Source organism: Hermetia illucens, chromosome 5 (genome assembly GCF_905115235.1).
Source record: "Hermetia illucens chromosome 5, iHerIll2.2.curated.20191125, whole genome shotgun sequence".
NCBI classification, from domain to species: Eukaryota; Metazoa; Arthropoda; class Insecta; order Diptera; family Stratiomyidae; genus Hermetia; species Hermetia illucens.
The window spans coordinates 77,035,730-77,179,908 of NC_051853.1; the positions used below are offsets into that span (position 1 = coordinate 77,035,730).

Consider the following 144,179-nt stretch of genomic DNA (forward strand, 5'->3'; position numbering starts at 1 on the left):
GATAGGACCAGTCAGAAAAGGGTTGTTGGACTTAAAGGTTGATCCCCTCCACCGGGGAGTGGCTGGAGAGAAAGTATGAGGAGACCAATTATAATCTCACCCAGTTTCTCACCGGCCATGAAGATACCGTCAATACCTGTACAGGTTTAAATTGGGCACCTCATCTAATTGCGACGGGGTCCCAGAGGACCCAGCGCACGTATTCCTCCAATGTCCTAGGTTCGTGGAAGAAAGGAGGAACCTAGAGGAAACTCTAGGTGAAGTGGTATCACCAGAAAATTTGTGCCGGAGAATGGTAGCTTACCAGGAGGATTGGGATGCGATAAATTCCATGATGGCAATAATCCCGGATAAACTGCGAAAAGCAGAAGAACTGAGGATGGCGCGTTTACGAATCCCGCGGGTAGACAGAAGCAGACCAAGCCAAAGTAAGCTAACTCCGCCCCGTGATGTAATACCTAAGGGTGGTTCCACGGCTTAGGGGAGGAGTCAGGGGTGGTTTTAGTGGGTAAACATCCCACACTCTGGCGTGCCCAAGCCAGAGTCTTTTGAAGATTTACATCTCCTTAAAAAAAAACAGACAGACAGACAGTACACCGATTCCAATAAGGTTTTGTTTTACACAAAATCTTAAAAACACCGGTCTTTGGGTCAGATCGTTTCTGTGGGATTCGAACCCATAGTTATGAGTCTTCAGGAAGAGAAAGAACAGCTAAATGATTCATACTGGGCGAGATTAACAGGAATAGAAGAATCTAAGACACTTCTGGGAACATATGAACCGCCACCTATCTAAATTGTATTTTTACGAGATTGTAGATATTGTAGGGAGGGCAACGAAATTTTCAAACGTATTTTGCGACAAATTGGAAGAATATCAAACGAGAGATAAATAATAATAACATGGATAACACCACTTCAATTTTAATGTGCTCAGCAGGACTCATGAGTCTTGTTATTATTCCTACACTCATACGTATTGAAAGTCCTCATATATTTCAATTGGTACATATAAAACTGCCAAAGCGTTAAAAATGTTATTATTGAAAAGAAGGATTGCATGGCTTTCTCCGATTACCATATAAAATCTATTTATTCATTACTCACGCCAATTCCTTGTATGCTATTTCCTCAACTTTCTTGTCATTATACGGATTCGTTGGACACACAACCACAGTTGGAAATATGATTTGCTGATTGTGGAAATCTGTATCCAAACCTAAAACCACATTTCATCACAATTTTCAATTAAACTTTTCCACTCAACAACAAAGGCACCTGTAATGGTCGGATTCGTTTGAAACTTTTCCCATAAACTCATAATGATCACAAGAGCTGCAACCGCACCGATACTGGTAAATGAAAACCACATGAATCTGCGAAAGTTTAGAAAAAACGGATTTGGGACGAATATCCTTTCCAAAGAGGCCAATTTTTTACTTTTCCCCAAAGGGTCGACTACCATCCGCGATGTAACGCACGCCATGAAGGGTGGAGTTATTGAAAAATTCCTTGGTCTGATAAATTAAACTTCGACGAAAAAGGACTAACGTTTCGATAACGCCTTTCACTCGGTTGTTCATAGTTTTGTTTACCGTCCGACACAAACCAATGCTCGTGACTGACCAGAATCCTTAAGTTTTGGAGAATAATGGCCTGTCAGGACTTTGTTAGACATTTTTAACCAACTCGAGACACAATTGGAAGTTGTATAGTCCGCACAAAATCATGTCTGCTTAAATAATAGATTGGGTGGGCCTGCGTGGTAGCTGGTGATCTTTAGTGATGATTACTGAGCAAGGTTGCACATAGCGGAACTGGTGCCAAAGGGACAGTGTTTTATTTACTGCAAAATGACGACTTTTTTTTAGATTATTCAAACAAATACATCAGAGACGAGCATATATACGAGCATTTGCGACAAGATGCGTTTTGGTAGTTTCATATATCCAGACCGCAATAGATGAGCGATTTGACAGTGTAGCATAATAATAACAACAAACCCAGGATAAGGATAATATTTTCTTATGATTTATTTCATAATCTTCACCGAGCAACCTCTTTTCCCTTAAACTGTCAGGGAGGTCTGCTTCTGATGACCTTCCTCCTTTGTTTTGGCTGATAAATATCATTGCACCCCCGCGTATACATTGTGGACATACCCCCCCGTGTAATGCCATAATTACAAAACACATTACGCTCCAGCAAATTAGATAATCAATAAATGATTTATGCCGCACGCAATATTTACATGCAACATGTGCTTTATACACACATACCCCTCGGAAGGCGCGCAATTCCTTAGCCTTTGGACTGTACAGGCGTTAGTAGGTTACAACATTCCAGTCTTGTAAAATCTGTTCTGATATTATATCAATGAAATCTGGAGCAAGTGTAATGCCATGTTTTGGCATGCATTATTTCTTTATAAGCAGAAATTTCGTTTGAGATAAAAGCAAAGTTATTAATGCCAACTTTGGCGGTTGATTAAGGCTTACATGGAAGTCAGCTCCGGGGGGGTGCAAGTTACTAATGATATACATAAAATGTTGTAAGGTAAATTTCCATCAGAAGTAATTTAGAGGGCTGATTGATTTCATTTGGTGATTAGCGAAGTATTCAAAACGAGTATGGGTGGTCTATTGCGCCACTACGGTAGTATGGGAGTACGATATAAGCAACTCCTTTTCAAGTGAAATTGGAGTTGGACGAGTGTTCATCAAACCGCGCAAGGATAAGTGACTTAATCATTCACGTTTTAATGAACCATCCAACTAGACCCAGACAAGATGCAAGCAATTGCAAGCTTCCCGCTTGTTAAAACTGTTAAAGATGTGAGAATGTTCTTGGGCATGCTAAACGCCTACCGTCGTTTTAAGCCCAGTGTCGTCCACAATTGATCGATCCTTAACGACTATCTGTCCGGACCGAGAACGAAAAACACCCGACTGATTAAGTGGCCCGCAGCGGATTCCAGGCATTTGAGTCCCCCAGGTCTACTAAGCGCTTCCAAGCCATCTCATTGGTCCATTGCGAGACTCCCACGGTTTCAGGTATTGCCTTAAAATCATCGATAGGTTCACGCGGTGGCCTGAACCGATTTGCCTAAAAATTTTAAGGCATTATTATGTGTCGAAACCCTCTGTCAGGAGTGAATTCCATGCTTCGGTGGGCCAGCGATCATCATCACCAGGGAATGCAGTTTGATCCCTCTCTTTTTTTCGGGGTTACGTAAACTCATCATTATCATCAACGGCGCAACAACCGCTATCCGGTCTAGGCCTGCCTTAATAAGGAACTCCAGACATCCCGGTTTTGCGCCGAGGTCCACCTATTGAGCCGGATTTTATCCACAACCATTGTGTCATTCAAGTACATAACAAAACGTGAATTAAACTAACCCAAACACAATGGTCGAACAACAAGTTCCAGTACTACCACTCGAACTATCATTCGAGGACCTCATAAAAGAGGCACGTCGACTACCTACCTAGACGGAAAACAACAACGAGTTTGCACTCACATCATGGATCAGCGAAGCCGATACCATTTTATCACTAACACCACCTGGTAACCATTCACCCTATATCTTCCGGCTCATACTCAACAAAATACAAGGGGCAACAAGGTGCACTATCCAAAAAATATTGGACCCCAACTGGCACACCCTCATCACAACGTATGGCATCACCGAAACTTACTCTAGTATCGGCAATCAAATACATAAGTGACGGAAATTTTGATGACACATACCATAAGTTAAATAATTTATTTAATAAACTAAATATTAAATACCTACAAGACCCTAATTAAAATTTATATCGGAGTTCAGTCTAGTCAGAAACGAAAGTCTAGTATTACAAAATGTTTCTACTCGAGAGTCGTAATTGTCAAACACTTGACCAATCGTTCAATCTTTTGAACGAATTATACCAAAATACCAATAATTCCGAACAGAAATCGGATCATAAAAATCCCCATAAATCAAATCGGTACTCCTCAGATAATAATAACTCAAGTAATCGTAATAATAAATCCAAAAATGTTTCGAATAACAATCAAAATCAAAACCGTGAGGAGAATCATCATAAAAATAACAATTACCACAGCGGACAAAAATCAAAATTATAAAAACTATAATAATAAAAACCAAAATAACTCCACCGTAGCCGGCCCCATGGCCGGTTGTGAAAGGAGGAGGGATGGATAGCTTCAGTGTGAATGGCTGTACGCCACCGCAGCGTTTCAGGAAGTAGGTGAGGAAAGTGCAGGGACTTTGCATTCTTGCAGATTACTCACTGAGGAAGCTATCGCCACACCTGGCAACTAGGTATAAAAAGCACCACCAAAATGAGCAGAAGAAGAAGCATTTTTAGGTCCGGTACGGATAACCGGCGGGAATCGTCTGACTTAGCGACTGGGTCGGACTCTCCGACCACGAGCACAGCTCCGCCTGTTGCAGCTGTTTCACCACAATCTGTGGCGACCACTTCAGCAGGTTCGCGTAGATAGCGGATGAAATGGACTGAAGAAATGAACCTCTTCAACAGCCGCTCCTGCTACGAAATAACGGCGGGGGTTGCAGTATTTGTCCGTCGTCTTCAGTTGGCGGGACCTCCAACACGCCGATGTTCTGGTTGTTCAGTAGCTCATCAAAGTACTCAATCCATCGCTCTAATCTGCCCATTCTGTCGGAAATCAGATTTCCCTCTTTGTCTCGGCAGGATGAACATCGAGGTGTATAAGGCTTCATCCTGCTGACTTGTTGGTAAAACTTCCGCGCCTGGTGCGGTTGCTCCCTGTACTTTTCTAGCTCACAGACTTGTTGGTTCTCCCAGGCTTCCTTTTTCCGTCTGTGAAGTCGCTTCTCCGCTCGACGGAGTTCGTGATAAGTCTCTGCGCGTGCCCGCGTTCTTTGAGAATGCAGCATTATTCGGTATGCGGCATTCTTCCGTTCCGCTGCTAGCTTACATTCATCGTCAAACCAGCCGTTCCGACTCCTTTTGCGGCAGGGGCCAAGTATGTTTGTGACCGTATCAATGATATCGTTCTTCAGGGGATTGTGAAGATCATTTGTTGATGGTTCATCTCCAGGTCCTCTGTTGACTGTGGTTATTGCGGCATCCATTTCCCTCTTATAGGTGTCGCGGAGGGTTGTGTTGTGGATGGCTTCAGTGTTCACTCTCACCTGATTGTCAGAGGGGATTTTGGGTGGTGTTGCTATTCGAGCTCGGAGCACCATGACAATAAGATAATGATCCGAGTCTATATTAGCCCCCCTATATTTTCTGACATTCATCAAGGTTGAGAGGTGGCGGCGTTCGATCAACACGTGGTCAATTTGGTTGAAAGTGGTCCCGCCTGGAGAGGCCCACGTATGTTTGTGGACCGCTTTCCGCGCAAGCCAGGTACTTCCAACAACCATTTCATGTGACCCTGCTAATTGAATAATCCGCAGTCCATTATCGTTTGTTTTCTCGTGTAAGGTATGGGAGCCAACGTATCGCCTGAATACGGGCTCCTTCCCTACTAAAATCCCCAAGAATGATTTTGATATCAAATCTGGGACAGGCTTCGAGAGTTCGTTCTACTCCCTCGTAGAAGGTATCCTTCTCCGACTCTGCAGTCTCCTCTGTAGGGGCGTGAACGTTAATGAGGCTTATATTTCTAAACTTGCCTCGCAAGTGCAGAGTGCATAACCGTTCGCTTATGTTTTCAAAGCCGATAACAGTAGGTTTCATTTTTTGGCTCACTAAGAAACCTACTCCGAGCACATGGTTTCCTGGATGACCGCTCTAATATATGGTGTAGCGGCTCTTCTCTAGGAAACCGGTCCCTGTGCATCGCATCTCTTATAACGCTGTTATATCAGCCCTATATTGGGACAGGGTATCGGCTAGCTGCTCATCAGCTTTATCTTTGTACAGGGAGCGCACGTTCCATGAGAAAATGCGGAAATCGTTATTCCGTTGTCGTTGCCGGGTTCGTCGTTGTAAAGTCCATCCTGTCCTTTCGTGGCTCCGTAACATCGATTTTCCGTGTAGGGTTGTCAGCCCTACCCAACCCCCAACCTGGAGGACCAGTTGGTACATTTTGTCCCGTTTTTAGGCGCGGTAGACTCGTCTTCATCCTTCTCCGTCTGCAGCTTTTCGTTACGAAAGAGCTCCCAGCGGTCACCACGTAGAGGTGGAGATAGGATTTGGTAGTAGAGCTGTTGGTGTTGGTTCAGCAGGCATTTCCCAGGTTTTATGCTCCATCGTGGGTACCAATCCACGTTTCGCCCTGGGACCTGTACTACCCTTTGACCACCGTTACGTATACTCCTAGGCTTTAAACGCCACTGGACAACTTCTTACCACCCTCAGTTGAACGGGATGTTCGAAAGATAGCATAGGACACTAAAGGCCGTTATAATGGCTCAAGACGATCCATCCTGGTCGCAAGTACTGCCTCTCGTCCTAATTGGTCTATGGACAGTTACCGCGAGGAGTGAGCTGCAATCCTGCGGAACTTCCGGGGAGAACCTGAGACTCCTCAGCGACCCAGTTCTCGACGCGCGATAAATTTCAAATTCAACTGGTCTGTTGCATCTGCTCAGGGGCGCAGTGAGTTGGATGAAGCTACCACCATCCATCAACCAGGCAAAAAACGTGGCCCTGGACCTAGTGCCCAGGGATCGTGAGGCGTGCACGCATGTCTTGTTAAGGATCGACGCCTCCCGAAGGCCGTTGCTGCCACCATATGACGGACCTTACAAGTTCTTGAGCGAGGTTCGCACTAATTTACTCTCGACGTCGGAGACGCGCCCAAGAAGGTCTCGATAGTTTGTCTAAAACCTTTCTTCTGGGAGACAAATGCTCCCGCGGGAAAGCGCGAGCGGCGCGTCCGGTTCGACTTGTCGAGCTGAGGGGGTTCCGCCTCGGACTTCCGCTGTAACCCTCTGGGAGTGGAGTGCTGTAGAGACCGATGTAATCTGTCGCTACGTGAACTTATCTACAGCGGAGTACTAGGGCGGCGCACACTCAAAGCGCCCGGTCCGGCGAAGAAAAATCTGTTGGATTTAGCAGTGAGGCTACGTTGCTGGACCTGATCACGAGTCTGCCTTCTTTGTTACAAGTTGGAAAATTTTAGTTACTTGTGTCAATAACCTTTCTAAAGCGATTGTGATAGGATACAAATAAAGTTAATACAAATATAAAAAGTGAAGTAACTATAGAACTATAAACATAATCTGCGTACTTAAATAATATCGTTGCTGCCCTAATAATGGGTACGCGGGTCAGGAATATGAATCAAACACGCCCAGTGCACCCTTATATATATTTATATTCTAATAATTTAGTGAGATGAACCTGGGGATCCCATTTAAAAGGACGCGAGAATTTTTTAATTGACCTAGCTTAATTTTTCCTGGAAAAGGATTAGGAAGATTGATATATCCATTCATAAGTGGTATGTATGTTATATCCTCATGTGACTATTTCACTAATACAACACACTTATCAGAAAGGCAGATTCATGTGGGCAGTACTCATTGCGAAAATTGACAAAGCAATATCCCACACACAATTCACGTCATGTGCGTTATGCACAGGAAGTCAATTTGGGCAAGGTGTTGTGGAAACTGTCCACAGGGTCCTTTCATGCTTATCCTTGTTATGGGTTTGGTTTCATTATTTCATCTAGAGGACGTGAGAGTTTTTGCAAAAGCAATCGTAGATGATCTGGTAGGACAAAATTTGCGAAGATAACATGTGATCGCGTGAGTGCTATTCTGAAAACAACTGAGAGTTAGTACCTACGAAACCGACTTACATTGAACGCTAGGAAGAATGGACTAGTTATGTTCATTAAAAGTGTTAAAGGAGATACCTGGTCGCTTCCTATTCTTTCGGGGCTGGAGGATCAACTGCCCCAAATGCTCTAAAGAGTTAGTTAGTCTAGTTGGGGAATGAAACCGCAGTTCAAAGCACTCACGTCTTTTGCTATGTCCATTGTATTATACTTTGAAATAGTGTATTCAATGACCTCTCGCAGGCTTTTGCGAATCAGAGAACATCCTCTTGAGACAGAGAGTATGCAGGTTCTTTGCTGATGGAAAACTTACCGAGATATCTTGGTCTGAAATCTGAGGAGGCCGCCCAGTTGGATATAATAGGAAGTGCAGGGGCTTCTCCTCATAATCCTTATATTGGGTATATATAGTCAAGTCCAACACCCCAATTTTTCCTATGTGGTAATTCATGTCCCGTTAAAAGTCCTACTAGGGTTTCATGTTCTATTTCTTAAGGGACAACAAATATGGTGTTTTAGCGGCCTAGGGTTACACAAAGAATTTCGCCTGCCAGCAGGAATTCAAATTGTTCTATTTGGTTGTGTGAATCCTTGGCCGGATGTCAAACGCTGGTCTTGGCTCCAGCATTGTGGGTCCAGGGCCTTGACAAGCCATTCTGTCAGGTTTTGCATTGCCAGGGATGTTCGATTATTCTGGCACCCGTATTAGGAATATTTTGTTGTTGCTATCCAGGGGTGATAATGCCTCCTTATTTCGGAGCAGATTCGAATGATGCGCCGCGCCCCGTTTGACGTAAACATTCTTCTGCTGCTCATCAAATGACATAGAACTGGAATGTGGTCGTCATTTTCCGAGAGCTCGGGTTAGTCCCCAAGTTTTACCGATTGTAGTTCTACAGCACCAGAATAATTTGCAGGATTTATAATATTGTTCATGAATATGGTACTTCCACGTTAATTTGGATTTGAGATGTACTCTTAAATGCTCGACTATTTGTACCAGTTGGATCTCCGTTGTTACGGAGGCACCAACTGTGAGTTACCTGCTGAATTGGATTCAAGCGATCACATGCTGTGTCCCTGAAGGACTCTGCAACCATGTAACGACTGCTGGACAAAAATATCCTTGCTCATTTGCGCCACATTGTATTTGTATACTTGGTCGACTTGCTACTCATTACAGAGACCTTCGACCATTACTTGCTGTTCTTAAGCGAAAAGGTTCCCTCCATGAGACGTGCAGAAAAGCAAGTTTGTAATGAAAGAGGTTCGATACCTGGAGCTCATCATTGACAATGGGACGATTTGTACCGTTCCCAATAAGGTGCATACCATTTCAGATTGTCCGCATCTGAAACTCGACAGCAACTGCAACAGCTCCTTGAAATGTGTGGGTTGTATCAACAATTTATGTCGAATTATGCTTCGTTGACTGCGTTGCTCTGAAATGCTTGGAAAAAGCGCTAGTTTTGTTGGTCTGAGGAGCTGTTTTGGCCTTCGATCCACTAAAAACAAGTCTCCCCCTCATTCCGGCTTTGCACAGTTCTGAATTCTGTGAACCTTTCGTCATCTACTATGATGTAAGTGAATACGACATAGAAGCAGTTTTGATGCAGAGGAGGCGGATGAAGTCCATAAAGCGCATATATCAAAGAATCCTTCTAATTTGGAAGCAGTGGCCAAATAGCTGATGAAACAGCCGTATCTTCACTGTCGACTGTCAAGATAAGCACTGAAGTTTCAAGGAATTCTGTTATCACACATAGAAGAGGCTCTCAACATGCCAGATTCTCTATCTCGCATGCTTTGGAGAGAAACGAGAACCTCACAGATGTGGATTTCAATTCGCCACAACTATTGGACCAGTGTGGCAATATACGCGCGCCCGGGATACAAAATTGTAGTCTATCAACTGTGCTCTTTATTTAGTAAAGTATGCATTGATAGACACTTCACCCTATTATGTCGTCTTTGGTCAAAGGGTGGTTACTCATGGGAGTACCTACGACCTTCTATGGTAGCTAAACATATGCGAGACTGGAAGTCTGCTCTCAAGGAAAACTTGCTTTTTCAGGGCAGAGGTCCAAGGGAAGGGTTACAATTTATGATGTCGGACTTGCGAATTTCAGGTGGTGTAAACATGATTCTAAAATCAGAGGAGTGTGGTAAGGCGGTATAACGCAAAGCTGGACCAGGATGTCAATGTGAACTCCATATTGGTCCTCAAGAGCCTTTTCTGAACAGGTCTCGAAAACTTTGCTGCGTTGTAGTATTCGTTTTGTTCTGAATAGTTAAGAGAATTTATTTAATCGTCTAAAGCATTATCCTTCTTTTGATAAGAGGGCCAGTTCAATATAAACGCGAGTTTTTTAATGGTTTTTTCTGAGGATGAAATATTTTCAAAACTTATACTGAAACACGTTTTTCCCAGCGATTTGCAAGTTTCCTGATTTCGTCGTCATAAAAAAGTTGAAGGGTGAGTCGTTAACCAATTGCGCGCAAAGAGTTTAACTTCTTCATTGAGATTGGATATTTGACCTCTAAGAGGTTTTTCAACGGGCACCCTTAATTCGTCTATTTTGATTCAAACGACCAACAAAACCTTCTCTTTATAATAAGCAAATAACTTTTGACCAATTTCGAAACGAGCGTTTTTTTATTAGGAGAAAAAAGCCGAGGAACACATTGTGCTTAGATTTGTGAATCCAAGTTCCTTTCTGATGATGGAATCTTTAGGTATACTCTTGCGAGTTAGAGCTACTGAACAAGCAATTTTGATGATGGGGAGGGTCTTCCACCGAAAGTCCCCTAATTGCATAGATCTTGTCGTCTGTGAAGCAAATTCGATGACGTCAATCGTGACTCTGATCACAACGTTGCTATACTATCCTTTGAACACTTCACAGCATCTGGAATGGATGGCATCTATTCAGCGGGGAGGAGGGTATAGAACAGTTAGAGCAACTTCTACGAAATAATGCTCGACGATGTCTTGTTCTCGACTACGTGCCTTCGTCGTTAAAGTAGTCTTCATATCTAAGCCTGTTAAGGATAACTATTCAAATCCAAAGAACATCAGACAAATGAGCTTACCATCATTTTCGCTGAAATGTCTAAGGTAATACTGATTAAACGAAGGGGAAGTTCTTATGAGTCTGCTCTTTGGTTTCAAAGACAGAGGACTCAACTCAGTGTTCGTGGACATTGCAAGGTCGCATGATTGTGCGCCCTTCCAAAAGTTCTGCAAAAGTGATGCCGCCAGAGAGTATGGTATTAATGAAGCTTTAATTCAGTGGATCTATGCTATGCTGGCGCGAGATTGCTGAAGTGGGCGTTGATCGCTACCTAACAACGGTAGCGACGAACGGCTGCTGTCAGGGTGTGGGGTGTGCTATCGCCAATTCTTGGGAACTGCAAAATCTGCCACTATACGTTGCTGGTCAAGATGACAGAACGGTGTATAAAAATACACAATGCGCGATTAATTTGACTGAGAGTTGGCGCCTCAGACATGGACTTTCAGTAAGTCCAAATAAAACCACAATGAAATTTTTACAAAAAGGGGAAGCTTTGCGTTTTGCGATACCACCAGGACCTGACGCCTTCTTGTTTTCCATAGTGAGAACTGTTTCTTCGAGCTCTCTTATTGTGAAAAGGGGGTAATCCTCAGCGCTACCTGTGGTGTTGACATCAACCCGTACGGGATATCTAGGGAATAATACAATAGTACAATGCGATCCGTCTGGTCAGTGTTTAGTATACAGGGTTTATAGCCAAGTCCCCACGGGTCTCCTCGCCAACCGCGAGTTTTGCTTTTATTTATCACACCGCGGAGTCTCCTTTTGCTGGTCTATATTCTGGCACATGCCTCCTCGCGGGCGTGTAAATTTTGAGCCTTTGCGTTTCAGAGATCAGGGGTACAACCCTTCAACTCTCCGAATGAGTGAAATATCTGAAGGGCATTCTAGATAAGAAGCTTCTTTGGAACAAACATATAGAGGTAAAGATGAAATGAGCTCTCACAATTTATGGGCTGTGTAGACGGACCTTTGCCTCGACATGGGCACTTAGGGCTCAGGTAGTAATGTGGAGATTAAGGTGAAACAAAAGAGTTGTTACTGCTAACAGTGCTACACTGAAAAGAACTATGTGCCTGGGAAGTACTCATGCTATTAGCACGACATCCGACACAACTCTGAATGCATTACTCAATTTACAGTCCTTGGATTTGTTTGTTTAGAGCACTGCAATGAGAGCAGTTCATCGATTAATTCAATTAGATCTATGGGGAAATAATGTGCGCGGAGGGTACAGAGCACTGGGAGAGTTATTTGGAGAACTGAGTTCCGTTTTCACAATGTCTTCTGATTCTCGGATCCGCATACATCTGTTTGGTAGAAGATATGAAATTATCTTCAAACGAAGAGAAAACTGGGACGAACCAGAAGAATGTGTGTCAGAATATACTGACGTCTTCTACAAAAACTGAACAGGGTTCTGGAGCAAGGGTCTACTTTTCAAATAGAAACGGGACTTTACTCTTGGGACAATCTCTAACGGTCTTTTAGGCAGAAGTGATGCATCGCAATCTGTAGCTGCTTTGAGGAATGTAGAAATCGACTAAACTCTATTTCTATATTTAATACTCTGAAACTATTCTAGGTAACCGGTCATTGTGGTGTAGAGGGAAATGAAATCTTGGATGCTTTGCAAAAGCGGGTTCAATTTCCACCATACCCGGACCGGAACCATTGGGGTGTCAGTAGCATTGGCTAATGCTGCTCTCAAGCTTCTCATAATGACAGGTGGCTGCGCCTTAATGCTGCTAAACACATCAAACTGTTCCTGTCAGAACCAAACAAACATACCGCAAAGTTTATCCTGCCGAAAAGTAGGAAAATTTTTTACTGTTGATGTGTTCCAACTGCAGCGGTATTGCATCCATTAACGGAAATCCTGCGATACATAAACGAATCCGGAATTTTCCGTTAGACTGGCGAATCGAGTACACAGGGCCTCTAGGGTCTGAGTGCTCGGTGGCTTTACCTCCCCATTCACCTCAAGCACACACACACGGCCTTCGTACATATCATTTCCTACCATTTCTATCATAATTTTTCCAATCTCCTGGATTGCCGACTCCACAATATTAAAATTAGTATCCCGGCATGATCTATGTCCTATAATCATCACAGTTTCATTTTAAAACTTTCCTATTAAATCCATTCACACTTTTCTCATCCTCTTCTCTTCCGGCATTATTTTGCTTATTTTTTGGAACTAATCCAACTTCAGGAGGTGATTTTATGTCGACGTTTACAGCGTTCTAGGGCCACCAGCTCGCGATTTTATTGGGGAGTCGTGATTCATAATAACTTTGCCAGGAACCTTTTTGTGTTATTATGAGAGTATATTAAAAACTATTCAAAAAATAAATATTAGATTTTTAATAAATTATTAATGACACCTTATGTATGTGCATTTTTATGTAAGATTTTTTCCTGTCACTCTGTCCTTTGAGGATCTACGTAGGCAGACGTTAGTGGGCTTTGACGACAGGAAAAGGTACACACTCTAGTTCTTCTATACGCGCCAGTTCATATTCCTGTTTCCATTTCTTATCGTACCTAGTCTCACTCATTTGTCATACAGGACAGCATCCTTAAAAGGATGTTTCCTCATCTTTACGATTTCCACTATGGCGTACATACATATTAGCATACAGCATTTGCATGGCATATTGCATTATTGTCTCCAGAGAAGATACGATTTTCCGCTTCATAACTTGATCTAACAATCTAAAAATAAAGATAAAATAGACATAGTGGCGGCGCCATCCTCTTAAATTTGTCGTCGAAGTGGAAGAAGAAAAACCCACGCAATTTTCCAAAGGGATAGTTTGCGTCGTTTCCTAAGCATTTGCATGAGACGCAGTCAGTTGCAAGTTTCCGAGTGTTCTGCTCAAAGCATTTGGCTCAATGTTGCTTCTTCTTCAGCTAAGATAACACATCCGCGAAATACAAGTACACACGGGAAGTTCAAAGATACATCCCATCGTAAAGAACTGGATCAGAAGTCTGTTTGCTTGGAAGCGTTTTTTGAACCTTTAATCATGTTTATTGCTTTTCGTTAGGGTAGGTCCTTAATGTGTTCACTGCGTCTATCTTCAATCTTAGTGGGAGTACCAGAGGATTGAGACCCGTACTGTATCAAGTTGCGCTTGAATGCGAAGTTGAGTTGAACCCGGATTACAAAAGACGTCTAGTAGTCGTAAATAAGAAAATTAAGGGGATTCAGTATTACCCGGGGGATTTTCTTTATTACTCCTTGATCTTTTCCATTGTATTTACTCACGAACGCAATCCTGCTCTTCTAAACGCATCTTTCAGCAATTCAATTTTATACGTTTTCTTTAAAGTTCGTTCTCACGTTCTTGAATTTTTTCCCCCACAGCATCTCCCACATCTGCTTTTCAATTATATCTCGATCCTACCAATTATCCGCTCTTAGCGTCTGAATGGAGTGTGACAATCTACTCTTAAGATATTTGACTGGAATCGGTGACATGACTACTTAATCTTCAATGCCTTCTTAGAACAAAAAAGTTGAACACAGAAAAAATCTATCCGTGAACGACGATAACTATCAGCCGAAACTAATTTTCTAATAAATCTCAGTATCACCACGTCCCAGGGAGTGAGATAGTGCTGAAAACAAGGGTGAACGAGAAATCGGAAGGGGGTGCGAGTGCAATAAACATGAACATTCGATTTCCTCGGCCAAGACATTTTCAATTTCTTAAGATTCTGTTATGTTCAAGGATAGTGAGCGGGTGATGTTGTGCCAAAGAAAATTGCCGCCAACCGCTGTCTGTGGCGCCCGGTGGAAAAGTCGAATGTCGCTTTCCCCTTCGATTTTCTGTGTTTCTGTAGCTTCGAACGGAAGATTCTGGATAGAGAGATCGCAGGCAGAAGTATTAGGAGATATATCTGAGTGATTGTGTGTAATTGTTGCATCTGAGATGTGGATGAAGGCTAGGGAAGCGGTGGGAAATTCCAAGTATCGGAAATCTATAATAAAAAATTATACATCATGCAGTCCAATGAGTCGTGTTTGAATGAATGAAATCCATTAGATTTGTTTCACATTCTACTTTCCTTAGATGTTTCTCATTTAGGATATTTTGTTCCACTTTTGACAAACTTTTGTTATTAAGCCTGAAGCCATATCGTCGCTTTATGCAGAAAACATTCTGGCTGAAAAAAAGCTGTCACCAACTACTACTAGGGTTCTGGATATTCCATTTTTTTCAGTCTTTTCTTCCTGGTCTCTGGTAGACTACACTCTCATTTTCAGTGGAAATTGCCTGTTACTTGCGGCTCTTTCAATCATTCGTTTCCAAAGTAGGTTTTCGCGTTTTATGTGCGAATGCGATAAAGTTTCACTTTCCTTTATTTCCTTCTTCTTCTGTCCTAATGGAGTGTACCTAAAAAAGCTGACAAACTAAATGTATCGGAATTTGCCGAAAGTAGCAGCTAACAAGATCAGCGGTGGCAAAGCATATTGTAGGACTAAGATATCATGAAGGTCCAGGGGGTTTAATGTGAGCATGTCCCATTTACACATAATCCTTCGGCCGTCTTTGGACACGGAGTGACTGGCACAACGGTACTGGTTTATGCTGGGTGTAGGCTTAGTATTCATACCAGTGGATGACAGGTCTATCTAACACCTCCGCAGTAATTAAGGAGTACGGTTTCCGAGTTGTATAGCGGAACTCCACGCTTGTGCAAGCAAGGATCGCTGCCCTCGATATGGGCACAACCACCACGATATTCCCAAAAGGGGACTACTCGCAAATAACCGGGTCGAAAGCACATTTCTCAGGAATAACCTGAAACAAATTTTCTTAAAGAACCATCCTTTTTATGACAACAGCCACTCCAGATGAGTCTCATTGCAGACTCGGGTGTGATAGGCTTTCTCGAGTACGTGTAGGAATAAAATCTCAAATGATATTGGGAAACGCGGGCAATGTATATGTAAATGGTTGCATTCCCCTTTGATGGGGAATAGCATGTCAACCACGCCTATGCGTCATCATATACGACTCGCTAAAATGCGCTCCCTTCCAGACGTTTCCGAGAACCCTGCCCTGCGAGGGCTTCTGCTTCCCTGGCGAATGCAGTAACAAATACCCTTTTGTCACGGCGCACACTAAGTTAAACTTCCCGGTATTTCGTAGGGTATCGGCCACTCGCGTCATTCAGCCGGTCAAATCTTGTGACGTCTCCTCGGGACGTGGCTAACTAACTGCGTAGCACCCGAGAAAATAGCGCTTTTGATGGCTCCCCGATGTTTATCGATATTCTCAGAGGAATCTGCGCCCGATCATTGTCTGTCGAAAGACAGCTGCGTCATATAGGCGGTCGATTGTCAACTTGGGAAGTCGCCGCTTTCCAAGCCTGCGGGAAGTGGTGGACGCAACATGCAAGCGGAGGTAAGCGACCAATGTTCCCTTTTGAGGCCGATGTTAACGCTTCCATCGTTACGCACATCCAGACTCCAACTTCTAAATATACTGCTGATGGCAAAATGGTCAATCTGATTAATCGTATGGTGTCAGTCAATGGCAATATCTATGGTATAAAAAGAAGACGAGGCAGACGCTGCCTAAGATGGAGCGATGGCTTAGGCAAGGAGCCAGACAGCTTTTAGTGACATCGAATTGGTGAACCTCGGCGCAAAACCGGCATGTCTGGAGTTCCTTATTAAAGCATCGATAGACCGGATACCGGTTGTTGCGCCGTTGATGATGATGATGTCAGTCAATTGAAATCCACCTGACCTTATGTTAATCACTGTGCTTGAAGTATGTGCTACCAATGGCGAGGAAGAATGAGGCGCTGGGAGTTGCAGAAATCTACAAACCTCACACCGATAACGTGTTTCCCGCGTAAGGAATTGCCAGAGTCCACTCTGGTATTCATATCACCTACCACCATAACAATATCACCTTTAGGAAGTCTCCCCAGAACTGCGTGTAATTGCTCGTAGAAAGCATCCTTCTCCACTATGTCCGAAACCTCCGTTGATGCATACCACTGTACAATTGTGATGGTTCTTAACCAGGACCGAATCTTGCAATTAGAAGTCTATCAGAAACCAGCTCGCAAGTCGAGAAAGCGCGCCTTGTGGTAGCCTTCAGTTATAATCCGACACTAGATTCGCGTCTACAAGCATTTTGCTTTCCAGAGTACAAAAGCACATTGTCGTAAGAAGGAAAGGAATACCCTCCAGGGTCCCACCATTTTGCTTCAGATTCAAGCGGAGACTCTCCAACTAATATCGTTGGAATTCTTGCTCGAGTTGAAGAAAGCGAGCATTCTGGGAATCCTCGATACTGTTGTTTGTAAATGACAATCCAAGTTGGCTTTTGTCAACTATGGGGGTAAAGCTATACTGCAACTCGAAAAAGGCGGTCACTGTTCAGGCCGGCGAGCACCTAAGAGCAATTCTAACAAAGCATCTTTTGATACGTGCTTGATTGCCTCGGGAAGGTGGCTCGGATCTTCAAATAATTCGTTTCCTCTTAAGTCGATTACCAGCTACTACCCCTACCCACTGTGTTTATTATGGCACCAAGCGCGATCCTACAATTCAAATATCTATAAATGAAAATTGAATGGAGGCACTATGATGAAATTATCAAAATAAAAAGAGAAAGCCCAGATGCCGATGAATGGATGGACCCATAGGCCTTATTTTAACTTCAGGAGAAAGAAGAATATAGTCCAACTATGGATCCCCTTGGATCACGCGATTGAGCCTTTTTTAAAGGTTTTGTTCAAAATGTATTTAGTGTCTGCTTTTTTTAGAGGAGGAATGTTACCAGCGGATTGAATTTTTATATATCAAAAACAACCCACGCAATCCTAACTCTCCCTTTTACGACTACCAGCAAGTATTACATGCCGCGGCGGACTAAGCTCACTCAATGTGCCTTCACCACTCATATGGTAAACTATAATAGATTCTAGTTTTCAGTGTCTGTCCACCTGTCTGTCTGTCACATGCATTGTTATCGGAGACAGTTATAGCGTTTAACACCAAATTTGGTGAAAAGGTTCCCACTTTTGGACGCTCATACATACAGTGAGTTACATCATTCTAGGTCCAATTTAAGTGGGGTCCCCAGACATGCAAAAGGGGGTGTACATTTTTTTATCACCAAACATAGTCATGTGGGGTATAAAATGAAAGGTCACGGTAAGTACTTTGCCTTTGGTTTTAATATTTGTTGGAAAGGTGGGGAGTGCGGGGGATCGAAAGTGATCATTTTTTTCACGAAACCACTCTCAGAAACTACTCAACCGAAAAATCTGAAAAAAATCAAGAGGTTGCCACTATATGGTGCCTAGGCTCCGAAATACCCTCCATACCGATATTTATTCAAATAAAGTTAATAATAGTATGTTATAATATGTTATTTTTGTATATTTTGTAATTGAATGCAAAATCCCCTTAAGTCCATCCTAGAATCACGCAGCAGCAATATCGGCTATAACATAGAACATGATCCTACCAAGTTTGGAGGAAATCGTACTATTATTAACAAAGCTATAAAAGGTCGAAATTGTCGCTTCTGTGCAAATTCCAGAATTTGAATGTCAGTACCACGCGAAAGTGGATATTCTCACATAATATATGCATATATTACGAGCTAGGTACTAGTGAAACTATGTTATATAAAGGTTTCTCTCCGATGGACTGTCTGATATGGTGCCTTGGTCCAGCTAAACTTCATAAATGTGTGTTCGTCTATTGCTTGCAGGGACAAGCTTGATGTATTTTTAATTTTTGGGTGTATAGACCTCTAACCACTGACCCTACGCATCTGTCCTGCCTTCGGGACTGTCGCAGATGATGCGACGTTCGTCATCTCAGGAATGATGTCGATTGACATCTTGGCAGATGTCATGACTAACATATATATATCAAGTCCATCCCCCCTTCATCGGAAGCGAAAAAAGCCGAAAGGGAGAGATCTATAATTAGCTACATATTATATTCATCATCATCAACGGCGCAACAACCGGTATCCGGTCTAGGCCTGCCATAATAAGGAACTCCAGCCATCCCAGTTTTGCGCCAAGGTCCACCAATTCGATATCCCTAAAAGCTGTCTGGCGTCCTGGCCTAAGCATCTTAGGCAGGGCCTGCCTCGTCTTCTTTTTCTACCATAGATATTGCCCTTATAGACTTTCCGGGTGGGATCATCATCCATACGGATTAAGTGACCCGCCCACCGTAACCTATTGAGCCGGATTTTATCCACAACCGGACGGTCATGGTATCGCTCATAGATTTCGTCATTGTGTAGGCTACGGAATCGTCCATCCTCATGTAGGGGGCGAAAAATTCTTCGGAGGATTCTTCTCTCGAATGCGGCCAAGAGTTCGCAATTTTTCTTGCTAAGAACCCAAGTTTCCGAGGAATACATGAGGACTGGCAAGATCATAGTCTTGTACAGTAAGAGCTTTGACCCTATGGTGAGACGTTTCGAGCGTAAGCTGAAATAGGCTCTGTTGGCGTGCGCGGATTTCATCATCGTAGCTGTTAGCCCAAGATCTCGTCACAATCGCCGCCTGCTCGATATGGATTAAGGCAGTTTGTATGTCTCGGGTGGTTCTTCCCATTATGTCGATATCGTCAGCATAGGCCAGAAGTTGGGTGGACTTAAAGAGAATCGTACCTCTTGCATCCCGGATCACTTTCTCGAGGGCCAGGTTAAAGAGGACACATGATAGGGCATCCCCTTTACGTAGACCGTTGTTGATGTCGAATGGTCTTGAGAGTGATCCTGCTGCTTTTATCTGGCCTCACACATTGGTCAGGGTCAGCCTAGTCAGTCTTATTAATTTCGTCGGGATACCGAATTCTCTCACGTGTACACGGCCGTTTTACCCTGGCTATGCTATCATAGACGGCTTTAAAGTCGATGAGTAGATGGTGCAAGTGTTGTCCAGATTCCAACAGTCTTTCTATCGCTTGCCGCACAGAGAAAATCTGATCTGTTGCTGATTTACCTGGAGTGAAGCCTCTTTGGTATGGGCCAATGATGTTCTGGGCGTATGGGGCTATCCGGCCTAGCAAGATAGCGGAGAATATCTTATAGATGGTACTCAGCAACGTGATATAATTGCTCTATAATTGCTGCACTGTGTGATATCTCCTTTTTTATGTATGAGACAGATAATGCCTCGTTGCCAATCGTCAGGCGTTGATTTGCTGTCCAATACCTTGAGCACAAGTTGATGAATCACTCCATATTTAACCAATTCGGCTGTAATTCCATCGGCTCCTGGCGACTTATAATTTGTTAGCCGATGAATTGTACGGACTGTTTCTCCTAAACTTGGTGGTGGCAGTATTTGTACGTCGTCTTCAGTTGGCGGGACCTCCAAGTCGCCGATGTTCTGGTTGTTCAGTAGCTCATCAAAGTGCTCAACCCATAGCTCCAATATGCCCATTCTGTCGGAAAGTCCGAGGCTCCTGTTGTGGCTTCGTAACAAGTTGTTTTCCATGTAGGGTTGCCAGCCCTACACAATCCCCAACCTGGAGGACCAGTTGGTACAATTTGCCCCTTTTTTTAGGCGCGGGAGACTCGCCTTCATCCTTCTCCGTCTGCAGCTTTTCGTTAAAAAAGAGCTCCCAGCGGTCACCACGTGGATGTGGAGATTGGGTTTGGCAGTAGAGCTGTTGGTGTTGGTTCAGCAGGCATTTCCCAGGTTTTATGCTCCATCGTGGGTACCAATCCACGTTTCGCCTTGGGACCTATACTACCTTTTGACCACCGTGTTCGTGTTGGTGAAGAATATTGTCTGGATTGTGAGACAGTCGCTGTTATGGACGGTGGAAACAGTTTTATGATATTAAAATAAACACACGGGAAAATGGGCTTTTGTGAAGGATAAACAGGGAAAAGTATATAAATGCGTTAGAAACTGACTTGATGCCTCCATTAACGTACATTTTTGGTAACACCGATTTGAATAGTGTGAAATTCTAACCAGTTAACTGACCCTATTACAAATCAGCCACCGCAATGGGTTGGTCTAGAGAGAATACCATTGTCTTGTTAGATTGGCTAGCCCAGTCCTCAGATTTGAACGCCATCGAATATCCTTGGGGCATTCTACAGCACAAAGTAAGGGAGCATTACATCCAAAACAGTCCTCAAAGACGTTTTAATACACGAATGGAAGGCCACCTGCGCTCAACAATTTGTGGAACTATATAAGAGTATAACGTAAATGATAGCTGCTGTAATAAAGGCCAAGGGTGAACCAACAAAATATCAATAATATGGTATGAATTATACAACGCAATCGGTCAAACCACTAAAAGAGTTCAATTTTTTTCACAAAACAAGAAAAGGACATAAAATATAGGATGCCTATTAATTATGGCCAAGGCTGTATATGTAATTACTAAATTTTAATCATCCTAGTGGGTATTCCCTGCACATTTTTAGGGCTCCAGGGATTCCATTGTTGAAGTCGTCTCCAAATTGCTTGCTTCCAGCGTTTTCCTCTTTGGTAAAAAATGTGACGTCATAGCCAGTCCTGTAAGTAAGAGTTAAAGAGTAAGCTCATTACTCCCCGCTTGTTTTAAAAGGCGACTAAAAGATCAAACGTCAACAGTGCGCGGATAGGGAGCGACTTCATGGCTTCGCCCTTTGACTATTGAAAATAGTTAATGATTGGTTTTTGGATTGTGTGCATTCTCCTTGACAACAGAATTAAGGGCTCCAGAATGCTCGCTTTCTCCAATTCGAGCTAGAATCCATTCGCAAGGCGTGTTCTTATGACATGGGAATCGGTTTCTAAGAGGGTTTTGATTGCAATATTCTGATTCCATTCCGGCTATCCTATTGACGGAATTTTCCGATGTCGAGGAGAAGGATACTTTCTATGAGTAGCTGCATGCAGTTCAGGAGGTGAATGCCACGTTGCATTCAGATAACACCTCGTTCTGGCATTGTCTTGGCGACCGTAACAAACAACTGTGAAATCTTTGCAGATTTCTGCAACTTTCAATGCGTCCTCGTCAGCGGCATATTGTTCGAGCACAGGACTTGCCATAGGTAAGTTGGGTTTTAACTGACCGGGTTGGAACATCTAATCAGATCGACGACATCGCGAACAGCAGTAGTATATAGAGGTCCTGATATCGACCGCGAAAAGGACCATCATCCGAAGGGCGCTTACTTACATGTCAATATTGCGTCCGCTTGGAGGAGACAGAACTTCAGCCTGTAAATTTAATACGGACCGTCTTCGCGATCCAGTTGTCGCCCAGCAATGGGAAAACTTTCTTATTGCTCAAACGACACAGACTTTAAACAACCCATCCGAGAATACTGATGAGCACCAGGCTGATATCAAATGAGGCTTTATTTCTGGTACCCATAAAGTTAGCAACTACATCCCAAATGGACGTTTTAAGACCTGATTTACTGTGGAAACGTGGAAATGAGACCTCGGTTGATGGTTACAAGTGTGCTGTGAGCGCGCGGGTATTCCGTTACCACAAAAAAGTGCGAGAATTACAGCGTAAAGTGCGCTCGTGACCAAAGAAGCTGCCGTAGATAGCAACGATTTCGCCACTGTATACCACATCACGAAAGAACTTGCAGGTGGTTTTCGACTTTTCAATCGTATAATATCCGATGAAGTTGCTTCTTTTCTAGGTGATGTAGCAAGTCTCCGCAATATACGGCTACGGACAGCTCTATACCGTAACAGTCACACTGATCAACTTTCCATGAGACCTGGGAATTTGAGACTCTTACCAGTGAGCGGAACGCTGTAGCGAAGATTACATCTAAAATCATCCTGCAATGCAGGAAACCTTGATCGACAGAGATCTTCCTGTACGGACGACGTTAAGACCCTTCAAAACATTTTGGAACAGTGCATAGTTGCCAGATCATTGCTCTACCAGAAACTAGTAGCTATTGTCAGCGCGACATATGATCGCGAAAGATATCACGCCCTAAAGGTAAAGTTTCGGAATTTGAAGTCCAAAGCCCAGTGTTGCATCTGTCATTGATACTTTTGCTTCTCGTTGTCTGTGCTATTTTTTTATACTGCCGGAGGACGTGGAAGGGTTCAATGAACTATGTCCTCTTTTTCAAAAAAACGTTGACTATGCTGGTGAAATCTATCGGTTCTGTTCAGAACAGACAAGCAGACAAGTAGAGTCGGACTGAAGATAAACATCGATCAAACCAAGGCCAGTCTAAATGGCCATCGGACTTCTACTACTTGCATTAATGGGTAGTATATGGAAGGCGTTGAACAATTTGCATGCTAACTCCGCTTTTGCTGTATGCAACTGTCGCAAGCATAAAGATGAGGTTACACTGCGTTGATACTCTATCGGTAATGTTATAAGAGGGTAGTACATGCAAAGTCACCGCCACTGGTACTTAACAGTTCCAAGCTTTCATCAAATCATACCTGCGTCATATGCGGGGTATTGCTGAACTTTGTCGGTGTATGGGGCGGGTGGATAATCAGATTCGACATTGAGGGTAACTCCGAAATAAAAAGAATAATAAGGAATCCCAAGAGAACGGATTGGGAATCCTACACAACGCACTTGAGCAACAACATTGCCCACCTTCAAGGGGCGGTGACATCAGGAGCGAACTGGAATTAGAAACGATGGTGGAAAACCTCAACACAATCGTCGTTGACGCATATGAGGCCAGCTGTCCGGCCAAGACAGCCAAGTCATCAAGGGATGTACCATGGTGGAACAAGAACCTAGCCAGAATGAGAACAGAGGTACGAAAACTCTTTAACCGGGCAAAACAAACCGCGGACTGGCGGAGGTATAAAAATGCACTGACTGCGTATAGCAACGCGATCAGGGAAGCGAAACGGAACAGCTTTAGGGAATTCTGTGAAGGGATTGAACAGATCACAGAAGCAACCAGGTTGTACAAGGCTGTAGTCAAAAACGGGGGAATATCCTCTGTCTGCTTGAAAAAGGAAGATGGGACATTCACCGAGAATGAGGAGGACAGGGTACACCTGCTTCTCAGAACTCATTTGCCGGGGTCCTACCCCTCGGTGCCAGGCGACAACAATCTGCCTAACACCCCAACAACGAATAAAAGGGGAAGGAAAGAGAGCTGGAAACTGGCAAAAGAGATATGCTCAGAAGCTAGGCTAAGATGGGCAGTGGGAACTTTTAAACCAATGAAATCTCCCGGAGTAGATGGCATTTTCACCCTAAATCTTTCAGACCAATCTGCCTAACATCGTTCGTACTCAAAACGGTGGAGAAGGTCATAGACAACTATATTAGAACTAACGTTCTAAAGCGTAATTCCCTACATGACTGTCAACACGCTTACCGGGCAGGACGGTCAACTGAAACTGCTCTGTATCAGCTGACAGAGGTACTACGGGACGCCATAGAAACAAAAGAAATTGCACTGTGCGCGTTTTTGGATATCGAAGGAGCATTCGACAACACATCGCACACAGAGATACAGGATGCCCTGAGCCGCAAAGTAGTGGGAAACACCCTGGCACTCTGGATGGGCTAAATGCTAGAAAGCAGACAAATAGAGATACAAACAGGTACAAATTCTATTATCATGAACACCACTCAAGGCTGTCCACAGGGTGGAGTACTATCGCCGCTGATGTGGAGTATGGTAGTGGATGAACTCCTGGATGTGTTAACTAATACTGGAATACAAGTCCAGGGCTACGCGGACGACATTGTTTTAATCTGTAGGGGAAAATATGAAGATACCCTATGTGATAGAATCCAATCTGGACTAAGGGTTACTAGTGCCTGGTGCAGGAAGGTGGGACTGCGGATCAACCCAACCAAAACCACCATAGTACCATTCACTAGGAGGCGTAAGCTGGATCACCTGAAAGCCATAACATTACTTGATATGGAGGTGAAACGAGAAACAGAGGTCAAATATTTGGGAATCACGCTAGACCAAAAATTACTCTGAAAGACACACGTCGGAAACACTTGTCGGAAAGTCACGAGGGCTCTGATGACTTGCAGATCCATAGCAGGAAAAAAATGGGGTATATACTGCAATAGTAAGGCCAATGATTACCTATGGACCGGTAATTTGGGCAGAAAGAACCCAACTCAGCACACAAGCCAGGGAATTATATAAGCTCCAAAGGCTGGCTTGCGTTTGTATCAGTGGGGCAATGAGGATATGCCCAACGGCATCTCTGGAGGTCTTTCTGGGATTAACCCCTCTCCATCTGCACATACAGATGCAGGCAAGGAGATCAATATTCAGGATGGCCCGTAGTATGAGTGAGGCGGGGAGCTGCCTAAGTCGAAGGAAGATTGATATCCTTTCTAGGCGGTATCCCGAATTACTGATACCGAGGGACAACATGATAACGAGGTTTCACTTCGTTTGAAACACGTTGGAGTAACAAGGCAAATTGGGAGAGCGTGGCTGCGACATACGGCAGCAACTGATTACTTGGTACACTGACGGGTCCCTCACAGCAGAGGGAGCGGGTGCCGGTGTCATTGGTCCAAGGAAAAAGTACTTTGAGCGAATGGGCAGATACACTAACATATTCCAGGCGGAAATATACGCCATAAACAAATGTGCCTCCTTTAATCTCCAAAGGAACTACAGGGGGCAGAACATAGCTATTCTCACCGATAGCCAAGCAGCGATCAAGGCACTTGGGTCCAACCAGGTGAACTCTAAACTGGTATGGGAATGCCTTGAGAGACTGAATACACCCGGCTCGTCCAACAAGGTCTGGATACTTTGGGTTCCAGGCCATGCTGGGTTGGAAGGCAACGAGGCAGCGGATGAACTAGCCAAGAAGGGAGCAGGGATGCCTCTACACGGGCCAGAACCCTTCTGTGGAATCGGAAACGGTTTCATGGCTATGAATCTAAGAAACGAAGAGAAACGGTTGGGGGAACTGGGATCTGGAAGTAGGGAACATACTAAAGTTGTGTAAGCCTACTTGAGATACTATGATCAATAGGTACACTATAACCAGTAAAAGGGGCACAATAGTTCTTCAAGGACGCGGTGCAACTTTCCCTTAACAGAGTAATAATAATGGGGCGGGTGTTGGTGGACATATTGACGAGAAAGCGGAAGTGATATTGGATAGATCACCCATTGAGAAAGGACAACAATTGCATTGCTGCTTATGCTATGCCATGGAACACACAATCCCCGGATTAGTGGATCGGCGTAGAACTAGAACTAGAATAAAATCGTGGAAGCATAGTGTAAGAGTCGATAGCGATGGTGTTCAAGCTTTTTGGTCCATATCTTAAATGTAGCTGCGGGTCGTCTGGCAAAAGGGCAAGAGATGAGAAAAAAATCATGACTTTCATGTCTGAATATTGGTATATTTGTCTGAATCCAGAATGTCTTTATAGTTCCTTATCCAGAGAATTCGAGAATTATCTTTAATCTACTATAATACTATAAATACGCCAGCATCGATACTTCGTTCTCGTCGGCGAATATCGAACCAATCCCTAACAAAATGGGATTAGTTTTAGTGTAGTTTCCCGAACACACTTATGACCGCTGCAAATATCTTTCGGATTGGAAGTCTGGGACAGTTTAGTTTTTGTAGCATGTTCCCGTTGCAGACAGAGCGGCTAGAAAGTTGGCCAAGTTCTCGAGGCGTCCACATCAAGAACGGGAGAATCTCAAGACTCCTCTATCGCCGCTCAGCACGAGACATTTCCCTGAGCTATTGACTCCCGACTTTCCCATTTCCACACGCACTCTTCTTATTTTGTATCGTGATTTTTGGGGAAAACAGAAACAGTTTGAAATTGCCGTTCGCGATTATCTGTGTATCTGAAAGTCGCTGTAGATTCTTTTGCTCGACTAATCTTCGGCGGAGTGGCTCCTAAGGCAGTACATGGCGTTCGGTCTTCTGAGAGTATCGTAGGAAAGTATCTAAAAGCAGGGACTCGGCGCATCATCGGTGGAGTCGTGTATATTATCCAGAAGGGAGTCTGTGGATAGGTTTGCACGCAACGTGCTCGCATCATCCTGAACATTTCCACACGCACTTTGAGAAAATCGCGCAGCGTGTCGTCTAGATACTTTGGACTAGGGTGGCTAGAAAGTCCCGAGATCTTTCCGTCATTTGCACTGAATTTCTGCTCCCTCGAGGATGTCTCAGCAATAATAGTCTTGGCTATCTGGTCGTGCAACGGGTGAACGTGGCCGCCGGCGGACGTTCTTCTAGATATTCTGTAGAGTGGCTCGGGTTTGGCAAGAAGTGTCTCGAAATAGACTTTTGGATGAATAATTGCAGTGCGACATCGACTCACTTGGCGTCTTTGGAATGTGAAATTTTGTATAGTTTTCGAAGGATTGTTGTTGCCGCCGCTGATGTTGTTGTTGTCGTGTGATTGCATCCTGCAGTTTTTATTCAGTTATAAATTCATTTCGAATATATAATAATAACGCGAGTGAATCAGTTTTTTTTCTTGCAGTTTGGCTGCGAGAGAGTGAAAAGTAGAATAATTTTCTGATGATGAATATTTTGTATTGCCGATGGTGGATGAATTGCACGCTTGATTTGCGGATTAGGTGACCAAAAACTAGATTTGTTGAAGGAAAGAAAGAAATTGGTAAGCGCGTTTGGTGTTGTGAAATTGTGGAATCAGAATGAAGTTGTGGAAAGCAAAGAAACCAATCAGTTGTGTTCCGGGAAAATCGAGCTTGTCGAAAAACGAGGATAAGGTTGACTCTATAGGGCTTCAGCCAACTAATTCAGCTGTTTCTGGTATGTATCCAAAGACATTTTGAATTATTTTAGTCTCTGTGGGAAAAAGTAAATAAACAGAAGAAATATTCAAAATATTTTTAGATGGCCTATTTCAGCTTCATAAAAAATAAAGCTCTTTTCCTATCATCTACCGAAATCTTTGGCTCTAGGCGAGCTTAGAAGTTAATGAATGCTTCTTCATTCGTCTCTTTTGTTTAAATTCTGATAAATAATACTTGCATCCCCCAATCTATACTGTTCCGATTCATACTGTAAGACCACATATGATCCAATCTACATAGCATGCTATCCCCCTTTCTCCTGCGTCCCCCCTTTCCACTTTTTACTGAATGAGTTTAACGTATGGCGCCTGCCGCTCTCGTTTATTAGCTTCCTTGTTAATACTAGCAATCCCTTAATATTTACAATGTGAAAAATGATTTATTGATTCGCTTTTCCTGCAGCGGCACTTTTACTTTCACCCGAAATTGTTTACTACTCCAGCAGCGAGTGGAGCATGTTTGTACATATGTATGTGATGTTCATATGCAAATGCAACATGATGTGATGGAAAAGTGAAGAGTTCGATATCCAAGCCGGAGATGAGGACCAAAAGTGATTGTTTGTGTATCTATTTTATGTCAGATGATGAATGAATGACGATACTTGCTTTTATTATGTTTACGAATTCCTTAGATGGACCTTTTCTTGGGGGCGTTTAATATAACAACTGAGTTCGGATGTTGATGGAGATGAGGATGTGGATTTATGGTATTTACCCGCAAAAGCTGCAATAGGGAAGTTTTAGAGACTCACTATGGACTAGCAGGATTAGTGACGTGAATCAGAATTATCTGCAAGCAGCTGGTCTGTTACTCATAAGATGAATATGCATCGATCAACATTTGAATGAATGGTTGGCTGAGAGATGTTGCTGATATTGCATTCATTGGCTATTCAGCTAAATGATTGATCCACCCATTGATTATTTAGCTAAATTGAAGTAGAAACTAAAGGAACTGTTGTTGATTTTTCAAATATATGCTGGTTTTATATTTCAATAATGGTTGACTATACTGTTATCCTGGAAAAGCTATACTAAACCCTTATAAGTTTGTTTGAAGGCAAACGTAGAAGAATCCAGGACAGGAACGAAGAGTCGGTATAAGTTTTAAGACAAAGATAGTAAAGTACCCTTTGTTCTTCAAAATTATTTAACCGGAAAATTGCAATGAAGCTATCATAAAGGCACGTTTTTACCTGGCCAGGTTAAAAGTTATTGGCCAAGCTTGAAAAAAGCGCACTTTAGTTTATGTTTTTTTCTTTCCTCCATAAATTAAATTTACTTCGTCTCTGAGTTCTTCAGAAAATGGACTTGATCCCCTAAGCAAAGTTTTGATAAATACGAAGAAATATTCATTTGCAGGTATTGCGCTTTCTTAGTTTGGCCCAAGATGTTTTCCACACATCTATTTTTCTAGACGTAAGAGAAAGCGGCAGGGTTCCAAGCTTGCAGAGTAGCATTGATGGCCAAATGTTTCCACTTTGCGAGTAAATCCCGCAACTATGCAGTTGACAAAGCAGCTTTATGGGCACAAGTCTTTGGGTTTTTGCGTTTAAACGAAAGCTGAAGCCTGAAAATGGAAAGACTACAAATGATGTTTGGTGGTGAACAATTTGGTCAGGAAGATGCAGGTTCCGTATAGGTTGAGTTGCGGAGGTAATAGTATTTAAAAACTTTTTCAAATTGCAATGGGTTATGACATATGTGAATAAGATGATGGTCACTGACCATCCTGGCCGGAGTCGACTTAGAGGGGAGAGCTATCACAAAAACCTAAAATTTTATGCGCAAATAACTGTGAAGCCCTGCCCACAAAAAATTGGAGTTCCTCTGAAGTGTTCTGTCGACACGCGCTTGCTCGCCTCTTTACAAGCTAGGAATGTGTCTTTAAGCTAGGAATGTGTCTTTAAGCCGATGAGTGGGTCCGAACCAGGACCTGAAAAAGAAACAGCACAGAAAGATATCGACAAAAAAGAAAATGACGGCTCGGTCTCATGCCGTAAAACTCCGGACCCGGGTGTCGGGATCGGGAAGAAAGATGTACCACGGACCATAACGTCAATGGATGCTTTTTCTACCTCAGATGTTCATGAGGCGTGGCTCCTGCCCTAATTTTGGATGTTGCACCTTGATTCGTGAAGGAGGGGAAGAGTGATTCCTCAAATCAATGGTTTAAGATCGAATTCATTTTATTATAATTAAAAAAAAAAAAATGAGGTGAAAGAAAGGAGAATATAAAAGACGAAACCAAAATCGAAGAAATTAAATTAAAATAATATGAAAATAAAAAAAAAACAAAAAAAATAAAGAAACCCTCCCAAAGCTCTATTGTTAGTTTACATGAATAATAAAAACTTGATCTTATACTTTTTGCTATTTCGTCGGGTCTATTTGTTATCACGCTTTTCATTAACAATGAAAAATAGTAAACTACCGATCACTAAGGAGCACCCGTAACTAATTCACGGCGGTTCGATAATGTGGCAGTCCCAGTGTCTATGAGCATTATGGCTACTAGATTGAGACCCCACCGCCACCAGTGAGGGCTCCCATGATTTCACACTTCCCCTGACCAGTGCTTCACATTTTGTTTCCAACTTTGGTCTTCCTCAAATGTTTGCTAGCTCAACTCATGGGAAAACCGATATATGTGCAAGTGTTGTTGAAAAAGCCTCTAGTAGACTCCTGGAGCAATTCCTAACATATTTAGTAAGATATCTTTGTTACTGAGCAAATGTCTGTTCCTACATTCTTATAGTTAAAGCTATCAGTTAAACTGTAACCGATTTACCACATCAAAATTTGCGCGCGTTCACATAACTTGGTTCTTCTTGAATATTTTCACTTCACAACAGTACAGTTTTCAAAGAAATATTTAAACTTCCGTGCACTGGCCATCACTACAAACGCACGTTTCAAGTTCCGTCTCAGCCGTCCTTCATTGAGCCAGCATCTACCAGACGTAAGCGTTAGAAATCGATTTCATAATATGCAACGTGATCAGGTCTATAAGAGAACAACAAACGTTTTGTTTGCTTATGATCATTTTATAATCATTGGAAAATTTACATATTAACCCTAAAAATATTTAAATGGCTTTTAGGTTTTTGGGGGTGGAGAGGGTTTTGTAAATAAATTAGTGAAAAGGAAAATAAAAGTGATCGTTTTTGCATGAATATTTTTACAATAAATGAATATTAGAATGGCAAATTGAAAGGAAGATGATGGAAATGTCGAAAGACGAAGAGAAGCTCGTCATAGGACTAAGCGAACGAAATAATGCGGATGTTGCAAAGATGCGGACACTACAAACGATATGATCGCACCCTCATCGGGAAAAGCACCTCCACTTAAAGTCTCCTTCGATGCAACTACAATCGCTACGATGATACTCTGTTTCAGCAGCGTATTTTCTTCTTTTTCAACCTTTATCCCGTTTAGAAGCGGAGCCGGCTGGTCTTGATTGGTTCAACCATTTTGGCCCGGCAAAAGGCTGATATAGAAGGAGTCGCGAAGCTTCCAAAATACCATCCAGCTTATCATCGTTGTTTCGGCCTGCCTTTCGGTTGTTTCCCATCGAGTTCGACGTTTAGGCCAATCTTGTCAGACGAACTCTCGTTGAGCGTGAATTACACCCGGACGTTCGTTTGTGCTTCGATCACCAAGAACACCAATTGTGGAATGCCACTTCTTCTAAGTTGCTGCTGCGTGAGTAATCTCATAATGCACTTCACCATTGGGTGATAACATTAATCCCATATATTTTGATCGTTTTATCAGCGTATGGTATAACCTAACCAAGAAAGTTCACTGAAACTCTTGAGAACATGGTCACAATTCTTCTCAGAACAATCAGATACCTTTCAATCTAATGACGCATCGTTCCAGATTGGGACATCGATTCGGAAAATTGGCTATATGACACCATTGTAAGAATATTTTAAAATTTATCATTTGTAGTGTCAATTCAGCACGGAATAGCGGAATAGCGTTCTTTAATGCAGTAAGCAGCTTCGTAGTCTCTGAATTTCGCTTACTGCTCTGTCTAGCATTGCCATGTGTGGAAGTGCTTTTGGCGTCTTTAGCTTAAAGTGTTGCCCGCGCTGTCTTCTGGAAATTGCCACCAAACTTTATGGGATTGGATGGAACGATATACAACTTGTGTAGGAACGGCCTTAATGACCAAATACTATAGTTTGTGGTTTATTGTATGTCCTACCCAAATTGATTTAAGTGAATGAATTAACCCATCCTATTGGCTAGGCTCAGGAGATATTGTATTATCCTAGATGCTGCTGATCAAACCTCTTTTTCCGGTTCGCCATTCTCCAGGTAATATATTTCCACTGCAAAAATCTGAAGCCGTCTAGTATGATGTGAGAAGCCGTCTCGTTATCCTCAACAAAGCCGTCAGGTTGGACTTCAAGATACTCATCGTGAGCTTCCGTAGAGGACAGCGATTGATTATTAGACCTATATGTGCTTTCATTTTGATTTTATTCAGTTCTATTCGTAGGTTTTCGGCTGTTTGAATTTGCTGCCTATCCTGGGGCATGGATTTGTTGTATTTGTGGCTCATCACTTTTTCTCATCAACTAAATAGGTATTCAGTTTCCAGAGCGGTGCTAATTTCAAAAACAACTTCTGGTCCTTCAAAAGGTGATTTTAATGCACTGCAACTAACGGTATGTATCCTTGCACTTGACTCATCACCTACTTCTCATCCATGTACTACAAAATCTGGTTTCTTAGATGGCTGTCTTTCTGGTTATTCCAATTATTTCGACCTTGGAATCTGGGCAGAAATTACAAACCATTTCCAGAGTTGGGTTAATGTTCTCATGGACGATATTATCGTGCCCATGTGACCCACGTTCCAAAATGCCATTTAATTGGAGTTTGTATGCCGCTAGTTTCGCCTTATTATTAAGTGTAAGGGTGGCAGTTGCAATAGCAATTCTAGGGCAAGGGTGGGTGTTCTTTTCATGGGATTCGTAATGCAGACGTAGTTGAACCTTTGGTGCCGAGATAAGTCTTTTGCAGATTTTCTCTGCTCTGGCTCTGAGCAACCTGTGGTTTTAATCTTCATGCAGCACATACGGCTCCTAACCCCGCTTATCTGTTTCTAAGGTTTTGTTGAAAGCCTCACGCATGCGGTGAATTACATTCCTGCACGTTGAACTTAAGGGGGGTCCCCATATACCTAAAAGAGTTGGGCAAAACAGGTGATGACAATAATATTTGCAGTACTTCGAAACGAGCAGCTGGAAATTTGTAGAAGAAAAACTGTAGAAGCTGCGAACCCCGACGGCATACCAAATAAAGCCATTAAACTTTTGGTAAGGTTTGGACCGGACATGTACGACGAGTTGTTGTAAGAATTATGTTGGATGGGAATTTTTCCAGTGTTACAGAATGGATGGATGTAAAATTTCCCTTTATACACATATGTCTACTAGATATTATGGGAAAAATGTAAGAGCGGGTTGTGTAACAGATTGCTGCCTACTGTTGAGAGTTTAGGGAACCCATCAGATTAGTGGTATTATTCCCGTAAAGCAAGATCAATAATTGAAGCTCTCGAACTGAACGAGTTTTACTAGCTATATGGGGTCAATAGCTATATGGGGGAAAGAGGACCCTGGTAAGATATTGATGATATAACGCGAAGTATATATTGTTTTCACGGGTGTGTCAGAAAAGTCTGAACTGATTCTGATCATTCTTCATGGTAATTATCCAAAATTTGGGAAGTGTACGTGCCTCTGCGAGTTCTTTTTCTAGATTGAGGGGTAGCAAGAGTGGATTGCCTATTGCTGTTCTGTTTATCGCTTTGTAGAACTTTTTTCTGTAAATGAAGTCACTTCATATGTTCTTGTCAGTATTTTGCATAATTTGGATTTTTTGCTCTATTCATCGAAGGACGTTATTATTTTATTACATGGAATTGATTAGTCTTTCGATGAATTTTCATTTATGGCTTTCCTTTGTTTAGCCTTAGCCTCTTCAGTTCATTGAGAAGGCATTTCGTATTTTTTTTTGGCTGAAGAATTTGGTCGCTGCATTTATTTGTCGAAATTTGTTGCCCGTAGTAAAGTTTGGCATCCTTAGATCTGAAGTTTTCCTGATTAGCAGCTTGCATTCACTGAGGATCTTCTTACACTTTTCATGGAATCGAGGAGGATGTCTTCTCTTATTTTTATTAGTATTTGTCTGATACTCTGTTTGTGCCCTTCTTTAATTGCAGAGCCATTTGGCCGAGGGCAATAACTCGTCATGAGGCCTTTGAGGGCCATTTTTATGTAACAAAATCTTATTAGAGTCAATTCAGTGTCTGTTTTTGTCTGTCTGTCTGTCACACTCGATTTATTCCGAAGCGGCTGAAGATATAGATATAAGACCATATGCTGTGAGTCCCCTTACATGAAATGAGTGGTATTATTTTGCGTTGGGAATGAAAGGGCTCAATCAGTACTTTTCGAAAATGATCTTATTTCTAATATTGGGTGAAACATAGGGGAGTGAGGAGTCAAAATGTGTGCCCCGAAAAATGTAAAAGATTTCGTTCTCAGAACTTATTCAACCGAAAAGTTCGAGAATTCACTATGTTGCATCTATACGAAATCTAGGCCTCAAAATACATTCCGTTCTGATATCTGCTCAAATAAAGTTAATAATGGTGTACTATCCTAGAAGTAAATTTTTTTTTCACTATTAAAAGCAATAAGAAAGTACACAATTTTAGAAAGTTTGAATGAAATCCAACTATTATTAACGTTTTTGCTTCGTTTTGGAGTCCTTATCCACATACCACGCTAACTATCCATATCAACCACAAGAGCTGGTATTTCAACGGATAATGTGGAAGCCAATCCAATACCTTTCTTTAATCCGGAGTTAGTATCGAAACATACATACTCCCAGCTGCTTTTGCGGGCTTTATTTGATCGCTACCGATATTGTCGTTTTGATGGCTTTAGTAGCTCCGCAGTTATTCCATTCATTGTCAGTGCTGTGTTATTTCTGAGGGTTTTTTCAGTGCACCATTGACTTCTTCGAATATAGGTGGTGCCTCTACTTTTTCCATATATGGAAGTGGGTTGTGTGAAACAAAACTTTATCAAAATCGATTCAATGTTTATCTGTCCTGTCTGTCTGTCCTGTCTGACACACCCGATTTACTGGGAAACAGCTGATCGGTGTCATGAAATTTGGTGGTCTGTCTGTATCTTTATAAGCACCGAGTGGCATCATTTTGCGTTGGTATTAAGGAAGGGCAAAGGGGGGTTGATTTTTTTAATTCCAAATGTAGTCATGTGGGATATCAAATGAAAGGGCTACTTTTCGAAATTGATCTTACTTTTGATAATGAAACAAGCCTCGTTTTCAGAAGGCAAAGCCTCTGAGCACTCAGACCTTAGTGGTCCATGGACTCGATTCTTAGACGGATTCCCAGATTCGTTTATGTAGTGCAGGATTTCCGTTAGTGGATGTGATGCTACCTGCTGCAGTTGAATTATGGCCAGTCAGAATGCCCACAATACTTCTGCAAGTCTTCCTGCTATTCGACACGATAAACTTTTCAGAATGTTTGGTTGGTTCTCACAGGAAGAGTTTGGTATGTCTAGCAGCATTAAAGCTTCGCCACCTGTCATTATGGGAAGCTTGTTCCCAGTTTTTGATAGTAGCATCGGTCAATGCTACCAACACCTCAATTGTTCTTTGAAATAATAAAAAAAACTTGTTTTTTCTTATTCGCTGGTGTCGTTATTTTTATTTTTGTAAATACTAGATTTTCTAATAAACTTTAACCAGTTTCTAATAAACTTTAACAATTTTCAAGTGCAGATTGTTAGGTCAATTACTTCACTTCTTCTTCGCCCGATGATCGTAGGGGCGCACCCTACGTTTGATAAAATCAAACAGCTTCTCTCCTCTAGGATTGCATTTGCTACTGTCCCAACAAATACGCTGAGCGTTCGCATTACATTCCTTGGTTCTTGCGTCGGCAGAGGGCACAAAGAATGATAGGGTAAGTAAGGAGAGGCAACTATGACGTTTTTCCTCTTACCATTAACCTGGCATTGTAAGTTGACCGCAACAAGATCCTGGGAATAGAATTGTCTCAGCATGGTTGCCTCGTAACAATTTTGACATCAGAACGCAGGCCTTCGGTCTTGAGGATCTTTCATCGAAGAAGATCCTAGTCCCCTTGAGTGATCCAATACTACAGATTCTGTTAAAACGGACCCATGGCTCTTCAACCAGAAATATATAAGGACAGTCCTGCAACTTTGCCGCCAGTAGATAGGAAGAAACTTTGGCATGATGCAGGTTAATTTGACTAATTCTTATGTTTGTAGCCATAAGTGCAGTCTAATATGAAAGCCGCCGCTAAATGAAACATGCGTTCAGGGTGGATCTCACCAAGTTGTCCTCACTTTCCGCCGAAAGTTCCGCTTTCTTGCATCCGATTTCTCTGGATATCGCCACACTTGGTGGTGTAGTGTCCGAATAGCTCAGTGGTTAGAGCACTGGGTTGTCATACGGAAGGCCGCGGTTCAAATCTCGCTGGTGGCAGTGGGATTTGTATCGTGACTTGACGTCGGATGCCAGTCGACTCAGCTGTGAATGAGTACCTGAGTCAAATCAGGGTAATAATCTCGGGCGAGGCAATGCTGACCACGTTGCCTCCTACAGTTCACTGTAGTGTACCGTTACGGTCTTGAATGAAGTGCTCTAACACACTTCAAGGCCCTGATCCAATATGGATTGTTGCGCCAACGATTATTATTATTATTGGTGGTGTAGCAATGCCCATGTCCTCATTCCCAAGAAACTTTGCTTTCTTTCGCAGTGCCTTCTGTTGTCGTCGGCTACAAGTCCTCCCAGGTTAACGGAGTCCGGACTGCATGGATCTGTTTTCACATATCGGCGTTATACCAGTTGCGTCCACATTAGCAGCTTCCCTCTCTTCCGTTTTTCTTGGTACAGGCAGAGAGGAAGGTTCCTTTGCGGCTAAAATTTCTTTCTGTCGAGCCTTCCTCTCCCGTATTTTAGAAGAGTTAGGCAAGAATATCACCGACCGGCCGGCCATAGTCAGATTTCCAGTTCCTCTCAGAAAGGGAATTGCTGTACTATCCTTTTTGGCTGACTGCGCCGTAGACACCGGGTATAGGTTTCCACTGAAGTGGAGAACCTGTCTTCCACAGATTTCTCCATGGGGAACCTGAATGAGGTGAGGCCTCCAAAATCCTAGCCCCGGTCACGACCTGATTTCTCAAAGTTGCGGGTGGATTCGAAGTCTGTGACTTCTTACCACTTGGAGAGTTACAATCCTTTGTTATCTTCATGTATTTTTGGACACCCTTAGTGTAGTAGTAAACTATCACAAGCTCCCCCACCACGACAAGGTGGTCACGCGCTTACATGGTCAAGGATTGAAGCCGGTCTGTAGCATCATAGAAGAAAAAAGGATGATGAAGACCGTGGAAGATTTAATTTGCGTTGGTGGGGAGGAGGTTTTAATATATGCATTTATACGTTAGCACCACCACATCTTAAATAAGTGTGGTTGTGGTTGGTTTTAGAATCAATTTGGTTATCATCGGCTTCGTCGAAACCTCTTGGTGATTCCAATAAACAAGTAATTTTCCACCATTATAAAATATATCTATTTTAACCAGGACGATATGTTAAATCTGGATTTCATTCAGTCCCAATTGAAAAACAAAATGTTCATATCCTTTCCCTTCCATTAATTGAACTTTTTTTTCTAACCCAAACTGTGAGAATGCAATTCTATTAATTGACTTAATGAAGCTTATGCAGAGATAACTGAAAGGTCGGTTAAGTTTTCCTAGGCTCAGGCCGGCAGCGCTTACTAAGACGCAAACTACTCAATTAATTACATTTGAGGGCAATTAACAATTCAATTAGCCGCCCAACATTTTACCGAGAATTTCTGGATGAACCACACAATTTAGCGCTGAACGTTCTCTAGGAACTTTTGTCTTGCGCTCTATTAGGAACTTTAGTTAAGAAAATTGACTTAAATAACGAAATCATAGATGCGGATGGGAGTCAATTAGTGAGATACTAACATACATTCCTATGTCATGGGTACACACACGTACATCACTGAACATAGTATGGGTGCAAACTCATATTTGATAATTATCGACTTCAAATTTAATCAATTTCTGGTCGGAATCATCCGCGAAATGAGGGAATATGTGGGAGTAAGTTACGGAATATTCTCGGCGAGATACGCACTATAGGGGCGAACCGCTCGATTTCCATTCAGTCGTGAATATTTGTATCTGACTTTTCTCGACTGAATGAAATTTTCACGATTGGATGGTTTTACAAATCTAGATCTCCCTTTTGACCTGTGTACGGGAGCAGCTAATTTGGTAATGAGCCTTCGACCACACTTTCGTCGGAATCGGAAAAAATATTGATGGCATATTTGGAGGAAATCACTGCACAGTTTAATCCGCTTTTCCCCTACTAAAATATTTGCTTATAGTGAATCCATTTATCCATCTGTTTTCGTAAGATTCTGTTTGTAAATTTGTTGGATTGTTATTGTGGCTTTTAATTTCTTGAGTGGATGTTAATGATTTATCTGACCATGAGGATTAAATTTCCTTGCTTTTGTTGGAACCCAGTTTGTACGGCTCCCATAGGAATAGATTTCGGAATTGTAAAAATATAATTTATATATAACAAATTCTCGTACAAATATTCCATTGACTATAGGAACGGGTGCATGTGTAGCCATTGGCATGTGAGTTACATGCCCGTATTTTATATCGCAAACAATAGGGAGGTCATATAACTTTTCTGGTTGAATAGAGCGGAACCTTCTTAACATTTGGGGAGTACTTCGGATTGTATGCAGATTCAGAGGGAATATATGTCCATATGGAGATTCAAACCTACTAACATATATAGCCCCTGCTGACAGACGTGACGCATGGCAGAAACGAGGAGAGATTGATTTTACGATTCCAAGTTCTTTAACATGAGGGACTTGTGCACATTCTTATCCGAAAAAGCATCCTAAGAATGTCTGGAAGCACGCCTCTATGTCAGCACCAATTTATTACTAATTCAATTACAGCGATACATTTTCACATATCATATAAATCTTAGCCTAATTAGGTTTGCGATTCTCATAAATTTTCGCGAATCCTCCACTCCATTCGTTGCGAATACGGTTGTTGCCATTGCCCAGCATTTTGCGATAATTGAATTCCAAGAAACTGATCACATGCATCAAGCTGGAATGTACATTTTAGCATTAATGGAGCTGAAGAAGACATTGCTGCATCTTTTGCATCATAGTGATATTAATTTCCATTGAAGTGCGAAGACAGAGACCTCGAGCCAATACCGGGAGGATTATCTTCAGTTGACAAAACATACCGCCGTCAACGGAAAAGCTAGCGCAGACGACATAGAGTTTGCGGCCATATGGGAAATTTATCCTAACTTGTTTGGATGCACTTTTTTCAATGGAAATATGACATATTGCTAGTGACTACGGGGTCTATAATTACTTGAGCAAGTACATGCATGCGACACACCCTTAGCCGATTTTGGAAAAAAATGAAAGCAAAGAAAATGTTTATTTATAGCCACTGGAAACGGATCTTCAGATAGTCCACACATTATCTCTAATTAATGGTCACATATTAGCTTGTGAGACATACGGTCTAATGAACGTTAATTATGGCCTCTATTGAATTTATTATTTGGAAACATCATTATCTTTGATTTAATGACGTCGTATTTTTAAAAAACTACAGAAATTAAAAAAATCTTTGGACTTGCTAGTTCTCTAAAGCTTACCAGCTTTGTGCTGGTCGAAGTATGGCGACCTTTAATGGTTTGAGGTGAGACAGGAGGACAGCAGAAGACTGATATCTATTGCTACAGTGGAGCTGGGGTCATACAATCATTCGAGCTGACTATTGTCAATCACGAGGGGATTGCGTGTGCCTTTCTGTTTGTCTAACTGAGAAGGTGGGTCGTGATTTTAGTACACCTTTCCTTCACATGTCATTAATGAAAACCTCGAGTTTTCATTCCGACGTATATAAATTTGAACCGGAATAGACATCAAAGGTTGGGAAACTAGGTTAGAATAAAAGGCTAAGCGGAAGGGAACTTGTGTAGGGTCGTATTTTTAGGGCTTCCTATTGCAGTATTATCCTATTCGCCAGGCTCAGGATATTCGACCAGGTACACCTGATCAAGCCAATTCGCCGGATTTGCTATTACATAGATAGTAAATCGCCAACATGTAAGTGCGGGTCACTCTAGTGTGTTGTGTGGTCGCCGTCGAGTTCTGCGTACTTGGTTTGAAATATAGAGACCCACCGTGTACAGAGGTCTCCATAGGGACGATGACGGTTGTATTAAGCTCATTATTATTTTGATTTCAGTTCTAGGATTCCCCCATTTTAATTCAACATCTTTTTTTTGTAGTGTGGATTGGTTGTGATGCAGCTCACCGTCCTTCCCCTTCGATGGACTAATTATTTAAGTTCCTAGCCCCTTGTGGTTTCCATGGCTGCGGATTGGGTAATTTCCGATACAGGCTCTGCTTTTAAAAATGGTGATCATCCTAAATTATTGATGATTTTTGAGTGCCTCCAACCTGTATTTCATTTGGCAGATCGAACTCTCCCCCAGTAGTAGTGATCACGAAATTTCTCGAAATTCTCCATATATTAGCGGGGGATATTAGCGTTTAAAGTTTTTGCCAAGATTCTTTCAAATTTCAGCAATTTTCCTGGCATCCAGACCCCCTAACCTATATACCATTTTGTAGCTCAGACCCTCCCCCAATAGTAGTGATCACGAATTAAGCTCCTTTTCTCATTACTGCTCATTTATAGAGTTGGGTTTGTGCTTTACAACGGACCTTTTTGTGCCCATGTATCGCAGGTGTCTATATACCTAGTTGAAGGACTGCTGTTCTGGGATAGTGGGTTTACTTACATAATCACCGAAGAAGTTGTTGTCCTTCAGAATGGGTAATCTGACCATTGCCACTTTCGTCTTTTCATCCATACGGTTACGGTTACGCTCGCGAATAGCTTCTTCTTTTATTGTTGTTTCAGGCCAAAGTACTCTGTTGATGAGTGCAGGCATGATTGATGGAGGTTTAATCTTTCGAGTAGAGTCGTTGTCACTTTCCATATACTAATTTGGGCGTAACAGACTCAACTTGATGTAGGGGTTCAAATAATTGCATTTTCATATTTTGGACGAAACAACAAAAGCAAGATTAGCAATCTTAATGCGTTGACATCGAATTTGTTGCCTTAATTCATCGGCAGAAATAATACCGTCTGCTTCGTCTTCTATTTGAACCATAGATATTGCTCTTACAGACGGCCCACTGCTACTTATTAAGCCGGATTTCGTCCATAATCAGACGTCACCGAATTCGTGGTTATATAGGATAGGGTCGGTGATCTCCAAAGTGATCCTGCTGCTTTTATCTGGCGTCGCACATTGGTCAGGTCTTATCAATTTTGTTGGGCTGCCGAATTTTCTCATATCGTGTACAGTTCCAGCCTGGCTACGCTATCATAGGCGGCCTTCAAATCGATAAAAAGATGGTGCAACTGATAGCCAACAGTTTTTCTACCAAGAAAATCCGATCTGTTGCTGATTCGCCTGAAGTGAGGCTTGAAAAGTCCACCCCAAAACAAACACACTTTTGCTGCATAACAGTAGAACTATCCCGAAGCGAGCCAGCATAGACAGCGAATGAAGCTCTCATGCCCACGCCCACCAGTTCCATATGCTTCAAGTTATCGCTGTTATCTATACATTTTTATGCACTTCATGCATATTGATGAATTGGGTTTTTCTATCGCTATGGAAGATTGAGGTTTGAACTTTTCGAACCGAATTGCAGAATCAGCAATTATGGATTTTTGCCGATTCTAGCAAAAACAAAATTAAAATGAAAGTCGAGTCGAGGATAGGAAATGGGCCTGTCTGAGTTCCTACACAGCCAGGTGTCAACTAGTGAGGCTTCAAGCGGACTCTGACCGTTTTTAGGATAGAGACTCAATATTAGGAAAGGGGTAGCAACTCTAGTTGGCCGTGAGCCAAGGGTGGTTGGTGCGTTTTCGTCCAATGGATCCTTTGTGCTTATCAGCCGGACGTTGCATAGTTGGATTTTAACCCACTGCAGATTGTACATACATATGTAACCACGGATTTTGATTGTAATATATATTGCAGAAAAAAAAACTAATAAAGAACTATGTATAATAGACGAGGTTCTTCTTTTATTTGGTATAAGGGTAGCCACAACGTACCGAGTAAAACCTAGATGAGATTGGGAGCTACCTGTACAATCATATAAGCTAGTGAATCAAGCAAAATCTACGTACTGCTGGGAAATAGGTCCCAAGGTGCATGGTGGCGGTTCATAATCCTTAACAGGGCTATCCGAGCGAAGAATATGTTATAGCTGCTACTCAGCATCGTGATACCTATAATCGCTGCACTGTGTGATATTTCCTTTTTATGTATGGAAGAGATAATGTGTCTCAATCATCAGGTATTGATTCGCTATCCCATACCATCACGCTTGGTGTAATTGTTTGCCTTCGTATTTAATCAGTTCGACTGTAAATCCATCGACTCCAGGCGACTTATGAGTTTTAAGTCGATGAATTGCACGGGCTGCTTCTTCTATGCTTGGTGGTGGCAGTATTTGTCTGTCGTCTTCAGTTGACGGGACCTCCAACTCGTCGATATTCTGGTTGTTGAGCAGTACTCAACCAATTGCTTCGACATACCCAATCTTTCGTAAATCAGATTTCCCTCTTTGTCTCGGAAGGATGAGAATCAAGGTGTATTTTGCTTCACCCTGCTGACTTATTGGTAAAACTTCTGCACCTGGTGCGGTTGTTCCCTGTACTTGTCGAGACCTGTTTTTTCACAGACCTGTTGGCTCTCCTAGGCTTCCTTTGTCCGTCTGTGAAGTCACTTCTACGCTCGAGGTGCGTGCCCGCGATCCTCGAGAGTGCAGCATTGCCCGGTATGCAGCATTCTTTGGTTCCGTTGCTACCTTATATTCATCGTCGAACCAGTTACGTTCTTCACGTGGTTGTAAAGGTCATTTGCCGATCTTCATCTTCAGGACGTCTATTGACTGCGGTTATTGTAGCATCCATTTCGCCCTTATAGGTGTTCCGGAGGGATGTGTTGTGGATTGCTTCAGTGTTAACTCTCACCCGGTTGTCAGAGGGGTGTTGTTATTCGAACCGGGAGCACTATGCCAACGAGATAGTGATCCGAATCTATATTGGTCCACTGTACTTTCTGACATTCATTAAGGCTGAAACGTTGCGGCGTTCGATCAACACGTGTTCAAGTTGGTTGAAAGTGGTCTCGTCTGGAGAGGCTCATATATGTTTCTGGACCGCTTTCGGTGCATCCCGTGTATTTCCAATAACCGATTCGTCATTCGTAGTTTGTTATCATTGATATCCCCATGTAAGCTATGGGAGCCGACGTGTCGCCTGAATACATGCTACGCCCCCACTTAACTATTAAAACATTCAAGTATTATTTTGATGTGCCCGAATAGCTAAGTTTTTAAAGGCAAGGCTATCGCAGGGAAGGTGGCGGTTCAAATCTCACTGTTGGCAGAGGGGTTCATATCGTGATTTGACGTCGGATACCAGTCGACCCCGCTGTGAATAAGTACCTCAGTCAAGTCAGTATAATAATCTCGGGCGAGCGCAATGCTGACCACATAGCCTCCTATAGGGTACTGTAATCTTGTAGTGTACCGTTACGGTCTTGAACGAAGTGCTCTAACATACTTCAAGGCCTTGATCCAATTGGATTGCTGCGCCAACGATTATTATTATTATTATTTTGATATCATACCTGGGGTAGGCTTGAGGTTTCGCTCTACTGCCTCGTAGAAAGTATTCTTCGCCGACTTTGTAGTCTCCTTTGTAGGGAGGGTGAGCGTTAATGAGGAATGCATAGCCTAGCAAACCTACTCCGAGCACATGGTTTACTAGATGGCCAGTATAATATATGGAGTAGTGGTTCTTCTCTAGGCAAGCGTTCCCTGTCCAGTGTACCTCTTGTAACACTGTTACATCAATCTAATATTGGGACAGGGTATTGGCTAGCTGCTGGGCAGCATTCGATCTGTACAGAGAGCGCACTTTCCATAAGAAAATGCACATCTCGTTAGTTCGTTTTCGTTATCGGGTACGTCATTGTGTTGTCAAATCAATCCGAAGTTTTTTTGTGACTTCGTTACAAGTTGTTTTCCATGTAGGGTTGTCAGTCTTACCCAACCCCCAACCTGGAGGACTAGTTGGTACAATTTATCCTTTATTTAGAAGCGGAAGACTCACCTTCATTCTTCGCCATCTGCTCTGTGTACAGTTTAAATATGATGACCAGTATTCAAATTGAAGAGTATCTAGCTGTGATCCGAAAAACATGTATAATTGGGAACGGTCTTCCAGGGTTGGCCTATTTTAGGGGGTGAACTGGTCCCTGCATGATTCGACGTGATATCTATGAACACTCTGCGAGGGGCCAAAATATGAAATAGGTCTCACCTGGTTGAGTGCAGGCCACCAAAGGACTTCGACGAGCGCCTGCTATTGAATGGTCGTTTTTGGAGTATTATTGTAAACGATGCTTCTTTTGCTTGCGTGATTGGCGTTATCTTGTGGTTGTGTTTTTTGCTGGTTCTCCTGACGTTTGTCGTTGTATATATTAACAATCTGTTGGTGCTTATGTGTTTGCCAACTCCCCCCATATGGAGCATAGCCCGTCAATCACGCCCAAGCACCATCATTTTCGGTTTGCTGAAATATATACGTTTTAGTCCCTCCCTCCAGTTTTCCAACTGTTTTTCCTTATATGTTTCTGGTTTGGTGCTACCGTTGGCAAAATCAAAGCTTTCCAGATATACAAATTGATCAATGCGGCAATGTAATTCCATCAATGCTTTGTCTGCTAATACACTTAGAAAAATTACCATGACCCGTCAACCGAAGAACCTTGGTTTTGTTGTTAGTTCAGTCTAACTTTGCTCGGTGAGCCACCAGATGTCAGCGTCATCGGGGTGTTTGAGAAAGGAAGTTATGGTCCACTGAACTTCTCTACGTCATCCTACCAAGGCAGCATGGAAAGACAGTCCTGGCAAGGTTTACTTTGGACTTAAAATTCACCCCTATTGACTTCTTGGAAATAGCCCCCACGTAGCGCTGCCTCTTGACGCTAATGAAAGCTTTTTCAAAATCGATGAAGTGCATTGTTTTAAAATTTGCGACAGAAACTTTTTATGCGTTCCAGGATTATTCCAGCCATTATATTTGCGACAGTCGAAAGCATGGATATCAGCTCAGTTAGTAAGGCGGTGCCACCAGTTGCTTCTGAAACTTGACCGACTGAACGAAACACTCGTGATGTGGGTGCCAGGACATTCGAGCATCGCTGGCAAAGGCTGATCGACTGGTTTGCCAAGGGTTTGTTTCCACAATCATCTTCAGAGCCAGCGTTTGTCGTCAGTGGAACTTCCCCACTACGTCCTAGAAGAACTATTGTGCCCCTTATACTGATTATAGCGTACGTATTAACTATAGTATGCTAAAAAAGCCTACAACCGACAGGAATTTTAATATACTATATTCCCTATTTCCAAGTATTTCTAGTTGGTATCTGGTATTAAGTATTCTTCCAGGTTCCTCGACCTATTGTGTACAAAGGCCGGACACAGTCCCAGAATATATATGATTTTGTTACACTCCGCCCAGAACCTGCAGGCAGTATCCGTAGATATCCCTAGCTTCCCCAGTTGAAAGTCTAGTTAGCAGTGCCCAGTCGGTATTCTCACTATAATCCAGAGGCTCTTCTTGGTGGGGTCTAAACAATCCTTTGACCGCTTGGGTTCGTATCCCCCCATGGGCAACCTGGACTGCTGCGCTCCTGGTAGATTTGCTCAACTGTTCCTATTTATTTTTCAATGTTATGGGCATGAACCAGTTTCCGTTTCCACAGAAAGGTTCTGGTCCGTGTAACGGCGTCCTTCCGCGGCTGACTTATTGCCTTCTAAGCTAACAACGCCTGAAACCCAGAGTATCCGGGCGAGCCGAATGGGTTCAGCCTGTTTAAATGTTTGGAGTTCACTTGGTTGGACCTAAGCGCCTTGATCGCCGCCTGGCTGTCGGTCAGAATTAATTTTCTGCTTCTTATAACTGTAGAGGCTAATTTCGAGGTCGAAGGAGGCGCATCTGATTATTGCCTATATTTTCTTATGCACTTGTGCGCATTTTTAGAAGCGAGTGCCATGAGTTCTACTCCACTAGGTACGTAACACGGGATTATAAGTGGCGTCGCCGGAAGTGGAAGAAATCAGAAGGGATGGATAAATGGACACTGAAAAGGCAAGAGTTGTGGGATAATTACTACGAAGAAAGCGAAGTGATAAATAGAAGATAATTGAAAAGTAAGGAGGATACATGAGTGAGTATCGTAGGACGACTTAGTAGTGTTTATCGTTTGAGTGTTACAGCAGAGAAAAGTGGTAAAAGTAAAGGAAACAATTAGGTTGGAGGAGCAGAACCAAAGAGGAAACTGGGGTAAATTAATGGTTAAAATTTGGACAGCTTAGGTTTATGTGGCACAACAGCAGAAGGTCGTGAAGCCGTACAAATGTTGATTGTCGCGTTAAGACCACGTACAAAGGGCGTTAATTTGGGACATCATGAAGTAGTAAGCAGTGAGCTTTGAGATGTCACCGGAACTATAGCGAAGGACGAGCGGCAGTTCTATTGGAAATGGAAGGACTCCATTGGGAACTTAAAGGATTTAATAACGCTATTAACTAAATCAGACGAAGTGGACGAAAGCTGGGTGAACATGGAATTGGAGCACCTAGAGAGACGGGTACGATTCGGAGCACCAGGCAGGTAGCAATTATTCTTGTCTGGGACGAACAAGTTTAGGCGGTGGGCAGTGTGACGATAACTACTTTGGGAAAAATATGTGTGACGTCAATTTAAATCGTAGTAATGGCAATAAGCTAAGGCACTCAATTTGTATAATAGTAGGGCGAATATTTACTTAGAATAATTGGTACCAGATGATTGTAATGCCAATGAGGAGATCTTGCCAAAGGCGCAAAGTTTTTTTCCTAGTAAGGTGTTTTCATGCCTTTCTGGAATGTTAGGGGTATAAAAGGGCTGCAGGTTCGCCCACCGAATCACTCTAGTTCACGAGTTACAACAGGTCGTGTTATAAATACACCTCGAATTATACCAGTTGAAGGCATGGTTCTATAATTAATTGCGCAGTGTGGTTGTATGTTTTAGTTTAAAATAAACCCTTATATTAAAGTTATAGAACGGGTTTTTGTCTAGTGCTACGCAATCAAGTCATACGAGTCTACGTAAAGGAAGTACGTAACAGTACGTTTTTCTTGGACCAATGACTCCGGTATCCACTCTTTCTGCTGAACAGAATGCGTCAGTGTACCAGGTAATCAATTGGTGGTTTAAGCCGTATGCCTCAGTCACGCTCTCCAAGTTTGCCTTGTTCCTCCAACGTGTTTCAAATTTCTTATCGAAATTGATTTTGGTATTTGTAATTCGAGATACCGCCTAGAAAGAATATCAATTTTCCTTCAGTTTCGGCAGCACCCCGCCTCTCAGTGGGCCAACGGGCACGGTTTGCATGACACGTTGGACTGGGGGAGGTGTTTTTCGACTCCTAACTCTAGATCCGTTTTGTTAATAGTAGGTCACCTTGTACAGGGAGTGGCTATCACCACTAACGGTATTGATAGACGAGAGGCATGGCTGCTGGAGAGGCACATATCATCCTCGAAGAGAGATATGTTGGCTCCTAGGAAACTATATTCCGCGTTAGTCTAACCTGCATTTAACTTGTTGACTTCTATGATGACGTAATAATTCTGGTAATTTTGAACGATCATGGTCGGAATTTATTCGTTAGCAAGCAAACAATTGCGTATTCTCTACAGGCTTGTTGTTGCAAAACACCAGTTTATAGCGTGTCGAAGTGCAGCAGGTAAACGTGTCCCTATCATTATTTCTCAAGTAGCCATAATTCTCTTGAATGATTGATATTTAAAAGCGATGTCTTTTCGATTTACGGATATAGAATACGCTGATATGATTTCTGTGTATGCGCTGGAGGATGGCATCGTATCTTTGGGGAAATTGGAGGAAGTCATAACCGTAATGCCTCAGAAATAATCGGAATATCGGGGTTACAAGGGAGGAAGGAATCCTGGAGATCTTCAAAGAAAATGTTGGCTTGATTTACCCTGAATGATAATTCATCGAATTCTTCGTGCAGACAAGCGTTACCCTTACCACATCATGGAAGTCCAAGATAAATCTCCTAATAGACAATGAAAAGAGGATGACTTTCTGTAGGTGGTTTCTCGAGTCTTCAGATCGAATTTTCTCCAGGAAAATTCTTTGGACCGGTGAGTCTACCTTCACAAAAAGAGGAACAACCACGTTGGCGGTCAACAAAACAATTCACACTTATCGATACCAACATGAGTTCAGCATAAATGTTTTGATAGGTGTAGTAGACGATGGGCTACTTGATCCCATCATTTTTTCTCATTGGCTGAATTCAGTTTCCTTTCAAAATCTTAGGCTTGCCTGTTATTCAACAAATGGGCCATTGGTGACAGATGAGCAGATGGGCCGCACAATATGGTATATGTAGTTGCATATCCTCTGAGAAGTCCAGACCTAGCACCTCTAGATTCTTATGTATGGGGTTATTATAAAAATGCAGTTTTTAACCAACCGATAATCTCTGCGGTTATCTGCTGCAAAGAATTCACGCTGCGTGCCATGATTTGAAAGAAAATCGTAAACAAGTTTTAAGGTTGATTTCGACAGTCAAACTTCTACTGGTATTCCGGAAAAAAAGGAATGAATCAGTGAAGGTCAATGATAGATGGTATATTTGTGCGGTATTTTTCCACCAACAAGGTGTGGAATATGCCCTAATCCTTTAACGGTCTTAAAGTGGGACACCCTGTATAGTACTAACCATGCATACATCTTCTACTCTTTTGAAAACCAAAGCCCATAAGAATAAGTTCTTCATGGATAATGCTTGTGGCGAGTCTACTCGAGCACTTTGGCTCCAGGACAACTTTGGTACTTTGCCAATATTATGGCTAAGATAATAAACACAATCAAGTGCGTAAAACAATTCTATATTTTTTTCCAGAAACAAAATGTAACTTTGTGGAAATTAGTTTTGTTGATTTTTATACGAAAAGAAAACTACGGTCTTTCGTTTGTTGTCTGCCACAACTGCTGGTAAATATGTTTAATGTGCGTTTTTAAAAATGTTTCAAATAACTCATACACAACATATCCCTATGTCATGCCTTCAAGATTTGTTGGTGTTTCTCTTAAAACCTATTAGTAATAATTTTTTTTTATTATGAAGAAGAAGTCGTTTATGTCAGCCAGTTCCCTGTAAAATCTCTGACAAATTCTCGTTGTTAAGGTCACAGCCGACGTAGACGAAGTAACACTTTCATCTACGCGAAATTGAAAGTGTTTCAGAAAAATATTGATTTTCCGTCTGACGGTCAAAAAACAAAATGAAAATTCGGAAATCCCATTCACTTATCCACACACGGGAAGATGAGATTTTTCCATTTCTGAAAATTGATTCTTGAGTCTTCTGTCGATTTACGCAATATCCCGCAGACTACAAGAATCTGTTGCGTATTTTGGGGATCTTTAGTGGCCGGTCAGACAAATAAATTTTCAAAAGTTCAGATTTGGACGTGGCCCGTGATTTCTGAGATACATTTGAGTCGTAGGGTTTGACGTAACAACGAAATTTGGTGGAAATGTTTCTTTCATTCCATCCATTTATATAAAAATACATAAAAAATTTGGGAGGATGGGAAGGGAAAATTCGACGCCTCATGTATCTGAAGGAATAAATCCGAAAGATTTGTCACATCCGAGCGGGATTATGTTTCTTGTTCGCCACTTTAATTGACTTTCTGCCATAGCAGATTGATCGTGTCTGCGCGGGGGAGTCCGGTTCGATTTGGTTTCTCATTCATATATTTTGGGAAATTCGTGTTATTTATAATTTATTTATTTTTTCATTTCTTAAATTTATATTCGAATAAACTTTCTAAAATCATGAATGAGGAGACTCTCAGAAGAAAATATGAAAAAAAGTGCAGATGGATGGGCGCATGGTATTCATGTTGAATAATCCTTAACTCACTTAGTATGAGGAGTAGTAGCATCAAAGGCAATCTACGAACGAAAGAATGATAAACAGAACGCTCCAGTGGAAAAGGGGAGAGCCTCGGTTGTTCAGAAACAGAAAAAACTCATCACCTCAAGAACTCATTCAAAAGCGCACACTTAAATTGGGGCTTTCATCAAGACATCAACTTGAAAAATAAGCAACCTGTCATCGAGCGAAGGCAATCAGGGAAAGCCAGAGTCGCGGTACCTTCTATTCGGTCAGCCATTCGACAACTTCATAATTTTCCGCATTTTCATTTTCATTTTCAATTTTCGTGGAGCATCCACCATTCGCGTTCAGCTGCAGCCTCTCAAGTTCCATTTGATGACTTGTTATCTCAAATAACAGAAAGTCGACGGAGCCAGAAGAAATAAAAAGAATTATTAAGACAAATCTGTCGTATGGCCAAAAACTGAGTAAATGAGTTCACTGGTCTCGAAATAATTCCGTCATCGAGTTGCAAGTCTCCCAAGTCATAATTAAAAGCAGAAAATGGTAATTTTCGCTAAAGGCTGGCGATGGGGTACGTGACTGAGTTCGCCGTTTAGCAGAAAGCGGCGGCATCTTGAAAGGCTCGAATTTGATATTGCTAACTTCCTTTTGGATGAATATGGAAATGATGATGGGGACGTCGAAGCTGCCCGCTGTGGATGGATGGAAATTGCGTAAGGTGGATTTTATCAGAAGTGAAAAGTTTGTGTTGATATTGTGGAGACTTTGCTGGTAAAGTATCTTTGGAATCGAAGTTATATTTGGAAGTTGAGTCGTTGCAGAGATTAATATTTTGATACGTTTCGATAAGGTAGTTGAAAAAATCAACGACTGACCAGCAAAATGGTCGGAATCTCATTAGCATTATATTTGACCTTGTGGACGGAGAATTGAATGATGAGCTATTCCATACCTATTGCAAGGACATCATGAACCACTGGGGACGGATCATAACTAACATGTCCCGATGCATCTTCAAGATAGAAATTTTCCATACGTCGAATTGTTACTATTGAATTTTACCTAAATCTAGCATGGAGTGTTTCTTTGAACACAACCACAGCCCCCAACAGTCACTGGCTGAAAATCGAAGGACTACTTGGCAATGCATTCACACGTGTGGGGTTTTTGTAAACAATAAAGTGAAGAGAAGTGGGTGTCCGATGCTCCCCAAAGGAGTGAACACGAGCCATGCAACAAAATGCGCACTTCGAATGGGGCAAACGAAAGCAAGCATTGAATTTGACACCCTTGCAGTTAACAAAAATATAAATATCGTACTGGCTTAGGTATGAACACTATTTTCACAGATAGGATATTATTAAACTGGACCTTAGTTTTTACGCTCCTAGTTGCCTTTGATGGTCCCAAACAATTTGTCACGGGCTGTATAAAGCGGAGTGTGCCAGGGTTGCACCTTGTGACAGATACTTTTTCTTCTAGTTATCGGTGACGTCCTTCATACTGCCAGGGCTGGAGGACGTGGAGGTGTTCAATGTGCCTTATCGTCTTTCCTCAGATACCTCGAGTACGCAGATGACATCGAGTCACCAAACTTGGCTAAATGGTACAGAATCTGAGAGATAAGCAGAATTATACAGAAGGTAAACACAAACAAAACCAAGATCCTCTGGCTGAATCCTAATCGCACCCTTTATATTTGTATCAATGAGCAGAACATCGAGGCGTCAACCAATTTGCATATCTAGGAAACGTTGTTTTTACCGACGGCAGGGCTAAACTCGACCTCGCTCGACGCAGAAAAAATGAAAAAGGTATTCGCTGTCCAAAATTTGGACACTAACATCAAGTGGGGGCTATTTTCTGCCAGTATTATTTTCATGGTAAAATATAGGAGTAGTACAGGAAAAGTGACCGCCATTGTTACTAAACGGCTTTCATTGGCCCATTTGGGCCCGGCGGCGTCTGATACTCAGAACACATTAATGGAGGGCGACAACCTCATTGCATTCCATGCAATGGAATCCACCATCCCCGAATGATCGACAAATGGGTCGCCCTAGAATGACGTAAAGTAGAACAGTGGAGAAGACTGTATGTATCTCGGAAAAATTACCGCAAGACGCCGTTCATTGTCTTTTATAGTCGGGCAACACTCAGAAATATAAAGAGCGACAGGATGGACGACATTGCGGTAAATTTTAGATTTGCGACGTTTGTTGATTCGTCGATCACAAAAAACACCAATTGCAGAACATCACTTCATCCAGGTTGCACTAATGCGTCAAGCAACCTCATAACGCAGTTCTCCATTGGCTGATAGCATTGACCCGAGATATTTAAATTGCTCACTTCTGGGCAAATCACTACCGCTGACAATGATTGTCCTGGTTTCATGGGGATCGGTCAATAAAAATGCAGGTCTATTCAGATTCAATCTGAAACCGTGTGCATAAGGCGATCATTCCATTTCTGAATAAGTTGCTCGAGATCGTTTTTGCTATTAGACGCTAGGAAAATATCATTTGCATAAACCAGTGCATAGGGCGCTGGACGTTGGATGTCCCGTGTGATGATGTCGATAACAAGAACAAAGAGGAGTGGTGAAAGGGAGTTTCCTTGATGAACAACAACAGAGACACGAAGCAGTTTTGATACACCCGCCAAATTTCGAAATTTGCTTTTCAGATCGTGGTAGAGCAATTGAACCCAGCGCATGAGTTCTTTGGCACTAAGTGCTGTCGTAGAACATACCGGATGAGTTAAGGTTAAAAGGTTTCCCTAGATTCAGAAATGCAATGTAAAGGGGGTGATGATTCTCATCGTGTTTCCCCATGAATTACTGCACAACGTGTATTGCGTGGGTAGTTCCGCAGTTCTTGACAAATCTGGCTTGATTCACGGTTATTTCAACGATTTCGCGAATACAGTTGTCAAAAATGCGTTCAAAAATCTTCATGGTATGGGAAAGTAACCGGATCAGACGGTAATTTGAACATTTTGCTGGATTACCTCGGTTTTTCCATATTGGAACTGTAGTACTTTCGTGCCAGTCAGACAGTGTTCTACCTTCCAGAATAACCCGATTAAAAAAATAACTGAGCCATAGTCAGTTTTTGTTCCTTTCCCCGATTTCATTCGTTTTATTGCTTCCTCGACTTCAGTGGCGCAGACAGCGAGTCTTTGAGGGTTTAACGTGAGCACCTGTCTGGAAGACTTAATCCCACGGTCTTCTTAAGACACGGATTGATTTTGTGACCACAATCAGAGCCCCGCTGTGACAAGCGACAACGGTACCAGTCTATACCAAGTGCATGGCTTAGCATTCATACTGGTGGATGCAAGACCTACCTAAATCTCTACCGAACCGTGTTGAAACGCAACATCATACCGAGGCCCGAAGGTCTCTTCTCAATATAACGAACAACCCCCATGAAACTCCGGTCCCCTAGTTGGGGCCTACCGCAAACAACTGAGCTGTACTCATATACAACGGGAGGTCACCCGAAGTATGAGAGTCCAGGAGCTATCCCGGTTCCCATGGTACCAGGGGGTAAGGTTTCGTGACCAATTTGCCACTTCAGATGAGTCCCCGTGCAGACTCAGGTCTGATCGCCCTGATTAGGCCTTGGAGCATTCGCCTACCCTACTGCATCACGGCCGGCAAGCCAAGTGAGTACAGCGTCTCCCGGTGCCACCACTACGGAGGTTCTCCTCGGCCAGTTGGTTTTGGTTCAGCCGACAGGGTTGCCGGGGCCATCTCTGAGCACCCGTGGCCCAGATAGGTGGAACTGGTCCAAATGTCGGCAATGATTATGGAAATGGAGGATGAGCAAATTCTTCAGTTGAAATCTGCTCGAAATATTCTCGCCATCTATCCGTCGGGGCTCGACGGTTGGTAAGCCAAGTACAACAATTATGCAACAGAAGTGTTCGATATTCTGTGTGCGCTGGTGTCGGTTTTTCATAAGTCGATACAGATCTCTCTCGCCATCCCGAGTGTCCACTTTATCGTAAAGATCTTTGTCACGGAACGCTCGGGTGACAGCGATCGTTTTATTTGCTTCCCAGTTGGGGTTCTGATAAATTTGCAATTGGTGAGCGTTTTATCATCGAGAAACTTGTAGTTTCTTTTTACAGAGCTTCATTTGGACATCATCATTCCAAAGCCGAATATCTCGGTTGATGAACTGCTTATTTGGCTTGGTGAGGTCCCGAGGGTTGCAAAAGCCGCTTTGTAGATCACGTCTTTAATTTGGTTCCACGATTCTTCCACATTAGTAATAGTTGGTAATCGCGTAAGTAAGATCATTTCTTCTTTCTTCTCACGAAACCGCCATCATTTAATGCGCGGCGAGCCAGTGCGTTCCTCACACAGTTTCGTTGGAGGCTTGATTCGCAACGGCCGGTGTTGAGGTACGATGGTCTAATAGGGAACGGCTTTGTAATCGGTGGCGGTGATAAAATGTCGTCGTCTTATGAGAATATACTCGATTTGCGTTTTACTATTCTCACTATAAAATGTAGGAAGATGAGACAATCGTTTGATGAACCATATATTCGTAATTACAAGGTCATGGGTCACCCTCGTCGCGTGCTATAAACTCCTCCATGACACCTGTTACCGTCTGCCTTTTCACCCACATGGCCATTAAGGTGGCCTGACGTTGTAGGCTTTTCCATGGAGAAGTTACCAGAATGCATCTTTCTCTGCATCAAATCGACCTGGTGAGCTTCATCAGCCGATCATCAAATCGTTCGACTTCTTTCTTCTTCCACCCATGGAAAACAATTGTGAAGTATTACTGGCTGGGGTTCATGTCCTTGTTAGCTGTCTGCCTAGTTTTCTAGAAGCATATCTTGTATCACGACTATGGTAGCTATTATTATGGTCTAGTTCTTTTTAAGAAATTAGGTGCTTTTTAAATTTATATATATATTTATATATTTATACATGTATATATGTCTGCCAATAATTCTTGACATGGGGCCTACCGCGTCAGTCCCATCTACCCACCGCCGTTGCCCGTTTCTGGCAACATGCTTTAGCCCCGTTTGGAAGGGTAAATTGCGAAGAAATGCGAAAATAGTGGGAAATTAGATGCGCGAGAGAGCTTGGAGATCTAACTGAAGCCAGAGGGTAACAGATTGAGCAAGTTAGGTCAACTACACCTAGGCGCTATCATGTATAGTTACCTGAAATGCGCTTCAGCTCCCCTATGACTTTCAAAGACGCCCACACTCCTACTCCGTTGTTCTGCACCAAGTGCCTTTCGGGCGACCCATTCGTAGCCAGCAATATAATTACCGCCCTTCCTTAATATGCGACCTATCCATTGCCACTTCTACGTTCCAATCACATTATATTCGGGTTCCAAACCTCCCCTTGGACTTTAAATCCCTCTCAAATTTTACCACAGTGACTTTTGGCGCGTGATCATATGTCGCTCTGATAATAGCTGCGAGTTTTCCTAGAATGCTCACCTGCGTTGAGTACGCCAGATACACTCTTTGTTCACTCTGTCGAAAGCAATCTCGAAATCGTTGAAGAACACCTGAAGTGAAGTAAACTCGCACACTGTTTGAAAATGATCCGTAGAGTGTTGATGTGGTCAATGCAGGAGGGTGGGGATACAAGCCTGCTCTCTGGCGATCACATTTTCGAAACGTTCTTTTTTCCATTCTAGGATTATTTTAGGTATTATCTTTGTGACGTCAAGGAGCGACCAGATATCCTTTCAATTGTCACATTGAAAACGGGTTCCCTTTTTTGGAATCTTAACGATCATCCCCTTCTTCCACTCTTTGAGGAAGGTCTCGAATTCTCAAGATTTCCGAACGAGTAGATCTACAGAAACTGCAGGTACAGTGATAAATAATTCAGTGAGGATACCGTCGATTCCAGCGGCTTTACTCCTTTTGATGATTTATCTTCTACTTAGAGCATCCGCATGCCATTTCATTCAGAAGAGGAAGAATTTTAACGGATGTAATACGGTTAAGTGTTCTTTCCACCTGTTCAACTGCTCGTCATCGTGGAAAAGGGGTCGACCATTAACGTCCTTTATAGGACAAGCCTATTTTTATTTTTGATTTCGAAAACTTTTGTTTTTGGCAAAATTCTAAAAATAGTCAAAAGAAAATCCTTAAAAGCTAATGAAAAGGGAGTTACATCCATTGGAATGAATGGTATCCCTTTTTGTAGATTGAGGACTATTTGTCAAGGATGCTATTTGCTTTCGAAATTAGAGTTCATAATATTGGGTTAGTGTTCATCAAATCTTTTTATATCGATTCTTTAACTTAAATCTTAAATGTTTCTGAGTCATTGGTGCCAAGGTTACTCTCACTTTTCCGCGTTGATGTCAATGTGGACTTGGCGCTTCCTTGCTTATAACTTTCCGCAGCGCCTAAAGCTACTAATTTATCATAAACCTGCTTTATGACTCAATATCGGAGATTAATAGCATGAAAAAAGTTGATTTGAAATAAATAAACGTCCTTTTGATGGCTACATCGACGCAGGGATTAAATTTAACCGTACGTCATCCCTCACCAGAGCTCATACCATTTCGTGGCATCGATTCTAATCCCGAATGAAGCAAGTAGAAATGGCACTAAAAAAGAGCCAAACGGAAATTTTATTGCTTCGAGTCTGAGGACGTGGTCTAATAATACTTTTGCGTGGAATCGTTGCGCCTCCAATGCTGACGAAGGCAACGCAACCAAACATTGCTGAACGGGTGACATCCATCCGAAATAAATATTGTAATGATAGTTGGCGGACATATATCCAACATCGCCGCCACCATATCTTCCCTTGAAACCACAAACATGTCAGCTGGCGTGTACGACACAAAGGCATGGCGAAATTACGCGTTTAATTAATTCGAACATCAGATAAAGCGGATTTCGTGTCACTCAAGACGGTTGCAGCAATCATCTCTTCGCACATCCCGGCGTGTGTCCTCCAAGAGCCATTTTGGATGCTGCGCGCAACGAATGCGATTCTATCTGGTGGACACCGCATTCTGGTGGACCACTAGGTGCTGCCTTGCCTCTGTTACACGGCACGTTCCTGTCAACGGTCATTTCAATGAAATTCACCAAAGGCAGCAGCCATCATGCCGACGAAGTAATGGCAGGAAAATCACATCGAAGCACATAATTAATGTCATTCTGTGTACGCAAATATCTTTAACTGCCGCTAATTAAGAGCTAGAGTTAATCAAATTCAATTATGCTGCGCTTGGCGAGTGTTTTATGGGCTCAGAAATGGACCGAGCGGCCCATCTTCAAGGAACACACCGTCAACTGCAGGTGTTCGCCTGGTAGTATCCTTTTATTAGGGGCTGTAAATTTTCGATACACCTAATTGCAAAGGAAGGTACCAACTTTGCACAGAGTCTACGTATGGAATCTTCAAACGCACTAGAATTTATCGGCCCATTTCGGTACAAAGTAATTCCGTGAGTTTTGAATGGTCGTAAATATTTACTTGTGAATGGAGGAACTGCTGGGTCATGCGAGGAACTGTTAAGTCGTTATAGCTTTCTACAGAATGGCCAGAAATACGGCCCAGGATGAGTAGCGGTTGTTGTTAACAAACTTTTAATCTGGGAGGTCATGCAGGCTTCAATTCTGGGAGCCAGAATAATCGAAAATTTTCTAGTCATGGTATGAGCCTATGATTAGTCAAGCATGCTCTGCACGCAATTCAAACAACAGTTTTGACGATGTCCTTGTTCCATCATCCATATCGAAATTAACATCTCTCTTCCCTACAGCCCACATGAGCAAATATGTGAAGACAATCCTTTCGCCTATGGTAGTTGGAAATTGAATAGAAACGCACGTTCGGCTGGGCGTAGTTCATTAATGAATACCATAAAAATGCTCACATAAGTGCGCGACATTAAAACTCAGATGAGTATAACATTGTAACTAATTAGCCGTGATGCTGTTAATTATTGTTTTCATAAGAAACCCCAAGATAATCGGCCATTCTTGCATTTGAGTACTTGAGCAGTGTTTGTGTGGTACTCCAAGCACTTGGGTGGAGTGTTTTTCCGAGGCCGTTTCAGCATTCCTCCAGTTTGTAGTGGGGCATGAAGTCGTAATTACATCAGCACATTGCCAGGCCTGTGATGTACAAACTGTGAGCAATCAATTTTAGTTTCAAGACAAAACACTTAAATACTTGAAAATAGATGCGAACAGTAGCCATAATTAGTAATAATGTGTAATGGTGCCGTTTTCGTTAGGTTCAATGTTGTGCTTTCCTTCTGACTATTTGTAAATATTCTGGGTTTAGAATTAATACTCGTGAAATCGTGGAACGATTGGGTTCGGAAAGTTTGTAAGGATTTAGTTTAGAGTGGACCTACTACATCGGTCAGGACATCGGTTGGCATCATCTCAGCTATCGCGTCTGCTTCATCGTGCGAGAGGGTCCTGAAGGTACAGCATGCGGTATGCAGTGCATGGAACAGCATAGAGCTCCCTCATAGTGTCCAATAGGCACGTAGGGGTGTACGATAATAGATCCTGTTACCAGCTTTAGGCGTTTCCACAATGTAAAAAAGATTCAAACCGGCAAACATACTTCAAACAACTCAACAGATATGTCCTTCCCGACTTCACAGCAAGTTTAAGCACTTCTTTCGTTGTAACTGCGGGTGTTTTTATCACATCTAAAGGTCTTTGAAAGCTGTTTCCGTCCCTCCATTCCTGAAGAATTAAACCTTGAACAATTTTTTGGAGGAGATCGGAATTTGTGATTTACTAAGAGTTTGACCTTTGAATCTTGCCATTAGAACTTTGTAGGCGCTTACCTATAGTTTCATTCAGAATTGTTTCCAGCAGTTCCTCTTAGTTTGCTGTGCAGCTATTTAGGCACTCCCCTTCACGTGCTGGTGAGAACTACCTATTGCTCTCTGGGCTGCTCACCTTGCACAGTGGCATTCCCAACGAAGGTCAGTCAATTCATATATCTCCCTCCAGGGGTATGTGTGTTGTCTCGGCATTCATGAATCACACGTCGCTGCGATGCAGTCCGTGATGTAGAAGACTCTTCCCGAGTATCTGCTTGGTAGCGTGTCCTGGTTCATCCATACTTCCGTAATTGTTTGCTTGTTGATCGCTTTCAAAAGTCAGTACCCCCAGTGAAGTAACCAATCTTCACATTCTCAGGGGTACAGGCCCCCAACCGTTTGAGTTGATTTTTAAGAGGAAGGCAAGCATTTGATTAGACCATTGTTAGCCAAAATGATGTCTAATTGAAAAGGTTTTCAAGAGAAAACGCCTTCTTGCGGCTCTGGTAATAGCTATTAGTTTCGCTGGAATTACCCTCCACTGTAAAGCATCCTAGATACGTCTCCTGTTTACGCTGTCGAAAGCATTTTCGAAATCGATGAAGATCGAATAAAGCGAACTCAGCGTAGTATTTGAAATTAACGATCAAGGTAGGAGGATTCAGGGCGGAAATCAGTCTATTATATATCGACCAAACTTGCGTGGTATTCTTTTATACGTTCCTGTATAATTGTAGTTATTACCTTTGCGACGTCAGAGAGCACTCAAACAATCCCCGATGAATGAGGTTGATTTGAATTAACCTCATTTCTCGATTGCAGTTTATGTTACAGGTCAATTGCTGCTTTCGCCAGTGCACCTGAGCCACCAGGTTCATCTTTCTATCATACAGTGCATACACGTACTTGGGGCCCCTGTTACATTTCCTTTCTTTACACCTTCTATATGGGTCAGATCGGCACATACACTTACCAGATGTTTGTTCAAGGGAAAACGGATTTTCCGAAGGTCCAAGAGCAGTTATTTAGTCGGATGGCCGCCATCTGTGTACCATCATATGCGTTTTTGAGCATGGTAATAAGTACCTTCTGTAAATTTTCTAGCTCAAATTGCTTTGCCAAACTAGTGGAGATTTTTCGTTGGGAGTGAGCTCGTCTTGGTCCTTACACTAGATGAAGATCGCATGCTTTTCAGCGCGCAGAATAGTACCGTTTTCATGTAAAGTTCTTACTGGTCTGCGGGATCCTTCTGATTTCTCCTTACACTTCATCAGCTCCAGTATAAATCCGCTTTTGGGTTTCTCCACATCATGCCGACTTCTCACCTGAGATGCTTAAGGTCGGGGTCAGCTTTTGCTCTTAGCATACCTGATTGTGTTAGAAATGACAATCACCTTGGGGCGAGCCTTCATTTTCTTCTTTTTAAGGTTTTGTGTTATTAAAATCTGTTTACCGTCTGTCTGTCTGTCTGTCTGTCTGTCCGTCACACGCATTTTTCTCGGAGACGGTTATAGCGATTGACACCAAATTTGGTAGAAAGGTGGGAACTGTGAACGCTCACGCATACAGTGAATTACATCCTTTTACGTCGAATTTAAGGGGGGGTCCCATACATGCAAAAGGGGCGTGTAAAATTTTTTTTCATCAAATATAGTCATGTGGGGTATCAAATTAAAGGTCTCGATTAGTACTTTTCAAAGCCGATCTTAGTTTTGACATTCATTGGAAGTGTGGGGAGGGCGGGGGGTTGAAAGTGATCACTTCTTTAAGGGGGCCATTTTCAGAAACTACCACACCGAAAAATCTGAAAAAAATCAGGAGGCACTATATGGTGCCTGGGCTCCGAAATACCTTCCATGCCGATATCTGTTTAAATAAAGTTAATAATAGTATATTACTACAATTTTTTGTAATTGGTTAGAAACCCCCCTTAAGTTCATCCTAGTACCATGAAATTTTGCAGTGTCATAGGCTATAATATAGAGCATGATCTTACCAAGTTTGGTGAAAATTGCACTATTACATTACTAACAAAGTTATAATACCTCAAATTTGTTGCTTCTTTGAAAATTGAAGACTATGAATGTCAATATCACCCGAAAGTGGATGCGGATGGATATTACGAGCTACGTACTAAGAAATACACAAAACCTTTCGTACCTGAAGCGTCCAGCTTCCGGTTTCCCGACTTGTTTAAAAAATAATAAGACTAATAATGCTTTTTCATTAGTATAATTTGTTTTATTCGTGTATACTGATACACGTCATTAGTGCTACACGTTCATAGTTTCACACGGCTGTCTGTCTGTTTATCGGAACTGTGAACTTTTAGGTAGGAGGTCAATCGTATAGTGTAAAATTATATTTAAGGGATGGGAAGAAGGGTGGAAGAATATGATTGCCAATTACTTCTTTCTGAAGTATAGTGCGTTAACCACACATACGTGCCATCGTTCGCGGTTATCTGAAATGCGCTCCAGCCCCCTCTCCTGCACATATCCACTCGTCGGCCATCTTGGTAGAGTGGATTCCACTGCATGGCATAGCCCACGATGCAATTGCCATCCTTCCTTAATGTGTGACCTATCCATTACCCCTTCTGTCTTCCGATCACAGCACGAGCTTACTGCCAGGCCTGTACACCCACCAAGTTCATGGTTTGAGATAAAATCAGGCCAGTGTACTAGGATGATACGACGTAGACAGATGTTCGCGAAGCTTATGACTTTTGAGTGGAAATGGGCGTCACTTTTCCTATTCTACTCCCACATGAAACAATAAAAAGAACATAAGCACAAAATAGTCTTAACTTGATCTTGGTGTTGATGTTGGTGAGATAATTGCATTTCATGATTTCAGACAAAGCAGCAAAAGCGGTTTTAGCGCTGTTAATGCGTTTGACAACATTCAGTTCGGTGCCACCGTTAGCAGAAACAACGCTCCCTAGATATAAGCAGATAGAGAGAGAGTGTGATTGCCAACCAAATTGAGGGCCTTGCTTTTGTTGATATTTATCTTCAGTTGATCTCTACTTACCTCTCTTCCAAATTCAGAGCCATCTGGCCAACGTCCATGACCCGGTGAGTGAGCAAACAGAAAACATCAACGTAGTCGAGGTGTTTGAGGAAAGATGCTGCCTTGACCGGAGGACGTGGAGGAGTTCAATGGACGATGCAGATCGTGTCTTCTACAATGGTTATATTTAGTCTCCATTTTCTTCCTCATCGGGTGTACCATTTCTGTTTTCATTTTTCCCTTGTTTATCTGTCCTAAACTTTTATATACAGACGATTTAAAATGGTTCTCTGTTGGTTCGACTCGACGCATTATCTCAGTGGTGCGTTCGTAAGAAGTTGTCATTTAATGTGAAAAATGCTACTCTTTATATTATTCACTAAAAATCCCGACATCCGTTTATTATCTTGATGGTCAGCCCTTAGCCGTGATTGCCTCTTATAAGGTGTGACCTTTGTCAGCAAACTCCGATTTAATTTTCATTATGTCGATATACTCATTGGCGCTTCCAAAATATCCGGCTTTATCCTTTGTTCCTCCTATCGTTTCATGGATATTCATTCCTCAGTTCCATCGTCCTTAATATTCTTGAATATGCTTCGGTAGTGTGTTCCCTTTACCGTAAATATTGCGATGCAATTAAATCTCTGCAAAGGAGATTTACTCAATTCCTAATCTTTAAAAAGAACGTCCCCTACACGACATATCCTAAACGGCAGGCTTTCCTTAACCTGACATCTCTGCAATCCCGTAAATCTTTGAGTGGCGCATGTGTCCTTTTCAAATTTTGTAAGGGTTTTGATGGACAGCTCTGTAACGTCTAAAATTCATTCAATATTGACAACCTTAATATTTTTTATGCTCCTTTCGCGGAACTCCCCCTAGCCCAGATTGTAACAGGACTCAAACCGCTTGCAGTTTGGTCCACTGGCTTCATCCCTAGCCATTGATAAAAATAGAGTTACTGACACTTTATAATTTTTTGTTTTCCTTTTATTTTCTATACGCACTTATATGCAATAAGTAATTGGAGTATTCTCTGTTTATTGTTAGTCAAATCATTTGCAAATATTCCTATATAAGAAATGAAAAAAACGTCCAGATTTTGGTTTCTCGACTTGTTGCTTTTACAAAGGGTGGCTTTGGATTGATATCCACGCTTCAGGCTCTTCACTATTTGTGAAATATTGTCGTCAATTTATCTTCAAAATGTTTTCATTTCGCTTTCCTTAATATATTATTAGCTGCATTTCGGAGATTTGTTTTCCTTTGTGCAATAAGAACGTGCCCAACGACTTTCATGGAAGCCCTTCTTGGATTAGCTCCTCTTTATCTTCACTTACGATCTTTAAAATGGTCGAGAGTATCATTGAGCTGGGATATGCCTAAATCGAAGGAAAATTGATATTCTTTCTTGGTGGTACTCCAAATTACTGATATCAAGGGAAAACATGACAACGAGGTTTCATGTAGTTAAGAACTTTTAAACCCGTTGGGGTAATAGGGCAAATTGGGAGTGCTGGTAGTGATATACGGTTTAAACCAGCAACTCATTACCTGGTACACTGAAAAGTCCCTTAAGTAGTAGGTGCCGGGGTTATTTGTCCAAGAAAAACATACTCTGAACTAGCGGCTAAGCAGTCCAGGCGGAAATATACGCCATAAATAGATGTGCCTCCTTCAATCACCAGAGGAACTATATGGGGCAGAATATTGTTATTCTGACCGACAGCCAAGCGGCAATCAAGGCACTTAGGTTCAACCAGATGAACTGCAAACTGGTATAGGGATGCCTTGAAACACTGAACACAATCGGCTCCCACAATAAGGTCTGGATACTCTGTATCCAGGCCATGTTAGGGCAGAAGGCAATGAAGCAGGGAACGAACTGGCCAGCAAGGAAGGAGGGACGCCTCTACACGGACCATAACCCCTCTGTGGAATCAAAAAGGGATTCATGGCTGTGACATTGAAAAGGAAAAGGAACAACTGAGGGATCTACACTGGGTGAACTTACCGGGATGGAGCAGTCCAGGTTGCGCATAGAAAGAAACGAATTCAAAGTCTAAAAGGACTATTAAATCTTGACCAAAAAAGTCCTACACTGATCATTGCTGACTAAACTGTCACCTGGGAAAGCTAGGGATATATACGGGCACTGTCTGCTAGTCCTCCACGGAGTGTGACGAAACTTCCATAGTTACATGGTCTGGGACGGTGTCTGGCGCTTGTGCAAACTAAGTCGAGGCACCTGGGAGAATACTTAATACCAGATATCAAGCTGACATATTTTGAAGTAGGAAACAAAATTTCTGTCGGTTATAGGCTCGCTTGACATATGTACACTTTAACCAGTAGAAGGAGATAGCTCTTCTAGAACACAGTGCAACTTCATAAACAGAATAATAATATAAGAGATTTTTGTAAATTTCTCTCTTGGTCCCTTATTTTTCTTTTCGTCCTTCTTCTTTCTTTTCGACCGCTCCCTGACATACATCATGAAGCCAATCATTTCTCCAGCGCGCCGGGCTCCACATCTAACTATTTCTTCCACAGAGTTTTGATGGCGCATTTCAGATCATACCACGTGCCTTCCATAGGCTTCCCCGTAAGATTCTGGAGAATAGGATGTAATCGTTCTTTCAGTTTTGCCTGGGTGTAACATTTTTTTTCATGAAATATAGTCATGTAGGGTATCAAATTAAAGGTTCCGGTTAGTTAGTCTTAGTTTTGACATTTATTGGAAAGGTGGAGAGTGTGTGGGGTTGAAAGTGATCATTTCTTTAAGGGGGCCATTCTCACAAACTACCGAACCGAAAAATCTGAAAAAAATCAGGAGGCTATATTGCTATAATTTTTTGTAATTGGCTGGAACCTCCCCTTAAATTCATTCTACCGCCACGTTGTGATGTAGAGTATAATGTGGAGCATGATCTTACCAAGTTTGGTGGAAATCGCACTATTACTAATAAAGTTATAATACGTCAAAGTTCTTGTTTCTTTGAAAATTGAAGACTATAAATGTCAATATCACCCGAAAGTGGATACTCTCACATAATGTATGGACATATTACGTGCTACGTACTAATAAATACACAAAACCTTTCGTACTTGAAGCGTTCAGCTTCCGGTTTCCCGATTTGTTTAGTTTTCCAAAATTGAATTTTCAAAGTTTCCTTTTTGCGGATCTTTGAAGTTCGGCATTTGTAGAGGCTTCTTGTCAATTAGTGGTCGGAGCCATAGTTTACTCCTCGATATGGTCTCACGTCGAAAAATCTGGATGACCATCTTTTGGTGATGAGACGAGTATATAGTATTCCGTACTATCAACGTTTCTGGAGATAGTATTATTTGAATTATCGTGAATTGTGTCTCGTATTCTTATATTCACTAATTGAAAAAATATACCATTTAATGAGTTCTAGCGGCACAATATTAAGTAACCAAACTAACTCGCACGTCATTAGTTCGTCTAGACAAAATACACAGCGTCATTCATAAATTTAAATTAATTTTGACATAAATTTAATGACCCTGCTTGATATAAAAATTGCAAAATACGAAATTAATCCACAAACTCAAGCTGAAAACTCCACATCTCGAGGAGTGACGGATATGAGTGGCAAACGACCGGATTAAAACACATTTAATGTGTTTGCTCTTCATTTTTACGAACTATTTTAAAGTTCATAAACTGAATGGCATAAATCAATCTTATTACATAAAATTATGAGCATTTTTGCTAATATTTTCGTTTGAAGGCTGGCTGTTGGCTGCCTAATGAATTATCTATAAAACTGACTTCGGGATGGCACTCCAGAGGCATGTGTACAAAAGATACATAGAAATTATTCGTCTCCGGAGCAGGGACATCAAAAGTCAAGCAGAGGAAATTGCATTTTCCTATGGAGTTGATTTGAACATTTTCTCGGCGGACTCTTCTTTCTTTCTGCCTGGCGTCCTCGCTCGAGTCGGAACAAAAAGAACTGATTATAATTTACGATATCCTACTGATGTCTGGTGGATACTATTTCCGTAGAGCTTCCTAATTTATTGGGGCTCAATGGAAAAGTTCTTTCTGGGGTAGCGCCAACTAGAAAAGTGGATTTCATCTATACAATGAGCAGTATCTAAATGTATGGAAACTTCGTGTACAAAAATGAATCCAATCAATATCACGCTGATTTCCTCTTAGTGCCGCACAGAAGTTTAGGTGTTGGGCCCAATTCAAGGGAATATGATAAGGTGAAAATGTGGTAAAACTCTTCTCAAATTTGCAGAGTTGATGGCGTTACTTCCTTCCTGCAAAGTCGAGGCAGGTTCTTTTGCTGATTTTCGCACCGTAACCCATGACTTCATATTTTACGAGGTTCCGCCTCATTCCTCTTAAAATATTGCACAGTCATCTGGTACGATGGGCATCATAAATATCTCCAACCGTTTCTGATCTCCTTCTCAAAAGATTCTACTTTTCTAAATCTAATCTCATAGGATACCGGTACTAATTCAGCTTATCGCAGCTGCCCTTAGTTCACTTATAGTACTTCGCAGGGCTCGAAGGCCTCATTTGGTTCTTCCTAGAGAACTCTTTTGATGTGGGGCTCATGGACCCATGGAAACGCAACGCGTGTCAATTTATTTATCAAAGATATGCGTGCATGCTTCCCTGTCTTGGGAATTTGCTTGGTTGGTTGACATGTTGATTTGCTATGGATTGTTTTTATACGAATCATTATAAAGCATCATAAATCCACCGTGAAAGATGTAAAGCCAGCAGTGAGTGAGACGAATTGATCGCCATCTTTCTGCATTTATGAATAAGAGTGACCGAAAATAAATAGAATGTGTGTTATGACTGCATGATGATGATGATGATGATGCTGATTACGATGAAGATCATGACGAGGATGATGAGTAGTTTGGCTGGTAGACGGAGCAAATAGCTGGTTGCTGCATCATTAATTCCGATAACTGCCGAGAGGACGGGCGGTTTAAATGATTACTAGCGTGATCATCGATCAAAGCATGTACAGGAGTTCCCCTCATTAAAACGCAAAGATGCGTGAAAATGCAGTACGTTGTGGTTTGTATCAAATTTTAAATGTTTATAAAAGGCATCGCATCTAGGAAAACGTTTCAATATTCCTCGGCTAGTTCTCTTAGGTTGCGTGGCATTGATCAGAGAATATCACAAACTATGTGACATCAGTTCATACTAAATGATCTTTTAACAAAAGTTATTTTACCTTATAACCTTAGGTTGCTTTTAAGGTGCTACTTTGCTTAAATCTATCATCATTATCAACGATGCAACATCCGGTATCCGGTCTGGGCCTGCCTTTGTGAGGAATTTCAGATATCCCGGTTTTGCGCCGAAGTGCACCAAACTGATGTTCCTAAAAGCTTTCTGGCGACCTGGTTTACGCCATTGTTCCATCTGAGGCAGGGTATACCACGGATTCTTTTTCTTCTTCCATAGATATTGCCCGAGAAGTCTATAACTTTTTGGGGTGGATCATCATCACACATATGGATTAAGTGTTCCGTCCACCGTCCGTCCATTTTATCTACAACCACGTGGTGGTGGAATCGCTCATAAGTTTCGTCGTGGACTACGGAATCGTCTATCCTCCTGTAGGGGTCGTGGTTGTTAACAGTTGTGATATTCGTCCCTAGATAAGAGAAATTATCAACAGTCTCGAAGTTGTAGTCTCCTATCTTTATTGTTCTCTTTTGACCAGTGCATCCGTGCTCTCTCATTGAGGTCAATTGTATGCCGATTTTGATAAGATAATAATAAACCTAATGAAGGATGTTTGCTTTGTATAAAATATAAATGAAACACAATCTAAATATTAGATTGAAAAGTTCGGTGCAAATCTCATAATTTTTTATAAGTTATATTTAATTAAATTTTTCAATTTCTTTCTTATGTAACATAATAGAACGGAAATATTATATTATGCTCGACGAGATGACGTCCTAAAAATTATATGCGAAGAAACCTCTGACGGAGTATACAATAAAAGTTGGATGATCTGATATTTATGTGAAAAAAACGACGAAAAATTTGGGTGCACGTAAGCTGAGCTTCAAGATAAATTTTGCTGTGAGCTTTCTACCTAGGGCAGAGTGGGCGACCGGTGACATTTTGCGAAGTTATGATACAGTATTTCTTACCGAAGGTACAAAAATAATCTGCGGATTCGGTGCGGAACTCTTCTCGGATGTACGCATTGTGGGATTCGGAGTATATTCCAAGTGGAGGTAATGGTGACACTGGAGACCTAGGCTGGTGATGGCTAGACGTAATCTGAGCTCTAACCGTAATATAGTCATGCTGATAGAGCCAGGCCTGGCATACCGTACAATTTGTATTGCCGAAGTTACGAAGAGGCATTTTCTGTGAGATTACCCAGCTCTAAGTAGAACCAGGATGCGGATTCTTGATAAAAAATTCCTCTGCTCATTAAGTCAACGGGAGGCAGGACATTTCCTGAAGTCCTCACTGAAATCCGCTACAAGATGAAGCACGAAGGCAGTGAAGCAGTGGTGCCTTCTATACTGAATACGGCGGAGTCCTTTCTTGAATTAGGCCCGAAAACAACTAGCAAGAGTACGTTTTGCGAAGCGCTCAAGGGGTCACTAGGAGGGAAGGCTTCTGGTTCCTAGTGTAGAGTCTATGTGCTCTCTAGAAATTCGAAATCTTGACTGCCTCACAGAAAAGGTCGAAGTGCAGGAGGCCATATAACCTTAATGTCCGAAGCTAACCATCGTATCAGGTAAAAACCCGCTGTTGTGGAAGTCACCGAGAAACACAACGGCGTATCCAGGGTACGAATGCGAAAAAACCCCACCAAATGTTAAAAGTGTCTGGACTATGGACACACATTTACAACTTGGCAGGGCGGAATCAGAAAGGGCTTGAAAGCCACTAGCATGATCCACATTCGACAAATTAGTTTCTAGTGCAGTTCGCTGTGGAGGTAAAAGTTGACATAGTGCTAGTCAGAGAGCAATACCGGAACAAGAACTCGACTTTATGATATCTCAACTTATCGTGTACTGCTACCATCTGGGTTCGGAAAGGTATTCGCTTCGGGTTCTTGCCCAAAGCCGAGGGATGTTGTGTTTAGGGATGACATCTTTTTGCGTTTAACTAACGCCGAATTAGGCGATCCCGGACTTTCGACTCTGGCTCGATGCCCTTGAAAACGCCGTTTTGTATACGGAAGGGCGAATCCTTAATGTTAAGGCCCTTGAATGGCGCATACCTCACCTAGGCTCCAGAAGGAAACGGATTCTGGAAATGTCGCCGTGGAACGGGCTCGTCGTTTTAAAGACCGGATGAATGGAATGAAGAATCGTTCGTAAATTCAGTGACAAGCCTTTGATGTACTGGTGGACGGCGGAAATTGCCAATCTACGGAAGGAGTGTCATAAGCTCCGCTGTTTGCCGCAAAATTTAAACGACCCGGAGAGGGCATACGCAGAATACAGCAATAAGGGGACTCCGTAGCGTAAAATTAAAGTTAGCAATCTTAACGGTAGGATCCTCATACACAATGATACGCAGCTGAGGAGGTGGAATAATCACTGCATCACAGTCCTGAATCGTACAACCTCTGCTGATGTTCCATTTCCCGAGGATAATATGATTAGCCACCATAACAAGCGGATAAAGACTGTTCCTCCAAACAAAGGCTAAATTTTTACTACAAACAATGCACTCAAACGGAATAAAAGCGCTGGTCTTGACGGTTTCCCTGTGCAGTTTCAGCGGAGTTGTTATTTCGACTCATTTGTAAATGCTGGTAATTTGAAATCTTTGCTAGTAAGTGAAAGAGAGGGATGACCGTCAAGATTCCGCAATGCAATGATAACCGCTGAGCAAAAATCATCTTTGAATGCACCATCTCAAAAGGTTGATCGACAGAGAGCAGGATAGTGGATAGTTTCTGCTTTGGATCTTCCTGTACCGAATACATTAATACCCTTGGGGTCATTGTAGAGCAGTGTGTAGAGTTTAAATCACTACCATACCCACTCTTTGGCAATTTCGAGAAACTTCGTGTGGTTGACGCGCTATGCTCCACTTAGCGGACTATGGTAACCATATTCATAAACTAATCGCTGGGACTTCTTAATAATATCACGGAGATTCTGCACGGGCTGCAAAGCAGTGGGGCTTATAGTCATTTTTAATGCGTCCGGCGTCTATGTTGCAGCTTTTGAAGAGCTTTTGTGAGTCCTTCTGTCTTACTAGTGGAAGTATTTAGCGTACAGACGCGAATTCCTGTTGCTCGGATTAATTTACTTCATCCTGGCGTCGTCCATGTTTCAAGAACCCTTGCTCATTTTTTGATAGGACTGGAAGCGTCCTGCCGGGTCTAGAATTTTCCGAAACTTGTTATTGGTGTGAACACTTTTCTGTTATGATACTGGACGTATTTTCTTGATCAACCTGTTGCGGAACCTGTCATCAGGCGAGGAAGCAGGGTTCGACAGAGTGATGTAACTTGACGACGTCGCATCTGAGCTCTGGAAAGCAAAGCGCTGAGACCCAAGACGCCCTACAGTTCCAATATGGAAAAAGAAAGGTAGTCCAGCAGAATGTTCAAATTACCGTCCGATCCGGTTACTATCCCATACCATGAAGATTTTTGAAAGCATTCTTGACAACTGTATTCGCAAAATCGTTGAAATAACCGTGAATCAAGCTGGATTTGTCAAGAACTGCAAAAATACTGAAGCAATACACGGTACGCGGTTACTCATGGGGAAACACCGTAAGAAGCATCGCGTTCTTTACATTGCATTTGTGGATCTAAAAAAAGCGTTTGACCGTGTACCACACGAACTCATCTGGTATGCTCTACGACAACACTTAGTCCCAGAAGACTCTACCACGATCCGAAAAGTAAAGTTCGAAGTGTGGCGGGTGTATCAAAACGGCTTTGTGTCTCTGTTGGTGTTCATCAAGGAAGCGCCCCCTCACCACTCCTCTTTGTTCTTGTTATGGACACTGTTTCACGGGATATCCAACGTCTATATAATATTATAGTAATAGTACATTGCCATAAACATTTCTCCTTTATCTGGGCTCAACATGTTATAATATGGTGGAGTTTGCTTATTTACAAACATGTCTAATTGGAAATGGTGGGCCTGACGAGAGGGGGTGGAAAGGGAGCAATCCCCCCGGCCAGAAGTCTTCTCGGGTGCCAGGAATAGAAATTTCAATGAAAAATATGATAATATTGGGCGGCATAGTTTTCGTTCTAGATCCGTCTAATTTCCACCTCAGGCCCATATTCTTTCGCATACTTTAATGTTATAAAATTACGGTACATTAGTGTTACCTGGTTGAAGGTGTATCAAGAAGATGTGGTAACATTAAGCCACACTAGGATCTCTAACTTTTGTGGTTATTACAAGACCTACAGCTACGATAATGAAAACCGCGCACGGTTGTTTTCAGCCAACAGAGCCTATTTCAGCTTACAAAGACTGTTCCGCTCGAAACGTCTCCCCATAGGGTCAAATCTCTTACTGTACAAGACAATGATCTTGCTAGTCCTCATGTATTCCTCGGAGACTTGGGTTCTTAGCAATAAGAATTGTGAACTCTTGGCCGCGTTCGAGAGAAGAATCCTCCGAAGAATTTTTGGCCTCCTACATGAGGATGGACGATGGACGATTCCGTAGCCTACATAACGACGAAATCTATGAGCGATACCATGACCGTCCGGTTGTGGATAAAATCCGGCTCAATAGGTTACGGTGGGTGGCTCACTTAATCCGTATAGATGAGTATGATCCCACCCGGAAAGTCTATAAGGGCAATAACTATGGTAGAAAAAGAAGACGACGCAGACCCTGCCTGAAATGGAGCGATGGCGTAGGTCAGGACGCCAGACAGCGTTTAGGAATATCGAATTGGTAGACCTCGGCGCAAAATTGGGATGTTTGGAGTTCCTTATTAAGGCAGGTCTACACGGGATACCGGTTGTTGCGCCGTTGATGACAATGACTAGACCTTGCTATCCCTTTTTCTCTTGCCTCATATTCAAGAAATTTCTTAAAGCCATTATTGAGATATATTTGATGCGGAGTACTGTTTGCGAGGGTTGACTTAATAATGCAAGGAACGTAACATCTGCCTTCGTCAGTTTTAACACATTTGATTGGTTTCGCCAGCCTCGTCGTTGTTCTCACATTGTCGTTTTCCAGCTCTTCTGCATTAGCTTTTCGATTCTGTATTGCTTTTTGAAGAAGCTATTGCGATGGGTTTCCTCCAGTCGTAATTGGTTGATTCTCTTCGAAGTGAGTTTCGGGAATGCGTTGTGGATCTGCGAAAACTATGGTCATGTCAATTTATTAATATAACTATTCAATGGCAAATAATATCACATTTCTTCTACGCGGGATTATCTCTTTGTCTAAATCTTATTTGTGTTTTCACCGTCTGGCGTCCCGATTTCCCAAGGGCGACGCCATTTCAAATTGCAGCGCTGGATTCAAATCTTCCCACTGTAGGATGGAAAAATTGTCAAGAATAAGTTTCTCGGGTAAAAGAAATAATTCTTATCCCTCTGACTTGCTAAATTATAACCAAATTCATTCCATTAAGAACATAATAATGTAATTTTCTTTCATCACTTTATTTTCAGGTGACCGCGCCATGAGTCCTGCCCAGTCCGAAGACAGTGGTTTAGCCCCAGACCGGGGCACCACCTATGCCACAATTTCACTCCCCAGGGAGAATGCACAAGCTATGGGAATTGTTTTTGCAGGTAAATATCTTTTTATTTCCATTCTATTTTAAAAGCGTGCGAGTACGCTAGCATGAGATTATTGCTGACAACGTGCCCAAGATGGGACGGACGAACGGATGGATGGCCAGACTGTGAAGTCGTAAATTATCTCAAGTGGATGAAATTGATGTTAAGTAGAGCATTTCTCTGCTTTTTACGTATTTTTGTATGAGAGGATGTGTCTACGATTGGGCAGGGATGTGCAAGGTGCCATGTTTCAAATTTGAGCGTCTGCTCTCCTTGGTAAACACAATATCAACACTCACAAATAATAGGCGCCAAGTAATGTACTTCTAAGTTAGTAGTTTAAAATTTTATGTTACTCCAACGAAAAGAAGCCAAATGTGATGGTTGTGAAATCTTTCTCCTCATATCTGCAGAACGTACGGACATATCATACCCACCGATGATTGCTTCACTGAACGCACTTGGACCTGCTGCAGACTTTCTGGCACCGGCTGATCGGATCCATCAAATTGATGGTATCTCAACAATTGGCCTAACTAATCAGCACATCATGAGTCTTTTATGCCACGGAGAAGGACCAGCCGTTGTCGAGATTGAGTACTCCCTCCCAGAATATAGTAAGTACCAATAAACCCACCACCCTACCCACCCCACGTGCACTTACCTTTCGACCGTAAAAATCTCTTAAAATGATGCCAATGAGTCATGAATGAGTCTTTGAATTTCTTCACTATATTTTCAGTTTCCCAGAACAGTTTGTGTGTCACATCCAAGTTGGCCCAGATCACTGTGGAGCGCGAAAATGGATGTCTGGGCCTCACACTTCGCGGGGGCGGTGATTTCCCGCTGATCGTAACTCATGTTCGACCACATGGTCCGGTTTTCAAAACGGGTCGAATAAAACCAGGTGATCGTCTGTTACGTGTCGATAATGTATGATCGAATTTTTCTTGAAGTTTTCCATGCTTTTCCGAGTTGCCAATTTTTCAGTTTTCAATTATTAGCTCAATTAGGCCGAATAGAATCCTAGAAAACAACTGCTCCTTTTATATGATTTAGCTCAAGGATCCTTAATGGTTGCAAGCTGTTGTTCACTAGATATGATCCTTAATTTATCATGGAGCAGGCTAACCCAGTTGAATTTCTTTGCAAGCTAATGGAAAAATTGGCAGCTCGAATCTCATCCAAATGTATCTGAAAGCAGTTCACTTTTATCTTTTTACTATCACAGATTTCCTTGATCAATAAATCATTATCGGAAGCTCAGCAGATTCTCAAGTGTGGGCACGTTTCCGGCTATACGAATCTTATGATCGAATATGATGTGTCGGTTATGCAAAGCGTAGAGTTTTCCATGGGGCCGTTGTTGATTGAGATCGAGCGCCCCTTCAATGACAAGTTGGGCCTAATATTGAGCAATTATTCGCCGGTCCTGCACAATGATCACACAAAAATAGACGAAGTCTCCCCGGCGGGGGTGTATATCGCGAGCATATTACCAGCCAGCATTGCAGACAGGTGAGTAGGAAACTGAGAGATTGTTTATGTTATCTAGTTTGCTTTAAGTCTATCGCGTAAATAAAAGTCGCTCTGCAGTCTCTTTACTCCAGGTTGGGGGTATGTTCTTAGTTGTTTTAATAAAAAAAGCTATTTTAATTTTATCAGGAAAGGTATATAAATAATGAATGATTGAATAGGATTGTAAATTACTCTAGTCGGAAGCTTGGTGTGCTGGGCGTAAGTGCTACCCCAAACTTATTCTGTGTATCTAGGTTGATTAGAAGCCGTCGTTCTCTATAAAAAGAAAAAGAGAAATAAACGACTGCGAATTTAAATAAAAGCTCGAATTATTTGTGATTAATTGAAAAAATGTTTATTCGTGTTGTTAATAATATAATATAATATTCAACTTATGTCGCTACAGATGTGGGGCCCTATCGGTAGGCGATCAAATCCTCTCAGTGGACGAGACTGTAATCGAGAACACCGCTTTCAACCCGGAGGATGTTATGGCACTTTTGGACAGTACCACCGGCCGCGGCTACACACAAATCCAAATAATGCCCGCACATACACTTTCCAGAAGAGGTAATGTCTCCAAATTGAACATAAATTTAAGTGCATGAAAATATTATTACAAGCTCACTCGACATAGCCGTAAAATGGGGTTTATTTGCAAAGCCATTAAAAGTGTGCCCTTTTGGCGACATGCAGGAATCATTAGCCGCCAAGATGCATCTTTAGTTGTTTTTTTTTTAAAGAAAGCCATAAGATCGGCTGGTTGCTGTTACAGAGATGACAGCATGCCTATCACCGCTGAATTTCTCGCCTCTCTTAGTTGGGAAGATATAGCATTTTAGGGTGCTTCTATGGCGAGTGAAGGCGAATGGTTTCTTTCAATGATCGGAGAGATGGTTTCCATATTTCCTTTGTTATCTTACATTACTTTGAGTTTAGATTTTATTAAGAAATAAAGATTGAATAAGCTTTAAAGTTGCATGATCTACTGTCAACCTGCAAATTTGATTTATCTATTGGAAAATGGATTGGAACAGTTCGTCCTGGCCAATGAAAACTGCACCTATTATAGAAAATAGTTTTTTTTACTTTCCTTTTGAGATGGTTTTGTTCCATTTTGATGGGGCTACTCATGCTAAAAACAATGAAACCCAGAAGAAAATAACACACAACTGACACACAACTGTTGGAACCTGGATCAAACTAAAGGTTTTGCAATCAAAGTCTTTGCGCTTGGCTTCTTTATTCCGAGTGGCTCCAACAGGTAATTTCAATGATAAGTTCTGGGTACCGACCTAAGTTCAACGACAAATCCTGCAACGAAAACGGACCAACGATTTGTGCATTTTTTCATGGAACGTGCACTCTCTGTACAGATCGAATGTTACCCAGCAGCTAACCGATAACTCTAGCATATTCACAGACGGAAAAGGAAGCCTGGGAGAATCAACAGGTCAGTGAACTCAAAAGAACAGGGAGCAACCGCACCAGGCGAGCAAATTTTACTAATAAGTCAGCAGGATGAAGCTTTATACACATCGATGCACTTCCTGCCGAAACAAAGAGGGTTATCTGATTTTTGACCGAATGGGCATATTCAAGCGAGGGGTTGACTATGTTAATGAACTGCTGAACAACCAAAATATCGGCGAGTTGGAGGTCCCGCCAACTGAAAACGACGGGCAAATACTGCCACCACCAAGTATAGAAGAAACAGTCCGTGCAATTCATCGGCTTAAAAATTTTAAGTCGCCAGCAGCCGATGGAATTACAGTCGAATTGGTTAAATATGGAGGTGACAAACTACACCATGTGGTTCATCAAACCTCTACTCAAGGTTTGGGACAGCGAATCAATTCCTGTTGACAGGCAACGGGGCATTATCTGTTCCATACATAAAAAGAGGGATATCACGCAGTGCAGCAATTACAGAGGTATCATGTTACTGGTTACAATCTATAAGATATTTCCCGCTATTTTGCTTGGCATGGAAAACCACTTGTTACGAAGCCCCAACAGGAGCCTCGGACTGGACGGATTACACAACGACGAACCCGGCAACGACAAAGGAATAACGATTTGCGCATTTTCTCATGGAACGTGCGCTCCTTGTACAGATTTCAAGCTGCTGGCCAGCTAGCCGATACCCTGCCCCAATATAGGGCTGATGTAACAGCGTTACAGGAGTTGCGTTGGACAGGGACCGGTTTCCTGGAGAAGAGCTGCTACACCATATATTACAGTGGCCATCCAATAAACCATGTGCTCGGAGTAGGTTTCTTACTCAGCCAAAAAATGAAACCTGTTGTTATCGGCTTTGATAACATAAGCGAACGACTATGCACTCTGCGCTTTTGAGGCAAGTTTAGAAATATAAGCCTTATTAACGTTCACGCCCCTACAGAGGCGACTGCAGAGTCGGAGAAGGATATCTTCTATGAGGCAGTAGAACCAACCCTCGAAGCCTGTCCCAGATATGATATGAAAATCATACTTGGGGATTTTAACAGCCAAGTAGCGATGTAGCCCGTATTCAGGCGATAGCTTATACCAAAATACAAATGATCACGGACTGCGGATCATTCAATTAGCAGTGTCACATGAAATGGTTGTTGGAAGTACCTGGTTTGCGCGGAAAGCGGTCCACAAACATACATGGGTCTCTCCAGACGGAACCACTTTCAAGCAAATTGACCACATGTTGATCGAACGCCACCACCTCTTAGCCTTGATGAATGTCAGAACATATAGGGGGGCCAATATAGACTGGGATCACTATCTCGTTGGCATGGTGCTCCGAGCTCGAATAACAACACCACCCAGAATCCCTTCTGACAAGCAGGTGAGAGTTAACACTCAAGCCATCTACAACACAGCCCTCCGCGACACCTATAAGAGGGAAATGGATGCCGCAATAACCGCAGTCAACAGAGGACATGGCGATGAAGCATCAACAAATGATCACCTGAAGAACGTTATTATAAATACTGCCACAAACATACATGGCCCCATCCGCAAAAAGAGTCGGAACGGCTAGTTTGACGATAAATGTAAGCTAGCAACGGAACGGAAGAATGCTGCATACCGAGTAGTGCTTCACTTGTTACTATTACTTGGCCTATGGGATCTTCTGGTATTCTATGCTTTGGTGTTCACAGTCTACACACTTTTATTACTGGTGGGGCTTTGCTGGTAGGGAGGAGGGGTGATCTGTACTTCGTATTAGTGGACTTACATGGCCGAAATTCGGATTTTTTTTGGATTGTTGTGTGACTTTCCCTTGTGGGTGGCAATATCAACTCAGATCTTTATTTTTATCATCCACGATTTTAACAAACTGACCATTAAAAACCTGGTAAAACATTTCTACTAGTGCTGCAAGTTGGCGGTTAGTATTGTTATTATGCCACACAAGAGACTTGATACTGGATTGGATTTAAAACGATAGATCTTTGGATTGGCTTTAAATTTGCGTAGAATGTCCGCAAAGGACAGGTCAAGGTTTCTATCTGCTACGTTTAGGTCTCCGCTTGGGGACTCCCTATTTTTCGTCTGCCTCTTCTTGGTTTTCTTTAGCCTTTGTCTCGTCCGCATGTGGGGTCGGTTCGTCATGATCGGTTCCTTATTTTGTTCTATCAAACCCCTGAGCTGGATGAAGTCGCAAGACTTTGAAATCCTCATCCAGTGTTTCAACCCATCGGTTTTTTAGTCGGTCTTTTGGTCGCTTCACATTGACTTCGACGTTCAGACCAACCTTGGCGAGTGAATTCTCGTTAGTGCGAATTACGCGACAATACTATCGACAATGCCTCGTAATTTTTCCACGATCATTGAAACTCCATGTCGATTGCGGATATCATCATTTCGGATGTGATTAAGGTGTGCTAGTCACTAGTCCAACCAAACATCTTCATCTCCATTACCGCAAGACGCCGTTCATTGTCTTTTATAGTTGGTCAATACTCAATGTCCGGATGGCTCAAGTGGTTAGAGTACTGCGCTGTCGTAGCGGAAACCCGCGGTTCAAATCTCACTGGTGGCAGAGGGGCTTGTTATCGTGACTGGATGTCGGACACCAGCCGACTAAGCTGTGAATGAGCACCTGAGTCAAATTAGGGAAATAATCTCGGACGAGCGCAATGCTGACCACATCGCCTTCTATAGTGCCATTACGGTCTTGAATGAAGTGCTCTAACACACTTCAAGGCTTTGATCTAATTGGATTGTTGCGCCAACGATTATTATTGAAACTCAAAACCATAGAGAACGGCATGCGGGCGTCCCTGCGAGAAATATTGGATTTCAGAGATTCGTTAATACGTCAATAAAAAGGGATACCTGCTAACGCGTCAAGCAATTTCATAACGCAGTTCTTCATTAGCTGATACCATTGACCCGAGATATTTAAATCACACAGTTCTGGACAGGTCATTGCCACTGACCGTGATAGCGCCTGTTTCATTAGGATCGGGCGACAAAAATTCAGTTTTGTTTTATTCAGATTCAATCTGAGATCGTGTTGCGTGAGGCGATCATTCCACTTTTGGACAGGTTGCTTGAGATTAGCTTTGGTATGAAATTCTAAGAAAACATCTTCTGCCTAAAGTAGTGGCGCTGGACATTGGATGTCAAGCGCGGCAGTGGCCATAACAAGAACAAGGAGGAGTGGTGAGAGTGCGCTTGCTAGATGAACGTCGACGGAGACACGAAGCGCTCTTGGCGCCGTAGACCAATTGAACTCAGCGCAAGGGTTCTTCTGGCATTAGATATTGTGTGCTAGCTATATATAAATGGGAACATCGTGTACCCAAATATTCTTACATTATACTGAAAATCAACAAAATCTTTCATATTCAAAGCGCCGTGCTTCCAGTTTCTAACTTGTTTACGAAATGCATTTTTAAGGATTTGTGTAAGTCAAAACCTTATTATTAAGGTGTAAACTAAAATTTTATTAATATCGGTTTACGGTCTCTGCGCCTGCCTTTTTTATGAGGAGGTGGGCTTCTTCAAAATACCTTAGCCTGGGATTTTTATCCACTAAAACCAGCCCCGATTTGCCCCTGCCCCGTACTACCACCATTAGGTATTGGAGCACGGGACGGAGTTAGCTTACTTTAACTAATACCCTTTTCTTTTATATACAAATCCGTAACTGCGCTTTCCTGGTCTCCTCTACCTTTCGCAAAGTTAATCTGAAGCTTATCGCATTTCAATCCTTCTAACATACTAGCATTCTCCACACCTGATTCTCTGGTGTCAGCACTCCTAGAGATTTCTCTAGGTTCCTCCTTTCTGCCTTAGATTTTGACCAGCGTATGAATACCGGCTCAGTGTCGTCTGGAAATCTGCAGTTTAGAAAATTATGTGAGGTATCTAATTTAAACCTGTACAGGTACTTTCTATCGCCCCTATACCTTATGTCCGAGTTAAAGTATCAGGATCGTTACTTTATAAAAAAGGACAAAGTCAAAGTTTAAATGACACATTTGTGGTTTGCCCGGAGGCGATTTGCTCAGAGGCATTGTCTTGGCCAAAGGCGGTAGCTTTTGCTGAGGCAACGCAAAAAAACTTCTTATTTTTCTTCAGCCTTTGTCCGTTCACAAGTGGGGTTGGCTCGTCATGATCGATTTCGCTATTTGGTTCTGATCTGATCTGGATGCGATCGTGAGGTTTTCAAATTCCCATCCAGCGTATCAAGCCACCGTTGTTTCGGCAAGGGAAAAAACTAAACATGTTAAACTATCTGCGATAATATCACTACTATTATTTTGATCGCAACTGTATATTTTGAGCAACGTACAAGTGAAACAGCCGTGCGCACCAAAATATTCTTATGTAGGAAAACACAAAACCCTTCATATCTAAAATATTCACCTTCCGATTTCGTGACTTGTTTTAACATATATTAAAACTTTATCAACGCTGGATTTTTTATTTATATGGGAAAAGGCCTTGTTCCCCTTCATTTTAGCCTACAAATGTATGAGCCAGGCATACGCTGGCCCAAAGTTGATATTTCATATCAGCGTGATATCTTCAGCTTATAAATACACATTTTTTTCGAGGGATTAAGAAACGACAAAAAATGAAAATTAAGGAAAAAATACAGTCAGTCGGAAGACTAATTTTAGAAAATCACAGTCTACTACAGCTGCTGGATCCGCTCTGCTTTGAGTGAGGAAAAAAAAACCCTACGTTGTCCCGGTTGTCTCATATCATCGCCAAAAACGGCGACCATCTACAGAAGGGAGTGAACGGATGCAGAAGACAATTTCTTTTTGACTCATCATAAGAAAATGACGCGTGAAGATTTTCAGAACGATTTGCTTTCTTTCTAGGCCACCAGCAACTTCTTTAAGTAACAGAAAATATCATAAAAATTATGAAGAGAATTTAATGGGTAGAGCGAAGTGGTGGGAGGGTGACGAACTATTGGACAGATATAAGGAGGTACTTATTTCTTTCTTTCTTCAAAGGGTCTCCAGCGGGGGATCAATCCCTTCCGTTTCTTCAGAAAATGTTTTATGGATAGTTGTAATTAATTTATGGCCGGGAGTCTTCGAGATGAACTGATAACGGGGGGCGCGGACAGAGTTTTTTATCCTCCATGAAAGCAAAAAAGTTATAAACTTTCGATTTTGGTATGAAGTAATCATTCAAAGGAAGATGAAAGCGAATTCTGTCGCACTTGATTAATATTTTTGCTCTGCTTTCAGAATAAACTCAGATATAAATTGATCAAAAGGAACCGATGATTTATGAGAAAATATTTTATTATTTTTTCAACGATCCAAATAAAGTTTTACCGGAAAGTCGCGGTGTTACTAGGAAAATACAAAGATTTCACTAAAAATGATTTATTCCCGCTCCGAGATGTTTAAAAAATTGTTTGATGTAAATTAAGAATTTGTTGATTTGACCAGAAATTTTTTTTCGTGGATTTATCAACAAATGATCGAATTCCGAAGCGTGTAATATTTTAAAATATTCCTCAAAAGACATAATAAATACCACGAATGAGAATGAAGTCATAAATCCAATCCTAAATTGATTCTTCCTCTCAAATCGTTAATTTAAACAGTTCGATCTCGGGTCATATTTCTGAAGCAGTCCGACTTCGTGACGAACGTGTATCTTTTCTTTTAAAAATGAATCTGGAGGGCTCTAGCGGAGATACAGTTGAGGTACTTTCGTGACTATTTTGGGATAACATCTTCTTTTTCACGTATTACTGAATTACAAAACAAACTCAAAAACCCAAGATGCAATGACATCAAATAAGAAGAAATCGTGGGTCCCTGCGCTAATGGCATTGTCCCATCACTTTTCGTTTTAATATCCAAAAGAAGCGACGAATTCCATTCCCAGAGCTCAAAAGGGGACATTTATTCCACGTAGATGGATTTTTTCCCATTAGGTGGGTAACAGATGATGTTTGGGGAGTTTTCTTGAGACAAATGGTAGTCGTCTGATATTCTTGATTTGGAAAATGGAATGCCAAAGCTTTGGGTTGCGTTTTTATTTTGGAATTTGGGGTGGAATTTATGAAGTTTACGTTTTCGGTGAAGGTATTCGTATCGTTAATTGGAAATATTTCTATTCATCCATTTAAGAAAAATATGGATGTTTATTTTTTGACACCTTTTGATGGAAAATGAGGAAATCTCCGCATTTTTCTATATGGGTTTCAAGTATCTGAGCAGAGATATCCGGATTAATTTTTGGGATTTGACACCATTTTTAACAAAATTTCTACATAAATTTAAATTAGATTAAATTTATTTTCATAATTTCCCAGGATGAATATTTCTTTAGGGTGTTAAGTTGAGAAGACATGGGAGTTAGTTTTGGAATAGTCTGACAGTCTTTGCAAAGTAAAGAACTGGCTGTCAAGAACCAATATTGCTGTCACGTAAACATCTATCATAAGTTCACTTCCTGATTTTGTTTATTTATTTTAATTACATATTTCCATATACGGAAGTCTTTCCTTTTGATGAGTTATTAACGGGATGTGTAGAAATTACACATTAAACTATTCAACAGTGAAGATAATCCTCTTACAAACTTAGATTCAAGGGGTAGTATAGGTTCTAGGGCGAAATGTGGATTGGTACCCACGATGGAGGATAAGACCTACCGCTCTACTACCAAACCCTATCTCCACCTCCACGTGGTGACCGCTGGGAGCTTCTTCTTAACGAAAAGCTGCGGAAGGAGCAGGAAGAAGGCGAGTCTCCCGCGAATGAAAACGGGACAAATTTCAACAACTGGTCCTCCAGGTTGAGGGTTGGGTAGGTCTGACAACCCTACACGGAAAGCAACGTTATACGAAGCCACAACAGAAGCCTCGGACTGGACGGATTACACAACGACGAACCCGGCAACGGCAACCGAATAACGATTTGCGCATTTTCTCATGGAACGTGCGCTCCCTGTACAGAGATGAAGCTGCTGAGTAACTAGCCGATACCCTGTCCCAATATCGGGCTGATATAACAGCGTTACAAGTGATGCGTTGGACAGGGACCGGTTTCCTGGAGAAGAGTCGCTACACCATATATTATAGTGACCATCTAGTAAACCATGTGCTCGGAGTAGGTTTGTTAGTCAGCCAAAAAATGAAACCTGCTGTTACTGGCTTTGAAAACATTAGCGAGCGGCTATGCACTCTGCGCTTTTGAGGCAAGTTTGGAAATATAAGCCTCATTAACGATCACGCCCCTACAGAGGAGACTACAGAGTCGGAGAAGTATACCTTCTACGAGGCAGTAGAACGAACCCTCGAAGCCTGTTCCAGATATGATATCAAAATCATACTTAGGGATTTTAACAGCCAAGTAGGGAAGGAGTCCGTATTTAGGCGATACGTTGGTTCCCATAGCTTACACCAAATGATAACGAAATGCGGATTATTCAATTAGCAGTGTCACATGAAATGGTTGTTGGAAGTACCTGGTTTGCGCGGAACGCGGTCCAGAAATATGCATGGGCCTCTCCAGACGGGACCACTTTCAACCAAATTGACCACGTGTTGATCGAACGCCGCCACCTCTCAGCCTTGATGAACGTTAGAACATATAGGGAGGCCAATATAGACTCGGATCACTATCTCGTTGGCATGGTGCTCCGAGTTGGAATAACAACATCACCCAGAATCCCCTCTGACCATCAAGTGAGAGTTAACACTCAAGTCATCTACAACACAGCCCTCTGCGACACCTATAAGAGGGAAATGGATGCCGCAATAACCGCAGTCAACAGAGGACCTGGAGATGAAGCATCAACAAATGATCTTCACAATCACCTGAAGAATGTTATCATTGATACGGCCGCAGCCGCAAAAAGAGTCGAAATGCCTGGTTTGACAATGAATGTATGGTAGCAATGGAACGGAAGAATGCCGCGCACCGGGTAATGTTGCATTCTCAAAGAACGCGGGCACGCGCAGAGACTTATCACGAACTCCGTCGAGCGGAGAAGCGACTTCACAGACGGAAAAAGGAAGCCTGGGAGAACCAACAAGTCTGTGAGCTAGAAAAGTACAGGGAGCAACCGCACGAGGCGCGGAAGTTTTACCAACAAGTCAGCAGGATGAAGTCTTGTACACCTCGATATTCATCCTGCCGAGACAAAGAGGGAAATCTGATTTCCGACAGAATGGGCATATTGGAGCGATGAGTTGAGTATTTTGATGAGCTACTGAACAACCAGAATAGCGGCGACTTGGAGGTCCCGCCAACTGAAGACGACGGACAAATACTGCCACCACCAAGTATAGGAGAAACAGTCCGTGCAATTCATCGGCTTAAAAATCATAAGTCGGCAGGAGCTGACAGAATTACAGCCGAATTGGTTAAATATGGAGGCGACCATTTCATTAACATGTGCTCAAGGTATGGGACAGCGAATCAATGCCTGACGATTGGCAAAGAGGCATTATCTGTCTCATATATAAAAAGGGAGATATCACACAGTGCAGCAATTATAGAGGTATCACGTTGCTGATTACCATCTATAAGATATTCTCCGCTATCTTGCTAGGCCGGATAGCTCCACACTTCCAGAACATCATTGGCCTATACCAAAGAGGCTTCACTCCCGGCAAATCAACAACAGATCAGATTTCTCTGTACGGCAAGCGATGGAAAAACTGTTGGAATATAGATAACAGTTACACCATCTGTTCTTCGACTTTAGAGCCGCCTATGATAGCATGGCCTGGGTAAAACTGTACACGGCCATGAGAGAATTCGGTATCCCGACAAAATTGATAAGACTGACTAGGCTGACGCTGATCAATGTGCGAGGCCAGATAAAAGCAGCAGGATCACTCTCAAGACCATTCGACATCAACAACGGTCTACGACAAGGGGATGCCCTATCATGCGTCCTCTTTAACCTGGCCCTCGAGAAAGTGATCCGTGATGCTGAGGTAAATGCTCGAGGTATGATCCTCTTTAAGTCCATCCAACTACTGGCCAATGATAACGATATTGACATCATGGGAAGAACCACTCGAGACGTACAAACTGCCTTCATCCAGATCGAGCAGGCGGCGCTAGATCTTGGGTTGCACATCAATGAAGGTACTCGTACAGTTGAGTGTTTCCAACAACGTTTTTAACTTCTGAAAACTTTTTGAGAAGTTTGCTGCGCTTGATATGGAAAGACTACGATTCCTCAATCGCATTCTTGAGGGGGACAGAACTAATATACGTGGTAAGGCAACACAACCTTCCCGATATGGAAGAAAAAGCTAGTTTGGCGCTTCATTCAAACCATGGCCTGATTCAATTATGCTACCATAAAATAAAGATTGCGGAGTGTAAGTGTTCTTTAGGGAATAGTCCTCTCATCATCCTTCTTCGCTCTCGTTATTGGCGATGTCGTATGTGATGTCTACCGTCCAGGTCCTGTACATTATGTTACCCTATGCACATATTTTTAAGGTTTTGTGTGATCCACCCTCTGTCTGTCATGCTTTTTTTCCAATGCGGCTGTACCGATTCAAACGAAATTTGTAGGACATATGGGAACTATGAAATCCCACGCCTACAATCAGTGACGTAACTTTACGTGGAGTTTAAAGGCGGGTTCTCCATACGTGTAAAGGGTAATGTAAGAGTTTTCTTTCCCTAATGTACTCACGCGGGATATCAAATGAAAGGTTTCAGTTAGATTCATCATAGGAGCACCAGGGCAGTATAGAGAGTGGTGTCACGCATAATACTGCCAAGTTTCGGGAAAATCCAGCTATTAATATCAGAGTTATAGCAGTTCAAACTTATCAATTTCGTGGGAATTTATTGCATCCAAAGTCTTGTAAATAAGATGCTGACGTCATAATTAATGAGAATAATTGACATTCAAAAGAAATATAAAAGTCCCAAATTTGAAAAAGCCACTTCTCCCCACCCTTTTTCAAGGCTTTGGGTGACACACTAACTAGGTCTCCTTACTTCTATCTGCGTCTAGGTCTCCTTTCTTGCATCAGCGGGTTCGTAACCGCGCCTTCCTGACTTTTTCTGCTTTTCGCAATTTACTCTAGATTGCCGCGGTCATGGAGTTGATCCTATTCGAATCCTCCTGGTTTGCTACCATTTTCCTGAAAAAATTTGCCGGTCTTAGCAATTCAGCTACAGTTGTTCCTTTTTTCTTCCATGAACAAAGCATCTCGAATATGCGAACTAATACTCGAGCGAAGCAATTAGTTCTGTAAAGGCTTGGACTGGCACTTGCAGAGGAAAAGACGGAAGCGGTCCTCATCACCAAACGCAGGAATAGAAATTACGACCGCACTAGAAATGGTAATCATATCATCATTTAGAAGCCAGCCAACAAATACTTTTGAGTGATAATAGATGCAAAGCTCAATTTAAGCAACACATAGAGTATACTTGCGAAAAAGCATCCGCCACCAGTATTACTTTAGCAAGGATATTACTGAACGTAGGAGAGCCGGGGCATACTTGCAGGGTACTCATAGCCAAGTAGGTGAGTTCCATCTTGCTGTATGCAGTCTCATCTTGGGAAACAGCGCTGCATGTTTTATGCAATATGCGTAAACTAAGTGTCGTCTACAGACGAACAGTCCTAAGGAAGTGCTTTGCCTTTAGGACCGTCTTAGATAATGCGGCGTACATCATCTCGGGAATGATGCCAATTGATACCTTGGCAGACGAGATGTTAAACATATATAACGCAGGTTCAACTCTCCTTTATCGCAGGTGAAAACAGCCGAAAGGAGAGATCCGTAAGTAGACGGCGACACGGATGGGACCAGTCAGAAAAGGGTCGACGGATTTACAGGTTGATCGCTTCCATCGGCGAGTAGCTAGAGAAAGCATGGCGAGATCAATTAGAATCTTACCGAGTTTCCCACCGGCATGGAAAATACTATCAATGTTTGTATAGGTTTAATTTGGACACATCGTCTGATTGTTCAAACTGCGATGGAGTCCCGGAGGACCTAGAGCATGTATTCTTCTAATGTCGGCAATGGCCAAATTGAATGCCTTCCTCCAGTCCAGGTTTGCCCCCACGTAATATTTGATGCTATAACTCCTTCCGTGAATTGCATGTTCGGCCAAGCCAGTAACCATTTCGATGACATTTTGTTTGGTCTTCCTCTACGGAACCCATACTGTCGATATGAAACGCCTCCTTGCCCTGGTCTGTCTGTCTACCCGCCTATCGGTCACATGAGATTTACTCCGAAACGGCTGGAGCTATCGTCACAAAATTTACTCTGTGGGTAGCTACACAGGCAGCGAGTTACATCATTTTTTATTGGGTTTAAGGGAGACTTCCTTCTATATGTGAAAGGAAGGAGAAAAATTTCTTTCACGGAATCTCAAATGAAAGGTCTCAATTAGTACTTTTCGAAAAAGATCTTATTTCTAATTATGGGTGCAACACTGAGTAAGGACTCAAAATATGTGCCCCAGAAAACACATTTTATTTTTAGAACCTATCCAACCAAAAAATATGAAAACAAAAACACTCCGATTCATCTATACGAAATCTGGCATAGACCGTTAACTTAACCATCGCAGAATACGCAAAATTTGTAGTCGCCTTGGGCAGGGACTGACCTCACTGCAAGGACCTTTGGCTATCGAAAACGGACTATGATTATCTTCTGGAATGTGTGCACGCTCTTCGATAATGTTAGTGTGGGTTGTTAACCGCAGATGGTTGTAAATCTTTCGATGGTCCTGCGAACGACGTCAACAGTTAGCTTCCCATTTACAATGATGAATAGCTGAACAGGAGGAAAGGACACTCCACCATTGTTCTTAACCGTATTATATTTGGTGGGGTTCCTCTTCCTGTGAATGATACGGATAGTCGTCATAACATGTGCATACCGATTGTTTATCCAAGCAGGAGAGAAATTATTTCGGCCATCAATGCACTCAGAGTAAAACCGCTTGACGGTCTCCATGCAAAGTTTTCTCATCGCTGCACGTGCAGTAATTGCAGATCAGCTGCTTCTACTTGAAAATATTGGGAGTCCGAGACCATTACCACAGAAGAAGGCGGTGATCATCAAGATTCCAAAGCAGGGGACCCGTTTCGAGTATTAGTATCTGCGTGATCTCTTCAAATATATTAGCTAAAATAGTTATGGGACGGATCAAAGCACATCTCAAAAGCTTGATCGACAGAGAGCAGGCTGGTTTTCGCTCCGGATCCTCCTGCATTGACCACATCAACACACTGCGGATCATTTTCGAACAGTGCGGAATATAGATCTTCGCTTCATCTCCATTCATCGATTTGCAGAAAGCTTTTGATATCGCGAAAAGGGAGTATATTTGGTGTGTTTTACGCAGGAGGGGCATTCTGGAGAAACTAATAGCTATTATCAGAGCGACACATAATGGCGGAAAAAGTCACGAATTTCATCTAGGTAAAATCTTGGAGGATTTTGAGGTCCAAACGGAGTCGAATAGGGTTGCATTCTACCGCCGGTATTATGATATTTCTTCTTGTTATCGGTGACGTTTTTGATGATGTCTTGCCCGGAGGATGTGGAGGAATTCAATTAACTTCTCGAGTACACTGATGACGTCTATTTGCTCTCTCACCACTGCCAAATGGCTCTGGATTTAGGAAGAGAGTCAAGTAGAGTTGGAGTGAAGATAAAGCCAACAAAACCCAGGTTCTCAGTCTGACGGGTCACCGCACTCTCCCTACCAGTATTAATGGGCAGAGCATCGAAGTTGTCGTTCAATTTCCATAGCGCGGGAAACGTGATTTCCTATGGCGGTGGTGGAACTGGATGTTGCCTGACGCATTAGCAACTTCCTCACTGCCCTATCTAAAATCTGGAAATGATGTTAACTCAACATCAGAATTAAGTTGAGACTGTTTAGTGTGTTGCTGTGCTATGTGGGAGTAGCATATGGAAAGTGAACACCACTGTTACCCAGCTCCAAGTTCTGGTCAATGCCTGTATGCGTCGTATCATAGGAGGGCACCATCTCTAACGAGAAGCTTGGTCGGCGCCAAGGAATCCACTCTTCCAAGAAGGCTGACCAGTAGGTCGCTCCAGAGGCACTTGGCGCAGAACAGTAAAGGAGGAGTGCGAGCATCTCAGGAAATTATGAGGGGAATTGAAGAGCATTTCAAGTAACCGGAGCGATGACGCGTAGGTGTGGTTAAGGCGCTATACCCTATTTTGTTCGTAATTAAGAATGATAAACATCATCATATCCGAAAGGGGATTTTTCAGACAATTTTTTTTTTCAAATGTGTTTTTCTCAAAATGACGTTTTTCACATTTGTGGGAATTCTAGCGCAAAAAGTAATGAATCGATCATTATGAAATTTGGAGCTGCGGTTTCTTGCAAAATTATCGAGAATATGAACCAACATTTAGGATGATGTCATATTTCAAAGGGTATTTTTGCATAATTAGTGAAAAAAAATTGTGTAAATTGAAATATTTTTCTTGAAACATTTTTGATTTTAACTATTTTCAGCTGCTTTGAGGTTCATCTTCATAGAAAATAGGGCAGTGATTGAAAAATTGCAAGTTATTTGATTTTAAATAAAAATTTAAGTCGTTGCACGTTCCGTAGTTGGGGAGCTCTAGTTACGATTTTCAGGAGAATATTGTTGCGTGACTCTTGAATATATTTTCTTTCCCAAATTTGATTGAATTCTAGATAACTCTTTCAACTTAAAACAAGTCGGAAAACCGGAAGCTGGACGCTTCAGGTACGTGTGTATTTCTTAGTACGTAGCGCGTAATATATGCATATATTATGTGAGAGTATCCACTTTCGGGTGATATTGACATTCATAGTCTTCAATTTTCAAAGAAGCAACAAATTTGAGGTATTATAACTTTGTTAGTAATAGTGCGATTTCCACCAAAATTTCATGGTACTGGGGTGAACTTAAGGAGGGTTTCCAACCAATTACAAAAAATTGTAGTAATATACTATTATTAACTTTATTTAAACAGATATCGGCATGGAAGGTATTTCGGAGCCCAGGCACCGTATAGTGGCAGCCTCCTGATTTTTTTCAGATTTTTCGGTTTGGTAGTTTCTGAGAATGGCCCCCTTAAAGAAGTGATCACTTTCCACCCCCCGCGCTTCCCACCCTTCCAACGAATGTCAAAACTAAGATCGGCTTTGGAAAGTACTAATCGAGACCTTTAATTCGATACCCCACATGACTATATTTGATGAAAAAAAATTTTGCACCCCCCTTTTGCATATATGAGGACCCCCCCTTAAATTCGACGTAAAAGGATGTAATTCACTGTATGCGTGAGCGTTCACAGTTCCCACCTTTCTACCAAATTTGGAGTCAATCGCTATAACCGTCTCCAAGAAAAATGCGTGTGACGGACAGACAGACAGACAGACAGACAGACAGACAGACGGACAGACAGACAGTAAACCGATTTTAATAAGGTTTTGTGTTTACACAAAACCTTAAAAAGGGCTAGGGAGAACTAGATTCTTCTTGAAAGGAATTTTAATATTTCACTCGAATGTCAATTATTCTCGTTGATTATGACGTCAGCATCTTATTTGTATGACTTAGAATGCTGTTAATTAGCACGAAATTGATAAGTTTGAACTTCTATAACTTTGACACTGATAGTTGGATTTTCATGGAACTTGGCATGTGCATGCACGAGACTGTCCTCTATGCCGGTGCAAAATTTAGTACACTTAGGATGAACTTAAGGGGAGTTTTTTAGTCTATTTCTAAAAGTTGATAATATACTATTAGTAAATTTTTTGAGCAGATACCGGAATGGGACATCTCTCGAAGATTAGATTTCACATAAGTGTTTTACACAAAACCTTAAAAAGGGCTGCGGATAAATAGATTCTTCATAAATGTGACTTCAATATTCCACGCGAATGTCAATTATTCCGGGTAATTATGACGTCAGCATCCGATTTGCATGGCTTTGGAAGCAGTAAACTCGCGCGAAATTGCTAAGTTTGAACTGCTATAACTTTGGCGTTAATTACCTGATTTCTATGAAATTTAGCGCATATACACGAAATATTGTCCTCTATGCTGGTACAGAATCCGGAAGTCCTAGGATGGATTTAAGGGGGGTTTTTCAGTAAATTTCTAAAAAGTAGTAATGTACTATTAGTAAGTTTATTTGAGCAGATATCGGAATGGGACATATTTTGAGGCCTAGATTTTATCTAGGCGCATCACCCTGATTTTTTTCGGATTTTTGGGTTGGGTAGTTTCCGAAAATGAGTCCTGTCTCACTTCAAATGCGTACATTTTGCCTCCTTACTTACGGACTTTGCAATTTATGTCAGAACTAATGTCAGTTTCGGAAAGTACAAATCGAGACCTTTCATTTGATACCCTACACACCTATATCCGGTGAAAAAAATTTTTGAACCCCCTCTTTGCATGTATGGGGAGCCCCTTTAAACTCCACCTAAATTTATGCCACTCGGTGTATGCGTGGGATTTCATAGTTCCCATCTGTCCACCAAATTTCGTTCGGATCGGTTCAGCCGTTTTGGAGAAAAATGCGTGTGACAGACAGACAGACAGACAGACAGACAGACAGACAGACATTGAATCGATTTTAATAAGGTTTTGTTTTACACAAAACCTTAAAAAAGAAATTTCGAAAAAGCACGTAAAAAATGGCTTCTAATGTGGTTTCACCCCTAACTCCCCTGTTAACGCCTAACTATCTGCTCCTTCGATTAAATTGTCTTGCTACTCCGCTAAGTTCCTCAAATATTTTGTGATTTACTCTGTCCTTATTTTTCCTCAATCGATGTTTCTCTCTCCTCCTTCTTCCGGCGATCGCACTCTTCCTAAGAATGGCCGTCCCATTTCGTTCCTTTCCTTCTGTTCCAAAATCTTGGGAAGATATCAGTGACTGTTGTTAAGCATAGATCCACTGTCTCTAACCTGATCGATTTCATCAGTTTTGAGGCCAAATGTCCAATTTCACGTCAAGAAGTACACTGATTTTACTGAGCCTTCGACACTCTTAATCACAGGATACTTCAGTCCAAATTCTCCGTCTCTTAAGGTTCCTATATCATTTACTTCATGGCTTGCCTCTTCGCTTCTCCTTACTTGTTCATGTTTGCTCTATGCTGACTATCTTAAACTGCTTTCCGCTGCCTTTCACCTATGGACTGTCTCTCTAATCAAACATAGATACTCTGGTTCGATGGTGTTCTGCTCATGGTTTATTGCTCACCCATTTCCTTTTCTTACTCTCTTCACGGATATTCCTTATCATATCAGATTGGCACTCAAGACCCCGGAGTCACTTAGGACAATAAACCTCGCCTCGAAGTCACCAAGCTTGTTGCGAAATTGTCGGGCTTTATACTTCGCTCCGTCTTTGATTTCGACTCCATTTTACGCTCCCTAACTCTCTTCAACTCCCTCTTGAGAAGTACTTTCGAGTATAGCTCCGTGATCTCAGTCACCCTCCCATGGCTGTGATTGTCTTGTAAAGGTGTAAGCAAATTCAACCGGTTGCTCTTCTTTAAGAAAAATGTTCACATGAATTAATTGGGGGGGTTTGGTGGACCTGTTCCGTCTGTAACCACATCACTTGACATTGTGTGTGTTATGATACAGGCAACGCAGACATTTTTAACGTGCCCTTTGCGGAGTTCGAAATCTATTTCCTCTATTTCCTATAACAACTTGGTCCGTTAAACTTATCTTCTTTTAGTGCTTAAAACCATAGGTTAAGGTTGATCTTCTGCCGGTAAAGAAGTCCTTATTCGTTTGGTGAGCTACTGCCAAGAATTGATTTGAGTTTGATTCTGCATGACCGGGTAGCTGAGTGGTTAGAGCACAAGGCTGTCGTACGGAAAGTCGCGGTTTCAAATCTCGCTGGTGTCAGTGGAATTTGTATCGTGATTTGACGTCGGATACCAGTCGACTCAGCTCTGAATGAGTACCTGAGTCAAATCAGGGTAATAATCTCGGGTGAGCGTAATGCTGATCACATTGCCTCCTACAGGGTACTGTAGTGTACCGTTACGGTCTTGAATGAAGTGCTCTTACACACTTCAAGGCCCTGAGCCAATATGGATTGTTGTGCCAACGATTGTTATTATTAAGGTTCTTACTTTTTACTTCTTCAGAGGGCAGTTAGTAATTGGGGTTTACTCTGTTTATTGTTCGTTGATAATAAATAAATAAATAAATATAGTCAGACAAGTTAGAGAAAGCAAACAATCTGGGAGTCTTTGATGCGTACATTCAGGAAGCCAATGACATGTCGAGACATTGTTGAGGTTTCAGTTGAAAGAAACTGGACCTTGGTCAAAAATGTCTTACGGAAATTCAGTACCATCGCTTGAGGAGGAGAAATTTTGAAAATGTCAAATAAATCACTCTTGATTATCGAACTTTGATGGCGATTGATGTAAACTGCCTTTAGGCTTAAGATTTGATAATTTTTTGTTATTTTTTATGTGGCAGAAACATTTAAAAATGCATGCAGCTCAATAAAAGAAAAATTCAGAGGATTGCCCATTCAATATATTTCACTGATAGTACAGTGTCCTTTAATCAGCATATGTAAACCATTTATCTCTAATTTCTAGGAATTCCTGTCGGTAGCCCCAAATATGGATTCAGTACCTTAGATTCGCGGAAAATTCGCCAACGAAAAATGGTGCGAAAAAGTTCACTACCATTGGAATCTGGCACCCTTCATCCAAATATGGGAATTTGTCGATCAGAAACAGCCCAGATTACTCTAGACTGTAGTCATGGCTCTGGGATCATCCTAGGAGCCCAAACAGTCTGTGGTCGTGGCATTAGCATAGCACAAATAATACCTGAATCCAATGCCGAAAGGTGTGGTTGCATCCAAAAAGGAGATAGGATAATTGCCATAAACAAAATGTACAATCTGGATGTGAATGCAGCTCGACAGCTTCTTGGAGATAATAACCCACGAGGGTTCCAAAGCCCTCATTGGGTTGAAGTGGAGATCGAATTTGATATGGCGGAGACGGTGATTCCGTCAAGTGGAGTTTTCAATGTAAAGTTGGCGAAGATGGGAAAGACTGGTTTAGGGATTACAGTGAATGGCTCTAATCACGGGGCGTTCATTATAACAGAAGTGAAGCAAGGAAGCCCGGCACACAGGACAGGCTCTCTTAGAGCTGGAGACATTCTGTTAGCAGTTGATTCACATCCTCTTCAACATTTCAATGTAGACGCCTTACTGAAGGATAACAAGAACGAATTCACTACTTTAACCATTAAAAGAAATGCCTTACCTGATTTTTTGTTCGATGCTCAGCAAAGGATGAACCCAATCTATGGGAATTGTGGCAACAATGATCACGATATATACTCGTACGGACCACGCTATGGAGACACTTCAACGTTTAAGTCAACAACTCCACAGCCAGATTACTTTCGAATGGATGATATGAAGCAGTCCATAGTTCAAATAAGGAGGCCTTATGCCGCTTCTAAGGCATCCGATAAACCAACAATCGGGAGAGCTGTAGGAGCAGAGCAGACGCAAAGCCTGACAACGGAAATTGCAGATGAATCTTATCATGATCTGAGTCCTTATGAGATAGACTATCCATCGAGTAGGTTTATGAAGTGAGTATGAATTGGGAGTTAGAAGCCAGGATTTAATTGTGTGATTGCCTTACGTTTTTCAGCATTGATAGTCCAGACCTTCCTCCACCCATGGAAAGTAAAACTTATGATCGTCACCAATATGTAACAACGGTGAGGCTGGAGCCAAATGGAGGTCCTCTTGGCATTACGTTATCTGGCAGTGAAGACTTGCAGAAACCGATCATCATTAGCGGGTTAATTGAAGGTGATTAACGCAAATGGGGAATTCTAGACTTTTTATGTTGATTGCGATATTTTACTGTTAGCTCCTTATCGAGCTGTAGATTAGATCTGGGAGGCAAATATTTTAAAAGATTTTTTATTTCAGGAGGAGTGGCATATAATACGGGAAAAATTCGTGCTGGCGACTGTCTTCTGGCAATCAATGGGGAATCAATCCAGGGAATGCCATTATCACATGCCACCAAACTTTTACAAAATTTAGACAATGTTGTGGACTTAAAGATAATCCGAAATGGTAATGGTAAGCGTCGCAATTGCGTCAAATTAGATAACCTCATCAAATTATTGTAATTAATGATTTCTTTTCGGCAGAGTCCGATAGTCAACAGACTGGCGAATCACAGAGCAATCTGCCGCAACCACAAGCGGTCTATGCCAAAGTCCAAAGAAGGCCGCGAAGTCCATCGTTTACGGATCTTCTCTCCAACACGAGTAAAGATAGTAAACACCGGATACTTCATGTAACCTTGTACAAAGATAAGGTTTACGACGATTTCGGCTTTTCAGTATCAGATGGGCTGTACGAAAGGGGAGTCTACATCAACCGGATTCGCACAGGGGGCCCCGCTGATTTGGTTGGAGTACTGAAACCTTTTGATAGGATAATGCAGGTAATATATGGATATGGTCGAAAAGTGATGTAAATGTGTTAATATATTCATGTGAAACATTTTAAAGAAAGTGCTGACGATTAGTATGATAATAACAAAAAACCGACATCAATATTTTGTTGTTCCAAGAGTATTGCGGGAAAGGGAATTCGGTCTGATGAAAGTAATTCTATTTCAATGAAGCTTAGGATGATGAAAATCGAAAAAAGCCCGGAATTCATAGTTACGTGCTTCCGGTATGAAAGGATTTTGGATCTTCCTATACAATGAATTTTGTTATAAAAGTTAAAAGAAATGCAATTGGGTTAGGTGTCTGCTTAGTTCGAACTTTTAGAGCCAGATTTTGTATGTTATTTACGATGGGTAATATGTACTCATTACGTAAAAGGAAACAAACGCCGTCTCGTGATTATGGGGACGAGGGTGCTGCGCTGAAGCAATGATGTGACCCCCCACGATAACCCCTTATCCCACCGATGGTAACTCGCTGACTACACTTAGCCCTAGCACACAAGTCGAAGGAAAATAGTTAAAAGGTCCGAGACAATCATGGTTTTACACGCTACATAATGGCCTGAAAATAACTCGATTGCACCCGGGACAACTCTACTTCTGATAGACTCTTCAGTTCTTGGCTGTAGCCCCTACAATATTTTGAATTTAGAGGTACACATATACGAGTGTGTAACATACATATATTTACCATACCGATGGGTGGAGTATTTTGATGAACTACTTAACAACCAAAATATCGGCGAGTTATAGGTCCCGCCAACTGAAGTCGACCGACAAATGTTGCCACCACCAAGCATAGAAGAAACAGTCCGTGCAATTCATCGGCTTAAAAACCATAACCTTCATCCAGATCGAACAGGCGGCGCGAGATCTTGGGCTGCACATTAATGAAGGCAAGGTGAAGTATTATACATGGTGGCAAGGTCAGCACCAAAAACCAACCAACCAACAACATCAAACCGCACTGGTCAAACGGGAAGAATAAAGATAGGAAACTACAACTTAAAGACTATTGATAATTTCTCCTATCTAGGGCCGAAAATCACAACCGATAATGGCTACGATGATGAAACCCGCGCACGGCTGTTGGCAGCCAACAGAGCCTATTTCAACTGACAAAAACTGTTTTGCTCGGAACGTCCCACCATAGGGTCAAAGCTCTTACTTCATGTACTCCTCGCAAACCTGGGTTCTTACTAAAAAAAATTGCGAACTCTTGGCCTCGTTCGAGAGAAGAATCCTCCAAAGAATGTTTGGCCATTACATGAGGGTGGACGATTCCGTAGCCTACATAACGACGAAATCTATAACGAGCGTTTGGTTATGGATAAAAGACGGCTCAACACTTAACCCGTATGGATGAGAATGATCCAGGCAATATCTATGGTAGAAAAAGAAGACGAGGCAGACCCTGCCAGAGATGGAGCGATGGCGTAGGTCAGGATGCCAGACAGTTTTTAGGGATATCGGATTGGTGGACCTCATCGCAAAACGGGGGTGTCTGAGGTTCTCTATTAAGGCAGGCCTAGACCGGATACCGGTTGTAGCGCCATTGATAATGATGAAGGTGTCCAGGTATTATTATATGCACATATATATGTGTGAATCTGAAAGAAAAATATAGTTATTAATGCAATCGGTCTGCTGGTTGTCTATCTGCTTTCTAAGTAAGCAGAAATTCTTAAAAGACATTGGCCTTGATACGCCACAGTGTGGTGTTTGCCCGCTAACACGCTTTTTGACTCGTCTCCAGCTTCGTGGAACTATAATAAGGTAGTACTACAAACTAACTTATTCTACTTAGTTTGCGTTTCTTCTATATCTGAAGTTCGTAACCGCGTTAACCTGGTTTTCTCAGCTTTTCTTAGTTTACTTGGGAAAAATTTGATCATAGAGTTAATGAGTTGCATCCCAATACTCCTGGCATGCAAATGTTTTCCGATCCAGCTTTTTGCGATACCAACATTTTATCTAAGGTTTCTTCTAGGTTTTTGCTTTTGTCCAAGAATCTCCGAAGCCTGTAGAGGCACTGGCAGTATTCCCTCAAGATTTGTCTGAACATCAAATTCGATGGGAAACGACCAAAAGGTCGACCGAAACAACGATAGTTTAGTACGCTAAATGTTGATTTGTGAGTCTCTTTACTCTATCCAGATCAGACCTATGACCAAGTAAAATGGTGCAACCGATCAAGACGAGCAGACCCAGTTCTGAACGGGATAAAGGCTGCGGAAGAATATATGGTCAAAAATATTTGGTAATATCGGTTGCCTAGCTTTGACATTTGATGTTGGTGATATAATATCACGATATTCTTCTTCTTTTTCTTCAGCCTTTTTCCCGTTCACAAGCGGGGTCGGCTCGTCGTGATCGGTTTCGCTATTTGGCTCTATCGAATGCCTGATCTGGGTGCGATCTTGAGGCTTTTAAATCCCCATCCAGCGTATCAAACCACCGTTGTTTCGGCCGGCTTTTTGGTCGTTTACCATCGACTTAGATGTCAGGAACAAACCATAGAAGCAGTCAGGCTATACAAAAGGGCAACTTTTAAATCACTGAAATCACCCGGACCAGATGACATAGAAATCTTCTTAGAGTTTCTTTTAAGGGTGGTAAGTACAGCCCTGGGGTATATACCACAGGTATGGAGGTAGTGATCTTTAATCTCTCACACCAATTTGTCTAACATATTTCGTACTCAAAACGGTGGAGAAGGTAATAGACAACTATATTAGAGCAAACGTTCTAATGCGCAATTCCCTACAGCAGTGTCAACACGCTTACCGGGGAAGACGCTCAACCGAAACTGCTCTGTATTAGCTAACGAATGTATTACGGAATGCGAAAGAAACAAAAGAAATAGCATTGTGTCTGTTTTTGGATATCGAAAAGCGTTCGATAACACATCAGATATAAGGTGCCCTAATCCGCAATGGAGTTGGGAACAGCCTGGCTTTCTGGATGGGTAAAATTTTAGAGAGAAGACAAAGATGGGGGTACTATTCCGCTTATGTGGAGTATGACTAACTCCTGGACGAACTAACAAATATTGGAATGCAGGTCCAGGGTTACGCTGACGACATTGTTTTAATCTGTAGGAGCAAATATGAGGATACCCTTTGGGATCAAATTCAATCTGGAATAAGAGTTGCTAGTATCTGGTGAAGAAAGGCGGGTTGCGTAGCAATCCCGCCAAAATCACGATAGTACCGTAAGTTTATATGGCATGGAGATGAACCGAGAAATCGAGGTCAAATATTTGGGAGTTACGCTAGACCAAAAATTACCCTGGAAGACCTATGTCGGAAAGCTACGAGGGCTGTGATGACCCGCAGGTCCATAGTAGAAAATATTGCAGCAGACTGAATATATAATATGCAATAGTAAGGGCAATGATTACCTATGGGGCGGTAATCTGGCAGAAAGAGCTGAGTTCAACACACAAGCCAGGGAGTTACACAAAATCCAAAGACTGGCTTGCGTGTGTATCAGTGAGGCAGTGAGAACATGCCCAACCGCATCGCTGGAGGTCCTTCTGGAATCAATCTCTCGTCATCTGCACCTATAAATATAGGCTAGAAGGGCAATCTTCAGGATGGCCGGTAGTATAAATAAGGTGGGGAGCTGCCTTAATCGAAGGAAGATTGATATTCTTTCTAGGCATACCTCGAATCATGATACCAGGGGATAACAAAACCACGAGATTAGATTTTTGTTTGCTACTTGTAGTCTAGCCTACAAACTAGAATTTTTACTTTTAAATGTAAATATATATTTCGGGAGCGGTTGCAATTGCAATTATAAGGTTCGTTTATACTTACTATTCAGGAATTACTTAAATTACTTCTAAAAATTGTTTAAACTATCACCCTAATTACTTGCTATCTGCGCGGCGAGTCTTGTTAAATTCGAGGGGCAGTTACATGAATCTGTAATAACCCCGCTTTATCTCAAAATTTGTAAACTTTTCCAAGGGTCCAAGGTTGTCGTTCGGTTTGCGTGACGCAGGAGCTCAACATTTTTCCATTGAACGGTATGGAATTCTTCGACTATGCGCGGTACAATTGACGATCTTATGCACGACTTTTGTTTCCAAACACTATTTGCCGCTTCCTTGATGTGCTCATTAAATTTACCCGTTATCAGGCGTTTACACTGTCTTATGTATATTTCGTTACACATTTTATCGTAATTACGCTACACGTTATTTGGTCGATCCCGCTTTTTTTCTCCGGTGCCAAAGGATCCTTGATGCGTCTTAGTAAATTCCGCAAGGTGGACGATCGAATCTAACCTACGATTTCCAGTTGAAACTTTTTTATCCAATTCCTGATGTTGTTAAATAGGTAGGTGTACCAACTGGTCCTCCAGGTTGGGGGTTCGGTAGAACTGACAATACAAAAAACCAACGTTACGAAGCCACAAAAGGAGCCTCGGACAGGATGGATTTCAAAACGATGAGCCCAGCAATGACAACGGTATAACGATTTGCTTATTTTCCAATGGAACGTGCGTTCCCTGTACATACCGAATGTTGCTGAGCAGCTAGCCGATACCCTGTCCCAATATAAGGCTGATGTACAAGAGATGCGCCGGACAGGGACCGGTTTCCAGCAGAAGAGCCGCTACACCATATATTATAGCCATGTACTCGGAGTAGGTTTCGTAGCCAGTCAAAAAATGAAACCTGCTGTTATCGGCTTTGAAAATATAAACGAACCTACAGAGGAGACTGCAGAGTCGGAGAAGGAAATCTTCTATGAGGCAGTTCAGCGGACCCTCGGCTATCATAGCTTACATAGGGCTACCAGTGATAATGGACAGCGGATTTTTCAATTAGCAGTGTCACACGAAATGGTTGCTGAAAGTACCTGGTTTGTGCGGAAAGTGGTCCACAAACAAACGTGTGCCTCTTCAGACGGCACCACTTTCAACCAAATTGGCCACGTGCTGACCTCTCAGCCTTGATGAATGTCAGAACATATAGGGGGGGCCATATAGAGTCGGATCACTATCTCGTTGGCATGGTGCTCCGAGCACGAATAACAACACCACCCAAAGGTCGAATAACCCCATACGCTCAGAACATCATTGGCCCATTCCAAAGAGGCTTCGCTCCAAGCAAATCAGCAACAGATCAGATTTTCTCTCTGCGGCAAGTGAGGCCAGATAAAAGTAGCAGGGTCACTCCCGAGACCATTCAGCGTGAACAACGGTCTAAGACAAGGGGATGCCCTCTCATGCGTCCTGTTTAACCAGGCCCTGAAGAAAGTGATTTGCGATGCCACCCAACTACTTGCCTACGCTGACGAAATTGACATAATGGGAAGAACAACCCGAGATGTACAGTCTACCTTCATCCAGATCGAGCAGGCGGCGCGAGATCTTGGGCTGAACATTAATGAAGGCAAGACGAAGTATATGGTGGCAACGTGAGCGTCATAACTGACAAAACGAACAACATTGAATCGCACTGGTCAAACGAAAACAATAAAGACAGGAGGCTACAACTTTGCGACCGTTGAAAATGTCTGCTATCTACGGTCGAAAATCACAATCGATAACAGCTATGGCGATGAAATCCGCGCATGGTTGTTGGCTGCCATTAGAGCGTATTTCAGCCTACAAAAACTGTTTCGCTCAAAACATCTCACCATAAGGTCAAAGTTCTTACCGTTCAAGACAATGATCTTGCTAGTCCTTATGTATTCCTGTATGTGTTCCTGTGTTGTGGATAACATCCGGTTCAATAGGGAATCCGCATGGATGACGGTGATCTAGCCCGAAAAGTCCATAATGCCAATATCTATGGTAGAAAAAGAAGACGAGGCAGTCCCTGCCTGACATGGAGCAATGGCGTAGGCCAGGACCCCAGGTAACTTTTAGGGATATCGAATTGGTGGACCTCGGCGCAAAACCGGGGTGTCTGGACTTTCTTATTAAGGCAGTCCTAGACCGGATAGCATACGTTGCGGCGTTGACGTTGAGGATGATGATTTTTTTGGGAAAATGTATGATGTGGAGTTGCTGGTATCGTTCTCTGTGTTGCTGCCGGATTACCGTGTATCTCGAACTTAAGCTTTCCGTTAGAGTTTTCGATATTCATATCTAGGAAGAGTAGAGCCGCATCCTTTTCTATCTCAAGCGTAAACTCAATTTTATGATGAATCTTGTTTATAGAGGAGATGATCATGTCCATATCGTCTCTTCTAACAATCGCAAATATGTCGTCTAGATACCTAAACCATATCTTAGGCATTATTCGCTTCGAATCAATTTCTTCTTCGATTGATGACATGCACTTTTCAGTGAGAAATAGCGAGAGGGGTTTCCAATCGCTACTCTCGAAGTAGTTTTCTAGAATCTATCCCGGAACGTAAAATAGTTTTCATTCATGCAGAGCATGACAAGGTTTACATAGATTCGAACTTTTCTCCAAACTGGCTCAGCCATCTCTCGAGCCCGAAAATTGACTCTTTCACAGGCGTGTTTCGAAACAATGTCTTCACGTCGAACGACACCATCACCTCGTCCTCACCTATCCTCTCAATGCGTTGCAGCTTCTGTATTAGTTCATGAGAGTTAGCCACTGAATACTTACTATTCGTCGTCCCAAGGGCCCGGCACTCATTGATCAACCACTTGGCGATGTTCTACGTCGGTGACTTCTAGTCGGCAATGGTTTCTCGCATCTCGTCCCTCTCCTTGTGGATTTTCGGTTGACTTCTGATTCTTTGTCTAATGTTCGGGAAATACCACACTAGCTTCTTTCAACGCTCGATCGACCCTCTTGATAGATTCAGGAAGCGGAATGTGGCAGTTTTCTCAGGCAAACTTCGTATTCTATTTACGAATCTAAGTATATGTCAGCTGTCTGCTTTGCTAGAAGAACTTTATTCTGGTTCTAATGGGTCCACTGCGAGAAGGTTCAGTTATTTTTGGAGTCTGCAACTTATCCCGATGACTGAAGCTAGTTTGATTTCTCTTGTGTAATATATTGCTCGGAAGACAGCGTTGCCAACATTTTAAGATTTTCGCTTTTGACTGGCTCAAGATGATGCTTCGACTCATTAGGCTAGACGAATAGCGAGTGCTATCTGCACGTATTTTTATGTTTTGTTTTTATTTTCACTACGATTCGATCACAAGATTAAAGAATGGTATGAGTAAAAGGTTATTTTTTCCAGGTCAATGGAACGAAAACTCAAGATTTCGATTGCTGTCTTACTGTGCCACTTATAGCAGCAGCGGGCGATAAAATGGATCTGATTCTGCAGCGAACTTTAACTGAATAAACCGGACATCTTCCACCATAAACCAAAGAATGATCAATTACATACAATTATGCTGATAGTAAAAACAATCCAAAGGCCTTTTAGACAGACAACATTTTTATACAAAGAAATAACCAAAAACTCCACAAAAGATTCTAGCCATAAGATTGAAGAACCAAAAATTTATTGTTATTATATTTTTTAAGCTTCCAAGAGTGTGTTTGTTTGTTCCGAATATGTTTTCCGACTTTGTTTTGTTAGGCTACGACTGAACTGTTTGCATTTTCAATAACACAACTTCCCAACACTTAAACTTGTAAGAAAATAACCGAAACTGATACGCATATTACACACAAAGATACTTTAGCAGTCTAACAGTGTTTAGCTTTTCGCAGTAATTATTAAAGACATTTACATAGATATGGAATTCCATAAAATAGCGACGATTATAATCCATAACAACATTATTTGGGTAGATCAATAGTTGATTGAAGCAAAATATTTATGCAAAATGATGCAAATGAATAATATTTATTTATAGATGAATCATTAAATGAATTTATGAAATTTCGAAGGAAACTGCCTACAGAAAGGAAGTATAAATAAAAATATAAAATGTTTTTCATAGAAAACGCAGTTTGTATTTTGTTTTGAATGTTTATCCCAGATGTTTAAGGAAGTGCTTGTTCATAGATAGATAGAAACGCTGATAATATTTTGATGTTTATTGCACACTCCGAGCTTTTTCCGACTTTCCATACAAATACTTTGGACTACTCTCCGTAATACGAGGTTCAATTGTAATATTCCACACGTAGAATAAGTTTTCATGTTTTCGAAAACTATTTGAATATTGAAACATACAAGTTCAGGGATCAGTTTAGTTTCATGTTAGTTACAGATAAACATCGTTGATAGACGACACATGGAATGTGAGCGAAAGTCGAAAGGTCTTAGGTTAGTGTGACAAAGTCTCCTATATTAGGTAATCGAATTCAATCAAGGAGGCGATTGGGAGAATGGCGCTCTAGAAAGTTCTAAAGCGGCTTGATATTGTGTAATAAATTCTGTTGTGTAGCTATATATGTAAGCATAAGCATTGCAGGAAATCGTACAGGACTTAGATAATTGGGTGGTTCATCTATTCAATAAGCCTTGAATATTCGTGTCGATGACATGAACGAAAACTGCCCAGGCATGTGGCGCAACTAGGAGCAAAGGCAAGTATTGCGTCCTTATAGCTTTTAGCTGTCAATCAAAATTTAAGTTAAATTTTCTCCACATTTTGAAGCGACATCTTATATCACCTAAATGGTAACGCATTAGCGCCTACTGATTTATAGAATCCAACATGAAAGAATATTTATTTTTTGCAGGGTTACTTACCCATCATCTAAGTTCAATTCGAACTAATGGTGTAGTATTAACTATAGTATGTCGATCAAGTCTATAACCGACAGGAACTTCAGTATGTTCCACACTTTCAACTGATTCAGCACGGCACGGTATTAAGCATTCTCCCATGTGCCTTAGCCTACTATGCACAGGTGCTGGGCACTGTCGTGGAACATATATAGAGTTTTTATCACTCTCCTCACAGCATCTGCTAGTGTCCGTAGATATTCCGTAGCTTCCTCAGGTGATAATTTAGCCTGCAGTGACAAATAAGTATCTCCTTTGAGCACGGCGACTGTTCTATTCCTGGTAGGTTCGCACAACAAATTTCCGGCAGCCGTTCCTCTTCATTTTTCAGCGTCTTAGACATGAATCCCTTTCCGATTCCACAACAGGGAACTGGTTCATATACTTAACTATCCTTCCCAGGACCCGCATATAGCAAAATGTATTTCACTACTCCTGCGATAAGCAGCCGACGACTAGACTTTAGCCTTCCAATATTTGGCATCTTCCTTGCTAGAGATGAACTAGCCCTCGCTGCCTTTTCGCGAGCATAGTCCAGGTGCCTCTTGAAGCTTAACTTGGCATCGGTCATTACCCCCAGGTATTTATTGATTAATTTTGAAACCATTTCGTAATTATCCAGTATTGTTTTTCCTGCAATTGGTAATAAGAATCGCCTCCGTCTTATCTTTCGCCAGGTCCAATTTCACCATTTGGAGCCATGCTTTGATAGCGTGAATGGTTTCACTTGCATACAGTTCCACGTGTTTCGCAACTACTACCACTGCCAGCTCGTCTGCAAAACCAATCAATGTTGCCTCCTTTGGCACACGAGCACTCCGTCATACATTATGTTCCACAGTAGCCTTGGGGAACACCTGCTGTCACAACATATTCTTTTGGTCCGTCGTCCGCCTCGTACCAAAGAAATCTCTCCGACACCAGTTTAGCCAGGGTGCCTTTAATCCAACCCCAGCTGTCTGGGTTAAAGACATTCCTGACATCCGGCGTTACCACCGCGCAGCACTTGCCAGCGGCCGATGCCTCTAGGGCCAGGTCCACGACGAATGGCATCAACCGTGGACCACGCTTTACGAAACCCATACTGCTGCTTTGAGAGACTACCTAGCTAGCTTGACGAACGGAAGCAGCCTGTTGCATTTCAGCCTCTCCAACATCTTCCTCATAGTGTCTAAAAGATAGATAGGGCGATATGAAGAAGGTGCGCCAGGTGGTTTTTGGTGCTTCGGTAGCAGAAACAACCTATGCATCTTCCACGGAGCGGGAAACACTCCTTCAGCTATGCATGATTCAAATGTACTCATGAACCATGCGGACCTAATTTTAGCAGCCAACTTCAGGGCTTTGTTCGGAATCCCGTCCAATTCCGAAACGTTATTGTCTCCAATTCGTCCACAGAGCTCCCGTAGTTTGTCTTCGGTCACCCTGGGGATTGTGAGATCGTTCTGTTGAACCATTGGATGAGGTCCGCTTTCTTCTTGTTCTGGAAAAAGGATTGCGAATATTTTGAACAAGTGTCGCCGGCACGTCACACCCTCGGGTTCGTATTCACTTCAAGGTACAACTTTATTCCTTTACCCTGCTTGTCGTCTACTTACCCATACCATGCACTATCGTAATTTCGGTACGGTTCACGTATTACCGCGACGGCCACATTTGTCTCTCGAAAGGTTTGCGAGAGCAAGTCTTAAGCTTGGGCCTTTTTTTCCTACACCGCGATAATATTTCTATCCCTTAATATTATTAATTGCTTGATTCCCCCGGAGATTTTAAAGATTTCCCTTTTGCAGATTTAGGCGAAATTTTGGATATTTCGCACGGTCTCTATCAGTTATTCTTTTTGTGCTATTTGAAATAATTAGCCAGTTTTGTATAAAACAAAACCTATTAAACTGAGTTTACTGTCAGTCTGTCTGCCCGTCTTTTTGTCGTCTTTTTTCGTCTCTGGAAGGTGGAAAGGTTCACACCCTACTGCTGGCCTCTGCCATGTGATACTCTTCCTCACTGAAACCACCTACTTTTCTTTCAATTCTCCACAAGGGACTGGTATAAAGCATTGCATCGCGGAACTCAATCAGGTCTTAACTGTTTATTGTTCTCTGGAGAGTACGTCCTTTTTTATTTTGAGAAGCTCTTACTTGTGTTGGTTAGGTTACACCCCAATAGGTCTTGACCATGTTTTTAATCGCCTGGTGCAGCGAACCATGTGTTGTTGGTGGGGTAGTCCGACATGCTGTTGTATGCGAATGGAAAGGATGGATCCCGCTCCTGCATGGTGGTCTCAAAACATCTCCACGCTAATTTAGCTAACGACCTATGTGATGGTGACATCATTACAGTCAAACTAGTCACAAAAAACCAGCAGGGAGGTAAGTATTAATCTTTTTGCATATTTCCCCTATATCGCAGAGAAAGTTGCCAGTGGAACATTTATCAGATTTATCCAATATGCCAAAAGTAGAGGTATGGGAATAGTAGCAGGATGTCGACACCCACCACATATGCTGTGGAAGTTCCAATGTCATCGCAAGGGGATCCAGACTATTAGAGTATTTGGTAGGAATTGATCTACAGATCCTCAATTTGGGTAATGAATATCGTAACATCGCGGTGGCATGATGAGAGATTGTGTGACGTATAAAGAAGGAGAGAGCGCCCGAGTTACGATCGGACGGATCGGATGGAGACGCATAAAATCCATTATTGGAATTGAGAAAACAACCCAGATGATCACAACTATCATGAGATTAACTCTCTTGAGGCAACCTCAAAACTGAAGGGGATCCTTGTAAAAGAACGTAGCCAGAGCTCGGTTGTGTACGTTTACTGAGCGGGGAAAACACAGAAAGCGATGAAGAAACGGCAAACCATTTGCTTGAAGTACACTTCCCAGGCACGATTCAAAATCTCGCCGCATGGCAAACTAGAATCTGGCATACAAGTCTGGGGGTCCGAATGGCATCATTCCTGCGCTAGTAATGGAGGGAATGGATTCCCCGAGTTTACATATTCGGAATATATGCCATGCATGTCTTGTACACACTTATTTTCCATTTAACTGGTGTGATGTGAAGGTGATATTTATTCCCAAACCAGGAAAATCCATCTACATAGACGCAAAAAGCTTCCGACCGATTAGTCTAACGTCCTTTCAACTGAAAGGACTGGAGAGACTAGTAGATCGGTTTATAAGGATTACGTATGTTATGATGTAGCCACATCATTATAGGAAACAAGCCTACCATAAAGGCAAATCCACGGAGACAGCACTCCATGAGCTCACGACAAAAATTTAAAAGGAGATGACCAAAAAAGAGTACTCTTTACGCCCATTCATTGACATCGAAGGTGGCTTCGCGGCAATTTATGATGGGCCAAGGCAGCATGGAATCAATCCGCTGTTAATCAGTTGAATCCTTCACATGCTTGAGTGGAGAAAAATCCGCATACGTCTATTAGACAAGATGTCTTAGGGGCTACCCAGAGAGAGGGGTTCTCTCTCTTCTGTTATGGTTTCTGGTAATGGACACCTTGTTATGGCTCCTGGAACATACAAAGGTCTTTGCACATGCATTTGTGGACGATCTATTCGTGATAATTATGGGAAGGTTTGCGGATTAGTATGGACTGCTTGAATACCACTCTGCAGGATATCCACAGTTGGTGTTTCCATAATGGAGTGACGGTGGCGGCTAGGAAGACTGTACTTGTTACGTTCATTAGGAACGTCAAGTAGGGCAGTTTTGTGCTACCCCTCTCAGGTGGGGGAAATCCAACAGGTACAACTAGTCAAGTATTTAGGAGTACGTCTTGACTCCAAGTTTACATAGAAATACTATATTCAAGAGCAATATGAGAAATCTTCCAGAATGCGCTGGTGCTGTAGGACGGCGATAGGTAAGACCTGGGCGCTTTCGCCGCAAACGATTCATTGGATGTGGTCGAGATTGATGTTTTCTAATAGGAGGAAGCAGCTGGCGTAGATACAAAAAGCTCGATTGCCTAAACATTATTGGAGCAATGGGTGCTACGCCAAGCACGGTACTCGAAGTTATCCTAGATGTACCCCCCATTCGTTTGGAGGTGAAAGGAAAAGCAGCCAGCCATGCATATAGAGTCTAATCGATACCGATACCATTAGCGCATGGAAAGGCAGGCAATCATACCCTCTTGTCTCCATCTAGAAATTGATGGACAAAATGGTAGTTCAATGGCCATGAGTCTTTCGGGATTACAGATCTAATAATCTTCACCGACGGGTCAGTTATGGAAGACGTATCGGGCGTAGGGTGCACTCGGGTAATCCGATTGTAAAACTGAACCGAACCTTCGGAAAAAGACGACCACATTTCATTGGAAGTAGACAAAAAATTGCGACAAAAATGGTGCTGTAACACATTGAGAGGAAGGGAGGAGGAGGACGAGGTTTCTTCTTGTTTCCCAACGCGCCAGTGAAAGAATCAATTTTTGGACTCGAGAGATGGCTGAGTCAGTTTGGATCTGGCCCGGAATGGAGAAAAAAAGTTCGAATATATGCAAATCTTGTCATGCTCTGCATGAATGAAAACTATTTTACGTTTCGGGATAGATTCTACGAAACTACTTCGGGAGTAGCGGTGGAGGACCCCCTTCTCGCCGATACTCACTGAAAGTTCATGTCATCAATCGAAGGAGGAGGGATTGATTTGAGGGGAATAATGCCTAAGATATGGTTTAGGCATCTAGACGACATATTTGCGATTGTTAGAACAGACGATATCGATATGGTCATCTCCTCTATAAACAAGATTCATCATAAAATCGAGTTACACTAGAGGCAGAGGTAGATTCTTCCTAGATCTGAATATCGTGAACTCTAACGGGAAGCTGAAGTTCGAGATATACCGTAAGCAACGCAGAGAACGATACCAGCAATTTCACGCCATACATTTTCCCAAAAAAATGACAGCCTAAAATTGCATGATTCATCGATTGATCACACACCCTCTTTCGGAATACAGCTTCAATAAGGACCGACAGCATATTATTGTCACCGCTATTAAGAATGGCTATAATGCTCAGACGATTGAGGCTGATCATAAGGAAAATCAAACAACATAATAGGCATGCCTATATAACTTTATTTTCGCAGCTTAAGGAGGCAACCACAATAAGATAAGGGATAAGTATCCCGTATTCCTACCTTTTTAACAGCATTAGGAATTGGTTAAAAAAAGTTTCAATTGGAAGTCGTGGGTTTGAGTCGATAGTCCACCTTGCGAATTTCAGTGGGAAGCGTCAAGGATTGGCGGTAATTAACAGGTAATTAGGTTGGTAGTTTGAAAATTTTTTAAAAGTAATTTAAATCATTAGTGGACGAGTATAAAATAACCGTATAATCGCAATTGGTTTTAATAGCTTTGTACTAATGAAGGCGGTAAGTTGCTCCCGAAATATATATTCACATTGAAAACTAAAAATTGTAGTTTAGTGGAAGCATGGACATGGGGTAGTACATCAAAAATGGTATATTCGCACCTTTCGAACCTGTTCCGTCGCTCAGCGTTATGAGCACTAACCAGCAATGACACATAAAGCCAGTTGTTGTGGAGTTGCCTCCCGTTGATGCTGAAACTTGGCCGAATAAACAAAACATTCCGGCAGTCACTCAAATATCGCGAATAATGAGGAAGCTGACACACGGGCTCGCTAAGGGTCTGGATCCAGAATGGTAAGATCAGAACCAACTTTTAGCATCCGGTCATCTACCGTCAAGTCTTCTCTGGAGGGTGAAATTACAAAGATTCACGCAGCCGAGTGGAGAAATTTGAACTCCTGCCGCCAGTTGAAAATCTTTGAGGAAGACACCGAAGCCGCTTGAACAGCATTTCTGTTGCCCCGTAATAAATGGGACTTCAAAACCCCTGCTAGGGTTAAGGGCAGTGCTCCTTAAACTAGCATATGGAAAAATATGGGCGGTGATTTTGGCTATATGCGCCTGATATGAGGATGAAGAAGGCTCGGACCTTCGCTTCATATTCAGCTGCCCGGCCTTCTCAGATCCCAGACAAAGACACCTCGGTAAGGTTTTCTTCAACCAAGAACCTGCGTACCCTTTGCCTCTGCCTGCCCCTTCTCAGATTCGCAATAGCTATCAACCAGCGGGAAACCATTGAATAGGCGATTTACCGGGATGGTACAATGGGACCAATAAAGGCCTGAGTGCTTAGAGCTGTGGCTTTCCCTAACTACACTAAACTAAATTAACTAGGTGGTAGTATTGACAGAGGTTGCAGAAGTTCCTTTGCAAGAACGAAAAGTTGCATTTAACCTTAATTACATCGAAAAGTTAAACCAGCCAAGTTAGAGGACGTTCTATAGTAATAGAATTAACAAAAAATTATTTATTGTACGCCAAATCATTAATAGAAAAATTGTCATCAAATAATGTGTTATGTAATTTAAGAAAAAGTATGCAGACATTTATAGAAAGTGGAGATTTTTGGATTTATCAGTGACAACTGACGAGGTTTTCTACCATACTTTGAAGGTTGATATCCGGTGTTTTTCCATATTTTGAAGCTGTTTTCAGTGTCTATCTTCTCTTCTTGTGCGTAATGTTTGTATAGTATATTACAATAACATGTTAAGATCTACGGCATTTGTATGATAACAATCTTTCCCTGCGTCATGAGCCTTCATCGGCATCCTTTGAAGTTTACAAACAATAACGGACGTCATTTTATGGCGACCACGTGTTGAAAAGAGTTAGAGCTTTGTAAGGGAAAACTTTAACTTTTACAACATTTCTTCTCTCATGACAATATATACATACAATCTGCAGACTCGTAGGAGGAAAATCTGGGCTTGCCAAAGCTTTTATTTTAGGCCCCTTAAAGAAACGCCAGGCCAAAGAAAATCACCCTTTCTTTCTCTTCTTCTTGGATGACCTGAATGTGTATCTATCAGACAGGAGTTGTCTTACTGTTTTATGGCTGAATGTCGCGTCAATCCACCGGCAATATTGCGTTTCCTTTTTCTGATAAGTTCATAGAGGGAATTCGCAGTTGCCTATGATTCATATTGACCAATTTACAGAATAAAATGGTTTCCCTAGTTCCAGCTAGGTGTACAACTTCTGGGTTCAGTTGACCCCTCTGAAGCGCTAAAAATAGGATTTTAATTGTCTTCTGATAGCTTTATCAGTCATCGGTGCAATTATTGATTTAAATTTATTTGGTTACAACAATTCTAATTGTCTCGCGGGCACAGTATCACAGAAACGTGACTTCTGTGTTAGAGGAACTGCAGCGAACCCTTCGAATTTGATAAGATGATGTGGAAGATTCTTCTCTTCCCGTGAATGTCTGTGACTCGCTCATATATTCTAATGAATACATGTGCGTTTGGTCCAACGTTAACCACTCCACCCTGCAATAGACCCTTACACAATCAGCAACTATGAAGCAAATTATCAATTATTAATAACAATATTTGTAAAGCATTTCAAATAAACAAATATTTACTTTTTTTCGTTATGGTGGCTGTTATGCTGTTTGAATGGATGTAATGGACGTATCAAGAACGATTGCATGGTCGCTAACTTTGGAAGGGGATAAGTGATCATTTTCGGTATATTATGAATGCGTCAGTAGAGATTCATCTTAATCAAGTGTTAATCATTATTTGATATTCGGACCATTGAGAAGCATCGTTAGCAAAGCTTTATGAGCCTTGCATTCTAGCGTGGAATTATGTTGATAAGAATTTGGGGGCATAGTTGCTGAATGATGTTACCAGCGCTGTGTTGTATAGAAGTGGAATTGTTATGCTAATGAATATTGAAGGATAAACGTCAAAGCGCAGAGAGGTTACATAGGAACCAGTGGCATGCTGACTTCGATGGGGTAATGTGAACCTAGCTCTGCCAAGATGGTAGTGGTGATGCATAACTGGGATCAGCTCTTTAAGATCCTGTTCGGGTAGTGTGCACTTAACAGGTATTATAGACCGCGTTTACTTTGGAGAACAAAAACAACAAAATCGAGGAGACAAGAGGCCCACTGAAGGATCAAGAGTCGAAACACCCGATGGCATTCTAGGCCTCAAATAAATACAAGGACACCCTTCGAAAGTAATGCCGCTACGGGGAGGGTAACTCCAGTACTATGTAATGCTCCTGCTTCGGAAAGAAGTTCTGAGGAGATGGCTGAAACCAGGGAAATAGCTTTGGACATAGGTTGAGTGGGAGCACAGGCGACTGCCCTTGCCAGAGCTGAAGAGCAAAATTCCGAATCATTTTGAGTATCTTTTTCTTCTACAAGAAAACACGTCTTATCAAAAGTGTACATTAAGAACTACATCGATTACAAAAGCTCGCGTATCAGACAACATCAAGGAACAAATGTCTAGAGTGCGGCGGTGAAATACGCGGTTGAAGCGCAGGTTTGAAGCGCATGCCGGTTACCACTTTCTCTAGAAAAATATCAGTAAAGGTGTGAAAAACAGGCTCCTCCTCCTCTTGCTATTTCAAAATGCGATCATGACATTTTTTCTACAGGCAGCCATGGACAGCAACAGAAAATTACCGAAAAGCAAACGCAACCAAACTTTCCGCTGAAAACACCGTAAGCACTAAATGGACTGCAAATAATCCATTGCAGAGTGAACTACGGAAAATGAAAAAAAAAAGCAAGATGTATCTGAAGGAGACATCATTAAGGCAGTCCCCAAGGCATCGAGTGTTACAGGTGTTTAGACAATGGGCCACGTCTACAGCACAGGTTGATCACAAAGTGAGGATTTGCAACTGAAAAGAGAGTTGCGTCCTGCTCAATGGACTTGATATAGTGTGGGATTGGAGTGGTATGCGGTCTTCAGGATAGAACTAGAAAGGATACGGCCAAATGGCGGCTGATTAGGTGGCTTAGTAGTCATCTAGGTTCGGAACGGCGCCCAGCTTCGGTTTCGGGTCTGGCGGATCCCAGTTTGGATGTGAGTATAATTGCAGGGCACTTGAATGGGTATGCCTTTTCTAGATTTTGGAGCAAAACGGATTCTCAAATACGTGGAGAAAGAAACGCGGTGGAATTCCTGAAGGCGCAATTCTCGATTCTTGGTGTTGAGTAACGTTGAAATTTTTCTACTTCGGATGGAAGCCAAGTGGGAAATGACAGATGAACAGGAGAAGAAAGCGGGCTATCCCCCAGCAGTTAAAGCAGGAGGTATGCGAATTGGCCACGATAAAACTCATCCAATGGAACGACCACCAAAAGATGCAGAAGACTGTACAAGACTCACTCCTCCTGTCAATATAACTCCAAATGCTATGAGCATTACCGGTGCAGCAGCACGAGGTAATTTCGAATATTCGCCCCAAGCCGCACAAGTTTCACCGCTTATGTCTAATTAATTTGTTTGCCTTTTCTCTTCAGGTATGAAAGGTTTATTGTGTGCCTGCATAAGTAACGGGTAAAAGACTGAAACGCTTTTCAGAACAGCAACATTTCACATTCATTAGCAACACGTAGCCATTATGAAGGCTTTGTGTAAAATAACACCGTATTGGAGGGGAGGGGTCCCCAAACATGCAAAAGGGGCTGTGTAGTTTTTTCACCAAATATGGTCATGCGACATATCAAATGAAAGATCTCGGTTAGTACTTTCTGAACCCGATGTGAGTTTTGATATCTGTTGGATAACTGGTGTTCTATTGAGAAAAATCGACCCACTTTTTCAAATATTAAAGAGTTACAGAATTATATGTTAAGAATAATTGTTGAAAATTGCAGCGCAAAATATTAACATTTTCGCCGTTGACAGCAAGTCTCCGGAGACCGGAAAATCAAAAAACCCAATTCTCGCTTCAAAAATCGGCATATTTGCTACTGTAAAATAAAAAATAACAACAAAGTGTGGACCAAATTTCAAAAGGATCGGTGCAATGCATTGTAAACTACAGCCGTCGCCGACTTTGAAAACGTGAAGTGTTGGAAAATCGCTATAAATTTCAACAGATAGCTGATACAAGTACAGAAAAAGAGAAATTTGTGCTTGAGTCTCTCTACTGTATTGCCTCAGAGCTGGTTGTGATGGTGACATCGGGGGCGATCCCACCACCCTCCTGGCAAAAAAGAGAAAAACCATCTACAAACGTAAAGCAGAGGACACGTGAAGAATGGCAACATACAATGAATGAGTGGCAACTCTCTTGAGAAAACGAAATTTATCTTCTCAGACAACATGGTCAGAGTGATGCTGAGGAGCGCTGATGAATAGAGCGATGTTGGGCACTAATTTTAGGTCATTCTTCCAGCGAAGAAGTTTGAGCTCCATTAGCTGGGCAGATGGAATGGTAGTTGTTCTTTATATGGATGCCAACTGCCTGCTGTTATCCGAAATGTCCTTCAGTTCCTCACAGGACTTCCCGAGATGCCCGTACTACTCCTCTACTGTTTTGCACCAAGGATTTATGGGCGCTGGCCTGACACTCGGAAGACACGCCGCAGACGATGAACGATTGCAGCCTTCTGGTAACAGTGGTGGTCACCTTCCATGTGTTATTCCAATATAGCTACATAGAAAAAACAGAAGTTAAGGCAGTGAAAGTGGCGATCTAGCGCTGTTAAGGCGTCGGGCAACATCCAGTTCGGTGCCACCGTCAGCAGAAACTACGCTGACTGACGCTACGCTTCCTAAATATACAAATTGATCAACGCTTTCGATGCTCTGCTCATTAATGCAGATAGGGAGAGTGCGATGACCCGTCAAATTGAGAACCTTGGTTTCGTTGGTGTTTATCTTTAGTCTAACTCTACTTACCTCTCTTTTCAAATCCAGAGTGATTTTGCCAAGGTCCATGATCTTTCGAGGGAGCGAACAGATGTCATCAGCATATTCGAGGGGTTTGAGGACAGATGACATAGTTCATTGAACTCCTGCACGTCCTCTGGACAAAACACGATGTACAACGGCACCGATAACAAAAAGAAATAATATCGGTGACAAGATGCAACACTGGCGGATTCTGCTTTAGGCCTAAAATTCCTCAGAGATCATATATTGCTCTCATATTTGTTATTAGTTTCTGTTCACGCTATTGAAAGCTTTCTCGAAATAGATGAAGAATATGTGAAACGAAGATCTAAACTCGGCACATTGCTCCAAAATGATCCGTAGGGTGCTGATGTGGTAAATTTCAACGATCATTCCTTTCTTCCATTTTTTGGGGAAATTTTCAGATTACCAGGATTTTCCTACAAGTAGAAGTAGTCGATCTGGTGCAGGTGTAGCGGTAATAACACTGCGGGGAGGCTTGATAGTTGTAAGGGACGAGTTGATATTAGAATATATTGGAATTAAAGGACTCCCGCTAGGAATTTAACACCGTAAAACAGAGCAAAGAAGTAAGTCGGATATCCTATAGGTTGTAACTTATGAACAGTTGAGGCATGGTTGGGTTGAATGAGAGAGAATCAGGTGTGGGTGTAATCCTTCGGTATTTTCCCTGGTTTAATCGTGACATCAGAGTTATAGAAATGTTTGGCATATCTATTTTTCGTTTGTAGTCCACACTCGTGATATTGGTGAGTGATTGTAATTTTAGGTCCAGTCCTAAAATGATTTCGGCTTGTCAACATGTGAGGGAGCATATTACCAAGTACTTGACCCAATTTCCCGGATCAATAGAGGTGTGTTAAGTAGTGGGCGGGTTTGGAAGTTTGAAAATTCCAAAAACGTGATGCAGTTCCTCCTTATAGTCGACACTAGTCATATTCATTTTACTGGTCATAGTGGGCGGTTTTTCTAAGTTTCTCTTTTAATGGAGATTTTGAGTTTTATTAGGAAGCGCAGCTTACGTACCTCGTAGTGTGGTGCAATAAGGAACAGTAATTTTCCTTGTAAATTGGATGCCTTTAAGACAATAACACCCCTTGTCTCAAAATTTAAAAAACTGAAATCGGTTTCAAGCTGTTGTAGCATTTCATATTCATGATTTGATGGTTAAAGCCGATAATGTTAACCTCTTAAAGAAAACAACACTTCTGGAACAACGTAGTATTTCCAGCAAAAGAAACCAAACCGTCAATAGCAGGCATACACGTACAAACTCATCAAACGGGCAATAATAATACCAGTCACGTAGCAAAAGTGTTTTCAGACAATTGTCGCTTCTGTTGTTTTCCAACCCTTTCACGTTCAAAATTACCACCGTCACCTTTGAATCGGAAAGAACCGGCGAATTCCCATTTAACTTAATCTCTGCGGACTCTGTACTCCAAACTATTTTTGTAAAATTCGCAAAAACAATTTACATTCGAATAACTTCATGAGAATTGATACAACCATTGACGTAAGAAGGGTCAGATATGCCAAGACCAGAATATTACACAGAATAAGCAAACGCAAACCGTATTGTAAGTGGCAATAATGCACACCCACTCCATGTACTTTGGACGTTTCAGTTCCACCGTTCAGGCAAGTTCCGTCTATTGGATTTTTGACCGTTCGCAATGGGAACGACCTGCTTTTGTTGTTAAAATTAATTTGACTTTTTTCACGCTTTTCTAAAAATAAAGGAGATCAATACCAAATGAATTCCAAATGCTCTACGTTTTGTTGATCCCAACACTATAAGACTCTTCCCTGTCCATAGACGCAAAACACAATCGAAGAATTCTCTGAGAAATTCTGGTGATAAGGAGCTGACCTCTTGGGGTCAGATACGGCTCGCCTTCGCTCTGGTTGAGTATTCTACGATGGAGTTTCACAAACATTGTTCATGTTGCTTTTGTTAGTGTTTTGAAGATGGAAACGATTGTAATGGCGTTACTTTGGCGCATCTTAAGTGTCGGATTTTTTATTTGAAGTGCCGTTTTTACAATATGTATGTAGGCTTCATTATCAGTAATCAGTAGCAGAGTAGAAAACAGTTGGTTCCGGCGATTTTCCATCAGTTGCCTCCAGTACTCCAATGGAATAAGGAAGTCAATAGAGCAAGCGCACAACTGAGTTAAGAAGTGGAGAATTTTTGTGAAATATTCCTGAGTGATTTTGCGCAGAACCTTGAGTTGTTAGTTGCCAAGTGTATTTGTTATGTGATTGGTTAGCCAATTAGTAAAGGACTCTTTAAATCAGTGATTAAGTTTTTGACTATATTTAGTGATATAGCGGGTGTAAAAAAGTGTTGAGATGATTTTACAGAACGCTACGGCCGGTTTGCTCCTGCAAACTATGTTGTATTTGTCAAATTCGTCAAAACAAGTTGTCGACCCTCTTGACAATATACAAACTGCACCCAATGGTAAGTGGAAAGAACATCACAAAAATTTGAATGCAGGAAATATGTTACTCGGTTTCAATGAATTCGAATTGACTTTGAAGTTTGTAGGGAAGGTTGAACATCCCAGACTATAGCAAAAGTTTTTACAATCTGAAAAATATGTCTGTGGCATGATGATTTCCTTTTCTGTAGGTAATAAGCCCCCTGAGTAGTTCTCGAATTTTTTTTAATTGCTTGGTGCCTTTAGTATCAATTCCTAGTTGCTCTAGTCGAGTTTGTCCTACGTATATCCTCCGATACCGATAACGATGGATAATTGGATAGAAATGCTCCATTAGCCAGCATGCATGTGAATGTAAGTAATTCTATAGATAGTGCTAGTAAGCCTTTCCTTGTATGTTTGAGCATCAGATGATAAAATGTTCCATAAGATCACCAGTTTTCACCGAACCAAAATTCTATTTTCTATTCTATTTTTATTTTGAGGAAATCCTTCTCGTTCTACCTTTTGATAAGTGCATCTTTCCTCTTGTATTCCCCTAGTTTTAAGCCTATTGTGCTCCTCCCACAGCATATCTGGTGATGTTTCTAAACGTTTTAAGTGCGTCCCCAGGGACTGTTCTACCATGAACCCTTACTGATATGTTGATAGACCGTCGGCACTCACTTCACCATTGGCTGTAATCTATTATCAATGGTCAGCCCAGCAACTTTTTTACTGTTTTTAAATATCCCTTATCTCAGACAGGTGGTGAACATGCTGGTAAATGCATCAACTTTCTTTTCCTTCAGAATTTTCACTGCTTTATTAACTATTATTTCTGATTCCGGCGGATACTTGCTGCCTCAGAGCAATTGGTCGTTGAGGATACGGTATTCATTCTATAGGCTCTATCCCAGGGATCGAAATCGTCTCATCACAAAATTGCTGATAGGAACTATTATAATTTTTCTAAGCTTTCTTCTCAAGACTTTATGTGCATCCTGTTCCACATATTTAGCAATCAGGCTGCGAACGACTCCGTTCCACTAGTAGATAGGCTCTCCCAATAGGCATGGAAGGAACATATATGAACACATTTCTTTCACGTCCTCTGCTACATTTTAGTACTCGTTTGAAGTACTCGGAAAAATTTCCCAGTTGAAAGTTGTACGATTCCACTGTTTTTGTGTATTTTTTCGTTGGGTCTCTCATTCTCTATTCAACCTTGCAGTGAGTTGCCTAACGTGTAAGGATGATCTATGTGCAAAGTGTTTTTTTTTTGGTGTTGGCTTCTTAATGTTGGTGCCCTTAGTGGTGGCGTTCTCTTGATGGTAGAACTTTGATTGAAGAAGTTGACTTTTCCTTTGGTTTCATTTGTAGTATTAAATGCCTTAGTGATTCCATCTACCACCAAGGGGTTGCGGTAGATCTTGGATTAAGCTTTGGATCCAGGGTGTCCTTCCCATAGCCGCTTATAGAAAGTGGGAAACATCTACCCATGCGGTCCGGCCACGAGTGCACGTTAGTCAATGCTTTCATCCGGCACCCTGAAAGTTATCACTTTTGCTTGTAAAGGTGAAAGCCGTCAGTATCGTCTGGGATTTGCTTTCCAATTCTGAATGCTCCCACTCAGGTTCGAGTCCGGATCTTTCATTCCAGCCACAACACAATCACATATGTTTCACAAGACGGATCGCTGTTACGTTTTATGTGATATGAATAGCTCTTGAAAACACCGTGGCCAGTAATGAGCTGCATGAGGTATAAATTAATTCTTCATAATTACGCATCGAACTGAGCTCGATTTTTATGATCAACTGGTAGTATACCTTCTTCTATGTGGTATACTCTGTGTATTTCACCAATGAACTCCACAAAAGAACTTTGTCAAAAACTTACGGCAAGGAGGAAGTTCGTGCCTTCGGGAACTTATGCTGACTTCTTATTAATTATCATAAATATAGAAAGGAATATCTGGCCAGTGTCGAAGACTCACTCGAGTGGGCAAACCTCATTCTGGTCCCATATTCGAAACTCTCAGTCAGTCCCTTCCAGCTAAATCCTCTTTTCGTAGTGGATGCAGCCTGCCCCATACCTCCCCTACCATTTCTTTCCTTACCGTTTTGCTGAGTACCTCAATGGCAGGCTTGACACCAACATCGGTTTTGGTGAATTCGATCTTCCAAACCTCTTTCTGCTTAAAGCCGCTCAGTCCATTACGCTTCTTCCCTCCATTATTTTCAACAAGAGCTTTGGAAAAAACCATTTTATTAGCCTGTCGAAAGAGGCTGTCATCATCCTCATTCACAAAAGTGGCGACTGGACTTTTGCTGAAAACTACTGTCCCATTTGGCCTCTCTCTTCCTGTTCCAAATTCTGGGAGAGGTGAATAGGTGTGAATAGTTTTCCGCCCGTTTTGGTCATCTCATTGTCAAAGAGCAACACGATTTTGTTAAGCGTAAGTTCACTGCCTCCGACCTGCTCGAGTGTCTAAACGCATGGCAAGAAGTGCCTATAATTTACAAGAAAATTTTGTCCAAACTCACCTCTCTCAGCGTTCCCATTACACTTATTTCATGGCTTGTCTCCTACCTTTCCAACTCATCCTGCCGCGTGTGTTTTGATTGCGGCACATTCCGTTCATTCTCTCTCTCTGGCGTCCCACACCCCCTTCCCCTTCTCTATACTTGTCCTTTTTTACTGTAAGGCCGACAATCTTAAGTTACTTTCCGTTATATCGTCGCCTATGGACTTCCTTTTCAATCAACCCTAGACATTGGTTTGCTGGGGTTTTGCTAAATGTTTGAAAGTGTCACTCTATTTGATACTTGCTTAAATCCTTAACCACCTCTTGGCGGTTATTCCTTATTAAATCAGAATTACATTAAAGACTTCGTTGTCACTTTCGAAAATAAGTTCCGCTTCAACACTCTGCAAAATGGCCCGGCTTTATACTTCGCTCCTCCTCCACCTAATCCTCCTTAACTCTCTTTAATTATCTTTGAGTTCTGTTCCATCATCTGGTATTGCTTTGTGATTTCGTTGTTTATAATTTGCTGAACATAATCCGAGGGGTCTATGATCTCTGCTCGACTTGTGTGTTCTTGTTTGATCATGGGATTCTGCTCCCTTATTTCTGATAGTTCTTGTTGAATAGATCAGATTTAGCTTTATGCCGGTACCTTACTGATATTCTCCTTTTCGGGAAGACAATAGACGTAAATTCCGTACCTTCAAATTTAAGACAAAATACCCTAATGTCAATAGCATTTGATAATAAACCTGTCGACACAGAGGGACATCTGACCGCTCCTTTCGGGGTTGTGGCAACTCGTTAGATGTTGCCTCACCTCTGCTCTTACGATGACTAAAAGTTTTTGCAGGTGGTAATCGTTCCTTGATATACATTATAAGATCGCCATAGGACTAGGGCATATTCCAGGCTCTGTTTGTGGAAAAATTATGCCCAACCTCTATCTTTTGTTGTTATTGGGCATTCTGTTTTCCCCAATTCTTGTTAAAAAGTCTGACCTTCTGGAGAAAATTCCAATTAGCTGGCCTACCGCCAATCGATTTCATGATAGGAATATTGATTTGGAAATTACACAAAATGCCTATTTGAATAATACCTCAACGGTTTTTAAGTTCCTTCCAACACCCTAGTAACAAATGCTCAGATATTTTATAATGGGATTTGGACTAATAGCTCTACAAACTCCCAAAAAGATGGCCGAATTTCTTACCTTTTGGATGACATATAAATATCTACGACTTAGGTTTGAAAATTTTCAAATTATTAGATTTTAAAGAAAGAAAAACATGGTGTCAAAATCGAAGAAATTGGCTTGTCTCTTGACAAGTTTTCCTGTCTATGAAAAACACCTGTAGAAGCTTCAGTTTTGAATTTAAAAATAAATAATAAAGAACAAACAAAATTTGTTAAAAGAATTCAAATAGAAAAATATTTCGAATTCTGGTCTCAAGTCCTTCTACGCGCAAAGTGGAACTAATGATTTTGCAGCTTGTCGGTGCGTGGATGGTGCATTCAGTTCAACTGGTGGACGGGTGCATTGCGGGCTCTTCCGGCGTAATCGACAGGCCGCACCGCACGTGGATGACGGGCTTAACAGCTACCCATCATAGCACTTCCCTCGCCATGTATTTTGCATACCGCACGGCTCTACTAATCGCTGATCTGGATGGAATCGCGAGGCTTTTAAATCCCCATCTAGCGTATCCAGCCACCGTTGATTTGGCCTGCCTTTTGGTCGCTTATAAACGACTTCGATGTTCAGACAAATCTTGGCAAGTGAATTCTCGTTAGCGCGAATTACGTGATCATTCCATTGAAGTCGCCTTCCTCCTAGTTTTTCCACGGACGGACCCCAAATCGATCGCGGATATCCTCATTTCTGATGTGATCAAAACGTGTCACGCCACTAGTCCAACCCAACATCTTCATCTCCATTACCTCAAGATGCAGTTCATTGTCTTTTATATTCGGCTAACAATCAAAACCATAGAGAACGCAGAACGGACGACATTGCTGTAAATTTTAGATTTGAGACGCTCGTTGATACGTCGATCACAAAGAACACCATTTGTGGAGCGCCACTTCATTCGGGTTGCGTTAATGCGTGAAACTATTTCATAACGCAGTTCTCCATTAGTTGATAGCATTGACCCGAGGTATTTAAATCGTGCAGTTCTGGGCAGGTCACTGCCGCTGTTAGTGGTTATGCCTGTTTTCTGGTGATCGGTCGTCAAAAACTCAACTTTATTCAGATTCAATCTGAGACCGTGTTGCATGAGGCGATCATTCCACTTTTGGATAAGTTGCTCGAGATCATTTTTGCTAGACGCAAGGAAAACATCATCTGCGTGTCATGTTGTCAATGACAAGAACAATGAGTAGTAGTGAGAAGGTGTTTCCTTGATGAACACCAACAGAGACACGAAACGTTTTTGATACACCCGCCACACTTCGAGCTTTATGTTTCGGATTGTAGTAGAGCAACTGCACGCAGCGTACGAGTTCTTCTGGCAATAAGCATTGTTGTAGAGCATACGAGATGAGTTGGTGTGGCACACGGTCAAACGCTTTCTCTAGATCTAGAAATGCAATGTAACGAGAGCGATGCTTCTCACGGCGTTTCTCCATGAGTAACCGCGCAACGTGTATTACGTCAGTAGTTCCGCAGTTCTTGAAAAATCACGGTTATTTCAACGATTTCGCAAATACGATTATCAAGAATGCGTTCAAAAATCTTCATGGTATGGGAAAGTAACCGGATCGGACGGTAATTTGAACATTCCGCTGGACTACCTTTCTTTGTCCATATTGGAACTGTGGTACTTTCTTGCCAGTCAGATGGTGTTCTTCCTTCCTGAATAACCCGATTAAAGAATTCACTGAGCCACTGTGTTGGGTGCCAGCTCTTCGCTCTCCAGAGTTCAGGTGCGATGTCGTCAGATCATGTTGCCTTTCCCTATTTCATTCGTTTTATTGCTTCTTCGACTTCAGTTGTGTTGACAGGTAGAACTGCTTCAAATGTCGGCAATGATTGTGGAAGTAGAGGATGAGCAACTTCTTCAGTTGAAATCTGCTCGAAACATTCTCGAAATCGATGCTTCGCGGCTCGACGATTGGCAAGCAAAGTACCGTTCTTGTCATTAACTCAACGGAAGTGTTCCATATCCAATGTGTGTGTGTTCGTTTCGACTTTTGGTAAGTCGATACAGATCTCTCTCGCCATCCCGAGTGTCCAGTTAATGGGCCGCTCGGGTGACAGCGATCGCATTCTTTGCTTCCCGATTGGTATTCTTATAAATTTGCCATTTGGCCAGCGTTTTACCGTGGAGAAACTTGTGGTAGAGGAATAAAACTTATGTTAATGAAGTCAATCAAGTAAAGTGATTGGACATCGCTCCTAACTATCCTTTTCAAGATTAAATTTGTTGGGGTGGTGTATTCTTTGCTGACGAATCTAAATTTAATATATTCTCCAGCAATTTAAATGTGCAAGCATAGAGAAAGTCTAACATAAAATTGGGGCCGAAAAATCTGAAAAACACAGTAAAGTGGGAAGTGTTATGGTGTGGGGGGCTGTTGAGAAGCGGACAGCATGGATAATTTGGTGTTCGTGGAGGGAAATATGGCTGCGAATATGTACATTGATATTTTAAAAAGATCTGCATGCTAGCGCAGAGAAATTCGATAATCTCATTGTCCATTGTTTAACAGACCCATTCTCAGAAGCTAGCCTCTATAAAATGTCTAGGCCTCAAAATATCGATATCTCTATATCTAAAATGAAATTAATACTATTATATTATTATGTCTTTGGGAAATTGACCAGAAACATCGCTTAAGTTTATCCTAAAGCCATGCAGTAGTATAGAATATAGCCTGAAACATGATATCCTCAAGTTTGATCAAAATTGTACTAAAGTGGAATTCCGATAATATGTACATCGATTATGCGTATTTCCGGCAAATTTGTACAAATTTGTCGGTCCCTAGAGCTAATTATCTTTATTTTCCACTCCCGATAATTCGTACCAAATCGTCAGTCCCTTGTCCATACGAATTATCGGGATTCTACTGTATTACTTGTAAAGTTAACTAGCTCAGGCTTTCCGTTTCCTTATAAATTTACTGCAACTCAAAACACTAAATATCAATATCATACTAAAGTCTGACATGCGTATGTTTCGGTGGCTCATCAGCATCTAGCCATTGTGCTGATCGGCGACGATTGTCGTATAATATCCACTTTTCATCACATGTCTCTATTCTGTGGAAAAAGGGATCGCTTCTGTTGCGGGAGAGTAAAGAATTGCAAATTTCCATTCGAAGCGCCATGTTTTGCTCCGTAAGGGCATGCGGAACAGATTTGTCGAGATTTTTCACCTTTCCGAATTGTTGGCAGTACCGGGAAACTGTCGAATAGTGTACGCCCAGTTTCTCTGCAATGTCTCTCACAGACTGACGTGTGTCGGATTCGACTAGCAAACGTAGCTCGTCGTTGTCAATCGATGGTCCTGGATGTCTACGTGACTCACTTTGAAGGTTTACGTCGCCTGACCGGAATTTTTCGAACTACCGCCGTGTGGTTCGTTCGCTTACCGTATCAGCTCCAAATGTGCTGTTAATGTTCCTGGTCACCGCCGCTGCTTTATGACCGAGTTTGAACTCATACAGAAAAGTATACGTTCTCGGTTCTTTTCCATCCTTTTTTCCTTTTTATTCACTGTTATCACAATGATGGTCAAAACTGAAATGGCACCTTGATTAAATTTAGGAGTATTTATACTTCGTTACCTGGCACCAACAGCGCCAACCGGTAGTGGTTTGATAAGTAAAATTACAACTAACATCACTTGATTACCAAATTGGCCATTTCATGTGCAACAACCTAATACATATACATTACGGGCTACGTACAAATAGGATTGTTCGGCACTTAATATATTTACACAAGAAATAAACAAAACCTTTCATACCAGAAGTTGATATCGAGCTTTTTATAAAATTTGAGCGTTTGGAGTGAATTTCAAAAGCGTTGAGGTATTATTCAAACCGGCATTTTGTGTAGTTTCTAAATCAATATTCCTTTCGTGGATTAGGCCGGCGGTGGGCCAATTAAATTGAATTTTTTCTAAAAGGTCAGACTCTTTGATAAGAATTGGGGAAAATGGAATGGCTCAGTGATGGTAAAAGAGTGTGAAATTGGAAACCGTCTTTCTTCGAACCGAAACTTGGCCGAATCCTTAATCCTAACATAATAACAAAAACTCATTTTGACCAAATTTTGTTCTAGGCGATTTTCACTTTGATATAATTATATATAAAGGAGCGATTACCACTCCTAGTCGATTTTGATCACACAGCTCCCAGGACAGATATCTCTTACAAATGTCCGTAAGGGCGCTATCAACAAATTATTGAGAGTTTTTTATTCCGAATAAAATTCTGGGGAGACTCGGACGTAATCAATGGTCAAGATAATTAGTATAGGAAATTTACTTGATTGTGCGTTTACGTCTATAATTCCACTTGGAGCAACTAAAAGTTCATGAAATCCGGGTAATTAGCCCAGTTAGCTTTCAGTTTTTATAAGAATTTCTTAACATATTTACATACGTATGTAACCTTTCCGAGACCCTAGTGACTTGACGTATCTCACTTCAAAAATTATCATTTTCCGCGATCCACCCCTTTTTGCGTACTCCAATATTTACGTTAGTTGCCTTATTCTCATTCTTATTATCAAATGACAGCAAAGTAAGAGATTTACGTGGATTGTTTACTATTTTTTCGCCTTATTAAGCACTTTTGATTACAAACAGGACTTTAAACAGTGCTAGGACTTTTTTTGCACATTGCGTTAAAAATTCCAAAGTTTACAGCGTGCGTCAATGAAATGAACGTTTTCAATTTTTAATTTTTGTTAGAAAATATTTGTAATGTATATTTGGAGGCGCTTCATTAGTTGAAGCTACTGCCGGGTGCAAAGTACACTATTTGAGTTGTTAATTTTGTGATATTGTTTTATAAAACGTACGTATTCTACGCTGTGTTTACTGATCGAGATAATTGCAGGTTGCGGGGGGTTGAAAAGACATCTTTTTTCTTGTATACCCGTATGCATGTTATCAAAGTGGTTAGATGCTTAGTCTTTAAACGGTTCCAAAAAGGTTAAATTTCTATTGAACCTAATTATGATTGCATTGCTTACGTAAAACTGACCAAGTTAATTGCGTTTGAGTTAGAATTATTCCTTGGAAAGTAGTTTGATTATTTTTAGTGACGAACTACATATTATATTAATAGACAAATAATTATGCCTTGCCTACATGTACGTATGTAAGAACAACCATGTGGATATGTATGGAAATAGGCTGTAGATAGAGGCTTTGAAGATCGATAGATGCCGTTTGTTTTAAGAAAGGTGGTTAGCAGGAGTAGATCGACATATCAGCTGACGGGAAAAGGATTTCATACTGTTAAAAGTTGTATGAGGCGATGACCTTGATTATTAGGGTTGCGTGAATCCCCATAAATAGTGGCAATTTTGTCAGTTTCACCTTTTTGGGGTTGGGTTAGGGATGAGTCGGTTAGTTAGAGCATTGGTTTCTCCATTTATATGAATAATTATGCCGGCTCAGAACAAGGGTATTCCTGGAACTGGTTAAACTTAGATGGAATTGGAGATTTTTTTTAATCAATTATGTGAATATTTTGAGACTGAGACCAGAGCCATACCATACAAAGAGACCGCATATGCTCTGATGAATATTTAAGTAAGTTTTGTTCAATAACATCAAACTTGACAAAATCAGTTCGTGGAAAATATGCAGTCCTTGGACAATAAAGTAGGACGAAAAATCTGTGAACCACTACTACAACATATCCCCACGACTTGGATACTATCGTCCAATCTTCCTTTTGGGCACAAGGGGTCTTCATCAAGCCTTATCAGAGAACTAAATTTCGTGAAAATTTCCGGCCCGCTCACCTGTTTCGCTGAACTTAAATGATTCCGACAAGTTTACACTCTTTTATCAAAATGTAAGCGGTCTAAGGACCAAGTTATCGGATTTTAAACTGTCAGCCTTAGCATTCCAACATCGCGCCATCTGCATTCCTGGAACTTGGCTGGATGATAGTATTTTAGATACCGAGCTCTTCGAAGGTTTCGTTGTAACAGAGACTGCGCTGCGATTGGCAAGACAACCGGCGGAGGTGCCCTAATAGTCCCCTTTCCGTGCCAAAACATTTTTCCTCTACCTACGATTCTGTCACTAAATGTATGCCCCTTTATCATATCGTGTGTATATTTTCCCTGCTTCAGCCGGCCTTCTCTGTACGAGGAATTCTTCGACAGATTATCAGAGGTCCTAATAGCTTTGCTACCCTCACTTCCTTTCATCCTCTGTGGCGACTTTAATCTTCCCATCCTCTCCTGGCCCATTAGTCCTGGCCTTCCCTTCCTCCCTAATAACTCCACCCACCCTTCCCCTCCTCTATCCACTTTCATGTACACTTGTGGCGTCCTCCAGTTTAACTTTTCCAGAAACCATTTAGATCGCACTCTTGAAGGTTAAAGTTCTTGGGAGTTGCTTTCCCAGTCCCTTCATGCCCCATCTTATGTTGTTCCTGATGCCCATCATCTTGCTCTTGAATTCGATGCTCAGGTATCCTGACTCCATTCTCCTGCCGCTCGCAAGCTTACCAAGTTGAACTTTCGTAAGGCGGTCTGAATTCAGCCCTGGCGGCAATCAACTGGGTTCAACCTCCTCTCCCCATTTACGTGTGACCATGTGCCATCTTCTTCCTTGTTACGTCCCTTCTTCTCCTAAGTGTTTAAGCTCTTACCCTGTCTGGCTCATCACTGAAGTCCATAAAAAACTACGTCAAAAACACACTACGAGGAAGAAGTTCCTGTCTTCTAGAACCTATGTTGACTTAGTTTTTTTCAGAACTCTACGTTCTCCGGTCAAATCCTTAATACGCAAGTCCAGAAACGAATATTTGACCAGTGTTGAAGATTCACTAAAGCGCGGAAACCTCAAACCTTTCTGGTCCCACATTCGCAACTCCCGTTGTTCTGCCAGCTACACCATCCGTCCATTAAATTCCCTGGCTCCTCAGCTAACTCCCCCCAACTACCTTGTAATTTACTCTGCCGCTACTTTTCATCAGTCTATGTGCTCGCATCGCCTACCCTTCCACTTCTTACCCATCTCCTTCTCGAGTACCTCATTTGTAAACTTGATGCCGATGTCGGACCTGACTACGATGGTCTTCCAAACTTATTTTTGCTCAAAACTTGTAAATACATCTGGCTTCCCCTATCTCTTATTTTCAACAAAAGCCTCGAAGAGAATCGTTTTCCTGGCTTGTGGAAAGAGGCTCTCATCATACCCATACACAAAAGTAGCGACTCTGCGCTTGCCGAGAATTACCGTCCCATTTCCCCCTCTCTTCCTATTCCAAAATCTTGGAAAGATATGTCAGTGACTGGTTGTCCGCCCACTTTCGCTACCACATAGTGAAAGAACAACAGGACTTTACCAACTTTGCGGCCAAATGTCTAAATTTACGGCACTGATTTCGCTAAAGCCTTTGATATTGTAAATCACAAGATACTTCTATCCAAACTTTTGTCTCTAAGCGTTGCCATACCACTTGTTTTATGGCTTGCCTCTTACCTTTCCAATCGCTCGAAATTTGTGCCTGAGTATAGTATTATATCAGTATGGGTGTGTAAAGAAACATATGGGTACACAATGATAGGTTTAAGATTATCATTAGAAAAAATATATTCTCCAAAAAGTCTCCTTTCGTAGGCAGCAGAACATAATTTAAATACTTAAAAAGGATTCTAATAATTTATCTATTGAAAAGTCGCCGTAAATATATTTTTGTTACTTTTAACAACGAAATTAGTCTACAAAATATTTAATAGTTGCTTAAAACTGAATCTTTGGAGTTGTTTTGTTATGTTTCGTATTTCTACTTTATCCGCCTTTATTCCGGCTTCAAATTTTCCTTTAATGAAAACATTCTCCCTTATTCCCTTATATTCCCTTGTTATTTTTGAATTTTTCTAATTGAAAATGTATTATATTCACTTGCAGGGATAACCCATTGTCCTAAAATTTGCTATCGGGCCTCCAAGACCCAACTGATCTGTAGTATTCGCGGCCCCATGCTATACCGTCTGCTACTTAATTGTCCTGATTAGAACCGCTGGGCAAATTCATTGAATTGTATGCAATATTGCCTATTTTTTCCAATAGTGTTTTTTTTCATTATATTCAATTCCCTATATCCCAACCCAACTTCATGCACATAAAAAACTATGCGTGAATGTAGTCCCCTTTCATAACTCCCCTTTATGAAATTTAACTTGAAAAAATGTTAATTTCCTTCGGCAAATCGTTAAATTGATTTGGAAAGACTTGAATTATGTATGGAAAGCCGTTAATTTGATTTGGAAAATTGTTAATTTTATTTAGAATGTTGTTAACTAGAGATGGAAATCCTTTATACGGCGACGTAAGAATTTCGTTCTGTTTATAGTGAACTTTGGTGTTTCTTTAAAATTTTGACATTCTCCTAACAGTAAAGTGATCATTCGAAAGGTTTCTACGAGAAATGTTTAATTTGTCTCTTCTACTCGATGCGAAGATAATAACGCGAACAATCAGGAATAAATAGTACCTTATTTAGCTAATTCAGGACGGGTTTTCCTAGATGCAAGTTTGTAGCTGTTGCTCTGCCTGAAAAATATTTTTCCTAACAATTAGTGAAACTTTGGGGAAATAAGCCACCGGTAGAGTTGAATTGAGGATACTTTTTTCGATCCGGATTGCTGGATGTCACTTTGGTCCCGCGTGAGCAGTATTTGTTCCCATACCTATGGCTTAGATTTTCCGAGAACGATTGATCTGCGATCGAGGATACGGCATGGCGCATTCTAGTACATTGTAGCATGGTGAATTTCGGTTCGGATACGAGTGTAACAGGCGGAATTCTCTGCAGGCTTAACGACCTTTTTCGTCCTTCATGTTGTCTTTCTGTCAGCTGCTGCCGATCGGTAGGCCCTTATTCTGCTCCGTTTTTTATTGAAGATGCCGGGAGTCCTGAGTTCGCACCCACTTGGTGATGGACCGGACCACTTAGGAAGCAACTTACTTCCTCTTTTGTAGTCCACGGTCTCCTCTTTTTTGGGGTAAACACCCAAGTTTTGAAAAAAAGAACGAAAAGGTTGACTGACGGTCACTGACGCCTTTACTTTTCGGATCGGGGTAGAGCAATTGACTTTTTCGGGCATTAGGTGTTGTTGTAAAGCATATCAGATGAGTTTGTGTGGCATACCGGATCCAGAAATACAATGTAGAGGGGGCGATGCTTCTCACTGTGTCTCTCTATGGGAAACCGCGCCCCGTATATTGTGTTAGCATTCCCGAAGCTCTTGTCAAACCCGGCTTGGTTCACGGTTATTTCAAGGATTTCGCGAATACGGTTGTGAAGAATGCGGCATGGGACAACAACCGGATCGGATGGTGACTTGAATATTGGACCACATTTCTTTTTCAATATTGGAAATGTGGTACTTTCTTATCAGTCGGATGCTGCTCAACCTTCTTCAATAACCCGATTCAAAAGTTCACTGAACCACAGTGTTTTGTGCCAGCTCCTCGCTTCCCTGAGTCTGATCAGACTTCGTCAGGTGCTGTTGCTTTCCCCGATTTCATTCGTTTTATTGCTTCCTCGACTTCAGTTGCGTTGACAATGCTACTTCAAATGTCGGCAATGCTTATATAAGTGGAGGATGAACAAATTCTTCCGTTGCTCCAAGTATTCTCGCCATCTATCCGTCGCGATTCGACGGTCGGTAAGCAACATACCGTTTTTTTATTAACGCAAAAAAATTGTTCGATATCCTGTGTGCGTTGGTGTCGGCTTTCAATAAGTCGATACAGACCTCGCTTGTCATACCGAGTGTCTAGTTTATCGTAAATATCTTTGTAATTAATGGCTCGGGTGACAGCGATTGCTTTCTTTGCTTCCTGGTTGACATTCTTATAAATTTGCCAATTGGCGAGCGTTTTATTGTTGTTAAGTTAGAGGCGTTTCTTTTCACGATCCTTCATTTCAACATCTCGTTTGGTGTATCGCTTACCTGGCTTGGTGACCTCGAAGGTTGCAGAGGCTGCTTTGTGGATCGTGTCTTTCATTTGGTTCTACGATTCTTCTACATTCATAATGGTTGGTAATCGCGTAAGTGAGATCATTTCTTCTTTCTTCTCACGAAATCGCCACCATTTAATGCGTGGCGGGCCAGTGCATTCCTCACGCTGTTTCATCTGTGGCTTAATTTGTTGGACAGCAATCAATGGTCGATGTTTAATTGCGATGGTCCCATCGAGAATGGCTTTGCCAGTGATAGTGGTAAAATGTCGGCGTCTTATGAGAATATAGTCAAATTGCGTTTTACTGTTCCCACTATAAAATGATGATGATCGTTTGATAAACTATGTACTCACAAGTACAAGATCACATGCGTCCATAAAATCGATTATACGCTCGCCACGTTGATTACATTCTCCATATCTGCTACCTTTTCACCCACATACAATTAAGGTCACCTGTAATGATGATATAGTCATCAGCAAGCAAGTTGTAGGTCTTAGCATCGAGAAGCTGCCAGAAGATATCATTTTCAGCGCCACGAAAACCTTCTGAGATGGCAATGCCAGCACCGTATTGAGTGTGTGGGCTATCAAAATAGAGAAGTATATAGCCATTTTTACCGCGTTCGCGTTCACTGTCGCAGTGAACGCAACGCACCACACCGTTGGGTGTCTTGCAGAGCGTAGATATCAATGCGCCTTTTCCGAAGGGCTCTTGCGAATTTCTCGGTTTTTCTAGCCAGGGTGCCAATATTTAGGATACAGACACGTATTTGTTTTGCTCGGACTAACTTACTTACGTCTTGACGTCGTCCATGCGCTAAGAACTCTTGCCCATTTCTCGATAGGTAAGGGGCCCGTTGTGCCACATCGACTGAGGTGGACTTCCTAGCATTTCTCCAAGGCGCATTGTTACTCAATCCGAGCATTTTGTTTTTAACGACATTGGATGCATTTTCTTGGTGGGTGTGTTGCGGGACCTGTCACCAATAGAGATCAGGAAGGATTTAGCATAGTGGAATAACTCCAACTATACTTTATTTATCATTTTTCCTGATCTCAGCATTTTATTTTTGTTTGACTGAGGATAGTACACAATACGTTGCCTTCTCCTTTACCTGGCCATGGAACCAGTATGCTATGTGATTCTATTGACATTTTACTGCTTACAAACAAATTTTCCAATATTCAACTTAAGGTCAATGTTTTAAAATAACAGAAAAAAAGAACTTTTTAAAGTTTTTAAAAGATTTCTTTATATCTTTAAAGAAACCTTGTTAGGTCAGTGAAATATTAGTGTATTTTCTGTGGTACTGTCGGCAACTTGCAACCCTCCACACTGTATTTCTCCCAAAAAGGGGATGCTATTAAGGAATCTACCGACACAAACCAGAACAATTCTGAAAATTACTGTCATATAATAGTTATGTTTCATTTTTTTATTAGTAACGGATAAATTGAATTATTATATTAAAAAAGGCACAATTTTCAGAACACCTGGATAGTATATATCTAATTAATAATCAAAAATTCTTCTTATTTATTTTAAAATTTTACTATCCTATATAACTTTTCTTATGTTGTTACTATGGGGGATGAATATCAGCAGTTAGATCACAATCAATTTCATAACTTCTGAATGACCTTTATATAATACTGAAATAATGTACTTATAAGTTGTTTAAAACTATTTTTTAGTTGCTGCTGATTACCTTGTCACTATCACCATTCAGGATCCGCTTTATTTATTTAATTATTGATGTTTGATTCATTTCTTATCTTCTTTTCTATTCCGTCATTCCGTCCAAGCTTTTTATACATATAAAACACGCTTCACTGATTTAAATTATGAATCATGGTCGCCCGTCTCTAACGCTAATAATATCTATCTAGGTCGAGTGTTACTGAACCAAAACAATTAAAATGCATAGCAAGAAAGATTAGCTTCCTTGTTAGAAGAATATCACAAACGTAAAATAGGCAATTAGACTCTCGAATTCATTTTAATTAGAATATAAAATTTCAAAGTTTTTGCCACCATGTTTATGAGAAAATTCGGGAATTCCAATACGGATGAATTGTTACCAATTGATCATGACTTCAGTTCAAAGAACGAAGCTAGTCGCAAACTGAAAGGTATGAAACTTTTGATGCCTTTTTTATATTAGGACCTTTGGTTACACAACGACTTCCTATGCGCTTCAGATGTTTACCAATTTTATAGTAACAGTGGTGAGTTCTTTCTAGGAGAAATGTAGTCTTTTCAAAACGACTCTAAAAGTTATGTTTGGGAAATAATATAATTACCTTTATTTCCGGGTATTGCCATCATTTTGGCTTTCAAATTTGTGGCAAGAACTGGTTGTATTGTCAGCAGATCTCCCATTTCGGAATCCGAACTGGCTCCTTTTCCGAGATAGTTATAGCTTTTTTTCCTTCCAGAGTGCGGGGAAACCCCCGTTTTTCTAACACTCCCTAAATATTTGAATGAGCAAACGAATGTCGGTTAATAACAGAGCTTTATTCGGGACAGGCCTCAAGTTTTATGCTTGGTAATCTTTTTAATGGCGCCACGGACTTCTTTCAGAGTTATATTAGGAATGGTCTCTCTCTCTCGGAACCCAAAACGACGATAAAACGGCGCTAATAACATCTCCTAGTAAACCAGGGTTGGTGATCGGCGATGAGCAATTATTCTTCTCTGATGTTTGTTGTAATCCCTCAAAGGGCCCAGTTTTATTGCTTGAACTGCATGCAATTCATTCCTTGCCATTTTATATTTGCCGTGTAACCGTTGAAATTAAGGTTGGTTCTGAGTTGAAGACAAACGTTCCAGCAATCTTCAATTTTTTTTCAAGAATCGGTGATACATTTCTTATGCATTTCCCGTCAGTGTAGTCTACCGTACTTAGTCGAACAGTTCATGGTAGATTTGCATGGATTTCCAACCAACTTCTTGATCTGTTAAATGATGGCCGCTGTACGCATATTCCTCGTCCATATGCTATTGGAGATCTTTGAAGAAGGTGTCTGTAACAAACATGAAGTCTATTACTGAGCCTATATCTTGCATTTGTTCTACGTCTGTCCTAATTTTGGGTGGCGTTATTATTATAGACACTTACTAGGCTCTTAATACTGTTCCAATGGTTCAGTTTCCGTAGGTCCATATGGTCCCTTTGTCACTTCTATCTGATACCGTAAAAGCTTTCTTCGCCACTTCATTGGGAGGGCTATTATACCAGTCTGAGTATCAAAGTATGTACTCCGTGGACTCATCTTTAACTTCGCTGCTTCAACTAGGAATGATTCGATCTGCGTATTCGAGCTCCGCTAATAAACCGTCTTGCTACGTGCCCTTTATACAATTCACGTATCGAACAGGTCTGTCTGCCTTGTTTCGTACGGGCAGCAGCTTTCACTGCTTTTTAAGGTTTTGTGTAAAAATCGGTTCACTGTCTGTTTGTTTTTTGTCCGTCACACGCACTTTTCTCAGAAACTGAAAAATCCACAAGAAAATCATGAAGCTGCCACTACACTGTGACTAGACCCCGAAATACCCTCCATACCGATATTTGTTCAAATATAGTTAATAATTTTTAGTGATTGACTATAAAACTGTCCTTAAGTTCATTCTAGGATCATTAAATTTTACAGTAGTATAGGCTACAATACAAGGCACAATTCTACTAGGTTTGGTGCGAATTATTGCTAACAGAGTTATAATAGGTGAAAGTTGTTGCTTTAGTGCAAATTCGAGACTTTGAATGGCAGTAGCAGGCGTGAATATTCTGACACAATATATGCATATTCATTACGTGCTAAGTACTATTAGGACAAATGTCTACTCAAATGTTTTTATATGAGAAATACACAAAACCGTTCATTCCTGCCAGTTTTCCGACTTGTTTCAGACCTAGTAAGGTCCCGGGTTTGCTTTTATCAATAATTTAAAATAGTTTGAGTAGTCCTTCTCCTTGATATGAGGTATGTTCCCTGAGTTGGCTGATTTGATTACTTCGATCACTGAGTTCGATCTTTGCGGAAATAGTGCCTATATTTCAGTATTGTCGAACAAATTATTTGCGGTAATTTCTTCCCCTTTATTTTAGGTATAATTATTCTGTAGGCTGGATAACAGGGGTCTACGTTAGTTTTGGCGCAGAGGTTTTTAAAGCTTCTGCTTTTGCTTTTTACAAATATTGAACCCATACTGGTTTTAAGAAATGTATTTTCCTACCCCGTAGTATCAAAAAATGTGGTAAAAAGATGCTAAATGGTACTTTTATATGAGCGTACTTAGTTTCAAGCAAAAAGAAAAGATTTCCACATCTGTTGTTGTATTTTGTGGCATGTCCATGTAAATTGTGAGGGAGGAGGTTGAAGAATGCGTTGAACACGTATTAGACGACACACTGAAAACACCAAAAATTTTATTCCTACGCCATACAAAAGTACTGGCATAATAAAAAGTTAACCGATTCCAATTAAAAACCAACGAAATTCGAAGTTCCATTTCATTTTTCATGTTATGTGTATTCAATTACGGATGTAAAACAAAAATTCATTGGGTTGGAGATTCATTAAATCATAGCGGGGCAAATTTCACTCTCAACTTTCCACAATGCTTCCGGAAATCACTGCTTGGCGATATGTGCCATTTATGGAACTGGAGTTCGAACAAATGATACCGATGTTCAACCAGTTTAAGAGTCACCGATTGGGGAAGAAAACAATGTAGCAGCGCATGGGTCATGGCCAGGAAATGAGCAGAAACGCCGTGTAGCTGCCCTTTCTGTGGAATCGGGAGAGGGTTCATGACCATGATACTAAGGAAGCAAGAGAAACGGTTGAGGGGACTATACTGGGCAAACTTACCAGGAATTTAGCAGTTTAGGGTACTCGTGGAGAGATATGATAGTCTAAACCTCACCTGGAAAAGTTTTAAGTTTTTCTCGAACTTCTTACCATCAATTGACCCTCTTCTCCTTTCTTCCTCTGCGGCAATTTTAAATTCCTCATGTCCAACTGGCTTAATCTTTCGAGTACCTCTTCCAATGACTTCTCATTCTTTTCTTTTGTGAATTCTTTTCTGTTTTACAATTCAATGCCACCAAAACCACTTTGGGCAGCTCCTTTGCGTTCTGCCGGGAAATAATCTTTCCACATTTCCTTGTACAACTTTATTTGTCAAAATCGACATTAACCATCCCGCTTTTGGATTTGGAGCCCCTGAGGCAGCACTATGGAAGCAGTGTCTGTCTTCCGAAAATGCCACTAATCTTGTTTATTTCAAAGCTATACGTTTCGCCCTGAAATCAGTAATTATGAAAGCACATAGGGAATATTTGAGTGTCGCGAGTGCTCTAGCCCACGGTGAATTCAAGCCGTTCTAATCCTACACTTGGAATTTCTGTAACCCTACTCCATCTTTCTCTACTTCTTTCATCTTTTTTGTCTCCATTACCCGTTTTCCGCGATAGTTCTGTGTTACTTTATTCCTACTTCTGTTCTGTATTTACCTGCTCTCTACGCGCCTTCTCTACGCGTTTTTAGCTGTAGATTGTTCTGAGTCAAACTCCGTGCCTTTCCTTATTTCTTTCTCGCCTAAATTTCCTAAATTTTTCCTAATTGACTGTAAATAAGACATCTCTCTCTCTCTAAGAGTAATGTTCAATAGAAGCCCCGAAGAATGCCACTTTTTACGTGTTTGGAAAGAGGGCTTTGTTATCCTTATTCTCGAAAGCAGTGACCCTATTTTAGAGACGAGCCCCCCCGTTTCACTCCGCCGCTAAATATCGTAATTCACTCCAGGAGATCCGTGTCGTTTATCTCGATTTCCCTAAGGCCCTTGATTCCGTCAACCACGATGTACTAGTCTCCAAACCCTCTTTCGTTAACTTTCCCTATTTAGTTATAATATCACATGGTTCGCCTATTCGAACCGATTCTGTAGATTTTTTAATTGCTATTGATTCCGTTCCTTGCCTCTTTTCTCTGGACTCGGTTTTTTGCTAGGCTCTTTATTATTTTTCAATAATAATCTCTCACATTTCCTCATCCGTCTGTCTTTACTCTACCTATACGATTTTAAATTGTTTTCTTGCAATGTTGCATCGGTGCACGAATCCGACTCAATGTGTTACTCACTCATATCCTCCTCAACGCCCCTTTCTTAATCTCTTTGCGGACAACCTCTATTATTTTTGAACTCCTTTCAAGACTTGAGGGTACCTTTTATCGGCAAGCTTCATTAAGTAAGTAATCACCAATCTCGTTTGCAAAATGTCTCGTTTTATGCCTCGTTCCTCGGCAGACTTAACGTTTTTGAACTCCCTCGTTAGAAACATACTTAAATATTGCCCCTTATTTAGTATCTCTTCCGCAATTCTGACTGCCTTGGTCGTAGAACTGTACAACGCAAATTCACCGGATCTCTCTTCTTTGCCCGTGTTTTTTATCCTTCCCGGATCTGCACACTCAATCTCCCTTACTTGCAATCAAGTTGAATCTTCCTTGATATGTGTACTTCCTTCAAGCTCTGCAATTGCCTCTGATCGCTCAAATATTGTATTCTGCGTTATCACTTGTAACGCGGACATTTTGGAAGTTCCTCTCGAAGAGTTCGATATCTACTTTTACCCCCTGATCTCAAGACTATGTCGACTTTACAACGCACTAAAGCTTAGTTCCTTTGATTCTGTTTCTGTATCTGGTTTTGAAGGCAGAATAAGTTATTTGCTGCCTCCTCCCTTTGAGGACAATACATAATTGTCCATATTGCCACTTGTCAGAATTTTTGTTATCGCCGAAGACTTTGAATTGAAAACGAACAAAATTTCCTTCTTCCTAATAATTCCATGGGATTATCAAATATTCACTCCATTTCCAATTCAGTATAACAGTGAATACTTCATCGTATAACAGTATTACCGTGTAGTGTGTGTCTAAACTGAACTTACTTCGAATAGTCCCAAAGCATCTCACTCTGGTATACAAGGTTTGGGGACGAAATAAATTCAGATAAGATACATTCAAAAACTGGAGACGAATCATTCCTTCTAAATTTCCTTTTAATACTTTCAAATGCTTTTCGACGATATTAGGTATCGAAAGTATTTTTTTTAGATATTAAATTATATCATTTACAATAGAAACTATTTTCTTGTTCTTCCAGAGATTACCGAGACAAAATGCTATGGCGTCTATGGATGCTTTCCCATCGATGGTCCTTGGCAAAGCCCAACCCGACAGATAAATCATGCTCCTCAGAAACCTTCACAAATACGAGCCCGGTATCCAGTTTTCAATCGTTTCCATCGAGAGATGCCTAAATTTATCGACTTAAATGATCCAGATGGAGTCCAGTCGCTGGGAATCAACCCGAATGGAAGTTTGTTCATAGTCACCCACGGATACTTGGAATCCGGTGACAAACCATGGATCAAGGAATTGGCGATGACCCTCTTAGATGCAGATAAGGAAGGAACGGCTAGTGTAGTTGTTGTCGATTGGGGTGGCGGCTCCAGTCCGCCATACGTCCAAGCTGTTGCCAACATTCGGCTGGTTGGAGCGATAACGGCGCATGTAGTTTTCCTGTTATACGTAAGTTCATACAGGGATTAACCAAACGGAAATCACTTCATTTAATATATCCATTCTTGCTTGTTTAGGAGGAACTTCAATTCCCGAACTTGGACAAGGTTCACATGATTGGCCACTCGTTAGGATCCCATTTGTCTGGTTACACTGGGTACACATTACAAAAGGACTTTGGCTTGAAAATGGGTCGTATCACAGGGCTGGATCCTGCAGAGCCTTTGTTTGGTGACACCGACCCCATAGTTCGCTTAGATAAAACTGATGCCCACTACGTGGATGTTATTCACACTGACTCACACTCGTTGATCAACGGAGGATTGGGAATGCTGAAACCAATTGGACATGTTGATTTCTACCCCAACGGAGGACATGATAACCCTGGATGTGGGTTGAGGTTCGAGGAGTACATGAAACAGCCAAAGAGTTCATTCTTTTGGAGTGTCCAGCAGTTTGTCAGTTGCAACCACATTCGAAGCTACGAGTTTTTCACGGAGAGCATAAAGCCAAATTGTCCTTTTATGGGAATTACATGTGATTCGTTTGAGGTGAGGATGTAATCCACTTGTTAAGGTTGTTGGTCTCTGGTCTGTTGTTGCAGTATTAATTGTAATGATCATAAAACAGATACATAATTTTATTAAATGTAGTAGGAAAACAATTATCAACAATGAATAGCATGTCCTGTAAACTCCACAAAAGAGTGAAAGCAGGCAAATATTCCTCCAGAAAGCATTATCCTTAAGGATCATTACTCTTCAGATGACTCTTTTCAAACTTGTGACTTAATTAGGCCTTGTTTTTATCATATTCCGATTGAAGATGTTGGCATTCTCATTAAACTAATGCATTCATTTATCTATTCCAGAGTTTCCAAGAAGGCAAGTGCTCGAGATGCGGTCACGATGGGCACATGTGCATCCAATTTGGCTACAACAGCCTGAAAAGCTACCGATATTTAGTGCAAAATGCAGAAGTTCGGGACACAGCTCCGTTAGTCGCTTACTTAATGACCTCTGAGAAAAGCCCATTTTGCCGTAAGTTTATTCCTCGATTTCTCGAGGACCACATTTTTATCCTTTCCTTCAATTCTTACAGGAGCGCATTACAAAGTAACTATCAAGATGTCCGCAGAAGATGAAAGTGCAATGCATGGCGGTGAAATTGGTATTTTCTCTCTGAAAATTCATTCAGTTGAGAAGAATGAAACTTCAATGATTCCCTTCTCCAAAGAACCAAAGTAAGTTTTGATTGATTATCCTGACTCCTGATCCTATTCTTAACCTTGCTCTTTTTATTTACTTAGATATTTCGAGCCTGGTTTCCAATACTCTGCAATGCTTCCTGGTGAATCTGTTGGAAAAATTGATCATCTTTCAGTGACTTGGGACTACCGGACGAACTTTATGAATCCTTTCACGTGGAGACTGCTGGCATCACCACGAGTTTATGTGGAGTACGTTGAAGTGCAATCACTGGAAAATGACCTTCACAAAATAAAGGCGTGTTCCATATTTGCAAGTCCGATTCTGTCCGGTACGCCAAGTATTTTGCGGGAAGAATATTGCCATCCGTGGTAAAGCAATGGCCAGAGGTGAAAGGAGCACCCTCACCTAAGGGTCTACTGTATATATGTATATATACTGTCATTCAAATGTGATGTAGTTAGTGTCAAGATGTTCTATTTATAATTTAGTATTATTTATTTATAACCGAATCATGTAAGCATAGTGTTTTAATGGAACCATATTTAAGATCTACTTGTTAGTGACTATATCGATCTAAAGCGCAATGGAGAAGGAATAAAATGTTATGTGAAATGATTCATATACTTTCATTACCCATGTTCTTTCTGGGACATATGGTGGCTTATGATCAGTGGGTTACGAGCTATGATCAGTAGGCAGTAACTTTCATGGTTTCATGGCAGAGTTCAACTTTCTTCGCACCTTTCACAAGAGAAAAAGGTTTGCTCAGCGTCAACTCACTCCATTGCAGAACACTCAATTAAAATATTACGCCATCCCAATGTTGTGCAGGTAAGACTAAAGACCTCTACCAATCAATCTCACAGTGCATTCCGTTCTGCCACGAATCTAAATTGTCGATGAGCCGCGCAGTCCAACTGCTTTTTGGCTCATTTTGTCAAGAGAGTTGCCATTCGGTAAGTAGGCGTTGGCGTTCTTCACGAACAATCACCTTTCTTAACTTTCTGACTTGCGGCTGTAGATGGTTTTATGTTCCTTAATAAGGACAACGGGGATCACCCCGCGATCACCATCAGGGCCGGTCCTGAGATAGTGCGATAAGCAGACGCCGCTCGCAAAGCTTCCCGCCTCTTCACTTGAGCGAGGCGCTTACGATGCACCTCCTTGTCAAGGGTATCAGTTCATACCTCCGCGCCATAGAACAGACCCAACTCCCTAGTAGATATGGGGCCCCCAACATTCGCCATTAGCCGACTCAAGGGGAAACTCTACCTGTAGTCCTGTCCGCTGTTGCTTTGATTTGCTCGAAGAAGCTCATCTTCGAGTCGATCATTAAACCAAGCTATTTAACCGCTGATTTTGACTTTATAGTCGACTTCTTGATTGATATGGGACGCAGGGTCGGGATCCTCTTTCTGGCCAAGATGACTACTTCAGTGCAAGGGTGAAACCATGAGCAGTTATCCATCCACCAATATGCCAAGTGTTGCAAATACTGCAACTTCATCTGCATAACCGATCAGGCGCGACTCTTCAGGCATATCGAGTCTCAGCAGACTATCGTAGGAAGTGTTTTAGAGGTCCGGCCCTAGGATGGTTAGATTTTCATCCTCCTTTGGCTTTCCAGCATCTCATAGAGCAGCGAGCGGTTTTTCAGATAATCCCTCAATATCTTGTTTGCACTGATGAAGGGAACAAGTGGTTCCCGAAATATCGGTTTTTGCAAGAATAAATACCCACACCAACGAAAAAGAAACAACAAGTTTTTATTACTTCAATTAATTAATCGTTGGAAACACCGCATAATTTCACTCTGAGTACCCAGAATATCTGTCCATCTTACGGGATTGAAGGCGTTTCTGACATCAAGTGTTATGAGGAGCACTATCCGTCGAGATCGGCGGCTGTGTACCTCGGCTTGATGAAGTGCATCCACGACCTCAATAACAGCATCTACCGAGGATCTCTCTGTTTTGAACTCGAGGATAAGCCCCCAGCAGCGCAGATCGCTTCAGCGTAACCAGCCCGACCTGTGCATAAACATATCCATGCACGCACATCTCCGAATGCGTACGGGTACATATCCACACGCATTCACCGAGCATTCCCTTATCTGCACGAAGGGACATGATTAATAGGAGGTCTGGATATTTGATGAAAAGGTAGGAACTGCGAATCATCCCGCATGCAGTGTTGTTCTACGTTGACTTGAAGGGGGAGACCATGTATGCAGAACGGGGGTAAAAAATCAAATGCAAGAATGAGTACTATCCAAAGCTGACATCAGTTCTGGCGCTTGATGCAAAAGGGAGGAGTGCGAGGGCTCTAAACTGATCATTTCTTTCACAGACGCATCCTCAGAAAGTACCCAACGCAAAAATCCAAAAAAAATCACGAGCCTACTACACCTCAAAATACTCGCCATCCCAACACCTTTTCAAATTAAGTTAATAATGATAATTACCACATTTATTATGCGCTAATCAAGGCTATATCATCTCCCCTCTCGGACACCACCTTGTCGTGGTGGGGGAGCCTGTGGTAGTTTACTACTACACTAAGTGTATCCAAAAACACATGAAGATGGAAACAAAGGATTGTAACCCTCCAAGTGGTAAGAAGTCACAGACTTGGAATCTACCCGCGATTTTGAGAAATCAGGTCATGGCCAAGACACGGATTTTGGAGGCCTCACCTAATTCATTTTTCCGGAGAAATCTGTGAAAGTCAGGCTCTCCACTTCAGTGGAAAACCTACACCCGGTGTCTACGGCGCGGTCAGCCAAAAAGCGCAGTACAGCAACTCTCTTAATGAGAAGAGTTGTAAATCTGACTACGGCCGGCCTGTCGGTGACACTGTTGTCTAACTCTTCTAAAATGTGGGAGAGGAAGGCTTGGCAGAAGGCCGCAATGGAGAAGGGATTACAGGCTTGCCTTCTCCCCCTGTACCAAGAAAGACGGAAGAAAGGGGAGCTGGTAATGTGGTCACAACTGGTATAATGCCGGTATGTGAAAACAGATCCATGTAGCCCGGATTCCGTAAACCTGGGAGGGCTTCTAGCCGACGACAACGGAAGGCACTGCGAAAGAAACTAAGTGTGGCGATATCCAGAGAAATCGGACGCAAGAAAGCAGAACTTTCGGCGGTAGGTGAGGACAAGCTGGTAACCCCGGCTTTTATATTAGACTGCAGTTATCGCTACAAATATAAGAGTTAGTCAAATCAACCTGCAGCATGCCAAAGCTTCTTCCTATCTATTGATGACCGCGAACCTAAGGTGCGCCCCTACCTTTGTGGGGTCACGAAAGTCCTGGGGGGTTTAACGTGAGTACCTGCCGTGAAGGCTTAATCACACGGTCCTCTTCGGACACGGATTGATTTTGGGACTACAATCAGAGCCCCGCCATGCAAGCACAGCGGTCCTGGTTTATACTGAGTGCAGGCTCAGCATTCATACCAGTGGATGCGAGGCCTATCTAACACCTCTGCCGCAACTAAGGGGTACGGCACCCGAGTTGTAAAACGCAACTCCACGCGTGAGCTCCGAGGAGCTCTGCCCGCAATGTAGGCATAACCACAACCACCATGAAACTCCCACTAGGGGGCCAACCGCAAATAACCGGGCCGAGAGCACATCCTCCAGGATTTCTCCTGGAGCATATGCTCTCAGAGGGCCATCCCGGTTCCCATGGTACCAGATAATCTCCGGTGAGGCTTCGTGGCAGAGCCACTTCAGATGAGTTCCTTGCAGACTCGGGTCTGATCGCCCTCCTCGAGTACGTGCGGACGGAACTCCCCAACGGGTTAACTCTTTGTGGGGTCAGTGAAGCCCATAGTGTTTTACGTAGGCACCTGTCGTGAGACTTAATCCTACGGTCCTCTTCAGACACGGATTGATTTTGTGACCACAATCAGAGCCCCGCTGAGACAAGTCACAACGGTACCAGTCTATACCAAGTGCATGGCTTAGCATTCATACTGGTGGATGCAAGAATTACCTAAATCTCTACCGAACTATGGAGTACGGCACCCGTGTTGATACGCAACACCACGTCGAGGCCCGAAGGTCTCTTCTCGCTTGAGCACAACCACAACCACCATGAAACTCCCACTAGGGGGGCCAACCGCAAATAACCGAGCTGTCCTCACATACAACAGGAGTTCACCCGAAGTATGTGAGTCCAGGGGCTTTCCCGGTTCCCATGGTACCAGTATACCCCTGGTAAGGTTTCGTGACCAATTTATCACTTCAGATGAGCCCCCGTGCAGACTCGGGTCTGATCGCCCTAATTAGGTCTTTGGAGCATTCGCCTACTGAATCACGGCCGGCAAGCCAAAGTAATTAACTTAGTGGGGTCAGTGAAGCCCATAGTGTTTTACGTAGGCACCTGTCGTGAGATTTAATCCTACGGTCCTCTTCAGACACGGATTGATTTTGTGACCACAATCAGAGCCCCGCTGAGACAAGTCACAACGGTACCAGTCTATACCAAGTGCATGGCTTAGCATTCATACTGGTGGATGCAAGAATTACCTAAATCTCTACCGAACTATGGAGTACGGCACCCGTGTTGATA

General features: G+C 41.8%; 4 protein-coding genes across 6 annotated transcripts in view; 3 read left to right on the forward strand and 1 right to left on the reverse strand.

Moving 5' to 3' along the window:
- LOC119657642 (sodium channel protein Nach) overlaps positions 1 to 1,696 on the reverse strand; it is a 12,050-nt gene extending 10,354 nt beyond the window's left edge. Inside the window, exons 1-3 of the mRNA XM_038064647.1 lie at positions 1,441 to 1,696; positions 1,279 to 1,376; positions 1,108 to 1,219 (exon numbers count right to left, since the gene is read on the reverse strand). Of these exons, the coding sequence (XP_037920575.1) occupies positions 1,108 to 1,219; positions 1,279 to 1,376; positions 1,441 to 1,583 (353 nt within the window). The 5' untranslated portion in view covers positions 1,584 to 1,696. The remainder of the gene's footprint in view (positions 1 to 1,107; positions 1,220 to 1,278; positions 1,377 to 1,440) is intronic.
- Positions 1,697 to 26,482: 24,786 nt separating this feature from the next.
- On the forward strand, positions 26,483 to 103,038 carry LOC119658023 (glutamate receptor-interacting protein 2). 3 transcript variants are annotated; one of them, XM_038065254.1, is made up of 11 exons: positions 26,483 to 27,650; positions 72,506 to 72,628; positions 73,030 to 73,233; positions 73,359 to 73,549; positions 73,848 to 74,134; positions 74,541 to 74,704; positions 93,238 to 94,258; positions 94,321 to 94,484; positions 94,608 to 94,757; positions 94,835 to 95,133; positions 102,336 to 103,038. In XM_038065254.1, exons 1-11 carry the CDS (start codon positions 27,533 to 27,535, stop codon positions 102,441 to 102,443), a joined length of 2,829 nt encoding a protein of 942 aa, XP_037921182.1. In that variant the 5' UTR covers positions 26,483 to 27,532; the 3' UTR covers positions 102,444 to 103,038. The 3 variants fall into 3 exon arrangements, with proteins under 3 accessions (XP_037921182.1, XP_037921181.1, XP_037921180.1); XM_038065253.1 differs by having other exon boundaries at positions 94,611 to 94,763; XM_038065252.1 differs by having other exon boundaries at positions 26,484 to 27,650; positions 94,608 to 94,763.
- A 9,954-nt stretch (positions 103,039 to 112,992) lies between these two features.
- LOC119658135 (death-associated protein 1-like) lies at positions 112,993 to 113,235 on the forward strand. The gene has a single exon (XM_038065404.1). It carries the CDS (start codon positions 112,993 to 112,995, stop codon positions 113,233 to 113,235), a length of 243 nt encoding a protein of 80 aa, XP_037921332.1.
- A 3,514-nt stretch (positions 113,236 to 116,749) lies between these two features.
- Positions 116,750 to 140,217, forward strand: LOC119657988 (pancreatic triacylglycerol lipase). Its single transcript, XM_038065205.1, has 6 exons — positions 116,750 to 117,126; positions 137,973 to 138,400; positions 138,469 to 138,942; positions 139,263 to 139,431; positions 139,493 to 139,634; positions 139,701 to 140,217. The coding sequence occupies exons 1-6, from the start codon at positions 117,015 to 117,017 to the stop codon at positions 139,972 to 139,974; spliced, it is 1,599 nt and encodes a 532-aa protein (XP_037921133.1). The 5' UTR covers positions 116,750 to 117,014; the 3' UTR covers positions 139,975 to 140,217.
- The last annotated feature ends 3,962 nt before the right edge of the window (positions 140,218 to 144,179 follow it).

Coding starts and splice junctions, on each gene's coding strand:
- LOC119658135 (XM_038065404.1), top strand. CDS start 112,993: ATGACAGATGAACAGGAGAAGAAAGCGGGCTATCCCCCAGCAGTTAAA.
- LOC119658023 (XM_038065252.1), top strand. CDS start 27,533: ATGAAGTTGTGGAAAGCAAAGAAACCAATCAGTTGTGTTCCGGGAAAA. Junction 73,550..73,847: donor GTCTGTTACGTGTCGATAAT/GTATGATCGAAT, acceptor TTACTATCACAG/ATTTCCTTGATCAATAAATC. Junction 94,259..94,320: donor CCATCGAGTAGGTTTATGAA/GTGAGTATGAAT, acceptor TACGTTTTTCAG/CATTGATAGTCCAGACCTTC.
- LOC119657988 (XM_038065205.1), top strand. CDS start 117,015: ATGATTTTACAGAACGCTACGGCCGGTTTGCTCCTGCAAACTATGTTG. Junction 117,127..137,972: donor TATACAAACTGCACCCAATG/GTAAGTGGAAAG, acceptor TTGTTCTTCCAG/AGATTACCGAGACAAAATGC. Junction 139,432..139,492: donor TGAGAAAAGCCCATTTTGCC/GTAAGTTTATTC, acceptor CAATTCTTACAG/GAGCGCATTACAAAGTAACT.